Consider the following 103,890-nt stretch of genomic DNA (forward strand, 5'->3'; position numbering starts at 1 on the left):
TGTATCTGTTGAATTTGTACCTGTCATGCCAGAAGCAGCAAAACAGATGCCCTACCACAAAAGGAGCCAATTCTGTCAGACAGCTTCAGAGTACTCAAGCCAACTGGATAATCCGGGAGTGAGATAGTGTTGCAACTCAGTACCACAGAAAGCAAAGGAACATGCTTGATATACTGTCACTTAGTCAATTTTTTATCAGACCATGCAGGAGATTACAGTGTCACTAGAAATTGCACAGAGGTTAAGATCTTTATAGTTGAATGTAGTGTCCCTCCAATGCAATCATTAAAAGGAACAAATGTTTGTTTTCATATAAAAATTGGCAACTCAAGAGGTGAAACTGATAACCTCCCTCCTAAGAGGACAGCCCAGATCCCAGAATATTATTATTTCCTCCACGCATCCAAATGACGTTTTAGGCAGCCAAGATTTGTCTGCGTATTTCTCCAGATTCTGTCATGCCTAATCAACTCTCAGCTGTCTTTATTATCGACCTTTAAGCAAGTAGGCTGGATCCAAAGGTGATGCTGTAAAATAAAAAATGCTCCAGAATGAATGTACTTTCATTTAGAGGTACACAATCCTACTATGCTTTGGGGGTGGGGGGAGCTTTTGCAATAGCAATGCAACTGCATTGAAAAGGTTATTTAGTGTAATTAAATAGACTTGAGTATGCTGACAACTCTAATGTGAATAAGCTATCAGTGGCAACTATATACATTATTCCTATATACCTCTTCCTGGGTACTAAATGCTGTGGGAAGCTCCCAGGTTAAAAAGAGAAATTTTTCCTTATTCAGTGAATTCTCCCTTTTCAATCTCTATAATCTGATTTGATACCTATATGGACAAAGGGTGCCGATCTGGTTATTATTAAGAGGTTTCTCATTATAAAGGGAAGGAAATCAGGGTGTGGAAGATCAAGCCAACTCTAATTTATTCTTAGATTCCTTCCTGATGTTTATGTGCACTAACACACTGCTTCATCATTTAGTCCAATTTCAGATTGATGTGAATGTCTATAAGGAATACATTTTGAAGCTCATCAGTTTCATTTTGGATTTTTAACACTCTTGCTGTAGAAAATGCACAACACAGTTTCTAATGAATTCCACTTTCTTTTATTTTTTAATTAATGCCACCATTTTACAATTGAGAAAGATGCATATGCCTGTAAGGCCATTCCTTTATCTCCTTTCCTACAGGACAGGTTATAGAATCAATGAACAAGGCCAATGCCCTCATGTGAGGATTTCTGAAGACTCCCTGCAGCAATGTAGAGATTAATAAAATGGCACCTTCAGAAGAGCCTCACTTTGTGAAGGGGCTGAAACAGTCCTTTTCCTAAACCCAGCTTATTTCCAAACTGGTCACCTGTTAAATACAACCTTTTAAAGTCTTTACATGATCGTACTGTCGATCCTAAGAAACATCCCATTGATTTAATGTGTCCCTACTGTGAACAGCTCATCAAGAGGGAGAAAAGGACAGGTTCTTGGGCAGTGGACTAGGCCCAAGGTTGCAGAGATTCTGCCTGGCATATGGAAAGGCCTTCCCCTCCTGTCTCTCATACAAGGAGGCAAATAGACATCACTTCAAATTGAGGTGTGTTTTTTTTAATTGGGTCTTTATATAATTAGAAAAGAGAATGGGCTTAAAAGCTTGTAGTTTCCCAACCCAATGGGAAAAAGTCAATTTGTTTTCTACAAAGTTTTCTCAAAGGCGAAAGAATACCAAAGGGCCCCCTGTTCTACAGGAGCTCTTGCAATTCCATGAGTGTATACTTAAGAAATCATTGGTGTTTAGTGACAAATGCCTGGCAGCCTTTTAACTAATCAACCTACAGATTTGTCTTTTGCCTCCAATCCACCATCTTGGAAGACGAGCCCACAGTGTTAATAAATGGCTCATCTATAAAGGTTTTTAAAACTCGTGTAATCTGCATTTTAGCCAATGGAATTAGGTAGCCTACAGCACAGGAGATCAACTTCTATCAACAGTACTTATACTAATTAAGTGTCTAGGAAGGAAAAGACAAATGTCTTCTGCTTGCACCTGTGCAATCTATCTCCTTCCAAGACTTAGTGCAACACACTCCCTCCTCAAGCAGATCTAGTCCCTCGAACTGACTGGGAAGAACAACAACAACATGAGAAACACTTCAGTTCAGCAAGCGAGTAATGTGGAAGTAACATAGCTGCCAGATGCTTGCTGGGGTCAAGGCCTTTGCTGGTAGATGTTTGGAATCAAGAATAACATGGTTGTCTTCTGCCTCCATGAAACAAGTGCAGATGTTAGTCCAAGACAGTATGTTTCCTAGGTTACATCTCCTAGCAGAAAATCAGGAATTGTAAGCTCTACACTTGTACAAATTACACAGCTCTCCTTTGGAAGCAAATTCTCCAAGATGGCTTAAGTTGGAGCACACCAGCTCCTATCCCAGAGATAAGGGCTTAATATACCATTCATACCCACCCAAAGTATCTTTCCCCTCCCCCTCCCACACGCCTCCACCCAAGTTCTTATGCACACATTCCTTTAAAAAAAATTAAAAAACAAAAACATCTTCGAGAAAGTCCAGTAAGAACCTCATTTACAATATAGCCCCCACCCTGCAAGGTCTTCTTGTCCTATCTGGACTCAAATTATTTTTTTACTTCTTAAAAAAATTAAAATATCCCCAAAGAAAAAGACCCCCTAATATTTTACCCCTCCCTCACTATAAGTCATTGCTTCCTTGACACAAGGTAAATGTATAAAACAACAAGTCTATGGCAGCCATTTCAAGTCATAATAGGATTTCCCATCATGGCTCAACCCCAAATGCTCACTCTCCACAGGAAATTAACCCATCATTTGCAAAGAAACTATATATCCATCCTTCTTATTTTGCAGGAAACTAAATCCTTTCATATATACCAGGATACAACTCCTGGAACGTGCACCAATTCCCAGGGACTCCTGTGTGGCCAGAGTGGTTCCAAATGCATCGTTGCTGCCTCACTGCTCCTCACATGGTCCCATGACTCCTAGAGCCCAACTCAAACCAGCCCATCTTCTCCCGTGTCAGGTCCAGATCCCGTAGTCTGATAATGACCTCCCCAAGGAGGATGTTCTCCCAAAAGCCCTCTTCACTCAGGACACTGAGACGCAGCTCTCGCTGGTGGAGGTCTCCTTTTGGAATCCCATCATAGATAAGCTGCAAGATACAAAAGGTGTCGGGGTGCGAGTTGACTACCTATCTTTGGAAGGCTCAAACAAGCAGCTGCCAAAAGCATGACTACACAATACATTGTTCCCAGGTGTGTCCCCTGATCCAGTTGACAGATGGGGTCTAGGAGTTCGGTATTCAAAATATGATTCCTAGGTGTGCGGCAGGTGTATGAGGAGACGGGGCTGTTTTCATGACCTGACACAGCTCCACTGTTTGCCTTGTTGGGGAATCTTAACATGTAGAATGAAGGGGAGGGGGCTTAATTCACTTTCCCCATCCCTCCAAGCCAGAGTGGGCCCAGCGCACCTGGGAACCAAGTTCCAAGCACACAACCTCCCAAACCATGTCTGTTCACTGGACATGGGGGTGTTTGTGGGGGAAGTATATTGTGTAGTTAGTCTCTCAGGCCTCCCAAGCAGAATGTGATTCCAAATTATTTTGTACACACTTTAATTATACAGATGTATCTCAACACAACAGTGTATTTTCCTAGCATATGGATCCAGGTAAGCATGATCTACCGTGAGAAACCGAGAATAACTGCTGTCAAAAAACAGTTTTAAAAGTCTTTAAAGAAACTTCTATGGGTAAGAGATTCAACCACAGTAAAAGCTTTATTATCCACCACTGGATTGTCCAAAACGCTCAGATAACCAGCTCTGTTCAGCCAATAAGCTCCTCCCACTCGGCTCCCATACTGCTGCATCTTTGAGCATGTGTGCACCCCACTTCCCATCCAGCCAGCTTGATGCCTCTGGCTGGTGCTGGGTTTCTAACAGCTGGTCCTGCCAGTTGACATCATCTTTTGTGTTAAAGCTTTTGTGACGTTGATAGTAACTGTCCTTGGTTTAATGTGACTAGTGCAATATTTCTAGCTCGAATCTCTTAACCTTGGGCAGAGTTTTTCTGAGCCTATGCTTGTCATAAAGAAATGAAAAAGGTGAAATGGTTCCCATCTCTATGCCAGGAAAAGCTTCACTTTCTTAATTTTTCCTTTATCCCTTAGAAGCTCCTTGATCCATTGATCTTGAGCAGTGTAAATCTAATGTTTGAGGGATATAAGGACTGAGATAAATCTTGCCACTGACAATGTAGCCTTGGGATCCCTGTCACTTAATATAAAAGGCATTATGTCAGACACAGAGGCAAGGAAGTAGAATTGGGGCAAGGGAGTAGAATTGGGCAAGTAAAAGGCAAGGGAGTAGAATTGGGGGGAGGGGCTATTTCTATTGGTCCCAGTATTTCATTAGAGGTAGGTTGAAGTTACCTTGAACTTTTATACTAGGGAATTCAGGAGGGATAAATAAATTTTCCTGAAGTCATTTTCCTTGATCACCTCTCACTGGTACATACAGTGCACAAGTAGAAAGGCATGCACAGATTGAGGGGATGTTCAAAGATTCTTCTTATCAAAGGATCCTTTTATGTTTTACAGTGCATGAGTTATAGCCTCCTTGGCATTCCCCACCTGCATATAATGGCCTTAAATCAGCCTTGTGGTGTGTAAAGTGCCTTCAAGTCGCAGCTGACTTATGGCGACCCCTTTTGGGGTTTTCATGGCAAGAGACTAACATAGGTGGTTTGCCAGTGCCTTCCTCTGCACAGCAACCCTGGTATTCCTTGGTGGTCTCCCATCCAAATACTAACCAGGCCTGGCCCTGCTTAGCTTCTGAGTTCTGTCGAGATCAGGCTAGCCTGGGCCATCCAGGTCAGGGCTAAATCATCCTTAGCAGGCTGGAAATTCAAGTGGATAGGCCCAGCGTTGCCTGAGTGCAGAGTGTTGTACAGGCCTGCTCCAACTGCTGTTTACAGTTAGGCTTGCTACTACCTAAAGACGATAAGCTCCCTCTCAATAGCAAGTAAAAAGAACAAACAATCAGTCCTCTGCCTGGGCTTCCCTGCGACCAGCTCTGCCTCTGTTTTAACCCTGGCTGAAGATATATTTGCTGCATCACAGTACTGGCTTCTTTTATAAAACACTGACAAATTTTGCTCTGATTTGAGCAACCCTACCAGCAAACATTTATGGAATCAATCCATTCTCTAAACATAACAAAAGATAGAGAAGGGGGGCAAAAAAATAATCGCAGCAGATTGCCTACATTTTCAAAAGCCAACACAATTTCCCAGTCACGAACTTTTAACTGCTTGAGCATCTGCCTGTCTTTATCAAGTCTGTATCAGACCCTGCCTCAGCCCACTGAGGTAAGGCATGAAGGAGCATACCATTTCATTGTAAGTTGGGTTGCAGGTTTTTCGAGCAACTTTAGTTTTCCTCTTGGTGGTTTTCTGAGGATCAGGCAGAAGGTAGATCTTAACGTAAGGGTCAGGGTCACTGCCGTCCTGAAGAGGCTGCTGAAAAAGAAAGAGGAAGCCATTCCCAGCTGTCAGTGACTTACACCACACAGGGTTGCAGACATTAAATACGTCTGGCTGGCAGCCACCACTGGGATAGTTACAGCTCAGCACTTACCAGACCTCGAATGTGCATCACCATGATAAAGAGCTTGTTGTTCTTGTAGGAGATTGACAGCTTCACCTCTCCACCCATTTTCCCAACAGGTTGAGACCATGTAGCATCTATGGGGGGGAAAGGAACAGTCTGCAGTTTGGCAGAACAAAATCATCTTTCTAGGGACACAGAAAGGGGTGGCTTCAATACCCAGGACAGGGCAACTTCTACACATTTTCATAAAGTTTGCATACTTTATCTTTCTGATCATCCTCCACACATAATTTGCCCCATTTTAGCCAATATCCCCTCTCTCCTATAAATGTGTGGCATATATTATGATTTGTCCTACTGTACCACTCGAAACCTCGTGCGAAGTACTTACAATATTATAAGCCCCAATGAAAATGTATACCTTAGGGGGAAGCAGCAGATTGTTTCATGTGACCAGCGCTTTCAGTTGTGTTTCCAAACATGCCAGACTGATATTATGAAACCCAAGTGAGGGACCTACAAGAACTTGCAGGTTCCTCACTTCCCTCTCCTCCACTGTTTCCTTTTTCCTTCCCCAAAAGCCCCTGTAGGTTCCCCCCTTTCCTCTCTCCTTCCCACTTACCAGCTAACCTACATTTATCTCCCCCCATCTTCAGCTTTCCCTCCTTCACTCCCCTCACTCTTACTGCAGCCTCTACCAGGGAAAACTATGGCCCAGTTGCACAGCTGAGCCCAATTATTTGGGGGAGGGGAACCTGCAAGGATTTATGGGGGGCACCTCACTTTTCCCTGTATCCCCCCCTTACACTATTCCCTCTTTCAATTCTCACCTTTCCCTGCTTCCTTCTCTCCTCACCCACCAACTAACCTTCCTTTAGTCTCCCCCCCCCTCTCCAGATACAGTTACATCATTAATACCTTGCCTTTCTCCACAGTGGGGACTCAAAGCAGCTTACTTTATTTGCCTGTCCTCCATTTTATCCTCACAACAATCCTGTGTTGTAGGTTAGGCTGAAAACAGACCTCAGAGGGCATCCATTCCATGAAGGTCCATCTGCTGCTTTTATCATTTGGGGGATTTTAACCATCCAGTGCATTTTTCCCAGTCTGAAAACCCAGGGCTTTTCTCAGGGCTGTAGAAAGATCTGTTATGTTTGTTCATGGCTCCAATCTCTGTATTTAAGTATCCATAGAGTTGGCCATGTTGAGAAGTAGATATATTCATTTCACGCTGAGGTGTGCTACGTAAGAGCCTTGGCTCTCCTTCCCTACCCCCCAGTACTGATCCAAATGCAAAGGCTGTATCATTTCTAGACAGTGAACTAGTTTGGTGCTGTGGTCAGTGTGCTTGATTAGGACAGGAAAGACCCACATCCCATGTATAAATCCTTACTCTATCACCGAAGCTTGGGAGGGGGGCTGGGCCAGTCCCTCTCAGCCTAACATAATGCACATGCCGGTTGCTGTGAGGATAAGATGAAGAGGACAGAACCCTGTATGCTTCCCTGTGCTTCTTGGAGAAAGGATGGGTTAAAACAAAGTAAGAGGGAAATTTACCTGCAGGCTTTGGAGCTGGGTGGGTGCCTGCAGCCACTTCATCCCTTGGAAGGGGGTAGAAAAATGTATACAGCAGATCAGACTGTAAGAAAAGCACATGGTTAGGTCAGACACAAGTTTACTCTTCTAATCATGAGTCACCAACTTCTGATATACACAACAAAGGGTTGCCAGGCATGGCCTGGTTAACTGGTGGGGGGACTTACTGGCGGTGGCAGTCCTTGCCAGTAACACACTGATGTCACTCCCCATGTGCCCAAACGTGATGTCAGCATGTCTCGGGGCATGCTCTGGCATTTGGGCGAAATTTCAGTTAGTCACTGGTATCCCCCAGTGATGCGCTGACATCACTTCTGGATGTACAGGGAGTGGCGGCAGCGTGTTGGGATGTTACCAACACCCACCCACCCCCGTTTCCTGCCTCCTCCCCCCACTGGCCAGCTGAATGGTGGTGGAGAAGCACCCGCTGGCAGAGAATGGCAGCCCTGCCACACCACCTTGTCAAATGATAGTTTGGTTGGGTATGCTATTTCTACATACTGCCCTCACATGATAATCAGCTCATAATAAGCAAATACATTATTGGGGCTGAATAATCCTAAAGCTCCTTAGTATGTAAAATGGTTATGCTTATGCACAATAGTTACACACTACTCTAAAAGGTAAGGATCATTTCCTGCCATTATAGGGTTGCCAACCTCCAGGTACTAGCAGATCTCCTGAAATTACAACTTATCTCCAGCTGATAGAGATCAGTTCGCCTGGAGAAAAATGACCTCTTTGGCCATTGGATTCTATGGCATTGAAGTCCCTCCCCTCCCCAAACCCCACCCTCCTCAGGCTCCACCCAAAAAACCTCCCGCCATTGGTGAGGTGGGACCTGGCAACCCTATGCCATTATATGAATGGGAAAATATAGTCACGTGATGGGTAAGCTAGCTGCCAAATGCCCAGCAGGGATAGTGCTGCTCATCTTGCTATCATTGTCACACACATACTCCTGCCTCATGTGCTCTGGATATTCTCCAACAGTTAAAAGAAGGCATTTACAGTTGAAAAAGGAACGGGAATGCAATTTATGTTTGTATCAGCAAGATTACCTTTAGCTGCATTTCAAGAACTGCAGAGACAGACGTTTGTAGAAAAGAACAGATGATAACTCCAGTATATGTAGTCCTTTCATACAAGTTTGGTTTTGCTTACATCACCATCTTTCCCTTTCCCACTGCAAGGGACTATTCTTACCTCAGCCACTTCAGGGGCAGCATGGAGTAGATTCCAGATGTAGCCATTCAGTTCCTCTTTCCTCTTTTCTGCCACTGCCTCCCCTCGTGAGCGTCCAATCACAAACCTGCTGGGGAAGCTGGAAAATTGTGGGGGGTTGTGAGGGGGGGAATAGGAGATTTAAACATAGACCACAGCCCTTAAAAAAAGAAAAATCTCAACTCAAGTAGCAGGGTTCCCCAAGATCCCTGTTCCCTGCAGTGGTGTTATTCACACATTAATTTTAGAAGGATCAGTCTTATCACATTGTAGTATGTGGACTACGATTAATATAATTCTTTGCAAGTCTAAATGCACTTCTATTCATCTTCTAGACAGCCAGTGTGGTGTATGTAGTGCTTCCAGTATCAGACTAGGATCTGGGAGACCCAGGTTTGAATCTCCACTCTGCCATGGAAATTTGCTGGGTGACCTTGGCCTGTCAAATTCTCAGCCTATACTACCTCACAGGGTTGTTGTGAGGATAAAATGGAGGAGAGGAGAACAATGGAAGCTGCTTTGGGTCCCCACTGGGGAGAAAGGTGGGGTATAAATAAATGTATATATATTTATACCTGACCAGCAGATTAAGAGGTTACCAATTCATGGTGCTCTCTATCAAAAGACTGTGGGGAGGCTTTACCAAGGCAGGATAGCTTGTGATGCAACAGTTTACTGCATGTTAAGAAGTGTTTCTTTCTTTCTGTTAAAAAGGTACAAATCAGGGAAGCAATAAGCCTTGGTCTGACCATGTGGTTATAAGCCAAAAACAGGTTTTCTCCAATCACCTCATGAAGCGTGAGGATTCAGCACCATAGTACAGAGGTGCAGATTGCATCAGAGCCAGGTATATGCCACAGGTATGAATGTAGAACAAATACCAATGCATTTTGCAATCAAGCAAACAAGCCACAATGCAAAAGAAAAAACCAGCCAACCTGACTAGTGGAGGAGGTTTCCTGACCCAAAATAAAGAGATCTTGATTGTGAGCAAAATACACACACACACAGCTTTCTGAAGAGAAAACTGTTTTTATTAGACAAAAGCAGGGAAGCACAGAGCAGAGAAAATACCCAGTATATATGTGTATATAATCAATTACACAGATTTGTATCCTGATTCTACGCTCAATAAGAGAGGCACAAATGGCAAAGGAGCCTTGTAAACCAATGGTGCTAACCTGGGTAAAAGAGAAGAAGGAACTATGAGGCGCAGCTTGTTATGCAACTCCTGGAACTCCTCAAAAGTGCGCTGGACGTAGGTGATTTCAGAGGGGTTCTCCCGTTTCACTTTCACAATGTATATCTGTAAGGCAAGGAGAGAAGGTCTCCTAACAGTCCAACTGCAGATCCCAAGAACATTGATCCACAAGAGGTACGACCCGCCCCCTGCTGAAACTCCACTTTTAGGGCCGTCTCAAGCTAGCTCTCCAAAACTGGGTTGGATCCAGTGAATCACTGTGGAAGGTGCTGACAGCTGCAGATCTTCCCATGTTCCCCTCCCCACAGAGATCATTCTGACCCTGGAAAAGTTTATTCCCTAGGCCAGGGGTGGGGAACGTCAGGCCCGGGGGCCGTATAAGGCCCGCGAAATCATTTGGTCTGGCCCTTCATGGGTTCTGGCAGATCTCTAGCTCAGAAGGATGCTGCCCTGCCTGACTCTCTTGGGCCCAGCTGGGGACAGCAGAGCTCAAAAGCGAGTCGCTCTATGTGGCAGACACTCGGTCGTGCCTCTTGGCTAAATGTTTGACCAAATATAGCAGGCTAATTTTTAAGTTGATAATTTTGTATGGCCCGCAAATGATGTTATAAATATCCAAATGGCCCTTGGCAGAAAAAAGGTTCCCCACCCTTGCCCTAGGCTGTGCATTGGGAAACCGCAGCGAGAAGAGTAAATGGGCAAAATCAACCCACTTCCATCAGCAGAGCTGCACTGACTGAAGAAGCATAAGGCTAGTTCATTCGTTTCCTCCTTGCCACCACAGCCTCCCAAACTGCCTGACTATTAGTCCACAGGGGTCCCATGACCCTGGGAATGCGCTTTCCTGGATTCAGAAAGGACTGCTGGAGGGAGGAAAACATGGGAAATAGCTATGATCCTTGTGTCTACACACTGCGGGAGCCAAACCGTTGCCTCTATCCCACGGTCTTCTCATTACATCAAAATATATGCCAAAGGGACTCACATAGCCCTTGCTGGGATTGAAGACTTTTTCATGACGCCACAGGAAGACATCAACGATCCGGCTAGATGTCTTGATAGTGTGCACCCGGGGAGCGAAGGAAAGCGTTGGCCGGGAATCTGAAGCCGTGAATTTCATCTGTGCCAGATTGTGAATGAAGAAGTTGAGCTTCGTGGCTACACTGCCCAGACTGGACTCTATCAACCTGCATCACAGCACGAAATGTCCAAGATGTAAATAGACAAGGCATTGGCTGTTCTACAGCAAGATGTTCAGAAGCCCCAACAGTTTCCTCATATGGGATCCTGAAAGACCAAAGCTTTCCTAGATCTTTCTGTGGAGGCAGCTTTGGGACACTGGGCACGTTGATAACTTTTCTCTCCACCTGTCACGGTTAATATCAGCACCCACTCACCTGGTGAAATAGGTGGTGGCATCTGCCTCAGAGTCCTGAGGTCTCAGTGCATCATAGACATACTTGAGGTCCTCAAGGTCAGACAACTCAGGGATCCCACAGGATAACATCTGGGTGTCAAACAAGCCACAGATGAGCATCACGCAATGACTGAACTTGAGCTGTGTACATTCAATGTTTCTGAGATGTATCACTAGGGTTGCCAACCTCAAGGTGGTGGCTGGAGAACTCCCAGTATTACAACGGATCTTCAGGCGACAGAGATCAGTTCCCCTGGAGAAAATGGCTGCTTTGGCAACTGGACTCTATGGCATTGAAGTCCTTCCCCTCTCCAAGCCCCACTCTCCTCAGGGTCCACCTCTGAAATCTTCACGTATTTCCTAACCCGGAGCTGGCTACCACATGCAATCTGGACTACATCCCCAAAAGAAAATGACCACACAGGCAGAACAGTGAGAAGAGGAAAGATGCACCTTCCAGGAATCCTGCACCCTTCTGAGAACCTCATGCCATGAGATGTTTCCACAGCATAAGCAATTTAAATTTTTAACTAGAGAACAGTGTCTCCCCTTCAAAGATCACCAACAGCTCCTGTGCTACAAGGTTCAAGCAAGAGTTTTAAAGGTTCTGACTGGCAGTGCAGCTGAAAGCTATGGGGAACAGAGAAGGGAGGATGGAGTGTCTTACCAGGCCCAACAGATTGATGAAGAGATGGGTGTGCTTGCGAATCAGGTTGTAGGCCTGACAGCAGAGATCAACAAAGTCATGGAAACGGCTGGAAGGCTTGTCCCCACCATTGATGACATATGCCATATCAGATGTGAAGACAAATGGAGCTCGGTCCCTGTATGAGAGAAATGCACATATATGTCCCAGGGACAAAAGAATCCTAATGTTTTCCTTGGCCTGTATCAACCACACCGTTCCAAAGACCTATGGGCACTTAAATTAAGGGGACTGCAAATTTCTGCCAATTCCACCTACCCAGTGCAGCTGAGCCCCCCTAAAATTTTATCCCTAGGGGTCAGCAGACGTTCAGAAACAGCCTAGGGGGCAAAATGGAGGCCTGGCATGGACATGGGAGTCAGCAGAAATCATCATACCCTCTTAAGAAAACTAACATGCCCTCAAGTCTTTGGAATGTATGGTTGAACAGATGCCACTGTTCAAAACACCTCAGTCTCCTCACAGAATCCTAGGTCCTATCAGATGCACACAATATACTATCCTGAGGGACCTTGAAAGAACTTCTCCCCTGCCTCAGTCCCTCTACTGAAACCAAACGGTGTATTTGGTGATGGTGGTTTAACAATAGCAGGGGGGAAATCCTGAAACACTTCACAGAGGAAAATAAAAGTACCATAGCTTTATACATCCATAGAGTACTAGTAGACAGCCAAATGAGTCAGGAAAACTGGCGGCATGCGCTACCGAAAATGTTTTAACACAACAGGGTTTCCCTCAGACCAAAAATGACACTTTACATGTAGAAGTCCATGTATTAAGACTTTTTTGAAGGTAAACATAAAATCTGATGAAGGGTGCTTTTACTCTCAAAAGCTTATACCCCCAAAATCTTGTCAGTCTCTGAGGTGCTATTGGACTTGAATCTAGCTGTTCTACTGCAGAGCAACATGGCTATACCCTCTGAAAAACATTCTGCTGATAACATACTACAGTGTTTGGAATTTCAAAACAAATGTGACCAAAGTTGTCAGATTTAATGCCCAATTAAGGCAGACTGTTCTTTGACCTCCAAAGTTAAGTAGATGTTGCAGGTAAGCTCATTAGGTAAAATTCAGCATATAGCTGCGAACTCCATGTACAATAAGAAAACAGGCACTATAACCACCTGATGTTGGAGGGTGTGCTTCAGTACAATAGGACCTCCAGTGTATCCATGCAAATAGATAGCTCATATGCCTCCACCCTAACTTCAGCAGCCAAATATGGAATATGATTATCTTTCCAAATATATGATTATCTTTCCAAAAGGTAACTGTCTCAGTAAATGGGCAGCAGGATAAAACAGATATGTTCATTTTAAAATGAAATGTGCATGGGCAGCCCATTCCTAAGGGGTGGAGGTGGTATGATGGTGGCCAGAGGCGGAACAGTTATGCCAGAGCGGCTTGCTGCCAGCTCAGCAAGTTAAAAAAATAATTTAAAATTATTATTATTTTTTTAAAAACCAGTGGAACTCCCCATAGAGTTCTACAGGGCTGTGCCACTATTTTAGCAGGCATATCTTGACACCTACAAAGTGGTGCTTTTTGGAGACGAAAGGGGTTAGGAAGCTGCCTAAAGGCAGCTCCGCCCCAGGAACGGCCCGAGAATGCCTCCCAGGATGCCAGCGCAGGGACTTGCACTGGCGGGGAGGCTGCACCATCATCCGAGCACTGGGCTGCTTTGTTGCTTTCTGGGGCAGGCGTTAAGTCACCCTATACCAGCATCTATGCCAGTTTGCATGGCACGAGTGGCATGGATGCCGGCATAGGGGTCACGCTGGCTCCTATGCAGTTTCACCCCCCCCCCCCGTGGATTGCATGGTTAATTGCATACCAGAATTCTGTGTTTGATACTTTTAATGTTTTATACTGTTCTGCCTTTGTTAGATTGTTATAATGTTTTAATCAAGTGTTATTAAAAATGTTTATTGAGATCCTGTTGGGGACTTTCTGTCTGACAGAAATTTTGAGTGTAGAAGATATTAAAGGTCTGTTGGGAATTGGGGGAGATGACCCTGATGTAATAACCAAGACTATGCACTTACTAACATCTTATCAAATCTGATTACTCTAACAGCACTTCATTTTATCTAAGAGCTCACAAAACCTCAGGATTCATTCTCAAGCAACAACAAACTAGTCAAACTATTATAGAGTGTGTTTTGCATAGAATACTCACCTCTTGATGTTGCCAAACATTTGGGCATGGCCCAGAAACCTGCCAAAGTCAATGTGAAACATATGGCCAGTGGTCTTGAGCATGATGTTGTCATTGTGCCGGTCACAAATACCCAGTACGTAAGTGGCTACACAGCAGCCAGCACATGAGTAGATGAAGTTCTCCACTGCCTAGGAAATCAAGATGCTTTGTATTGGAAAAGTCATGTAAAGATCTGACTTGCATAGACAATAGGGCCAAGCAAAGTGTTGGATGGGGGGACCTTGAAAACTTGTAGAGGGATGTTTGGAAAAAGAACAAGTTGAGAGGCTGAGATGACAGAATAGTCCCTGTCATTACCTTTAAGCAAGCTGCCTCTCATCTTAGCTACTCTTATACAAAGTATTTTCCAGTATGGACCACCTTGTGCTTTAAGCTCAGCTGCCAAGTTGTGCCAAATGATGTCTTCATAATCTTGCCAAATGATGTCTTCATAATCTTGTTCACTATTTTTCACCAGATATAGTTTGACACCAAATGAAAACTTTTGTTTACTCTAGCTTTGTAGCAAAGTTTCACGTCAAAGGGCCCTGTTTTGCTGATTTACAGCATTTGAGCTTGTTTATTTTGTGCTGCTTTTAGACAGTGACTTACTTATTTTTCTATGCCTGTCTAGACAGCAAAACCGCCATGCAAATCTGTAATAAAGACATTGATAAATAACCTCACTTCTCTCCAATCTATCATTTTGCCAAGAAAACAAATGTTTTTAGGATTTGCAAGCAAGCATATCCTTATCATAGTGCTTTTGCTCTGCTTGGCACACTCAAATATATCACTAGAGGAGAGACTCGGAATATAATGGCTTTGGCCCTAGTGCAGCTCTTGAACATAAATCTGAGCATTGGCTGGTGACTGACCCTCAAAACAACAAATGTTATTTTCTCTCTTCTCCTGCCTTTACCTTCTCATACTCATCCTCCTTGGGGTTGTGCTTTTGCAGCCAGTCTGCAAGGGGACGGTCCTTGAAGGAGCCCGTCACCCCATGCTCCACTTGGATCTTTCGCAACGTTTCTGCATTAGGGATCATCTCCACCATCCCTATAAAACACAGCAAGGAGCTACAAAGTTAGTTTATAGGAGCCGCTTTTCACTTTCTACTCACATGAACGACTAACGAAGGAACAATTTGGTTTGGGATTTTGACTGTAAAGCTTTGGAACATCCTCTTCTTGTTGGGAAATGAAGAACATATTTATATGTTTAGAAAAGAAATTAACTTCTATAGTTCAGGGAACTGTGTGTTAATCTAGTCTTGTGGAATGAAGAATGTTGCCATATGAGCTGGGAGAAGGTTGCTAAACTGGCCTTAAGGTGAAGCTATGATAAACAAAATGGACCCTGCTCCATGAAAGCAGCTTGACTCGACATGACCTTGCCAGCTCCAAAATGCAATGACACACCATCAAGAGCTGTGTGTGCTAAGCAATTCAGCTGACCCCCAGGGAGAGGGGGTCGAAAAAGGAGAGGGGGTCTTTCTAATACAGCTGGCCACAAAGTCATTAATAAAAAGTTCCTGTGCCAGGACAAAGGAAAACACTGAACATGTGTTATCAGGAGGAGTGAGATGACCTCACACACCTGGTTTTTGTCTATGAAGAACATGAACATTTGGGGGAAGGGTCAGAAGATCATGATCATGTTGTCCCCTGGGGGAAATGATTGGGTAATATGAAGTGAATGTCAGCAAAAAAAGAAGACGAAAAAAGATCTAGTTTTCAGTTTTACCACACCTGAAGATGAAGCCAGCAATGAACAAAGAGAGAAGTATAAGAAGCTAGAGGAGGACAAAAATGGCTAAACCTTGTCTTCAAGAGCAGAAAGTGCCTCCGTGACAAGAATTCTCTGGCTATGGGTCTGACCACCCAAAATAGATATCATCCAGGATAGGTATCTGAGGTCTGGAGTTGATTAGGAGGACAGAAAGCTGTAGCGGTAGAGATCAAGGGTAGGGTTCTTCTTTTTTAAATGTTTGCTATTTGTCTTTATAACAATATCACTAAACAGTAGTAATATCCATATTCTTTTTGTTTGCTTAGCCATTTCATTTATTTATTATCTACACTGTGCTTTTAATAAGTCAGTACAGTTCATTTCCCATACATTTTTGAGTCTGCATTCTCTTACTGGTTAAGGGTTACCCATAAAGAATCCAGATTAATACCATGTTGTTTTATTCAGCTCCAAATTGTAAGCTGAACTATCTACCTGAAATCCCACAGCATTCTAGACACAACTATAGCGGCATCCTTAAAAGGACGCCATTACAGCCATCTGCCATGAGCATAAAACATCGTTCCAGCAAAATTAACTTAACAGTATTCATTATGAGACAATGTTGCATTGGCTAGCCCTTTGGATTTATCTAGCAAGGCGGTTTTTACATTCTTAGCTTTCACTCAGAGAAGTGGTAAGTTACAGATTCCTGAATAACCCTCTCAGTTCTACAATTCCTGACATATCAGGCCCTCATAGAATCCAGTAAGCTGAGAGCACCACAGCTGCCGCTGAACAACAGTAAGTAGTGGGGAAGTTTCACAAGTGTTTCCAGACTTACCGCGACCACGGCCTGTTGAAAAACAACGGAATATCACCATGCGCATGTCCAAACCTTCTTGCACCCAAATTTTGTTCATTATGCGAATCATCTGCAACGTTAACATGTCCTGCCGGAGATCATCTCCACACTGTGAGGAGTAATAGCACAAAGTAAGATAGGAGGTTTCCAGGGTTTTGCTACTACTGTTTATTGGGTAGAAACCACCCAAGAGCTTTTCCTCATTTAGGTGCACCCAACTCAAAACTAAACCCCTCCTTTTTAAAAAAGCAACAGCCCCCATTTATTTCCAGAGGCATCGACACTCTCAGAGCTGCTTTATGCTTGGAGGGGCACCCAGGTGGTTCAGCCACAGGGCAGTTTCCTAGAATGATGGCCATCATTCAGCAACAAAGTCTTGCTGTTGCTCTGCCTCTTATGTGAGAGGCTGTGCCCTACCACCTGGACCCTTGCAAACACAGAGACCATGTAGAGAAATTATAGAGGCCAGGGATCAATCATCATCCGAAATGAGATGATCATAGAATCACAGAATCATACAGTTGGAAGGGACCACCAGGGTCATCTAGTCCAACCTCCTGCACAATTCAGGAAATTCACAACTCCCCCCCCCCCACCCCAGTGACCCCTACTCCATTCCCAGAAGATAGCAAAAAAAGGAAAAAACCCTCCAGGATCCCTGGACAATCTGGCCTGGAGGAAAAATTACTTCCTGACCCCAAAGTGGCAATCAGCACTACCCTGGGCATGCAAGGAAGGGCCACGAGAGTCAAACACTGGTGCAAACCTTCCCTTCCCTCACTCTCATGATTTGCTAAGGTAATACATTCAGCATTGCTGACAGATGGCCATCTAGCCTCTGCTTAAATCATACCAACCTCCTTTCCCTCTGGCTTCTTGAATAATGATTCAGAAATCAAGCACTATATCCAAGTAATTCTGGGGGTATGGTGGTGGGGAGGTAGTTGTGAATTACCTGCATTGTGCAGGGGGTTGGACTAGATGACCCTGGTGGTCCCTTCCAACTTCATGATTCTAATGCCTCCTTACCACAATGCAAAACATTTAGTATCACAGTGAGAATTATTGGGGAACTCAACAAAGCCCTTCTGGAGCAGCTATTCCATCTCTAATGCCAACTATAAACCAAATTCTCAACAATAGCAAAGAGCCCACCCTAGTAGTGGCTAGCTTCACCTTTAAAGCATGGTGCTTTCACAAGTCTTTCTAAATTTGTGGGCTAGATTACCCAGAACTAGATACTTCAGCGTCCCTCCAATTTAACTCTGTAGTGTCTATGACAACAGTTCCTCTGAGGCTCAAGCAAGAGGATTTGCTTCCAAATCTCATTACAGTGGCTGCAACAGTACCAAAAACCAGATTCTTTCAACACAAGAGCATTTCCTTGTGGAGGAGTGAGGATTCTCATGGGTCTAGAGACCTTTCCAGAGGTCTCAGCTAAGAGTTATTTGGGAAAGGAGGACACAGGTGTTCCTTCTAGCTGTATCAATATACAACTATAATTTGGCAGGCAGGAACTGCTTCAGTCCTTCCTGGTTTTTTTCCTCAAAGCTTGAAGGAAGAAATGCTCAGGAGGAATTAGACAGCGCTGCATAGGAGTGAAGGAAAACTGTCTCCTGCAGCTTTTCTCAAGAGAACACGTGCTGCAGTAGACAACGGCTAATCGAGGCCATCATATGGCAATCTGGACAAAGGAGACTGTCTGACGATCAGCAGGCAGAATAGTAGATCTTAGTGTCGCCAGCTTTGCTCAAAAGGACTCGGGCAAAAGAGAATGGCTGTTGTCCCCAAAACCCTATCAGAAACTCTAGGACTTGCCTTAAAAATAACACGGATGTTCTCTCCAAGAGGGTCAACATTCTGGAAGGAGAGCTTCAGAGGGACAGCATTGGAGTTAAAATAGGAGCAATCCTGCAGTCAAGGAGAGAGAGGGATGAGGATGGCGGTGTTATAAATCAGTACTGTAATCAACAACAGCAGAAATAAGTGCTCCCTGCCACTGGCAGAAAGGATTTAAAAGAAGACAAGGCCAGAATCAAGCAAAAAATCTTATATTTCATTCCCTCCAAGGAGTGTCTGTTACACCCCAATTATCTGGATTTGCCCTTCTCACAGGACTTGTTTTTTGATGCTGCCGTATCAAAATATGCAATAACTAGAAGGCTAGTGGTAGTGGGTGGTGTGCTGCCCTTAGTTCTGACAGATGTGTTGACAGAGTGGTAAGCTGCAGTCAAAGTTCTGCTCATGACCTGAGTACTATCCTGACTGAAGTCGGGTTTCAGATAGCCAGCTCAAGGTTGACTCGGCCTTCCATCCTTCTGAGGTCATTAAATCAGTACCCAGCTTACTGGGGGTAAAGTGTAGACAACTGGGGAAGGCAATGGCAAACAACTTCATAAACACAGTCTGCTTAGTAAACGTCGTGATGTGATCACCCCATGGGTCAGTAATGACCCAGTGCTTGCACAGGGGATTACCTTTACCTTTTTCGGCACCAGTGAGATTCTGTAACCACCCCAGTCTCCTGGAGAGTCTATGAGCTTCTGTACAAACTCTGCTCTAGACTAGAAACCCACTCCCTTCATTTAAAGTAGGTGTCTGCAAATCTGTCAAGTGAGCTACCTAGACCACACCTGACCCAGGGTGGCAGAGTTCATACCAAGGGCCTTTCCGGTTTGTGTTGCAAAAGACTGGCCACCAGCACAACCATCCTCTGCAGCAAGGGCTATGTTCCATTCCCGCCCCTGTTCTAGCACAGAGGGCTTCCCACCGTTCATTCTGTACGAACAGGCTGTCGTGCTCTTGGCACTGAACAGGGGCCAAGTTTTTAATAACTTGGGAGCACTGGATGAGAAATACAGGTCTGGAAGCAGGTGGATAGATTCTACATTGGTGGGAGGGGGGCGGGGGATCAGAAATGATATGCCAGGGTATTATATAAGGATATTAATGGCTGGGAACCAAAAGACTATCATCCTCAAAAATTGGCCTATTTGTTATACAAGAGAAACAGCTAAGGCTGAAGCCCAGCTATGCAAATGGTGCTGCTAAACGTTAATATTTGTAGTTCCACAGAAAAGATCTGGGGGGGAAAAGAAAAGAAAATATCCTATTCTTCTATAGGACATCAGCAGCCAGCATTCCCAGCAGTCAGAACCATACCTTGGGCACAATCCCCTTCACAAGCAGGCTTGGACTAAGTGGTAGGCGGCAAGAGCCATTGACATTGAAGAATTGCTTTACGTCCTCCAGTCCCTCCCGAAGGATGGCCTGGGGGAAAAAAAAACCAAAATTGTCTAGGAACAGAAAATACCTCCATTATTTAAATCTCTGTTTCTGCAGTCTCAACAAGCACCTTTTCTACCACAGCAGGTCTGCACTCAACAAGCACCCCAGTTTAGGTCACCTCCCCCATCCAAAATCACTCTATATGCATCAGTTTCTCCCCCCTTGCATCCCACACAAGAACGCCCCCCCCAAAAATTCTGTGCTCAGTTACACAATTAAAGCAAATTCTGCAAATCAAATTTTATTCTTGAATGTGCAGTTAAAACACGTTTTACAGATTTGCTTAGCTCCCTCTACTTCCAAGGTATAAGCTTTTAAAGAAGTCACAATATTTCTTAAGTTCTGCAAGAAGCATGATAGCAGACATCAAAAAGGAAGGGAAGGGCTTGGAACTAGGTACAGCAGCTTGCCAGCCTATAGGACAATCCATCCTAGCTTTAGGCTATAGACTGGGCAGGCCTATGAGCTTCATCTCAGGACATACAGAATATTTCTAAGCTGTGTAACAGAGAAATCGCAGTGATTCGCAGCCAGAAATTACAGTGATTCGCATCATTCCCAACAGCAGTTCCTTCTGATAGAGGATGAACACTTAACCCATACTATAGTCATTTTCCATGACAAATTGCCCTTTGGGCAATTATGTCTTAAGTGCTTCCATCAGCTTTTGAACTCTCTGAAGATCAAGTGGATCTCTTATCTGTGTATGCTGATCAGATAGATTTGATGCTTCATTGCTCTCCCCACATCCCACTCATGATGGAAAGCATGAAATATATGAAAATTCATGTACCTGTCGTGATGATGGAGCAGCCTCACGGACCTGCTGAGCCAGCTTAGCCAGGGTATTAACAAGCCAACATTGGCGGTCAAACTCCTCTCGCAAGCCCTTCCCACAGCAACACAGCAGAGCTGCCAGCAGGTATTGGTAACGGATGCTGAACTGAGAATCCTTAAGTCCATCCTTCAGCAGCCTACAGAGATGGAAACCTTGTCACCAGGAGTAGTGGGGCATTTATGGAAGTGATCCATGTACATGTGCAGCTAAGCAAAAGCTTCTTCTGGACATGCCAAATCAGGTTGCTCAATGCTCATGATTTTTTCTAAAGCCAAAGGAGTTCCAAAAACACACAAAGAAATAACAAGTAGTAAAGGGCAGTCAGGATGTCTGGAGAATGGAACATGAAGTGGCTCTGGTAGCAATGCAAGACAGTGCAGGAGAAGAAGAGTGTTTTTAAACTGAAGTAGGAAGAACTTCCTGACAGTAAGAGCAGTTCCTCAGTGGAACAGTCTTCCTCGGGAGGTGGTGGGCTCTCCTTTAGAGGTTTTTAAGCAGAGGCTAGATGGCCATCTGACAGCAATGCTAATTCTATGACCTTAGGTAGATCATGAGAGGGAGGGCAGGAAGGGTTGTGTCACTGTTTGGCTCTCATGGCCCTTTCTTACATGGCCAGGGTAATGCCAATCACCACTTTGGGGGTCAGGAAGCAATTTTCCTCCAGGCCAGATTGGCCAGGGATCCTGGAGGGTTTTTTTGCCATCTTCTGGGCATGGAGTAGGGGGTCACTGGGGGTGGGGTGGGGAGGCAATTGTGAATTTTCTGCATTGTGCAGGGGGTTAGACTAGATGACCCTGGTGGTCCCTTCCAATTCTATGATTCTCTGATTCTAAAAAAAACCACATAAATCCATATAGCAGTTTGGTATAGATGGAATGCCAAGTAAACAGAAACACAAGACTTACAAAAAAAAAAAAAGAAGAGGAGGAGGAAGAGGAAGAAGAGGAAGAAGAAGAAAGCTTTCATTTAAAGCTTGAAAATCTAGTGAATGAAAGCTGGGTTTTCTGGACCTTGGATTATGAAGAGATTGGAAGTATCTCTGACCTCTGCTAAGCAACACTAGAATTGCATAATCATAGGTCTCCCAAATGCCCCCTATAAAAGCCCCAGCCCATTCCACACATCAGGAGCACATCCACCAACATTACCAGAAGAAATAGTGGGTAATCCTCAGGTCACAGATGGCTCGCTTCATTAGAAACCGCACCAGAGGGCTGTCCAGGTAACATTCATATTTGAGAGCCTGGAAGAGACAAATAGATTATTTCCTTATAAGGCAGTGATAGGAAAATAACGCTGTCTGCAAGGCCTGTCTAAGAAACGTGAGCTGCAGAGGTTGGGGCGGGCAGCAGAAAGTCAGAAGAAAAGCGTCTAATATTGCTAAGTGAGTGGCCTCTGCCCAAGGAACTTCCACCCTATCTCCCGTTTCAGTATCGCTAGTGTCATGGTCACTAACAGGTTTTTTAAACAGTTCCATTCGAGGCCAGTAGCCCCTTAGAGACCAATGTGACTGGCCTTGAATCTAACTAGCTTTTGCAAAGAATTTAGAAGTGGTTGACCTGGGCAAAATGATCTTGTTCACAATTATCATCCTAAAGCATGGAGGTGCAAATGTAAATAGCATGAATTATGGTGACAAAAGTTGAGAGTGGTAGTAACATTAAGATAGCTTCAGAATTCCAAAGCCATGATCTCGAGAGCATGACCTCTGACAGCAGTACCTAAGGCTGTACTGGGAGGACTTTCCTTGAAATGTGCCCTTTGTTTAGAATTCTTTTGTCAATATAATCTTGTTTTTGCAGTCTGTTATCTCTAGAACACACTAGATATAACTATATAGACTATAACCCTACCCTAAGGCCTCTGAAACTCCAGCCAGTTTGGATAATTCCAGCTCATAGAAAGCAACATAGATGTCGCCCTAGCTGTGAAGTTCCATAGCGTTCGGGCACAGCAACTTCCTTATAAGGTATAACTCTGTCCCAATACAAATCATAGACAGGGTTCTGAAAGACTTACCAGTTAACATGCCTTTCTTCCAGGTAGCACGATTACTCACCTGTACCAACTGAGGTAGATAATCAAGTAGCTCAGCATCAGATATGGAATCAATCCAACGCACTGCTGTCCTTCTCACTTCCTGATCTGGGAACCTGCAGCCATATTACCACAACAGACTCTCACTAGGGGATCAACCCTACCGCCATAAGGATGAGCTCTTTTAAGGTCCCTGTAATCCTATAGCAGGGAACTGTCAGCATTTGATCCTAGGCATATTTTACTTAGAAGCCAAAGTCCACAGAGTTCAGTGGATCTTAGTATTAGAGAAGTATACACAGGACTGCAGGCTTAGCTTCTGGTGTGGGGAGATACTTTGATCCAGCTGCCAACACAATGTTCCAGCCTGCAGACTGCAATGCAATATTAGAGCAGGGCTCAGACATTTACAGTGCAGTTTTAAATAGAGTTATATCCTTCTAAGCCCATTGTCTTTAATTGACTTAGAAGGGTGTACTCTGGGAGTCCTAACTGGGAGGCCAGTCCCAGAAGGTGATGCTGGGGGATTCCTGCTCTGCCCCATGACTGACGGCCTGTGAGATTCTGCACAGTTTGATCGTATCCCCCATGTTATTTAATATCTATATGAAGCTACTGGGAGGGGTCATCAGAAGGTTTGTGCTGCAGTGTTACCAATATGTGAATGATGCCCAGCTCTACCTTTCTTTTCTACCTAATTCCAAAGAAGCTGCTGATGCTGGTGCTTGGAGCAGTAATGGGCTGGATGATGTGAACAAGCTGAAACTTAATCCTGATAAGACAGAGGTGCTCTGGGTTAGTAGAAAGGCAGACCAGAGACTTGAGATCCCCCGTTTTGGATGGGGTTACGCTCCCCTTGAAAAGCTAGGTTCATAGCTTGGGAGTGCTGCTGGACACAGCAGTCACCTTAGAAAACCAGGTGGCTGCTGTGATTCTGAGTGTTTTCACCCACCTTCAGCCAGTGGGCCTGCTGCACCCACTCCTGGCTCAGTCTGATCCAGCCACAGTGATTCATGCCTTAGTTACATCTAGATGGGACAACTGAAGCTCACTCTACTCGGGGCTATTCCTTGAAGAGTGTTCGAAGGCTTCTGCTAGCACAGAATGCTGCGGCCCGTTACTGGGATCACGTGACTCCAAATCCTACAGCAGTAACAACAGCTTCCAATCTGCTCCCAAGCCCAATTCAAGATGCTGTTTTTGACCTTTAAAGCCATGCATGGCTTGGGACCGGGGTGTCTGAAGGACCTTCTTCTCCCATGTGTTCCTGCCTGTGAATTAAGATCACAGGGAGAGACTATCTTGACTGTCCCATCAACCAAAGAAGCTTGTCTGGTGGGTACATGAGAGAGGGCTTTTTCACCGTCAGTCCCACACTTATGAAACAGCCCCCTCCGGGGAGGTGTGCCTGCCCCCCCCCACTCTTGATCTTTAGGAGGTAGCTGAAGACAGTTTTATTCATGGTGGCATTTGATTAGTTCTTCTGCCTTCTGGCAGTTTTAAATTATTGATTTACATAGTGCTTTTATGCATTTTATACAGTTTATTGAATTTTAGTACCATTTACATTATAAGCCACCTTCTGTTCCTATAAGGTAGAAAGATGGCTAATAAATGTTTTAAATGAATGAAATGAAATAATTGTGCCAAGGACTGCACTGTTAGCCTACTATCCATCCAGGGCCTCCCACCCCTCATTTCCACACAGATGGCCAAATCTTCAAGGGAAAGTGCTTACGCTGCATGTAAGAGCCCAAGGGCATCCTGATGGTTCATGTGCGTCCATTGCTTTAGCAGGGCATAAATGTCCGGTAAGCACGCCCACTCCCAACTCGGAGCACTGGCAAGCAGCAGGGGCAACGAGCCAGCTTCAGAATGGCAGTAGTAACGCTTCTCCCACAGCCGTTTCCGGTCAGCATCTGTTAGCCTGGGGTGAGAGGAGGCAATAAGATCAGTCCAGAGACACAGTGGCTGTTAGCCCCCATCAAGGAACAGAGCCTCCACATTAAGAGGTAGCATGCATCTGGGACAGGCAACAAGGGAAGGGGGTTGCCTCCATGACCTGCTCGTAGAAGCATCTGAACACCCACTGTCAAGATGGGTACATCCTGGTACAATCCACCAGGCGGCTCTTAATTTTTTAAGAGGACTTTGTAGACATTCTACGAAGGACACAGCCACACAGTGAGGGAGGAAAGGGAAAAATACATATTGGTGCAATGTGGGGGTGTGAACACTACAGTGTCATAAATGACCACTACGGAGTATTGTTGGATTCTATCAACGTGGTGATCTAGGTATGATCAGGAAAAAGAGAGCTGTTTTTTGTGGCCACCAGAGAGCAGCAAAGTCACCGGAAAATCAGCCCCTTCATCTCAGGCATACAGGACAGTGCTGGGCGTTTCAACTGGCAAATGAGCCCATTCATTTCTCCCAGGGAGGGATCAGGTGGCTAATGAGGAAGCGTGAACCAATTCCACCCCAAGTATAATGGGATCAGTGATTCTCCTGTCCAAAGGGCATCAGGAGGAAAGGAAGCTATAGCCAGTGATGAAGTGCAGAAGCGCTAGGGAAGGGGCTGGTTCCCATTAGAAGTAGTGGAGCCACCCAGATGCACAATACAGTACATCTGTTAGCCTTTAAGGACGTCACAATGCTCCTCTTATTTTTGCTGCAATAGATTGACACGGCTCCCCCACTGGAATCTGTTCTTGCTTTGTGGCTCTCCCTGCACCAACGCTAAGTTAACTTGCATCTTAAGGGGGGGGGGAGAGAAAGGTTAAACCTCCTGGAAACCTGATTCACAAGTACAGTCCTCCCTTAAAACTTCTGGAATGAGAAGCAAAAAAGCCTGGCAATAATCACAGGAGAGAAGGAAACAAGCAGTGCTTGCTTAATTTACAAAATGCTAGGCAGTGGGGCTGAAGCTCGCCTTAGTTTGACCCCCCCATCCCAAATATGTTGCAATGTACACTAGGATCCGATGAAGGGAGCTTTGGCTCTTGGAAAGCTTATACTCAGTAACACTTTACACATTCTCAGAGACACCATTTTTAGAGCAGGGACAGGCACCTCTGGCACATATCCTGAACAGCAGCATGCCAGCCCCCTTTGCAGAGTGTGCAAGACTGGGTCTCTACCCAAGGGACTGAGGTGGCGCTTGAGGAGCCAGTAGTGCTGCTCGGGGTTCGGCTTGTTTCCTGACTGTCTGACCAAGCACAATCCTGGTCTCTCCCCTCCCTCTTTGTAGCCAGCTCCCCAACTACTTCACAGACAGAGATGCTATGGGGGAACTTCGGTTGTCTACAGCTATTCTTGAGGCAGGCCCTACACCGAAAACAAGGCTCAGGGACTGAGCCCAGGGAATGAGGTTTATCCCATACAGCTCAGGCCCCAGCTGGAGAATTAGCCTGCTGTAATTTCACTTCGTCCCTTGAGAGTCTTTTTAAAAAAATTGTACAGATCAATGCAGTTGACAGCTCAAAAGGCAATAAGGCAAGACGACCTGAGGGGTCAACAGTGAGACATCTGAGGGAGACCGGAGGGAAGATAGAAGCAGCAGTGGAGAGGAGGACTGGGTGGGATTGGCAAAAGCAGCCGACATGTGGTGTAGGTCTGCAACAGAAAGGGGCGGCTGAGAGAAGAGAAAGGTATCTGCCTTCCTGCAGGGAATGAAAAAGGGCCAAGCCTGAGGAGCGGCTGGAGGTACCACTCCAGTGGTACAGTGGAAAAAGGCAGTGTTGGCAAAATTACTGAAGGTTGTCTAACTCCACCGCAGTACAACAATTGATTTCTAGAAATGAAGATGCAGGGGGCTGCAGTCCCTGGAAGCCACACCCTTAATCCCAGACATGAGGGAATGGGCCGCGGCTATACAGAGCCGAGGGAAATTCTTATTTGACACATTCCACCGTCAAACCTTAGCAGTGAAGTATTTCCAGGGTTGAGGTCTGGCTCAAATCAAGTCCTTGTAGGCTGCGTTGGCAGGGCAATGTGAGAAAGACCACAGCACAGACTTCTTTGGAGGGAGACATGGGCTGGCCGGGAAAGACTGAAGCTAGGGTCCAAGGCCATTGCAATCACCCCTGCGTCTCTGCCGCTGGAAAAGCACGAGGGCTGGGCATGGGGGCACTGGAAAAGCTGAAGGGGAGGGGCACTCACATGCCACGGCTAGCTCCATTCCCACAGGTTTCCTTTTGCCGCCCCCAGGAAACCCATTCGCTCGGATCCAGAACAAAGCTGATGGAAAAGGAAAGTGCTGCTGGCCCGTGGGAACCTCCCACCCTAGCAATGACCCACAGCTGGCAGGAAAGGCTGTGGCACAGCCTCCCATACAATGCCAGGAAGTGCCCACCCACCTCTTTGCAGCCCTGAGCACTTTTCTTGCTGAAAGCCAAAGAGCTCCCAGGGATGAAGGGAATGGAGGGGGGGGGGCTGAGAGGGCAGCCGGACACCTGCTCTAGATGCATCATACAGAAACCCAAGGGTACAAATTGACAAGCATAGCCACTTGGCTTAAAAACCTTCTTTCTGAGAGCACAAGCAATCTGCAGACACAAATGTGGTGGGAATCACCAAATTAAGGTTCTCCTCTGTCATCTTGGGCTTGTAAAGATAGAAGAAGAAGAGTTGGCTTTTATATGCCGGCTTTCTGTACCACTTAAGGAAGAATCAAACCGACTTACAATCATCTTCCCTTCCCCTCCCCACAACAGACACCCTCTGAGGTAGGTGGGGCTGACAGATCTAGCCCAAGGTCACCCAGCTGGCTTCATATGTAGGAGTGGGGAAACAAGTCCAGCTCGCCAGATTAGACTCCGCCGCTTATGTGGAGGAGTGGGGAATCAAACCCGGTTCTCCAAATCAGAGTCCACCGCTCCAAACCACTGCTCTTAACCAGTACACCACGCTGGCTCTCTCACTGAAAGTAGTAACTGTATTAGAAAGTATTAACGGTATTAGAACATACCAAGAAACCTTTAACAGCACTTCTGGCATTAAAATGGAATTATTAGCACCTCTGGCTTGATCCACCAGTCACTGGACGTTGTGCTGTTGTCATCAAACACCTCCTGGATTTTCCACCCAGAGGTACAGAGCCTGCCTCCAAGGGCCAACACAAGGCGCATCAGATTTCGTCATAGCAATGCCTGAGGCGAAGCCGCACCCCTTGGCCTCTACGGAGAATGGCCAATGGCAGTTTTCATTTTAATACCTGCCTAGGGTTGCCAGGTCCTTCTTTGCTACCGGTGGGAGGTTTGTGGGGCGGAGCCTGAGGAGGGCAGGGTTTGGGGAGGGGAGGAGAGGGACTTCAATGCCATAGAGTCCAATTGCCAAAGCAGCCATTTTCTCCAGGTGGACTGATCTCTATCGGCTGGAGATCAGTTGTAATAGCAGGACATCTCCAGCTATTACCTGGAGGTTGGCAACGCTATACCAGCCGTATACAACTCTAGTCTTCATCTCTCTGGAATTATATATAGCTAAGTCCAGAAGGATCTGCTATTATACATGGAACAGAGCTCCCAACAGATTCTACCTCCCAGTTTACCACAAAGAAGCAGAGAACTAACACTGACCCTTTAAAAAAGCCAAGCAGTTTTGACTCTTCACTATACTCTTCAGCCCTGGCAGCTCTTTTTGACTGGCAACAGAAGGCTCAGGTGAAGGCTGGTGGCATTATTGCCACCAATATTGTTGCACAGCAATTTATCACACACCAAGTTTGTAATTTAATCTCCGTTTTGCAGATAGAAGGCAGGAAACAGAGGCCGAGAGAACAGCAGCTTTCCCAATGTCGCCAACTGACTCCTGCAATCTCAGCTGGCACTCTACCTCAATCGGTACACAGCCTGTATCCTAGTCCGTCTCTGCTTCGGGAGGCACTGAGGCAGGCTATCAGGATAGACGAGATTCAGCTGCTTCAAGTTTCATGGGCTTTTTCTCCGCAGCACTGCAAAGATCTGGGCTCAATCTTTGCCACAGACCAGAACACATAATTAGAGAGAGACTCTCCACAACAGAGCTCCAGCTTCTCTTCTTCGCCCACGATCCCGGGAGGCCCCATCCACTGACGGCACTTTGGCTCTCCAGAGGATCTGAGCACATGATCCATAGGGCGAAAACGCATGGTCACTTTATCTTCCTTTAATCCCTGTTTCAGCCAGGATTCAGCCAGGATCGAACGCATGCGTTTCGCCTAATGTTCGATCCAAAACATGTGTCTACAAGGACTATGCAATACAACAAAGAACTGTAATCGATCCTAATCTATAGGAGTTCCTTGAATCTTAATTACGTTTTTTCGATTTAACCCTTTTATTAAGGTTGACAAAACCAGGGTAAAAAAATTTCAAACCTGGAAACGTTTACCACTTATAGCTTTAAAATCTTCTCCATCCTTATTTGCCACTTGATCACAAGCAATCTAGGTTGGAAGCTCCTCTCAGTAGGTAGAAAACTATTTATGAAAAAAAAGGATCACAGAAACTGATTGATGCTGTGCCCAGCATGGTGGCCACGAACCAATGAGCACATTACCGACACTGAAGCATATTTTGAACAAGGTCTGGATGAAAGTCCCATGCCTGGAAATGCTTATAGAACAGTTTTGGTAGAGTGTGCTTGGAATTCTGATCTCACAAAGTGTGGAAAGCCAGAGAGGCAAGGAAGGAGGAGAGATGTCTAGGCAAGATCTCAGACAATCCACAGGAACAGGGAAGGAGTATTACGCACCTAGTAAAAGAACAATATCATTTGGGCCCAGCCCGGTAGGAATCCCTTTCACTGTCATACCTTTACCTCTCCTTCAATCTTTAGATTGAAAATTCCTCAGGGGCCACCTTATTTAGCTTATGTTTTGCTCTCTCACACATTTTTATCTTGTCCTTCCCCCAAGGAGCTCAATGTGATGTACATGGTTATCTTCTCTGTTGTATCCTCACAATAATCATATAAAGGCAGTTTGGGCTACAAGAGACTGCCTCAAAGTCACCCAAGGGCACTTCATGGCCATGTGGGATTTGAACCCAGGTCTCCCCGTTCTTAGTCCAACACTGTAACCACTACATCAAACTGTTTCTGTAAAGCACTGCATACAAATAGAAAAGGAAGGAAAAGAGTGAGATGAAGCAGAAAACCAGTAGTCCACATCTGTCAGAATTCTTGGCTTTCAATTTAATGGACAATTCCTTTCCAAAATACAGTCTGGAGCAGAGCAAGATCATTCCCCGTCTCTTATATGCAACATGCTGTTGAGCGAGTCTGACAATCATGTGTAAAACCATCATCTCCTGCTTTTGTTAATTATTGCTGGAAGACCAAGATGCCACAAGTTTTAGAAAGAGTAGCCAGATGCTTTGAGTCTGAATAAAAGTATACAAGTAATAGACTGAAGAAACAATACCTTGTATAATCACCTTCATTGTATAATCACTGATTTATGGGAGGACTGCCAACATGGGACCTTCTACATACCAAGCAGATGCTCTACCATCGGTCCCCTCCCTGAGGTCCTCCTTTTGCCCTCCCACCTTATTTCCCTTTGCGATGCTCCCTTCAGTACCATCCAAAGATGTCTCAAGGGCCAGAAGCCTCCTCCCCTCCCCTCAGTGTCTGTTCACACCCCTGCCTCTTACCAATACAGTGATTCCTTCTGCATCACCTCCTTCAGCTTCCGCTGATCTTCCTCAATGAGGCTGTGGAAGTTGTACTGTGGACTGAAGTCTGCAGCAGGTGGGCCAGTAAACTTGACTTCAAATGCTGAGCTGGGAAAATCAATCTGTAAGAGGAAGGCAAAGAAGAGGGTTTTAAAAAAACACATCAACTGTCTTACAGGCATCTGAAAGGGCAGATGAATATTAAGAATGCCTTCTTTCACACCCTTTTATGGAACTATCCTGAAAGAGGGTCTTGCTATCTCCCACTTGTATTTGGATGTCCTATTATTCATGTAACCATGGGCCAATTCAGACATCAAAAATGCAGATGCCTATTTATTTTATTTGAAATAATTATATGCTTCTTTTCTGATAAACCCTCAAAGTGGTTTCCAGATAAAAGTACAGATTTAAACAATCTCACACTTCCATTTTCCAACTCATTTGAACTTTCATGACTTTACAAACACACCCGTTCCCCCCACCACTGAGTTTCTTCAGTGCCAGGATCAGTAGATTTTCAGTGTGTTAATGAGGTACCGTATTTTTCGCTCCATAGGACGCACCTGACCATAAGACGCACCTAGTTTTTAGAGGAGGAAAACAAGAAAAAATCTTGTTTTCCTCCTCTAAAAACTTGTCTTATGGGGTGAATGCCGTCTGGGAGCGTGCGCGTCGGGACGGCGCGAGCCGGCGTTCCCCGCCTTGATGGCCAGTTGGGAGGCGGGCGGGGCCGCACAGAGCCGGGTGAGCGCGTGCGCGTCTGGATGGCGCGAGCCAGCGCACGCGTCCAGCCGGCTCTGTGCGCCCCGCTTGCCTCCCAGCTGGCCATCGGGGCGGGGAACGCCGGCTCGCACCATCTGGACACGCACGCGTCCAGCCGGCTCTGTGCACCCCGCCCGCCTCCCAGCTCGCCGTCGGGGCGGGGAACGCCGTCTCGCGCCGTCCCGACCCGCACGCACCCAGCTGGCATTCACTCCATAACACGCAGACATTTTCCCTCACTTTTGAGGAGGAAAAAAGTGCGTCTTATGGAGTGAAAAATACAGTAGTTTCAAGGAGGGAGATTCAAAAGTGTTTGGGGTAAATGGGAACATAGTTATGAAATCAAGTTAACTCTGGTTCTCACAGGCCATTCTCCAACTAGAGTGCCAGAGAGAGATCAGGAAGACAAAGGGCTAACAAAAATGAGCCAGGGTTTAAGGGCCAAGTCACGCTCCCAATGTGTGTCTGTGCAAACACTGCCATCAGAATATTTCAGCATATCATTTGCTTAGACTGCGACTCACCCTACCATCACAAAACTTCCAGAAGAGGGCTGAGTGTTGGTGTGCCAAGCCACAATCTGGACCGGGAGTGGAACAAGCAGGTTACCCTTCTCACTGCTGATTCAGCTCTCCTCCTCATTTGCCCCATAACCTACCTCATGACAGCCTCAAAAGGAATGTGTGAATCAGCCCTCAGTCAGGGACACACAGTTTTCCCCAAACCAGTTGCCAACCTTCTTCACTCAACATTCCCTTTGGGGCAGGCCACAAATACACAACTGATTCTGTTGCCCCACCTCCACGCATGTTTTAAATGTTTTGAGATGCTTAGGACAATTAAACATGGCTGTGTGTGTGTGTGTGTGTGTGTGTGTGTGTAGAGAATCCACATATATTTATCTCTGCTGTCATCCATTCACATGTTAAGTAGGGAGCGGGTGGAGAGGGGCTGTGGCTCAGTGGTAGAGCATCTGCTTGGCATTCAGAGTTGTCTCCGGTTTTAGCCTCTATGTCTCCAGTTTTAATAGAATCAAGTTATAATTGATATGAAAGACCTCAGCCTGAGATCCTAAAGAGTGCTGCCAGTCAGAGTAGACAATACTGGCCTTGATGGACTGATGGTCCAATTCAGTATAAGGCAGCTTCGTATGTTAGTGTAGGACCTTACTGCAGTTAATTACCTGACACTTCACTCCTAGCTGGGCTTCAGTATGAGCTAGGCTGGAAGAAAAAGTGCTTCAAAAAATGAAGTGCAGTAATTCAAAGGAAGGGGAGAGGGCAGGATTTAGCTCCCATTCCTGTGAGCTCCATTTTCTGTAAAAAGACAGTATCTTTTTAATCCTCCTGCAACTGCAAACCCTTTGAAACCATGCACTAAGCAGAGAGTCTCCAAAGCTTCAGGGTCACCGCAAATAGCTGCTATCCTAAAGCAGAGACAGATAACACCTCATCACCTTGGATGCTTCCTTTAGGCCATCTCCACCTTGACCATTACACATGAACAGCAGGATATGTGAATCTCCCTATCACATCTAGGTTGGCCTTCACAGCCTCCAAGGACAAAGACTGTCCCCAAGCAACATACTGTCTCCTAAAGTCCTAGATAAACATTTAGGCATTAGATTCACTACTGGATACAGAGCATGGGTGCCTGTATTCATTTACACCAAGGAAAACAAAGGCCGATAAAGCTAAGCTGAAATCTGTACGGGGTTACAGGGATGACCTCAACATTAGAGCATCCTGGAGTATGTGGAGATATCCATCAGTGCGGCAGGTGAGCAGCCATCTAGAGCAGGGGTGTCAAACATAAGGCCCAGGGGCTGTATCAGGCCCCTTGAGAGTTCTTATTCGGCCCGCAAGCCAGCCAAGGCAGCCACTCTCCCCCCACTCTCAAACTGGACTGGCGAGGCATGGCCAGACTGACCAAGGGACAGTTATGTCATATCTGGCCCTTGTAACAATTGAGTTTGACACCCCTGATCCAGAGTGACTTCAAGACTCAGGAGAATCTGCACTTAGTACAATACTATGCAAGGGAAGGCAATCGCAAGTGGATTAAAAAGACATTTCCTTTGTATCTTCCAAGAGGAAAGATGGGGGGAAATGAGGTCGAGCTCCTTGAGCTTTGGAAAGTCACAACCACACCCCGTCTTTAAACAGAAAAAAAAGGTAGGATGGTATGCAAAAGCTCATTAGCAACAGACCTCATTTATACAAATACAGCTCACTGCAACAGTGGAGCTTAGGGAATCACCAGCCATAGCTTTTTTTTTTTCCAAATTAAAAGCTTGATGGATTTGTAAGTGGCTTTGGAAGAAAACTCAATCACTTGGCCGCATGCCAAAGAAATCAGTACTCTAGAAGCGAGCCAGGGAACTGTGGCAGAATTAGGAAAGAATGACAGGAACTAATCGTCGTTCAGGCAGGGCTGGGGTTGGACTCTTAGAAATAATTCTCCTCCCTGCGCCATGTCAGCAGAGGTCGGTGCACATGACAGGACCCAGGGGAAAAGATTCCCAAATCTGGATTCCTCCTTCTTCCTCACAAAGCATCCACATCAGCAGCATCGGCCTCTCCTGCCATTCCTCCTGTCCACACCCTGAACAGCAAGCTCCTAGTTCTGTAGCCAAAACACAGTTGGTGTGTAGTGGGAGGGAGGACGGGAAGGAGAAAGAGAGGAAGAACGAACCACTGGAATCAGAGGGAGGCAGATTTAATTAATCTTATACGTTTCTTTGGATGTTTTTATATATACCTGCACATCATTTGTCATAATGTTGTCTATTTTAAAAACACACAGGAGTGGAAAACCAGGTTTTTGTAAACGTGTATGCATAGGAAGGATCCGTTCAACAAAATGTAGCTCATTAATTTTGTGCTGTGACCAGGCAAGTGGGAGAGAGGCAGGGAAACCATGTAAGCTTCCCCTGTACAGTCCAAAACAGAGCAGTAATCAGGATGCTTTGGGGCTCCAGTGTCCAGAAAGACACAGTTGCTTAAATAAATAGTGGGAGTATGCGAAAGACTAGATAATTTCATCAGGGTTCTTCTACCTGATATTTTGCTCGTTTTTTCTTTACATGCTCACAAGCAGGGAACAACGTAATATTGGGAATCTAAGTACCAACTACTAACTTAGAATTCTGACAAAATCTCCTCCTAGCCAAGTGTTCGACAAATGAATTCCATATACCTTTTAATATGCCCTGACCTGGATTGCCCAGGCTAGCCTGATCTCGACACATCTTATGTATTTATATATTTAATTCAATTTATACCCCTCCCTCTCCCGACACAAGTCGGGCTCAGGGCAGCTTCCAACAAACAATCACATAACAATATACAATCATATACTTATAATAAAATCACTTCTGTTAAAATAAAACACTTCCTGTTAAAAAAATAATATACTATTCAATTTCTCTTGGCACTCCCCCCAATGATTGTGGTCAGATGTAGTCAGTGGGGGTTGGGGGAGGGGAAAGGAAGCTTATACCCTGAAAATCTTGTTGGTCTCTAAGGTGCTACTGGAATCTAAACAAAGGGCGAAAACGCATGGTCGCTTTAGCCTCCTTTATTCACTGTTTCAGCCAGGATTCAGCCAGGATCAAACGCATGCGTTTCGCTGAACGTGCGTTCGATCCTGGCTGAATCCTGGCTGAAACAGGGAATAAAGGAGGCGAAAGCGACCATGCGTTTTTGCCCAAAGTCAATGTGTGATCCCTCTTAGCACTGCTGGTACGCAAAGGGACTGTCCCCCTGTTCAAATCATTTTGTGCAGATATTATCACTTGTGCTAGTCTCAATTGTATTTTTCTGTTGGCTAGAAAGGACCCTAATCAACGTGGCCCTGACCATGCCCAGTGCATATAAAAACAAAAGTTTTCATAGACCTGTGTCACAGCTCCAGTTTCCGGGGACAAATGAGTAAGAGCACAAATGTAGTTAGGATAATCGGTGAGTGGCGATCGGCACGTCAACTAGGCATCTCAGCATGTTTTTGTGCTTCCTGCAGGCTCACAGGGAATGGAACCCAAGCAATGAACTCACCTGCAGAATAACACTGTCAGGTTGGTTAAAGTTGGGAGCGCTTGATCTGGTACTGGAGGGGCCTTGAGTCGCTGGCCACAAACCCAGGAGTTTTCGCCCACAGGTCAGAACTCTAGACACAAAAAAAGTGGAAGGGGAACATTAAGGCCAACACAGGCTCTGTAGCTAACTAAGAATAATATCCATTGACTAAAAGCAGTAGCCTAGAACACATCACTCGTCAGCATAAAACGCTGGGATTCTTTTCTGTACTGAACTGAGATCCTCTGCAACAAAGCCACAGTTTGGAAGGACCAACATTTTAATATTTATTTATTCACAACATTTTTATGCTCCCTTTCTACTTGATCAGGGTCCCCAAAGCAGCACAGATTAAAACATTAAAACATTTAAACTATTCAAAACATTTAAAATTATAAAATAAATCAATAAAAATACATACACAAACAACACCAGAACCATTACTGGGGGTATGCCAAATGAAACAAAATAGTTTAAAAACAAAGATCAGATGGTCTCAGCCATCACTGACCTAGGGGTAATACAGAATCGCCAGCCAAATCTATAGAAACTTAATGGTTAATTTATAAAACCAAGCACAGAGCAAAATTCAAAACCACTGCTTTACATTAATCCTACAAGGCTCTCATTCTATCAACTGGAGAGGCTCAACTCTTGCTTTTATCCCACTCACATGACCACACACAGCCTATCCCCGCCCACTTTTCTGAAAGGGACTATAGAGTAAGGGTTCTTCCACAGCAAGACACTTGTGTGCTGCTCAGTCATGCCTTTTTTGCGGTCAAATCAGCTGCATGGATCTGAAACAGGAGTTCCACATGGCACTAAATACTCTGTTACATTCCTCCTACAAACCCAGAAAGGCTCATCCCATAGCCAAATACTACTATATGTTTACTTGTAAGTCACACTTAGCAAAGATTCCAATTCCCTCTTTCTTTCCTTGCTTCACAGCCTAAGTGCATCTCCACAGCCTAAGTGCATTTCCACAAGCTAGTCATACCCATTCATAAAACAATAGTTAATTATTGGTTTTGTTGGTAAGTGCTGTTTTTCACCTCGTAAGCAATGCCACTGCTCATTTTTTTTTAAAAAAAATTTTTTTAATGATCATAACTTTGGAATATGATGTTTATAAATAAAATACCAAGAACTGATAATTAACAATTGGTTCATGCGTGCTGTGGTGTAGCAGAAAGAATGACAGGAAGACAACCAATAAAATACTGGATAAAACCAATAAAATAATGGTACTGTCAAGATTCTCCATAAAATCTAGCCAGCACATCATGGAAATTCCATAAGAACGGCCCTGCTGGATCAGACCAAGGCCCATCAAGTCCAGCAGTCTGTAGTAACAAGGAAGTTGGTTCCTTTTACCATATGTGGTGGACCTGTGACAAAGCCAAGGATTTTTGGGATATGATTTATAATGAATTAAGATTGATACTACAAAAAATATACCCAGAATACCAGAAATGATGCTACTAAGTATGATACCTGATGACTTGTCAACACAAAGAAACTTTTTAATTTACGCTACAACAGCTGCAAGATTGCTCTATGCAGCAAAATGGAAAGGGGCAGATACTCATGGGAAAAAAGACTGGATTATGAAAATGTTTGACCTGGTGGAAATGGCAAAACTTACAGCTACTATAAATCAAAAAGACAATGTTCGATTTATGGGGGAATGGGAGGCTTGGATGAAATATTGCGAATATGAATTAAAACTGGGAAAAATGCAAGAATACCTTTTAATCTGATCTAAATGACACTATTAATATTAAGAATTATAACCATTTATACCAATAGAGTATGTTATATGAAATTTATATGAAATTTAAATGAATTTAAGAATAATCAAGATCAGACTATAACTCGTTGGGATAAAATACTTTATTAAGAGGCGGACAGAGGTGATGGGGAAGTCAAAGAAATTTCCTTTATCTTTTCTCTTTTTCTGTAATGTTTATATGTTCTTAGTTATTATGGGAAATTTCTATTATAAAAACCAATAAAATTAAAAAAAAAAAAAAGTCCAGCAGTCTGTTCACACAGTGGCCAACCAAGTGCCTCTAGGAAGCCACAAAGAAGACTGCAGCAGCACCATCCTGCCTGTGTTCCACCACACCCAAAATAATAGGCATGCTCCTCTGATACTAGAGAGAATAGGTATGCAGCATGACTAGTATCCATTCTAACTAATAGCCATGATTACCCCTCTCCTCCATGAATATGTCCACTCCCCTCTTAAAGCCCTCCAAGCTGGCAGCCATCACCACATCCTGGGGCAGGGAGTTCCACAATTTAACTATGTGTTGTGTGAAAAAAATACTTCCTTTTATCTGTTTTGAATCTCTCACCCTCCAGCTTCAGCAGATGACCCCGCATTCTAGTATTATGAGAGAGGGAGAAAAGCTTCTCCCTGTCCACTCTCTCCAAACCATGCATAATTTTATAGACCTCTTTCATGTCTCCCCTTAGCTGCCTTCTTTCCAAACTAAATAGCCCTAAGCGTCTTAACCGCTCCCCATAGGACAGTTACTCTAGTCCCCTAATCATTTTGGTTGCTCTTTTCTGCACCTTCTCAAGCTCTGTAATATCCTTTTTTAGGTGTGGTGACCAGAACTGTACACAGTATTGGTCTCACCATGCATTTATACAAGGGCAGTATGATATCAGCAGTTTTATTCTCTATTCCTCGTCTAATTATGGCCAGCATGGAATTTGCCTTTTTTACAGCAGCTGCACACTGGGTTGACATCTTCATTGAGCAATCCACTACCACCCCAAGATCCCTTTCTTGGTCTGTCGCTGCCAGCACAGATCCCATCACTGTATATGTGAAGTTGGGATTTTTTGCCCCAATATGCATCACTTTACACTTACTTAGATTGAATCTCATTTGCCATTTTAATGCCCATTCTTCCAGGATGCAGAGATCCTTCTGGAGCTCTTCACAGTCCGATTTAATTTGGTGTCATCTGCAAACTTGGCTACTTCACTGTTTAACCCCAACTCCAGGTCATTGATGAACAGGTTGAAAAGCACCGGTCCCAACACAGATTCCTGAGGCACCCCACTGCTCACATCCCACTATTGTGAGAACTGACCATTGATTCCTACTCTCTGCTTCCTATTTTTCAGCCAGCTCTCAATCCACAAGAGGACTTGTCCTCTTATCCTATGACTATGAAGTTTGTTTAGCAGTCTTTGGTGGGGGACTTTTGTCAAAAGCTTTTTGGAAATCCAAATACACAATATCCACAGGCTCATTCCTGTCCACATGCTTATTGACGCTTTCAAAAAACTCTTAATAGGTTAGTGAGGCAGGACCTATCTTTACAGAAGCCATGTTGGGTTTTGCCCAGCAGACTTTGCCCTTCTATATGCTTGACTTAATAATGCTTTCCATTAATTTACCCGGAACAGACATTAAGCTAACTGGCCTGTAATTTCCTGGGTCCCCCCTGGAACCTTTTTTATAAATGGGTGTTACATTGGCCATCCTCCAGTCCTCTGGTACAGAGGCTGATCGAAGGGACATATTACATATCTTTGTTAGAAGTTCAGCAATTTCCCATTTGAGTTCTTGAAGAGTTCTTGAAGAGTTCTTGAAATTCCAGACTAAGACTCATGTGGAAGCAATCCAGAACAGTGTCCTAGGTATTAAGTGAGTAATAGTCAACAACTCAGAACAGCTGCCCAAGATACTTATCCCACACAGACATCCTAGAGAGGTATCTTGTTTATAGTGCCCTATATTCCCTCAAGGAAGCGACAAAAGTATACATACTGCCTAAAGTTGAAGAGAGGGGTGGTAACCCAGCCCAAGGCCTCCGGATTCCGGCGCTGCTTATTTGTCTCTGAAGAGCTCCCAGGAGGTGGGATTGGAACGGCATAGAGAGTGGCTGTCAAAAGAGACTCCCGTGGCAGGCGGTTCACTTGAATTGGAAAGCAGATCCTGAAAGAAATTGCAGTGAATTAGCTAGGATGTTGGGTTCAAGTTATTTTCCTCTCCAAGGCCAAGCCTTCTACGGCAGTTATCCCATTCACCATTTATAACACCACTGTGAGGTAAGTCACTATGATTTTCATTTTGTTGTGGTTGGAAGACTGTGCCTAAAGTCAAGTCTTACAGGTGTAATGTAACACTTTATTCAGGGAACCACTTTGGCCCTTGCTTCCCATTAGGGATCACATGAAGACACAAAGCTGCCTTATCAAACCATTGGTCCATCAAAGCTACTATTGTTTACTCAGACTGGCAGCAGCTCCCTAGGGTCTCAGGCACAGGATTGAACCTGGGACCTTCTGCATGCCAAGCAGATGCTCTACCACTGAGCCACAGCCCCTCCCCAGTGTAGATAAATATGTTTCTGCTAACTCTGAGTTTATGCTCCTCACCTAGCCCAGGTTCCCTCATGCTGTTCTGCCTTTAGCTTCTCCCAGAAACCTCCAAGGCCCCATAATAATGAGTGCAAACAAACAAACAAACAAACAAAGGACTGGAATACAGAAAGAAGAGACGATTGATGGGGACGTTGTCTGTATTCCCCACTGTAACCGTGTGTGCAGTAAATTATAATTAACTGTCATGGCTTCTCCCAAAGAACATTGGGGCAATTCTATCAGAGATCCTTCGCTCTCCCTCCTAGAACAACAGTTCTCAGAGTTGCCTGGAGGAAGAGAATGGCTATTATAAGTCTGTAGAGTAGGCTTAGGCTTGTAACAGACCATTCTCCTCCCCTTCCGTTCCACCCCAGCCCTCCTCAGCAAGGGCTCTCCTGAGCCTATACTGTACCCTTAGGAGTTTTGTTCCCTTCTTTACAAAAGAGAGTGGAAAAAAGCCGACTAACGGTGCAGGAAACTGCCCCCCACCCTAGATCATATTGTTCCTCTACAAGACAGACTATAGTTAAAGCAAATAGATTTTTTGGGGGGAAATTTCAGAAAGTACCAACAGCCAAAGTAGAAATGGGTCATGCTGAAAGACTATCGCTGCTCTAACTTTCAGCATCTCATTTGAACTCCTGCTGCACCACAATGGAAAGGGAGGGGGGAAATTGCACTGCAGTGACACACAAGAATTTGGCTCAAATCCCTCCTGGCAGGAAAAAGAAGTAGGCTTGTCTTCCACATGGATGGGAAAAAATAAAATTAGAGCCTAAGACTTCCCTTCTTCAAGCTCTAAGATACAGAAAAGTTACTCTGAAGGAAGCAATCAAGAGTATAAAAGCACCGGGACCAGTCGTTCGCTTATAAAAAGGAAGCTGTGGGACCACGTTTGGCCAAAACGATGGACTATGTTATGGTACACAATCCCCTCCCTCCACAATCTGCAATTATTATGTGTCCACAGAGTTCCTAATTAGGGCATTGCCTGTAAGGGAGTACAACACATGCCAAATAAAACAGTTGAGCAGCTGCTTCATTATGCAGTCTCTGAAATAAAATGCTACTGTCTTCCCGGACTGAAAGATACTGACTTGGTCAAGCCCGTTCTGTTCACTCCATGGCAGAAGAGAGGACTGAAGCTAGATGGGTCCCGGTTCAAAATCTGGCCACTAAAGTTCACGGGCTTTGAATTTGTAAAATGAGACAGATCGAGGCTGTTTTAGAAGTCACACGCAAACCCTTTGGGAAACTTTCCTTCCAATACCTAACCCAGCCAGTATCTCAGTAGTGAGTAGTTACTCAATGGCAAGCAAAGTGATATTCTGCAAATACAGAGAGCATTAAAAGAAACATCACATGCTGCTGAGCCAAGCTGTAGCATTAAACGCAGGCTTTGGGAGGGTTGCCAACCCCCAGGTAGAACCTGGAGTTCTCCTGGAATTACACCTTGTTTCCAGACTACAGAGATCAGTTCCCCTGGGGGAAAAGGCAACTTCGGAGGACACACTCTGTGGTATACCTTACTGCCTATGAGACACTGAAGTCCTAGAGTGACATCACATACCCACTCAGTTTCCACCTTTCCCCAAACCTCCAGGAATTTCCCAAACCAGAGTTGGCTTTGGAGTAGCGTTGCCAACCTCCAGGTACTGAGGAAAATTCCTATTCATGAAAAATAATTATCAGCGCACAGCCACTAATGACAATATTTACATTAGGAGTTACTACTTCAAATTTATATTGCATTTATAACGTATCAATGTAAGACGTCTGCTACACGGACTTTGATGCACGGCAGTTCTTGAGTGTAAGAGTTCCGTTGTGCTTGTAGTGTTATTGATTTATTGTAACTGCTTGTCTTACGTTGATACGTTATGAATGCAATATAAATTTGGAGTAGTAACTCTAATGTAAATAGTGTCATTTGTGGCTGTGCGCTGATAATTAATTTTCCTGAATACTTCTTGCTTATAGAACCTCCAGGTACTAGCTGGAGATCTCCAGCTATTACAACTGATCTCCAGCCAATAGAGATCAGTTCACCTGGAGAAAATGACTGCTTTGGCAACTGGACTCTATGGCATTGAAGTCCCTCCCCAAACCTTGCCCTCCTCAGGCTCCACCCCAAAAACCTCCCACCAGAGGCGAAGAGGGACCAGGCAACCCTACTTTGGAGCTAAAGCTGAGGGAGTCCCAGTTCAAATAAAATCCTGCTAAGTAAGTCTCCAGTTGCAAAACTATCCCACTTCCAAAATTGCCATTCAGAGTTTTCCTATCTGGATGCGAGAGAGGGAGGCAGAAGCACACTAACCTTGAACAAGGGGATGGTCCCTTTCCTTAAAACTCCTTAACAGGACGTGCCACCAGCTGGCCCCTCTGCCGATCCTGTAGCAATAACACAGCTGGCGAGTGTGCCAGATCAAGGCAGTCGCATACCCACACAGAGACGGCCCAAGGTGCGTTTTCAGATCTCTCATGACCGAACATTTTTTTTTTTTTTTGCAGATAAGCAAAGGGCCTGTGGAAGCAGCTACACGGCGGACACATTTAAGGTGTCCCACTCTGTAGTTCGATCCATCTTGATTCGCAGAGTAAAAAAAACACTCACACCAAAATGACTTTAGGCCACAATCTCCATGTTGCTCTGCTGTGTGTGTGTCTCTTGATGCCGTCCTGTGGCAACTTCTAAAATTATCCCTTTCCCATCCCTCTTTCTGCTGGCCTAGTAAAAATGCCAAGTGTCACGGACGCTGGAGGGAGGGCAGCAGGGCTATTTTAGGATCAGGTTCCCTTCCCTCTGCTCTTCAGCGACTGCATAGGACACACCAACAAGCACAGGGCTAGGAGAGGAGACACACACACACACACACACACACACACTCTGGAATCCAACACCCTTCGGAAGTTGTTGTGTCAGGTTCTCAAATTCAGACTTCGGCCTGTCCAGACATGTAAGGCGTACTTTTGTGGAGTCATAAAAGCTGTTAGGACCAAATGACAGTTTACACAGCAAATCAGGCTCAACTTCAAGCTATCAATACGAGACAAATCAGAATTCCCCCAACCTGAAAAGCCACAGGTAATTTACTACCTTAACAGCGCATGCCTTAGGTTTTTGGCCAAAACCTCTTAGGAGGCGGCGTAACCTCGCCGCCAGCGTAAGTGCGTGTAATCACGGATTTACACGCACTTACGCTGGCGGTGAGGCCAGTCCCGCCAGTGGCCGAGCGCCATGGGACTGCGCCTCACTCTTCCGCCGGCGTGGCCTCTCCGTGGCACAGGCCATGGCATAGAGTGGCCGCGCCAGCGCAGGGGGGCATTCCAGGGGCAGGGTGGGGGGAGGAGCTGCCAGTTAGGCAGCTTCCTATTACCGTTTGGCCCGTTACACCAGCGCTGGTGGTGCTGCACCTGCTTTTTAGCAGGCGCAGCTACGCTGTTCCCTATGGGGCGAAAGGCCCCGGTTAAACAGAAAAAAGAAGCGAAGCAGCTTTTTTTTGTTTAACGGCGTATGCAGAATGGCTTAGGAGCTGCACCTCTTCCCTGCCGTCTCCATACGCCATCAGCTCAGGAATGGGCTGTAAGTACTGGAGAACCTGATTTGGATCAAGACTCTGGTGCTGGGGTAGGAGGGGCTCCAGCTTTACCCCAACCCCATACCATTTTCTAGAGCCAAACCCTTTTTGCAGGGCTGCACATGGGGCAAATAGCACCCCACCAGGCTGTTTCAACTTGAGAAAATCCAGGCCTGTTTCTACTCAAATATTTTGCTCTGCCTTGGCTTATTTATAGCACTGGGTTTTTTCCTGGAGCATCCACATGACATCATCCTCTATTAATCCTGCTTCTGTGTTTTTCCCACCACTTTGCTGCAATCTTTCTCAAACCTGATTTGGTGTGATCTTTTTGGAAAGGTTACGATCAAAGAGCCTTTAGATATGTATGAATGGGAAGAAGGACATTTCTCATGTCCTGGCCACACTGGCACCATTTTCCTTGCCTGCACTCCAACCCCACCTGTGGGCTCTACCATAGGGTTTTTTTAAAAAATGGAAATAGCTAGCTGGATTGCAACAGTGTACTAGTTTCCAACTTTTTAAAAAATGCCCCTTTCTTTGTGGAAATGTAAGTGGAAATATGTACAGTTTCACATTTTCCCTTATATCTCCAAAACAAAAAAGGATAGAGGTGTATTTTAAAAAAATGAAAGATTGCGACTGGAACAATTTTACAATACTGTAGATTGTTATAACATTATAGCGATATAGCTGTTTCCGGTTTTTAAAAGCCAGGGGAAAAAATCCATCCAGTGATGGAAGGGGATGCAACGGTAGTCAAAGAGAAAAGTACAGTGGAAGTACAGGACCTAACAGGTAATCCTTACAAGGTGAGAGCTACAACGCTGCTGCTCGAAGTTCCAAAAGTGCTGATGCACTGGAACAATCTCAAGATCAGATCCTACCAAGCACCATCAAGGGTAGGGAAGGATACTGATCATGAAAGGTAAATAAGGAGGAACTTCCTAGCCAGGAATGAGAGTTCCTAACAGGTTGATACCCATTGGCCTGGATGGATCTCTCCATCCCTTACCTGGGATGTAAAGGCTTTGAACCTTGATTCTTGCATGGATTGAGGCTCTCAGACCTTCCATATGGCTTAAGACTTTCTTGCCTAAAAAGTCTCTAAGTATTCAGCCCTTGTGTTTTCTGAATATTTAAACATTTACAAGTCTTTCTGTGAGACTGGAGAACTCCCTAAAAGGGGGATTCTTTTCAAGATAGCCAGCCCTCGCTAGGACTGGATATCTGAACTGAATGCCTGCAGACTTCTCCATCTTATGAATAAGATGGAGACTCTTAGAATCCATCAACCTTTGGGTGGAGTCTAAGAGTTTAGATCTTTCCATATTTGAAATGGAAACACTGAAAACTCATTGATTCTAGCAGGGATTGATGAGTTCTCACTAAGATCTATCTAGCCTTGTATAGGCCTCCCAGTCCCAACAGACATGGAGACTGTAAAACCTATAGCTTCCTTCACACAGGTCTCTCCAGCCCTTCAATGAGCTGAAGGCCAGGAGCTGATCCTCTGAGCATGCGTCAGAGATTTCTCTAGCTAACAGAGAGACCTCTGAACATTCTCTGAGCGTGAGTCAGACATCTCTCTAACGAACAGATAGAACTCTGAACTCAGTTCTTACACAGAACTCTGACATTCACATGGCTTTAAGCTTCACATAGCTTTCTAGTTCTGACACAGCTAAAGATGGCATGCACATACATATAGATCTCCCTGATCTTAACATAGATCAGAGGCCTTTCACAGGCTAAAAACACTTAGAGATTTCTCTAGGGTTTCATGAACTTAATCCTGGCATGGACTGAAAATATGCTTTAAGAGCTCATGACTTCAGCTCTGACATGAACTCATGGAACCAGAGATTTCTCTAACCTTTGCATACACCAAAGATATTTAAATACTAAAATAACACATAGAGGACCAAAAAGGTTCAAATATCCTTAACATGAATTAGGATCTTTTCAGATCTCTCTAGGCCCTGCCGTGCTGGGGAAGTTTGTAAATGACATGACTAGGTGAAGTATGTCTTATGTTCTATGATGTTTTAGGTACTTTGAATTAAGATGCTTTTAACTAAATCAGATCTTATTCATTGCACTAACCATTTTTTATAAGATTTCTGTAACTTATATTTCCTGAATGAAATATTATTACTGGTTTAAGGTTTGAACTCTCATATAGAGGAATAGAGATTGTTTAAGATTGTTTGCATACATGAACATGTTTAAGACTCATAATGTCTGAACTTTATAACATGTTTTAGAATTTTGTAACCATTTATATGCATACATATTATGTAAAATAAACTGTATATACATTCACATCCTTTTCATAATTTACTGGAGCACTTCAAGAGAAAACTTACTTCGGTAAGAAGCATTGAGTCCTGTCTAGTAGGTGTCTAACTGAATAAGATAACATACTTCTTCTCAGGAAGGGGTCTATTCTAAGAGCATAGGCACTGAAAAGCATTGCACCTTTTATAGCTATATACTGTTTTATCAATGTCACCCACCTTGAGTCTGCTTTCAGAAAAAGGGAGGCAAAAATGCTCTAAATCAAATCCATGTAAAAATAACCCCTTTCGATTATATGCAATAAGTAGTTTGACCCTCACTTAGTCTTAAGTTGAATGAAGGGAAGTTGGGGTCTGCTAAAGGTGACGTCACACATTGTAATTTTTTCAGATACCACCTCTGTGTGTTTGTTTGTTAATTTATTTAGAAGATTTGTATGCCACCCTTCCACCCAATCAGGACCACCAAGGAAGATATAAGAAGTGCATACACAGTCACATATGATGAATGCACACATCTACGTGTATGCAATGGGAATCCACAGACAACAGCGGCTTCCTGTTATGTATACAGAAAGTAAAACAGAAACCATTATGACGGTCACACATTATGCATGAAAACATGGTGTACATGCTTTTCTCCTATATATACACATGGTATCCATTTGGGAAACTTGTCATGTGTGAAATGGTCTGTTCCCATGATGCCAGATGGGAGAGGGAGTGGGCAATTTTTAGAGCACACCAGAAAGTTGAAAGAAAGAACAGTTAGGAGTAAAACCAGTTCAGAAGACACTTGTGACCAAAAGGAAGCCGAAAGAATAAAAAGACCAGTCAGTCTATGGAAAACCTCCCCCTGACAACTAGTGCATTCTATCACTACACAAATGTTCAGGCTTGAAAGAGTAGGCTTATGTGTACTACATTTTACATTCATTGGGAGAAGCTTTACAAAAATGCTTATTCCTTCACTGAAGCTCCAGACTGAGTCCTATGCCCATGCACAGTAGGAAGCATTAATTGCCCTTTGTGATCACATCCAACTTTTGCTCTCCATGGAATACTGAGTGGAAGATTTTTTCATCCTTGTGTCCCTTCGCCTCTGCACTCCACACAACTGAACCGTGTGCGTTTACAGGCCCTTACCCATCCCTTCTTGGCCAACAGGATATCCCAGATTCCATTTCTCTAGCCACTTCCTCACTCTCTTCTCTGTACCCACTCCACTACAAATAAGAGTCATAAATTGGAAGATGTCTTACTGCTGGTCCCAGATGATGAGATGGAAGAGGTATTTGTATACATGAGCTTTCCTGGTTTGCAGGGGGCTGCATAGCTCCTTGCCACCGTGGCTGAGGGAGCAGGAGAGGTAGAAATCTTCATAGCTGCATAAAAACAAAACAAAACAAAATAGAAAAGCAAAACCAGAAAATTCTTCTGTCGTGCAGCTTAGGGAAAGGGGGTGGGTGTTTGATCTCTGAGAGACTGGAGGCGGAGACTGAAAGCAGCCTGCTGTCATTCTTAGTGGCAGCCATACAGCAAAGAGGAGGAACACATGAAAGGGATCCTTCGACTTGATTTATTTCATACTCAGCAGCTGATTCATTGGTGAGAATGTGTCTTAATCCCAGGCGAGAGCCTACCCAGATTTCCCCCAAGGGGGATGAATGAATGGCAGACAAACCCCAGATGGCCTTGGTCTGGCTTATATGCACAAGTCTTGGTAGGCAGTTATGGGTATCCTGACTTGGGGGATGGCCCCAACAATAAAACCTTCGACCCCCAGAGATTCTTCAAATCCGAAACATCTTTCAAATGCCTTGCAAGACCTTTCATCTGGGCTAGGATATCAGGGCAGCTGGAAACAGAATGAGGGAACGTCGGGGGTTGAGCATCTGTGTTGTTTTAGTTGTGTCAACAGAAAAATAACAGCATAGGTTATATTTGCATTTTAATCTGTTAGCCATACTTGAGTTTTTGGGATGGAATGGAAGGATACTTTCAGTACAAGTGTTAGTACAAGGTTTAGTTTGCTTCCCATGTAGCAGGGGTAGCTTTGGTGTGGCTTTACACAGGTACAAGGTATGTCCAGTGCAAAAGTCATATGGGGAGACATTGTTTAGACCAAACCAGGAAGTTGAAAGAAAGAGCAGTTAGGAATGAAGCCAGTTCAGAAGGCACTTGTGACCAAAAGGAAGCCAAAAGAATAAAAAGACCAATCAGTCTATGGAAAACCTCCGCCTGACAGCTAGTACATTCTATTGCTTGCAGGCTTTCCCTGAGTGTTTAAAATCCTTCCAGATTCACCTGCCCAGACTGCTAATACATTTCAGGAAATATGTTAGACAACAGCCTCTTCTTCCACAGCCACGTTTTTAGAGGGACAGAACTCACCAGATTCATACAGTCATGGAACTTTGACTGAAGGGTTTCTGCCAATGAAGTCCTTTTGGAAGCTCAGGTTGCAGCCAGGGTTGGGATTTTAGGCCAGCCTCGTTTTTAGTCCTGATTACATTCACTTAGAGCCAACCAGATCTGAATCATAGTTGAAACTTTGTCTCTTAGACAGAAATCAAATTGTTTCCAGCTCAGACTGCTGATTAAAGGGAGAGCACTGGAAGAGCCCCGTTGTCCCATGCCAACAGATTAAGCGTGGGATCTTCCCCTAGGCTGCTCGCATTTGGGAGCAGCTCTTCCTGCTTCCTTCCCAGCCAGCTGGGATCGACATATGCCACTTAGAATGCCATCACATGGGGCTCTGTCAGAAGGGCCAGCCATGTGACAGGTGCCAAGCGATGATGCAGAGAGGGCTACAGGGCAACAAAGGTCAGGCCAGGCCTAGATTTCCCAGGCTCGTGTTTTTGTTCAGAGTCACTCACTCATTGGAATACATTAAGGATGGAACAAAGGCGAGAGGTCCCTGGAGGGGTGGCGGCTAATGTTACCATCACCTCCCCACCCCCACCCCCCATGCTCCTGCTGCTGGGGATGTGGATTACCAATGGGCACCTCCCAGACACTGCCTCCCTGCCTTTAGTGAAACACAAACACACAAGCAAAGGCTGTGGACAAAGGAGTATCCCCGCCCTGCCCAGACTCCTCATTGTCCTGACATCCATTAAGTGATTCCCCTCCGCCAACAGTCATTGGTTGAAGGGGCATAAGCCCAGGCTGAGAAGCAGCCATCTGTCACTGTCTATGGGGCTGAGCCAGGAAGGCGGGGTGCCGAGACCAATGGACTCTCCTAGTGCATTCCAGTGAATTTGAACAAGGGGGGGGGGGGATCCTGCTTAGCCAGATCAGCTACTCCTTGCCGTAGCCTTCTTCTGGTCCTCTGGTCCTCTCTCTCACCTGACACCCCCCCCAACCCAACCTCATTCCTCATGAGGAACTCTTTTACAATGTTTTACAATATTCAGCCTTTGATTCTTTTTAATATCTACTGTGCTGGTTTGTAACTGCATTAGAGGGGGAAATGTGTGATTGTGGGTGGACTGTGCAACTTTTCCACTGTCTTCCATAACCTTAGGGCACTCAATGAAGTTGGTGGACGATAGATTCAGGACAGACACGAGGAAATACTACTTTTCTCAATGTGAAATAAATTGTGAAATGCATTGCTAGTGGATGTTGTGATAGTCACTAAGATAGGTAAAGGTGCAAGCACCAGGTCATTACTGACCCATGGGTTGACGTCCCGATGTTTACTAGGCAGACTGTGTTTATGGGGTGTTTTGCCATTGCCTTCCACATTCTATACTTTACCCACAGCATGCTGGGTACTCATTTTACCGACCTCGGAAGGATAGAAGGCTGAGTCAACCTCAAGCCGACTTCCATCGGGATCGAACTCAGGTCGTGAACAGAGTTTTGGACTGCACTACTGCAGTTTACCCCTTTGTGCCACAGGGCAGATAGATGGCTTTAAAAAGGGGATTTGACAAATTCATAAAAGACAAGGACATCAACAGCTGCTAGCCAGGATGACTAAACGTCTGAACAACAGTTCAAGGAGGCAGCATCGTAGTGTCTTGGCCTCTATGACCTGTTTGGCCAACTTGTTGCCTTGGAGGGGAAACAGTGTATGTAACAAGATGCTGGACTAAATGGACCACTGGTCTGATCCTGCAGGGCTTTTACGTTCTCACTAAGGCTGAACTTGACTAACTAAATGAGATTTGATACCTAATCTAACCAGGAAGCATAAAACTAAGAAGAAACATAACATATAGTTCTGGCTAGGGTGGCACAACAAACTAGTCCCTGCTGGAAGATCATCAGCCAAGATTTTTAGAGTGAAAGTCCTTTGAGAGATAAATGCGCCAAACTGCTTTTGCATACAGTTAGCTCCGGACTTCACACTTGCATTTTCAACCCAGTAGCGGCCCTCTCTTCCATGAACCTCAGCAGTAAAATATTTATTTCTGTACCACTGGCTCTGAAGTTTGTGTGAAAACTCAGGTGTTGCTGCTGTTCTTTGCTTTACTCCCAAGCCAAGAGAGTGGCTATCTTTAAATATGGTACCAGTTTCCCTACCCAAATAACCTTCAATGACTAAAATTTCAGGTATGCTGTGCTGTATAAGGTAGGGTCTCCAAACACAGTACAGCCCTGTGTTGCTGGGCTACTGCAATTTGATCAGAGGCATAAAGCTATGGGAAAAGGGGCATTTACCGTATATACTCGCGTATAAGCCGAGTTTTTCAGCCCCAAAAATGGGCTGAAAAAGCCGGCCTCGGCTTATACGCGGGTCAATACGGGGGTAGGGAGGGAGGAGGGAGGGGGGAAACTTACCGCCGTCGCCGCTGCCGGGCCCATGCCGCTTCCTGCGGCCTGGGACAGCCTCCTGCAGCCGCAGGAAGGCTGCCCCGGCCCCCGCCGCCATTTTTCCCGGGCGGGAGGGGCCTTGGGCAGCCATCCTGCGGCTGCAGGAGGCTGCCCAAGTCCCCCCCCGCCCCCGCCGCCATTTTTTTCGGGCGGGAGGGGCCTTGGGCAGCCTCCTGCAGCCGCAGGAAGGCTGCCCCGGCCCTTCCCGCCCCCGCCGCCATTTTTCCCGGGCGGGAGGGGCCTTGGCAGCCTCCTGCAGCCGCAGGATGGCTGCCCAAGCCCCCCCCCGCCGCCATTTTTTTCGGGCGGGAGGGGCCTCGGGCACCTCCTGCAGCCGCAGGAAGGCTGCTCCGGGTCCCCCTGGGCCTCGCTGCTGCTTCCTCCCGCCGGGAGCGGCCTTGGGCAGCCTCCTGCAGCCGCAGGAAGGCTGCCCAGGCCCCCCCGGGCCGCGCCGCCACCGGACCCTCGCCGCTGGAGAGCCTTTCAGGTAAGCCTGCGGGGGGGGGAGGGGTTATAAGCCGACCCTCGGCTTATACGCGGGTGCCTAATTTTTCCCCATTTTTGGGGAGAAATTAGGCACCTCGGCTTATACGCGGGTCGGCTTATACATGGGTATATACGGTATTTCTACACATGAACATATGAACACATGAAGCTGCCTTATACTGAATGAAGACCTTGGTCCATCAAAGTCAGTACTGTCTACTCAGACCAGCAGCAGCTCTCCACGGTCTCAGGTTGAGGTCTTTCACATCACCTACTTGTTTAGTCCCTTTAACAGGAGATGCAAGGATTGAACTTGAACCTGGGACCTTGCCAAAAGCCAATGCCCGAACATGGACTTGAACCCTGGACCCTCAGATTAAAAGTCTGATGCTCTACCAACTGAGCTATCTGGGCTAGAGAACATCCCCAGAGAAAGATGTTGCATACCTTGCAGCCCAGGTGATGGGTATGCGATGAGTGGCGTAGACCGTGAAGGAGAGGGGGCAGGTAAGGAGCCGGGCCTCTTGGCTAAGATAATGCTTTCTGTTCCCATGTATCACAGTCTGGAAGTCTGCATTAAATGTGTTGCAGTAGAGCTCCACCAAATCCAAGATGGAGGCCGTCAAAGCCTCCACGACCTTCTCTGTAAAGGAGAGGAATAGATGTGAACAATTTAGAATTCTAGCATACAAGTTGGGGGAGCCATGAGGAATCATGGGGTTGGGGAACAGTTTGGAAATCCCCAACCCAAAAACCTTCATCTCCAGGATTCTATAAGGGGCTTGAGCAAGCTAATTACACACACCCTTTCCCTTATGGTTGATTCTCTGCTGCTCTGAATGTTCTGTGCTCCTGAAGCATATTTAGTTTTCATTAGGTTAAATCCCCCCTTTTGTTAATTTACAAAGACCTATTTTTCTGCACACCTGTGGAGCTTCTGAATATGTAGATACCCCCAACAATGGGGTTGCTCCTTTTGTGATTGGCACAGGATCCAACCACTTTACAAGCAGATCCTCCCCTGAGGATTGCCCCACACTCCTGGCTTGAATGACAGGAACTATTACCAATCGGGTGTGACTGGGCCAGGCCTACCTCCTGCCTTGCCCTCCACCTCCTTTAAATGGTTGCCTTGCCTCCCTCCAGCCAGCGGGTGCCAGCACTTTAAGGCTCAGGGGTGCCACTGTCCTGCTGTGTCAACTGGCAGGGATGGGGCCAAATTCTGCTATATGCAGGCTGTTGCCAGAAGGGCTGCTCTAGTGGGCCGCCTCCCCTTCACCTCAGGTAAATATGGGGGTGCTGGGGTTGCCCCAGAGACTGGATTTTAAAAATGAAGCTATTATAGTTTTCTCGGGTTGCAGAACTCAGCTTTTCTTGCAACAGAAAGTACAGGAAGGTAGTTTTGATGTGTAAGTGTATTGCAGGTATATATGAGCAACACATGCATGCTAGGGGGGCCATGTCTCCTGCTTCACCATCCCAACCTTCCTCTCTTTTGCCTGTCACCTCTTGGCAGCGTGGTGGGAGAAAAAAATGTCACAAATTCTAGAGTGTGGTATCACTTCTTGGTATTCACTGGAAATGACACTGCACCATCGATGCAATGTCTTCTTCTTCATCCGCCTCCCTCTCCCGCTGGTGCATGCTTATGTGTACATGTACACAGCTTGGGCTCCTACTCTGGCTTCTTTCAGACATAACACCCACACCATGGTTTAGCACTCTTGGTCTTGTGTATGCCAACCCTCCCCTCGCATACATGACAATCTGATTAGTTACCTCCTGGTTTGTGGCAAACCAGTTTGCCATCACATCTGAACTGGCTGGCATCGCAAACAACAATTAAAGTGTACTTTGCAACTATAGAGCAAGGGGAAACTGCAGTTAGTTGGTAAGGGCAGAGACAATATGGTGGTGTTTTTCATGAAAGCAAAAGTTGTGCTGGAGGGACAGAGTCCTCAAGGACTCCCCAGGCTGATTCATGAAATGCCACACTGGCTTTGTGTTCAATCTATGTGTTAACAGGGTTCAGATTGCAACACATAAATATTGACAGATTGAAAAACCCAACCTTGGGAAGGTGCTACTCAAACCTTGACGTACTTATGTCAAGATACACTGGGAACTATATTTCTGTCCAAAAATTAATCTTCCTCCTTTCTTTTCATTATGTTTGGACCACTGGAAGACATAAATCAAAGCTGAAATGGCAAAGTTTCTCTAGCAGACACAATGCCAAGAGGTCATGTATTGGGGGAATACAGTGTTTTTTGCAATCTGCTCTTAATTATTTTGAACCAACATCTGAAAAGATTGGTCACTGGGCTTTTTCCATTTAAAGGGCTGCCATTAATACACCTAATAGTACTAATAAAAGCAATAATTTAGGGTTAGATGTGCCTTTGGGAGGTTGCTGAATTAGGAGTTCCAGGAACTCAGTAACAATAATAGAAGAAGAGAAATTACCTCTATTTTCCCTCAAGGCCAGAACATTTGGATCCTGTTCAGGAAAGAGAAACCAGACTAGAACATTTTCGTGACAATCAGAAATGGAAGCAACTCCCTGAGCCAACCACTTTATATAACATGCTCCAGCCACATTTCCATTCTCAGCACTTAAAATCCACCCAAATGAGGAAATAAAGCAGAAGCAGCTACATTCCCCCAGGTTTTTACATCCACAAAAGTATCAGTTGATAGAAAGAGAATAAGGTCTGGAGAAAAAGGGCAGATTCTATTCAAATGAGGTCTCTTTTTTTGGAGGAATCCTCACTGAGCATAAGGAATAGGTAGATTCTTCCCATAAATAATAACCATCCCACTTTAGTGAATTGTTATGACAGAATTTAGCAAAGATTGGGGGGGAAGCAAATATTTGTTTTGCTCCATTTCCAGTTACCCCTTTGTCCTTCGATTCTTTGTTTTATCCAGGGTTTGGCCTTCCCTAGTATCTTTCTGAGTTAGCAAGGCAGAGTAAAATTTTAAACCACTTCAACCTGCTTAACATTCCAAGGATCAGTGACATGTGGCAGCTAAACTTAAGCATCGTTTCTTCGGGCTCAGCACTAACTTGGAATACCCTACACCACACACACATTCCCATCCCATACATACCTCATGAGTCATGAAAGAAAAATGTTTATTTTATTTCTGACATCACCAATAGACTACAGCACAGTAATATGCTCTTTGAGCCCCCTGGCCTTCTGTGCTTGGAACCTGGCTATATGTGCATCTCAGACTGAAAACACCAATAGAGAGGAGTAGCTGGTCCTGCTCCCCGCAATGTGAATTACCGATCTGGAATATTGATAGGCCCCCTTTCCCACATAATAGGTCCTCAGGACACATTCGACCTTCCCCTCAGCTCTACTCTTTAACATCTACAGGAAGCTGAGTGGAGACATGACCCAGAAATCTGGAGCACGGTAGTGCTATCACTCTGCCAATGACACACAACTCTTTCTCCCAGCCAACTAAATTCAAGGAAGAGGCACAAAATCAATTCAAGCACTCATGCGAAATCTACACTGACTAACTTGTACTTCTGTGTTCTCCTCAGCATCTGTCCTGCATTAACAGCACACACACATGGATGGCAAAAGTAGCAAGAGACTGGTTCAAGTATGCTTCTTAGTCAGCATCAAGTGCAAAAGAAGAAGAGTTGGTTTTTATATGCCAACTTTCTCTACCCCTTAAGGGAGACTCAAACCGGCTTACAATCTCCTTCCCTTCCCCTCCCCACAACAGACACCCTGTGAGGTAGGTGAGGCCGAGAGAGCTCTAAGAGAGCTGTGACTAGCCCAAGGTCACCCAGCTGGCTTCATGCCTAGGAGTGGGGGAACCAACCCAGTTCACCAGATTAGAGTCTGCCGCTCATGTGGAGGAGTGGGGAATCAAACCCGGTTCTCCAAATCAGATTCCACCGCTCCAAACCACCGCTCTTAAACACTACACATGTAGCCACAGTAGCACTTTTTGCCTGCTCTTCTACCATCTGTCGCAAAGGTAAAACTCTTGTTCTCATTCTCTTCTATTTAATTTGGGCACTCAGAGTAAAAGCCACTCCCCTCTGTCTTTCATGCCTGCTTCTTACCTTCTGGATCTTGGGCTGCATGCGAGACGGGCAGGGTGGCAGCTGATTCAGGGCACCTGTGATCTCCTGAGACTCCACAGCAGCAAGAGCGTTGCAAATGGCCATGACAGACTGTATCACTCGCTCGGCCTTCAGCTGGAAGTCTCCCTGAAGGGGGAAATCGAACAAGGGCCCATGTCTCATCACAGCAGCTGGGAAACCAATTTAGCCATGCAGTCTTGCCTACTACGAAGAGTTACAGGTTGCATGCTGGTAAATTGGAAGCAAACGGTTCACACTGGCCATAAGGGTGAGCAAGATGCTAACATTCAGATGCGCATCGAGAAAATTCCATTTTTTGACTCATCAGAGAATACCACCGTTCTCCATCCAAACTCTAGTTGCTCTTAAGAGATACCAACTGCAAATACCAACCGCAGAACAAGGAGGTCCAGCACTGAGAAATGAATTTCCTTTGCCTAGATTCTTCTAGGAACGCACTGCCACAGGACAGCTACTAGTTTAGATGGCTCTAAAAGGGGATTAGACAAATCCATGAATGATCAATAGCTAATAACCATGATGCCATTATACCTCTGAAAGCCATTTTTGGGATGGGGGAAGCAACACAAAGAAGAATATTTAGCCTCTGCTTCTGGGACTTTCAAGGACTTCTGGTTTGCCACCATGGAAAATAGAACACTTTATTCAATGGGCCCTGATCCTGCAGGTCTCTTTTTATGGTTTTAGGCTCCTTCAGAATATGCCTTACCATGCCCTCTGATCTGGGAACTAAAAGAGAATTAACTCACTCACACACACACACACACACACACACTTTATTAAGGCTGCAGTCCTCAAAATACTTCTCCTGGAGTATTGTTAGTGACCCCATGGAAGTACTCTGGACCAAGTGGTCTGAAGTCTGCTAACAGGTTGAGAAATTTCCACTTCTTCTGTCCTATGCATTCCTTCCTCCCTTGCACACATAGGAAGAAAAAACACAAGGAACAATGTAGGTGCCACCTTACCATGTACCAAAGTGAACAAGTGTGGAAAATGTCTCTAAAACATCGTTCAGAATTTAGCCTCTCATCATTTTTGACAACAATTGTTGCTGGATGATTGTTGATGTTTAGGATGTGCTTCTTCCCAACATACTGCATACACTTTGCTTAATCTAAACTTTGCTTTCTAAGCTAGAAGCTGGCCTGTCCCAGGACAGCCCCAGAATCTATGGTGAGCTTGACCAAAGCAAGCAAAATAAATAAATAAATAAAATAAAAAGGAAACCTGCCAAGTCCAAAAAATCTAAGAGCTGTGAAGGCTTCCCTCGCCCATGATGCCCATTCACCAGTGTCCATAAGAGCTGAAAGACACGGTCTTTATACCTCGCCTGCTTACCCTTGCCATCGTCTCCAAGGCAAAGATATGGCTTTCAAAACAAAAGGATTTGGGGAGACAGCTGAAGATGCCTCTCAGTCGATTTCAAGCATGTCATAAGGCTCAAATTACTAATTGCTGGAATGCCAACACTAAGCTTTCTGGAACCTTGGATTCCATTTGACGCTGCCAGAGTCTTCCACCAAAGCGATTCCAGGCTGGACGCCTCAGAATATACAATGGAATTGTCACTAAGGGGCAATGTGGATTACGGCATACGAACTCTACAGAATCCAGACAGGTAGCTTGCTTCATCAAAAACAAAAAGGAGTCTACCTCAAACACAAAGAAATTTATTGCTGTGTAATTTTTTGTGGATTCTGGCCCATGAAGGATTATGCCATAATAAATCTGCTAGCCTTTAGATTGGCACAAGACTGCTTTAGATCTGCAAAATCCATTGGAAGGGAAGCATGAAAGGCAGGAGAAGTTGGTGAAAACTGGCCCTACAATTCTAACTGTAACAGCCCTTGAAGAAACAAGATTGCATTAATCAACTAAGGCACCCCTGGAAAAGATACGTAGGTTTGTGGAAAAGGGAAAAAGAGAGTTTTGGACCATGGGAAATGCCGTAGAAGTTGTTGTTTGGCTGCTGAAATCAGAAACACACACCATATTGTCTCTGATTTCTTGGACTTAAATCTGCCCATCTACTTAAGCTTTTTTTCACTTGACAACCATGAGATCTAGCAACCTGCTCCTTTAAAAATGCAGAAATCTGAGATGTATGTCCTGAGTTAGATAACATTATACTAGAGAGAGAATGAGCACTTGTATTAGAGAGCTCTATTCTTCTGAAATATCCCATATGGCATTGTTATGACCTACTTTTGGTACATAATGCTTCACATATTAGGGCAACACAACATCTGATATGCTCCTTTGTGCTTTGCAATATACAGTAGGATAAAAGGGCATTAATAGGGATTAGAAAGAGTTAGATCCTATGTCTGTTCCTAGTGTTACCTGCATCCCCACTTCTCAGAGTGGCAAGATGTTTGGGTTGATCTCCTCTGTAGGACTCCCTGACCTGGATGGCCCTGGCTAACCTGATTTTGTGAGATCTCAGAAGCTAAGTAGCGTCAGCCCAAGTTAGTACTTGGATGGGGGACCACCAAGGAATACCAGGGTCTCTGTGCAGAGGAAGCCAATGGCAAACCACCTCTGAATGTCTCTTGCCTTGAAAACCCAACTGGGTTGCCATAAGTCAGCTTTGACTTGATGGCATTTTGCACACACACACACATCTTGTGTATCAGGAAATAATGCTACATACGATCCACTGAATATATATGTGATTTGCCACCTTGGGGACCCAGAGCTGGGTAGAAAAGCAGCTTAGAAACATTTTGGAAAGCCAGCGTGGTCTAGTGGTCAACAGCGGTGGATTATAGTCTGAAGAAACGGGTTCAAAACGGGGTCACCGTAAGTCAGCTGTGACTTGACGGCACACACACATACAAACCTCTGGAGGACAGTGTACTGGATACTTCTAGTGTTTTTGTAATAGTTCTTTATTTACAAATGCACAAGTGGAGCACAGGTGGAAGCAAATAGGTACCCCCACAGGGCAGCAGATGTGCTACCTCACATCACATCCCCAGAGACAGATCCTGCACCTCCAGGGGTGCTGTAATAATCTCATAGCTCTCTGTGCTGCTCGGTCTCTTCCAGAATCTGAACTGCTGTTTCTTCACACACTGACACATCTCCACCTCTTCCCTGCAGCTGGGGGGGGGGGGTCACCTCTGCCAAACCCTGACAGGTGCTTAGACAGCTCTTACCAATTAAGACCCACTAAGCTACATGAATATTAGGAAACATTACCATTCTTTTTGCCATAGGCACTAGTTCCTCTACCCCCAGGCATACTACTCACCTATAGGACGGAAGCATTCACAACAGCATGAAAGTTTACTTTCAGTGCTGGCCAGGTAACTCAACTTCAAGTGAAAGGAGGGCCTTCCAACTAGTTTAGCAGGCAACAGAAGAATCTTATTTAACTTACTTTCTCCTTTGCTTCACCACTCATCATTAGGGTTGCCAGCTCCAGGTTGGGAAATACCTGGACATTTTTGGGGTGGAGCCTGAAGCAGATGGGATTTGGAGAGGGGAGGGACTTCAATGCCATAGAGTCCAAGTGGCCATTTTCTCCAGGTGAATTAATCTCTATCAGCTGGAGATTAGTTGTAATAGCGGGGAGATCTCCAGCTACCACCTGGAGGTTGGCAACCCTACTCATCATGTCTGAAACCCACATTCTAATCTATGTTAAGAGTCAAGCAATCTGGTACTTTCCAAATAGAAAAATGCATCTACAGGCATTAGAAACAACCTTCTCAACAGCAGACAAAACTTGTGTGTGTGTGTGTGTGTGTGTGTGTGTGTGTGTGTGTGTGTGTGTGTGTGCTTATTGTACTTATCACAAGGGAAACTGGAAAAAAAAAGAATGGATAAGCACCATAAGAACTGCTGATGATACCAGGAATAAAACCTGGGGATCACTTAACTACACACAGTTTGTTTTCTGCTCTGACTGATAGCTGATGTTGCTATGTAGTTCAGCCTCTTGGCTGCAGTCCCAAACATACTCGTGGCTGGCAGCCTTCACCTTATGTTGAGAAACTGGACTCTCATGAAGGATTCAAGACTGGAATGAGGAAGAGGAGAAGCAGGCAAGCACTTCACTATCAGATGAGGTGGGGAAGGGAAAGGTTCAAGTACGGGTCAAGTCATTTCTCATTTTATGGGCAGACCCAACCCTAGCATAGCAGCATAAACCTCTCATTGGCTTCAAGCAGGAAGCAAAAGACGTTGTGAACAATAAGTTGATTTGGGACAGGCCCAAAAGAAAAAGTATAAAGGGGGGAACCCTTGCAACATGTTGTCACATAGAAACTTCATGTGTGTTAAACGTGTGTGTTTTCTGCTCCAGAAGGTTGGACAGAACCAACGGGTTGAAATTAAAGCAAAAGAGTTTCCGTCTAGACATGAGGAAGAATTTTCTAACAGTTAGAGCGTTTCCTCAGTGGAACAGGCTTCCTCGGGAAGTGGTAAGCTCTCCTTCCCTGGAGGTTTTTAAGGCTAGATGGCCATCTGTCAGCAATGCTGATTCTATAACCTTAGGCAGATCATGAGAGGGAGGGCATCTTGGGCATCTTCTGGGCATGGAATAGGGGGTCACTGGGGGTGGGGGGGGAGGTAGTTCAGAATTTCCTGCATTGTGCAGGGGGTTGGACTAGATGACCCTGGCGGTCCCTTCCAACTCTATGGTTCTATGAAATTTACCACTTCAAAAATACATTGAAAAGATATGAGGTGTTCTACTACCCAGTATGATCAGGGATTTAAAAAAAATTAGTAAAGGGAGCAGGCAGAGTAACTGTAAACCCATAAGCTTCTCACCTTAGTGCTGGTAAGGGAGACAGTTCTCCTTTAAGGAAGCCATGACAGAACATATCAACACAAAGACATGTGCATACACACCTCAGACTCCTACTTTGGGTATTATTCTAGATACTGTACTTTAAAAAGTGCCCCTTGTGGACTTTGCAGTCCTGTCCTACCCACTACAGTATTAATCCCAACAATGCCCTCTCACCTCAGCTGCTAGGAACGCGTCCACCTCATTATGGAAGGTATCAAATAGAAGGGTCAGGGCCTGCCTGTCAGGTCAAAAAGAACAGAACGGATCAGTAAAGAAATATGAGAACAGGATGCCACACCTGCTGCATATGGAAGATCCCTACTACAACCTTTATTCTAGTTCAGGGGTGTCAAATATAAGGCCTGCGGGCCAGATCCGGCCCCTTGAGAGCTCTTATCTGGCCTGTGGGTCAGCCAAGGCAGCCGCCCTCGCCCCCCAGTCCTGATCTGGGCTGGCGAGGCATGGCCTGGCCCGGCCAAGTGACATTTATGTCATGCCCTCATAACAATTAATTTTGACACCCTTGTTCTAGTTCTTTTGAGTGGGACCCAGTGCTTGCACAGGGGACTACGGGCATTGTATTAATTGCTTTTAAAATTGTTATTATGTATGTATATCGATGACGTTAGCTGCCCTGAGCCTGGTTCGCTGGAGGAGGGTAGGGTATAAATAAATATTCTATTCTTGAACAGCCTAAATGGATGCCATGCAGCTGGCCCAGACCAATCCTGGATCTATTATGTTGTCTTTTATTCGTTAGCTGTAGCTTGCCTGTGCCATGAAAGTTGTACAGATGCTGCCCCCCTGCAATTTTCTTTAGTTCCTGACTCATCTTTACCTGCTGATAGTCTGCTTGATTGGCCTCTCCTGGAGGTGAACATAGTGGTTGAGCGTGGAAGGGCTCTGGTCATCATTCGCCTGCAAAAAAGAAAGCAGCTGTTCAAGTTAGGGTTGTCAGGTGGGAGTTTTTTGGGGTAGAGCCTGAGGAGGGTGGGGCTTGGGGAGGGGAGGGACTTAAATGCCATATAGTCCAATTGCCAACGTGGCCATTTTCTCCAGGTGAACTGATCTCAATCAGCTAGAGATCAGTTGTAATAGCAGGAGATCTCCAACTAGTACCTGGAGGTTGGCAACCCTAGTTCAAGTGCATTCAGTGTCTCTCTGTTAGCCCTTCCAAGTCTGACTGGTGGCCAAGCTGCCTGTAAGTAAACAGTACTAACCTTGATAGACCGATGGTCTGACTCAGTATAAGGCAGCTTCATGTGTTCACAGGAACACAGTCATTTTTCAATGAATATGAATGAAATGTATGACATGCACACATACTATTACTATGAGATGGGGTGGGCACTGAATTCCTCCTCACATTACCCCTTTTAAATACAGTTCCTGCTAGAAGTCTGATAAGTCTTCTAGTTCTAACTTAACAGCCATTGTTGTTTGGTTTTATTGGGGTAATTTTGCATGTTTTTATTGTGTTCTATGGTGTTGTATATGATGTTAGCTGCCCTGAGCCTGGCTTCAGCTGGGAGAAAGTCTAAAAATAAAAATAAAATAAAATTTTTTAGAGATTACATTTTTCCAGTCATATGACTGTTCCTGCAAGTGATCCTATCAAATATGAATGTACTGAATGTATGAATCACTTCCAAATCACACATTATAGATTGTCAGATCCACCATGGGTTAGCAAGGAAGCAATTTACATATAAAAGGTGAGCAGATTACATTTCTATGGCAACCCAGACACGAGGATTACATGCAAGAGCAATCCTGTTCCAGGAAAATGCAGCTTCTGAATAATGCAGGAACCACTAAAATCAGTCGAGTCCAAAGACCTGCAGCACTGCTCTCTGGGGTGAGCTCTTTGACCCTGACCCTACAGTCTACTGCAGAGAGGCACTAAGGCACAGGATCCAACCTCAGCTCCCGGTGATGATGCAAGGAATCCCCTTACCTCTTTGCACCAATCTAAAGTGTCACCCACGTTGCCAAAACTACTGTGCAGGAATGTGTCTCATTAAGGGGCATTGGTATACAGGCCAGAGCCCTCAGTGACTTTTTACACTACATTGCAAGGGCCACTCTATGGGTCCCTCACTCCTAATATTGCGGTAGCCTTCCACTAGCCAGAAGCTGCCACAAAGGTATTTCCGTGTGTATACAGCATCATCAATGAGAGATGCTTTTGCGGGTGCTGCAAAGCAGAAGCTTTTGCCAAAGCTGTGACAGCTGGGACTAAAGGCCGTCAATAGAAGGAATCTTCCTCAGATCTAGATCGGGCAGCAACTCCAGAGAGAGCCAGCGTGGTGTGGTGGTTAAGAGCGGTGGTTTGGAGCTGTAGAGTCTGATCTGGAGAACCGGGTTTGATTCCACACTCCTCCACATGAGTGGCGGAGGCTAATCTGGTGAACTGGATTTATTTCCCCACTCCTACACACGAAGCCAGCTGGGTGACCTTGGGCCAGTCACACTCTCTCAGCCCCACCTACCTCACAGGGTGTCTGTTGTGGGGAGGGGAAGGGAAGGTGATTGTAAGCCGGTTTGAGTCTCCCTTAAGGGGTAGAGAAAGTCGGCATATAAAAACCAACTCTTCTTCTTGTTCTTCTTCTTCCACTGCCTAAACCCACAGGCTTGGAGACTTTCTTGCTGCCCTTTGGCTACATCTACTATAAGCTGACTTTGGTGCCAGATTTGGATTCTGGAGAACAGGAGGCACCGGACACATACACAGCGATCACAATTCTTGCCGGGGACTCAGAGTCCGTTAATAACCAGCCATTCTGCAGAAGGGGAGAGGAGAGAACAAAGCTCCTTCGGTCATACAGCCTGGCTGGTGGTCATCAGGACCCTCCTCCCCAGAGTACTTCAGTGGCTAGCCACACTGCAAGAGAAGGAAGGAGACACAGCAAGAAGAAGAAGAGTTGGTTTTTATATGCCGACCTTCTCCACCACTTAAGGAAGGATCAAACTGGCTTACAATCACCTTCCCTTCCCCTCCCCACAACAGACACCCTGTGAGGTAGGAGAGGCTGAGGGAGCTCTAAGAGAGCTGTGACTAGCCCAAGGTCACCCAGCTGAATTCATGTGTGCATGTGGGGGAAAACCAACACAGTTCACCAGATTAGAATCTGCTACTCATGTGGAGAAGTGAGGAATCAAACCCAGTTCTCCAGATTAGAGTCCACCGCGCCAAACCACCACTCTTAACCATCACACCATGCTGGCAAGCCCCCCTCCTTTTTTGGCCTGTTTTACCAGTTTGTAGATGTTTGCCACCTTGAGTTTTTCTTTTGCAAAAATAATCAATAATTAAAGGCAGGCACTGGTCCTGAAACGGCGCTTTGCAGCAGGTCCCGTAACAGCTGCGAGCGCCACTGTACTGCTGATAGGAAACGCAAACACAAAATACAATTGCAGGTAAGCAAATATGGGTCATATCGTTAAGACTGGGATTCTTTCTCTTTGACAAGGCAAACATCACTACCTGACCAGGAGTCAGCAGCCTGAGGTTCTATCCCCACCATCAAGAGGCCAGGTCTTTCCCCCACCCTTTACGTCACTCTACTGACAACTTTAGACGGAGTAGATATTTCACCAGAACTAGCAACAGCAGGCAGCACAGCCGGCTGGTAGGCAATGCCTCTGTCCCCCTGAACACACTCTTGCACTCACTGCCAATGCAGGTACTCACTGTCCGAGCCAAGTCACTACGCACAGCCTTCCTCTTCAACAGCTGCAGCCGGATGTCGATGTCAAATTTCCTGCAGTGCTGGATGTATTCATGGCTTCCTAGCGGGTGTTTGCTGAAAGGATGCAAAACATTTTTTTTAATCCCTCTGCAACCAAACGGCTCCCCCCTCCCATGTTGTATAGAGGCTCCTGCAGGCAGGAAAGGTCTTTGAAATCACTGTTTACCTCTAGAATCCTGCATATAGCACAGAAGACGATGAATATCCCAGAACTAGAATTACTTTGCCTTGGAGATATTGGGTAAGCCAAGTCACTTTTATAGGTCTCAGTTTTTCTCCCAAAGAATCAGCAATTGGCAATTTCATTTCATGGTTGGGCTTAAAAGAGTACACTTTTTAAACCATTAAAAATGCCACATCTACGGAAGAAACCACAACAGCAGCAACCAAGAATGAAAGAAAAGTAGACTGCACAGATGGAAGAGAAAAAGTTTGGAAGGAGATACAATCTTTATAGACAACACAATTTTCACAGAGCGTCAACCAAAAAAACAAACAACCCCCCCCCCCCCAGTGATTGAGGTGAAAAAGTCTTTTGGAAGTAGGTTATTTATTTTTATTTTACTTCAAACCCTGCCTTTTACCCCGCCTTTCTCCCCAAAGCAGTTGACACATTTCTTCTCCTTTTTATCCTCACAACAACCCTGTGACATAAGTTTTTATGTTTTTAAATATATAAATATATTTAAAACATATATTTAAAATATATTTAAAACATTTTTATACCGTCTTTCCATTCAATCAGGGTCCCTAAGGTGGCGCACATAAAAACATTAAAACATCTGAACAGGCTGAGAGTCTGTGACCGATCCCAGGTCACCCAAGCTAGCTTCCACAGCAGAAAAGGGATTCAATCTGGGTCTCCCAAATCCTAGCCCGACACTATAACCACTTTACCACAGTGGCTCACAGGTCATAGTCTGAAGAGCTTGCCTACCTCAATCTGCACCAAAGCCCCTTTATACCTCATGTCCTGACAATGCAGCCTCTTTAAATGCCATGTGCATGCAAACTAAAACCTGGACTATACTATTAGGGTTGCCAGCTCTGGGTTGGGAAATAACTGGAGATTTTGGGGGTGGAACCTGGGGTGGGGTTTGGGGGAGTCATTTTCTCCAGGGGAACTGATTGTCGTCATCGGGAGATCAACTGTAGTAGCAGGAGATCTCCAGATACCACCTGGAGGTTGACAACCCTATATATTGTACACACTGAACTCAAACTTTGATTTTGTTCTTGATAAACAGAAGGGCAATGGTGAAGGGCAGAAGGGCAGTCATAACAGGAAGTCTGGCGCTTTCACCTGCCAGTCCAAGAGGAAAGGTCAGTTCTTATCTCAGCAGAGCCTACATCCGGGCCGGGACCGCCACAGCTGCCATCACACAAGCAAGAAATTTGCAGAGCCAGGAGGCAGAGGGTACTCTGTTTTTAAAGGGAAGAAAAATGTAGAGGCTGGAAAAAGGAGATAACACCAGCTAGGAATGCCAATTGTGCAAGCTCACTAGAAAGACTTTGGGTTCATTCTCAGGAAGTCCTGCAAGTCATTTTTATGAGGGCTGATTTGTAATGGCTGGGTTTTAGCAGGTATGGAGTAATTTTACAACATTTAATCTTGATGTCTAATTTTATTGTCTGAGGAGGTGCTGTATTGGATCTCAACAGTCTTACTTGCTCCTAAGCTTCTAGGAAACAGTGGGTTAAAAACCCAGCTAACTAAAACTAAGTCAACACATAAATCATTCAGGACCAGCCCATAAACTGGGCTGACAGGACATTTGTCCAGTGGCAGGGCATTCCAGGTGCACCCTTTTGCTGTCCAAGGAGAGCGGCTCATACATCTGGTATTTGAAAATAGGTGTGTATGTTACATTAAGAGAAGGAGCTGCTACACTCATCTGGGACTAAGGTTCTTCATCCTCTAAGAGAGGCATGTGTGGAAAGTTCAATTTTTGTTCCTTCTCCTTTCAACACTACAAGCTCAACCACTTAAACTGAGTTTAGTACGTCGAACCCCATGCGGAGAAGCATCTACATGTTTTATGAAGGATATTTCTGCTTATGAGGTCTGGACTTCACCCCCTGCCCAATGTCCTGAGGGACACCCAGTGAGCAACTCAGTAGGGCATGCAAGTTCAAGAGTTAACAAGACAAGGGGAATATTTGTTGATCCCTTGGATGTGAATTGCATTTCTGGTACTAGGTAAATATTTAGTGTGAACCAACAACAGCAACTGATAGCAAGAAAACATTCTGTGTCAATAACAAATGATACAATTAAAGGGTATGAGAAATTCTGGCTAGTAAGTCTAACCTATAAAAGGGCTCACAGCTAAAGTAAATAGATCTTGTAGGACAATGGGAAAACCATGCCTAACACCTTTGCAGAACAGGAGCTCAGCTAAATGCCATTACAGGATTGCAGCCTGTGGCAATTAAGTCCAATTAGAAACTTACAGGAGTCCTCCAATTCCGTGTCTGCCTCTGTTTTGCAAAAATCCTTAAATAAAAGCTGGCACAGAAAAATAATAGATTTTCTTGTGGTTTCCATTGCTGGAAAAGCCATCCTTTAAAGCTAAAAATGAAATTGTAGAGCTCAAATAATATCACTCGGTCACAACAGAAAATGAACACTCTCATGGGGAAATTATTATTATGCACAGAAGTCCTTATCTATTCATGGAGTATTGCCAGACCACCAAGAGTTACTCTGGATTGTGTCCAGTATGTTAGACTTTCTAGTATCTGCACATTAAAAAAGAAGGTCTCTTTCCCTTTGTTTCTCAGACTGATATTATCACACTCAAAATGGTATAAACTGAAGCCCATGGGGCTTGAGGATAAAGGCAATTTGCTAGCTAGCAGCCGACTCAGCAAGAGATGCTACAAAATTGTTGCAATGCATCAAGCCAAAACTGCAGCAAAGTTATCCCGGGGGAAGCTGTCTGGAAGGATGGGCCAGCAGTTAGAGGATTACACTCAGGCACAATACTTTGTCTTCAATGCCACATATTCCCTATGTCACAATTGGACAGGCTAAAAGGTCTCTCCAGATCAATGGTCTCATCTGTATGATGATACCAACATTTTTCTGCTTATTTTACAAATTGTCGTATACAGGAACAATAAAAAATCTGGAACATTTGTTCTAAAATAATGTGGGGAGCACGTGTGGAAACACAGAAAACTGGTGCCCAGTTCCTAACGGAGGCAAGTGATGGTATCTGGAAAATGCCTAACGAAAACATCAGTGCAAGTTGGAATCCATGCTGGAATCTTCACAACATGGAAAAGCTCAGCTGGACAGCTTTGTGCAAGTGGAATGGTGGCAGAGAACTAACCATGCTTCACCTCAAAGTAGGCACAAAAATGTGTCCTAACCTGTGCCTGGCTATATTCATCACTAGATTTCATCCATTTGTCCTCTAGCAGCCTGCCCACTTAGGGCCAGACTAGACATGACCGTGTCCATGGGTGCAACTTGTGGAGGCTGCAGCCATTTTAAATTGATTAAAAAATGCTGCAAGGGCCAGATCTGGTACTGGTCATGTTGACAGGTAATGCCCCAAACACACTCTCAAGAAACCATCAAACACTGGAGGCAGACCATCTTAAGGAGTCCCCCACCCCAAGTGGAGATTACCAGCTACAGTGAGTCTAAAATTTCCTGGTCATGTAAGACCCTGGAGAAGGAATTGGGCACCCAGATGTTCAGGGATATCACACGGAGGAGAGGAATGCAAGTGAGAGTTTAGGGTGGCCAAGGAGGCATCACGTGGAGAGTCCATTAGCTGGAATCCAATTGAGCTGTACGTTTTCCTAAATCTAACTAATCATCAAACAACAGCTCTTTCAAAAGCAAGGATATCTCTCTGCCAAATTCACAGCCTCTAATTTCTTGCTACCTCCCCCTTATAAAGGCTGCAATCATGAATGTGTCTTTTTCTTTCCATAATCTAGCTCTGGATCCCCCTACAAGGGGGAAAAATACATGAGGCGCCTGTGGGTTCTAGGTTGGCAGTGCTATTTCCCCTCATCTGATGTACATTTCTTGTTTCTGTTTTTAGTTAAGGCACATTACATAAAAGGAAGATTTTTCTGCTGATGGCAACATCACCATTAAAAAAAATAAAGACTCCTAGAAGCCAATAATAAGTATTGCAACAGTTCTTATTGGTTCTCTGGCTCCATATCAGGGACATGCTTCTCCAGTTACCCCTGGAGAGGATGGACTCTATTCTCGCTAGAATCCATTGCAGTCACAAGAAATCTCCTATGCACCTTGTGCAGACTGAAAGGTGTGAAGGGATCGAGCAACACCAAAAGTGATACGCTTAAGCTGTCTGAGCTGTTAACTGACCCCTGCACAACAGTTATTGCCTTCCATGAACACAGAAAAGTCAGACTGCATTTCAAGCCACCTTCCTTATTGCCTGGGCTCCTCAAGAGAAGGAAATAGCCTTGAGACTTACAACAACATTTATATCCACATTTAAACACCAAAATCTGGGAGGTTTTGTCTCTTGATTTGGCTTTCAATGCACATGCTGTCTCTTGCTTATAAGCAGACACACACACTCTAAATGGTTCTCTGCAGAGGACTCTGTGGTTTCCAAGTCTGTTCACTAACCAGCCAGTCACAGTAATAACCAGTTTACACTTGCCAGCTTGCATTCCCAGTCGCTGTAACTGGACCGCAAGCTCTTAAGATCAAAAACCATAAAGCCACTCTCAATGCCTCCTTACAGCATTAGTAATTTGTCTGGTTGAAATGCAGCACACCGCGGTCAAGAAGAGCAGGTTAAATGGCCTAGATGTCCTGCTAAGAATGTGGAATGCTAGTTCCTGGTTGGCTGTTAGCGGGCCAATGGGAGAAGTTTATTGATTTTTCTCCTGAAAAGCAAATGGTGTTTTCAGTATTACTCCAGGGGAGATTTCAACTAACACAACTGCACAGTTCTAAAGAGAAGAAACAACAGCTGAAAAGATGGGGCATATATTTCAAGTATAGATGGTGCATGTTGGGAGGAAATAGGCACATCACTCCAGCATGCTAGAAGCAGACACACTATTGAGCAGATGCTCCAGCTCTCAATCCAGTTAACACATCACAGAATGCACCAGCGTTAGTTGCTGACCAACCTGGCAGTCCCTGCTAAACCACATTAACTGCAACAATTCATGGAGATGGAAACATGGTGACAACGCACATTTTACTTTGAAACACGGTTCTTTCAAGACAGCATTCAGCATCTTTCACATAGGATTATATGATAGCTGCAAGGAATGCATTGGTCTCCAGCACATTCTATTTGGGAGACTGTCTCTACTGTACCTCCTTCACTAATGGTCATTCCTTCATAGAACAGGCTGAAGATCAGCTCTGAAAATACTAAACTTCTCTGACTCCTTTGCCAACGTACTAAGCATCACCTTTACTTAAAAGAATGTTACTTCCTAACTCATCAAGGAATTCTCCCATTAAACATGCTTATCGAGGCATACAAATGCACCAGGATTTAGTCATGGCCTTCCATGGGCAACCAAGGCCTCCAGTGGGGCTTTCTTGACAAGTATATCTCCAGAGGAACTGGTTGGCCACTGTGTGAGACAGGATGCTGCACTAGATGTATCACTGGTCTGATCCAGCGGGGGATCTTCTTATGTTCTTATATAAATTATGTAAGGAATCAAAAGATAAAGCCGTGCTTCTAAGAGGTGCTAAAATAATCTAGTTTATCCAATAAAATAACACCTTTAGGGAAGAAATGACAAGCAATAAGTACACAGGTGCAAACTATGTGGGCAGAAAATGAGAGAAGCCAGTTCAGAATGGAGGCTGTGTAAATGCAATTTATGCTATCATAGCAAAGATGGCAGGGATTAGATTCAGGTTCTTAAAGCCTTTACAAAACAAGTCTTCAGTATGGTCTAAAACAGAGGTCCCCGATGTTTTTGAGCCTGCGGGCACCTTAGGAATTATAACACAGCGTGATAGGCACAGCCACAAAAAAGGCTGCCAAAGGAGGGGCAACCAACCACAACTAAGCGAGGTTATGCATAACTCGAACGGTAACTCTTCAGCAAGCAGAAGCTTTAACAGGATGCCTTTAAAATATTTTCTTGTACACAAACACCTTATCTTCAATCATGCTGTGAAGATCCTTGGGTTGTGATGGCAGATGATGCCAAAGCAATGTTTTCTTTAAATTTGCATAGTCAATCAGATGATCTCCAGTGGCCAATTAGAAGCCCTGCTGGGAAGAAATCCCACGTGACCTCGCCCACTTTCTAAAAACATTTGGCAGGTGCCAAGAAAAGTGTTGGGGAGCACCATGGCGCCTATGGTTGCAAAGTTGGGGACCCCTGTTCTAAAACAACTAGATTTTATTAAATCATTGTAAGACAGACAGTAAGAGTAAAGAAGGGCTATGTAACAGATGTCGGGAGCTGGGATAAAACATGCTACTTGCTTACATGTTGACATGATATAAGAGGGAAAGCTTCAGGGTTATTTGGATATCTCTTCATGTTGATTCTCACCCATCCACCCACTGCCTAAAGCAACATTTCTATTCCCATATTTCTTCAGTCTACTCCACAAAAACAGCATGATCTCTAATCCTGTATTTCTCAAGCACACACAGAGCCCCTAAAGATTGTGGGATTGAGAATGCATCAAGGAGGCCAGAAATAAGGCATGTAATCTTTAATTTTTTCCCCAAGCCCACTCACTTACTTTTGCAGGAATTCCTCCAGGCCACACAGTTTGAGTACAAAGTCATCCACGTCGATGTCGCGCAAGTCATCATGTGTGTAACACAACGTCTGATAAATGAGCAAGTCCACAGTGGAAGAACCTGCCAGGAGGGGGTGGGAAACAGGCTCAGCACGATGAACCTCATAAAACTCCCCAAAATTCACCAACTTGACCACTGATTGCTCTAATTCAATGGTACTCACAGAGAACCACATTTGTAATTACCATCGACAACAAAAAGAACCTCCACATAACTACTGTATATGGGATCTGCTGGGGAAGGATCAGCGAAGCGCCTGCCTTTTCTCTGCAGAGCCTGCCTGCTCAGATCTGGCCAGCAGCTGCAAGAACTTGCTCTGCTTCATGCTGGCAAGACAGCAAGAAGGCAGAGATCAAAGCAAAAGGGCACTCAGGGCTTCCCACTGAAGCAACCTACTTGGGTCAGCCCAGGAGCATTCCAAGTCAGCAGCACAGCTGGCTTGCTCAGAGCAGGTTCCTGCAGCAGGAAGCCTGGGCCCCTTTGCTGTCTTCTGCCTTGCTAGGAGGCCCACCGCTCAGGTGAGAGTGAGCTGCTCCGACACTGTTCTGCCTCATGCCAGGTTGAGAGCAAGAAGGGAATAAAGGGTGCTCAGCTTTCCCACTGCAGAAGCCTGCTCAGAGACAGCCTGCACCATTTATAAGCCTCCCTTTGGAAGAAGCCTGTGCACCTATTACTTCCCTCTCTGCGTCCCTGCTGTCTCCTAAGCGTGAGCCACAGCAAGCTGCCAAGGCAACCAGAGAAGAGCAAGCTGGCCATGGAGAAAGGGGAATAAAACCACCACCCACTGTGGTCAGCTTGCTCTTTTCCTGAGTTTTTTTCCTCTCTCTGGTGCTCAGCTTGCTCTCCTCTTTGCAGGTGCTGGGATGAGAGGGTAGAGGCTGCAGAGGGATTGTTGGCGAGGATGGCATGAGGCTTGCAGCTTACCTATCTTCTCCAGTCACTCCAGCAGAAGTTGTTTCAACGGGGAAATCATCTGTCAACCACAAGCCCCACCAGGCAATAGTTTTGCACACTTTTTTGAAACATGGGGCATGTGCAACATTGAGGCATGGTGTTCAGAAAAAACCATAGGGGCATTATCAAAGAGCCACATGCGGTTCCCAAGCCACTGAGTGAGTAACATTGCCCTAAACCATGCCATAGACTCACTTTCTCTAATATGACAGAAAATGCCATGTGTCTCCAGTCCTTTCCGAGCCTCGTTAATTTCCTGGTCCCTCTGCTGCAATGCAGAATGTTGCCAATAACCAATCAGCCTCTCTCAATTTTAGTCTCAAAGCATAGCCTCCTAAAAGTTCTGAATTTTGATACTGAGGCATAAATGAGATAATTAGGCTACAGCATCCCCAGCTAATGTTGGATTTGGAATGCTTAAACTAGAATAGTAAAGTAAAAAACAAAAGAGCATGTGGTCAAATGCCAATCCAAGCAATGGGTTGGATCCAGTGATCCAACAGTGGACGGCACTGATGATACTGGATCTTCCCTGCTTTTACCTTCCCCATCAGTCTCTTCTGACCCTGGGAAAGGTGGTTATGGGACCCTCCTGCAGTAACAGTCACATAGGTCAGTGGGTTGAGGGAAGCAGGGGGAAAGGGTGAAATTGCCTATCTTGTCTTCCAACCTTCAGCTGAACCAATGAGAGAGGCAATGAAACCCAGGGACCTGCATGGCTCTTACTCCAGGTGGGCCCCAGGAACAAGATTTTCAAGGATCAGAAGGGACTGCTGGGGGAGGGGAAGCAGAAAACACCCCAATTCCTTGCTTGATCAGATTGCTGGATCCGACACCCAATTGTGTGCCACGATCAGAGTGCAGGTGCCTGGCACAAAGTACCAGCAAAGCAAATAAGTCTAAATGACTAAAACGAGGAAGGCCACATACTGCAAGGGGACCAGTTGTAAAATTGACCTGATCAATAAGTAGCATCTATCAGAATGAAAGAACAGCTACTCCAAATCAATGAAAGAGCAACATCATCAGATGGAATGCCCGCATGCCCGTGTTGATGAAAAAGCTGATCTGAGCTAATACTGTGATGCCTCACACAGGGACTTTTCTTTTCTGCATCTAAAATTTGGATTGATTTATGACAAAGTGTTAGAGAAGGGGGGGAAAGAGGCTTTGAAATTAATTGAAGAAAGCAAATCCTACATTTCATTAATCTCCACATTTACACTGGAAATGTTAACAAGAAACCTGACTTTGCTTAATTGGGTTTGTTCACCTGTTGAACAAGGTCAAGCTGAACTAATTGTACAAATCTGCTTCATTAAACGAGTGAACTACATGAATAAAACACTCCTTAAATTAGATACTGGTCACTGCTTATAAGACATGGATGGATAACTGTTAATCTGTTACAGGATATTTAAATACGAAGAGAACAAATACTGAATGGAAAATGCTGAGATAATGCATTTTAAACAGTACATTAAATATTAAACATTCAGTTAAACAATCACAAAGAACAAAATCAAGGTAACGCTAGACAAAATTGTGAAATTCATAAACACTGCTCAGCATTTATGAACTTGCAAATTGAATGTCTTCAACATTTGCTTTCCAAATACCCATTTAATAAGCAATTATGAAAGGTTTAGCAAAAAAAATCATGTTTAGCTTGTAGCATCACATACATGCCTGTAAGGAAAATACATAAACATATAAAGTGAAATTTCGCCAGCCGAGAGAGTGAAGAAGACTTGCCAGTGATTATTCAGTATCCTGAACTGCAAAAATACATCCTACAGGCCTTTTGAGTGAAAAGCATCATGTTACACTACAAAAGTAGGGCAACACTGACCTCATCCAACTTGAGAATTCCTTGGTTTATAACTGCCTATTGGAAAGAACAACATTTTACAAAATTAAAATGACACATGGCTTTGGCCCCATCAATCCGTGGAAGACAGGTTCATTAGTTGCTATTTGCCATGGTGATGAAAGGGAGCCTCCACATTCTGAGGCAGTAAGCCTCTGAATATCAGTGCTAGGAGGCAACATCAGTAGAAGTCATTAACCTCTACGTCCTGCTGTTGGCCATCTAGGCAACAGGTTGGCCAATATGCAAAGCAGGATGCTAGACTAGTCTGACCACTGGCTACATCCAGCAAGGCTCCTCTTATGTCAAAAGTGAGGAGATTCCTCAGATGGGCTTGGATGAGCAAAGAGAGGAAGGACAAACTGGCAGCTACTCAGTTGGCTGGAGTGACTGTCAGTCACCAGAGCTGCAGGTAGCGATGGAGGCAAGTCAGCAAGGCTATCAAAACCTCTTTGACAAGAGCCAGGAAGGACTCCTCAGCTGCAGGTTGGCAGCAAAGAGGCAGTGCCTCAGCAAAGAGGAGGGAGGAAGTGGGTGAAGTATCTGAGGCTCTGATGCATGGGACTGAGGCTCCGGATGCCCATTCTTAAACCTCCCAAACAGAGATGACTACAACCTGTGGCCTCTAGGGGGCACTAAGGCCAGCTGGTATCTTACAATAATATTGTAAACTAAAATACAAAGTTGACAGGGTTCACTAAATGATGAGAACATCATTATCCCTTCCTTCTTATTCATGTGGGAACAAATGATACTGCTCGGCATAGCCCAGAAAGTATTAAAAGGGACTATACTGCTTTGGGGGGAAAGGTGAAGGAACTGGGAGCCCAGGTTGTGTTTTCGTCAGTTCTTCCTGTAGTAGGCCACAGATTGGGAAGAGAACAAAAAATTCTGGAAATAAATGAGTAGCTGCGTCGATGGCGTCACCAAGAAAGGTTTGGGTTTTTGGACCATGGCTTACGCTACCTGGATAACGCTCTTCTATCGGGAGATGGCTTGCACCTCACAAAGGTGGGTAAAAATGTGTTTGGCCGCAGCCTTGCAAGCCTGATAAGGAGGGCTTTAAACTAAATCTCCTGGGGGAGCAAGACGTTAATTTAAAGCCTCAAGTGAGGACAATAACTGCAAATATAGATAGGAACGAATTGCAGAGGGTAGAACATACGCAAGGAAAGACAGTTCAAAAACTTAACAATGGGAGGGAAACAATCTTAAATAAGCTGCCAAGAGGAAGGACCTGTGGTCTAAGGTGTCTCTACACTAATGCACAGAGCATGGGAAATAAGAAGGATGAACTAGAACTGTTAATAGTACAAAGCAAATATGATATAATAGGCATTACGGAAACCTGGTGGGACGAGTCTCATGATTGGAATGTATTAATTTAAGGGTATAATCTATTTCGGAGAAATAGACCAAATCGGAAGGGGGGAGGAGTAGCATTATACATTAGGGATGATTACACCTGCGAGGAGATCCAGGTCTTAGACACTGGAACCCAGCTTGAAACCATCTGGGTAAAAATTAAGGGTGAGAAAAATAGTGATGTCATTGTGGGGGTATATTATAGACCCCCAAGCCAGACTGAGGAGTTAGATGATGCTTTCCTGGAACAGATGTCCAAACATTCAAAAAAGAGACATGTAGTAGTAACGGGAGATTTCAATTATCCTGAAATCTGTTGGAAGGCTAACTCTGCCAAAATGACTAGGTCCGACAAATTCCTCACTTCCCTTGCACACAACTTCATAGTCCAAAAAGTGGAAGAAGCGACAAGGGGAACAGCCATTTTGGATCTGATCTTAACCAATAATGATGACTTGGTTTATGGGGTAGAAGGAGTGGGATCTTTAGGTCGGTGAAACCATGTTCTCCTGGAGTTTGTTATACAGCAGAAAGGAGAAGAAAGAAATAGTCAAACATGTATTCTAGACATGTGTAGACGAACTGAATCCAAGGGTGTTAAAAGAACTGGCTGAAGTGATTTCAGAACCACTGGCAATAATCTTTGAGAATTCATGGAGAACAGGAGAGGTTCCAGCAGACTGGAGGAGGGCTAATGTGGTCCCCATCTTTAAAAAGGGGAGGAAAGAAATCCCAAACAATTATCGCCCAGTCAGCCTGACATCAATACCAGGTAAAATACTAGTGCAGATAATTAAACAGACAGTCTGTAAGCACTTAGAAAGAAATGCCGTGCTCACTGACAGTCAACATGGGTTTCTCAAAAACAGGTCATGCCAAACTAATCTCATATCTTTTTTTGATAGAGTGACAAGTATGGTAGATGAAGGGAATGCTGTAGATGTAGTGTACCTTGATTTCATTAAAGCCTTTTATAAAGTCCCCCATGATCTTCTTGAAAGAAAGCTAGTAAAATGTGGGCTGGACACTGCTACTGTTAGGTGGATTGGTAATTGGATGACCAACCGAACCCAAAGGGTGCTCATTAATGGCACAACTTCATCCTGGAGAGGAGTAACTAGTGGGGTACCACAGGGGTCTGTCCTGGGACCAGTACTATTTAATATTTTTATAAATGACTTGGATGACGGAATAGAGAGCATGCTAATCAAATTTGCAGATGACACCAAGTTGGGAGGGGTAGGTACTATCCAGGAGGATAGGGTCAGAGTTCAGAATGACCTTGATAGACTGGAGAGCTGGGCCATAAGTAATAAAATGGATTTCAATAGGGAGAAGTGTAAGGTACTTCACCTAGGCAGAAACAACATAAGGTACACGATGGGAGATAGTTGTCTTGACAACAGTACATGTGAAAGAGATCTGGGAGTCTTAGTGGACCACAAACTGAACATGAGTCAACAGTGTGATATGGCGGCTAAGAAGGCCAATGCAATTCTGGGATGCATCAATAGGAGTATTGTGTCTAGATCAAGGGAAGTAATACTACCACTGTATTCTGCATTGGTCAGACCTCACTTGGAATACTGTGTCCAGTTTTGGGCTCCACAATTTAAGAAGGATGTTGACAAGTTGGAGCGTGTCCAGAGGAGGACGACCAGAATGGTCAGAGGTCTGGAATCCATGCCCTATGAAAAGAGACTTAGGGAGTTGGGTTTGTTTAGTTTGGAGAAGAGAAGGTTGAGGGGAGACATGATAACCATGTTTAAATATTTGAAGGGATGTCATGTTGATGAGGGAACTAGCTTGCTCTCTGTTGCTCCAGAGACTAGGACACGGAGTAATGGATTTAAACTAATAGAAAAGCGATTCCACCTAAACATTAGGAAGAACTTTCTGACAATGAGGGCTGTTCAATGGTGGAATGCACTGCCTCAGAGGGTGGTGGAGTCCCCATCTTTGGAGGTCTTTAAGCAGAGGCTGGATGGCCATCTGTCGGGAGTGCTTTGATTGTGGGATCCTGCATTGCAGGGCGAGGGTTGGGGTCACTGGGGATGTGGGGGGGAGGTAGTTGTTAATCTCCTGCATTGTGCAGGGGGTTGGACTAGATGACCCTGGTGGGATCCTGCATTGCAGGGCGAGGGTTGGGGTCACTGGGGATGTGGGGGGGAGGTAGTTGTTAATCTCCTGCATTGTGCAGGGGGTTGGACTAGATGACCCTGGTGGTCTCTTCCAACTCTATGATTCTAAGGGAAAAGCTTTTGTGTGTGTCTGGCTCATAGCACAAGGGCTATACAGTAGAGACATATAACCATATTCTATAGCTCATATTCTGAGCCATGGCTCAGAAGGGCCTAAATACAATCCCTATCATTTCTCAAAGGATAGTAGGCATTAAGAACTTTTTCCTCTCTAAGTCCCTGGAGAGCTGCTGCCAATCAGAGCAGAAAATACTGAGCGACACAGACCACTTGTCTGCAGTATGATGTATGTACATCATATATGCACACAGATTCTACAACAGGTGTTTGTACAAAGAGGGGGAAGACATCAATTTCCCACCCTGTAAAAGAACATGGCAGATGAAGAGCTGAAACCCACACTAGCTTGATGTTTGGTTTCTAGTAAAATGAGTAGGAACTTTGTACCTTCCAAAAGTCTCAAAAGGCCCCACAAGGTTTATTAATTGTTTTAAAGGCAGTTTCATAGGTCTTTAATTCCATGAGACATTCCTAGAATTTGTAATAGAGGTCCAGTTGTTGCCAGGAAGGGAGTGCATTCCGCCTGACATTATGAGCTCAAGGGTCTTCCTGGTTCAGATCTACAACTTACAGTCACAGGTGAAGGTGAGAGGCTCCTGCAGGCTGTCGTAAACCACAGTCACTTTCAAGCTGACCCCATGGCCAAGGTGTTCAGGACTGAGATTGACAGTGCTCCAGACATAACCAGTAAGGGAGTAGTCCTTGGTACTGTAGCCAGATCTCAATCTGTGGGAAATAAATAAGATAAGGAGGGTACTGTTGGTTCCCATCACCAGCCCATGCCCTCCAGTACCAGAAAGGACCTCTTTCCCCTTGTTTTGCTTCCTCTCTTTCTTCCCCTACAGCGCTTGGTACTTGACCTTTTAATTTCCTCTTTGTCCCATATCATTACAGCACCAGGATCTGCAAGGACCTGGGAAGGGGAGATCATCATTTGGAACTTTCTCCCCAGATCCCCTTCTATAGCCCCAAATCTATACATTCTTAGGGGCTTGAAGGAAGGCCCATTTCCCCTCCCCACCATTTTTTTTCTTTGACTGACATTCAACAGCTGTCAACATTCTGCACCTCCTGAGGCAGATTCACTCTTCATCAGATTACTCCTGGGGTGACGGCAGTGTTCTTTTCCTTCTCGTTAATTTACAAAGCATTACTTTTGTTTATACCAAGAGAGTGAAGAAAATGGATCGAGGGAGCTTTTCCTCCCTCTCCCATAATACTAGCACTTGGGGGCAGTAAATATCTGAACACCAGTGTTTGGGGGGTAGCAGGGCCTCAGCCTCTATACACTGTTCATTTAGCCCTCTGGGGCAAATGGTTGGCTGCTATGGGAAACAGTATGCCGGATTAAATTAACTACTGCCCTGACCTGGATGGCCCCTGATCTTGTCAGACCTCAGAAGCTAAGCAGGGTCAGCCCTGGATAGTATTTGGATGGGAGACCACCAAGGAAGACCAGGGTTGCTGTGCAGAGGAAGGCGCTGGCAAACCACCTCTGTTAATCTCTTGCCTTGCGACTTGATGGCACTTTACACAGACACACACACATGACCCAGCAGGCTCTTCTTATGTTCTTATGTGTCCTTCCAATACAGAGACTTTGTGGCTGGCCTGGTTTTGCTGCTGTTGTGACTGGTGCAGAAACCAGACGCTTTACTACAAGGAACAGTCTCATCAAGCCTTGTGAAGCCAAATCTGTTTTCCCTTTAGCTCAAAGATCTTATTTTCTCTGAAGAAATGTAATTTATGAAATTTCTAATCCAAGACTCCTGTCTAAACGGATCAGGCATTTTATATCTAGCAAAATGACCACGGTGTTCCTGAACCTTCTGGCAATGGAGCATGCCTCAGCCATCTAGCCCCCCCCCCCCCAACTATTTGGTTCAACCTTAACCCCCACATTTCTTCCTCTCACTATCTCTTGCCCCAGCCTACTGGTTCATTTGCCCTGATACCTCAGTAGCATCTTTCCCATCAGCTTTGTTCAGCTGTAGCCAGTTCCAGCAGACATATTCATGACATGCCCACCAAATGAGTGGAATGTGCATGGCCTAGATATGGGCAAATTCTTGTTAAAAACAACAACAACAGTTTGTCTTTCTGTTCCCTAAAACATAGAGAGTGTGTTCTTGCTTTCCCAAGTCTTGTCCCAGTGATTTTTGTGAACAATTGCTCTACTGGCTGTTACATCCTAAACAGGGTCTACTGCCACAGTTATTAAAGGAGAATGCAAAGTAGTGGAAAGCAAAGTGTACATGTTTAAAACCAGAAAATATTTTTGAGATGTGCCTTTTGTGGCACAGGGAAAGAGAAACACTGGGGAGACTAGGGTGGGAAGGAACAAGCTGTCTTTGTCAGAGAGATGAGAGTGCCCTTTCTCGGAGTAGTGTAATTCTCAATCAGACCATAAGACTGAGACTGTGTTGATTTGAGCAATTTCTGCAATTCAACAGTGGCTTTGTAATACTCCCCAGTTCCTTCTTTTATAATTGTCAAAGCATGTAGAATTCTTCCTCTGCCTTCTGTTACTACTGATTTACTGCAACCAGTGGTAGGAATTAAAAGCCTAAATAGGTTCATCCTCATTCAATCAATTCCAAGGTAGGAATTATAATCCTAAATAGGTTCATCCTCATCCAATCGGTTCCAGGCTTCCAATACATTTTCCACAGATGTCGTTCCTTCGACACAAAGCAACATAAATGCTAGAGTCAAAGAGGATTTCTTCCAGTTGCCAAGGATTAAATCAACAATAGCAATCAGTTGCTCAAGACATTTATGTCGCCCTGGCACTATATACACTTAAGTTCGAAGGGAGATGATGGCCAATGACAAGCCCTGAAACAGTATTTTACTGAGACTTCTTCTGTCCCAAACAAGTACTTACACATTCAACATATGGCAGAAAGCAGCAACCTCTTCATCCTTCTCCTCAGAGACCTCAAACAGCTCATAGCCGTAGGCCACGGGATGATGCCAAGAAGTGCCCTGGCACTAAAGGCCACACAGAAACAGAAAGCACAGTCAACAAATTGCAATAAGAACCACAAATGAAACACAGTTCCAACTCCAACTCGTGCATTGGCCAGTGTAGGTTTCTCCATGATACTGAGGCTACAGAGCAGTTCAGACAACCCAACTGAGGTGCTGAGAATGTGGGCTGAACAGATAAGGAGAGTTAAGTATGTGGAATGGTTTCCTCACAAGCCTAGTTTTCAACTCAACCAACCCTTTACCATCTTACTCTTGGCAGTTTTGTGATACAGTAGCAAATGTGGGTTAACTTGCAAGCTGGGTTAACACTGCAGAGCTAGTATGTATTGGGTTGCCAGCTCCAGGTTGGGAAATACCTGGAGATTTTTAGGGTGGAGCCTGAGGAGGGCGGGGTTTGGGGAGGGAAGGGACTTCAGTGGGGTATAATGTCATAGAATCCACCTTTCAAAGCAGGCATTTTCTCCAGGTGAACTGATCTCAATTGCCTGTAGGCTGGCAACCCTTAGTAAGTATTACGTAGGTGATGCAGCCCTTGGCTTGGCCTGAAACTGCTGAAGACAGAAACTCTGCACTCTTCCGGGCCAATGCATTGCTTATATCTAGAAATGTATTATATATTGGCATGACTCAACTAGCCAGTGTATAGCTGTTCCTTAAGGTGCATTTTCCATAGTTCTATCTGTACAGCAGGTTTGGAAGAAGCTAGCGAGACGAATCCGATATTCCATACCTGTCTATAGCCTGAGTGCACATCTTAACCACAGGAGTGGGAACTGTCAGATGAATATGCACAATGTTTTCGGCATGGCAAAAGTAATGCTTTAAACTCACTAAAAAAGGAACCTGCTCTATTATACTTCCTCTCCAAATTTCTGTTGTATTCTGTATCCACCTTGACTGAATTTTTTTTTCTTACTCTAAAACTTAACAACAGCAACAAGACACAACCAGTTTCAGGTGGGTAGTCATGTTAGTAGAACAAAATTCAAGCTCAGTAGCACCTCAAAGACCAACTAAATGTTCCAGGGTGTAAGCTTCTGTGAGTCAAAGCTCCCTTCATCGCGAAAAACTTAAAAACTTTTCAATGAGTTTCCATTGCCTCTTTCCCAAATGCCAGAGCAGGATGTAGAGGAAGCAGGGTCAGAAACACTTTGAATGCCACGCCACGCCGTGCTTGTGTCTGTGGTCTCACTGCCTCAATTCACTGCTTTAAAGCAAACAAAGATCCCACTGTCAGAGCAATTAAAATTAAAATTCCAAACAGAGGAAGGGGGAGAGCGAGTGAGAAAGGGACAGAACACAACGGACACTAAAGACAATTTTAATGCTCTTTCATAATTAGTTTCTCGCACAGTAGAAATGGAGAGAAACTTACATAACAAACAGGAGCTCCTGACAGCATTTTCATGGGTTGCATGGGGAGTTGGTCCCACGAAGTTTAGTGGCAAAGAATAGCTTGCTCATATTTATATCCTTTATGTTCCATAGGCATTTATCATCTACTGTTGTATTCTAAGATATGTCTTGACCCATCTGCAATGCCAAAATCTAGTAAACACTATCTTCGCGGTCCAGGCCTAGAATGCTCCAGTAGCCACTGTACCAGAAATTCACTTTTAGCAGCATGTCAAAAGCTCTAGGAATTCGTCTTAAAAGGCTTGATCTAGAGAAGTCAACAGTTTTCCTGATCCCTGCTTGCTGACAGGAAACCAGCCTGTCACACTCCTCACACTGTTTCTTTCCTGAGCAACTTGCAGCGTTTCAAAAGCTGTCGCTTCTCGGAGGGGGAAGCAAGCCGAAGTGGACTCACGCACCTTTCAGAAAGAGAAGAGCTTTGCTGGACACCGACTCAGACTGCTGCTATGTGGCTCTTATAAATAGCACAGCAGATGTATGTAACCCTTTCCAAGGCACAGCGGCAAAAGCATTTAATATGTTACAGCAAACTCAGTACAACCAATGTACCACAGGGACAATGAATCCTGGGGGTGGCATTTCGGTCAGGATTACAAAGTTCAGAAACTGGCATTCAGTGGCAATCCAAAGTAGAACCCTAATGTACAACTCCATGAGAGCTTTCATTTCAGCATTTTACTGCCAAATGGGAAGCTTAGGAAAGGTGTTTTGGAACTATACAGTAAGTACAAGCCATGATGGGCTTCCTATTGGATACATGTACCATCCGGTGGAGTAAACACCCAGGGATGGGATGGGGTGTGTGGACTGATGAGAACTGCATTGCTGAGCAAGCTGGATACCTTTTCTAATACTGAAAGTCTGTGAAAAAGTGTCTTTGAAGACACAACTTCACAGATTGCAGGGACTTGAAATCTAGTGTTTTTTATTACATGGGCCATTTAAAGCATCCCATAAGGTTACAAGCCACTTGACAACCACATATGCAAACCATCAAATCGCAAGAGCAGCAGCAATATCACATCCCAAGAGTAGTAAAATCACAATCATCATTCAAAAATTAGAAAGCAAAAACAGCATCCAGGACAGTTGTTCAAAGGTCTTCTAGAATAATAATAATTTTAAAAGTCTTCAGTTTGTTCTGGAAGGCCTGAAGACACAGCATGAGTCTAGGGTTGCTATGGAGGCTGGTGACTAGCAGTAGATTCACCGTCTGGAAGGGGGCTTGCCAGAGATGGCACTGGCAGTATGGTGACAGCATCACTTTTGGTGTGCACCAGAACTGACATTGCATTGTCAACAACACGGTTTTGCCCAACACTTTATGGTTGAATGCTGGAGCACTGCCTGACATGATGACATCACTTCTGGGTCACACTGGAAGTGATGCCTTGGGACAACACCATTTCCCTCCTTTCCCCCCACACTTGCTGCCCAGCTCAGCAGCAGCAGGAAGGGCCACCGTTGGGTGGGAGGTCTCCTGCTATAGCTGGAGACCTGGCAATCCTGTCCCAAACTCACCTCCTTGGGGATAAATTCCATAACATGGAGGGCAGCTGCAGAAAACGCTCTGCATAGAATTCCTGATAATCTAACTCCAGATCATCTAGCTCCTGCTAATCTAACTCCAGGTTCTGACTTGAACACAATTTGATATGGGTAGAGGTAGTCATTCAGATACTTTGGGCCCATGACACAGGATCGCCAACTTCAGCTTGAAACATTCCTGGAAATTTGGGGCAGTGCCTACAGAGGAATATAATGCCATATGGTGTCCTCTCTGAAGCTTTTTCCTCAGTGGAACTGATCTCTGTAGTCTGGAGATTAGTTGCAATTTTGGGCGAACTCCAGGACCCACCCTGGGATTGGTAACTCTCATAACATTCTGGGCTTCAAAGGTCAAAACCAGCACCTTGAATTAGGTCCAGAAACAAACTGGAAGTTGGTTACAGTTGAAAAGCACTGGCTTTATACATTTATTGCGGCAAGTTCCACAAGATTGTTTTTATAATGGTCTTATGATTTTTCTGATCCACGTCAACAATTCCTGTGGTTATCTCAGAACTGTTGTGCAAGTGTGAATAACTGGGATTTTGACTTTGTTATAGACAGAATAAGAGGGTCCCAGAAGGGGTTTTCTATGAAGATGCTCAAATATCTGTCAAAAAGAAAAAACTGCTGTCTCACTCAAAAATTAATTTGTGGGACATCAAACTGTGAACTCAAGCAAATACTGAACTCAAGCAACACTTGAAAAATCGGTGTGGATAACAAACGTCTTCACATATAGTATGCCCCAATGCCCTGAAAACATACCTGCTAAGAACCATACACATCTTATAGTAAACAACGCTTGCACGTGTAGTTTCAAACCTTGACATATGTTCCATGCCCCAACATCTGTCCTGAAAATTTTATGCTGTCTCCAGTTCTTCCACTGAAATCTTCCTGTCACTTGTGAAGACACGTAGACTAAAAATAGTAGGTTGCTTCCAACAGTAGCTTCAATATGCCTGCCACTGACATCTCTATTTTCCATTTTGTTCTATTTGTTGAGATGGCAAAGCTTTAAGGAAAGGCTTTGCACTTACCATGTTCATCAACTCTCTATAGCTGCAATAATAATTCAAATTATGAATACCCAGGCAAGGCAAGATCTGATCATTCTGTCTATAGAGACAGTCCATTATTGCATGATCCTGTCTTACCGTGCAATTATACGCAGACTTATTCCAGTCTAAATGCACTGATTTCAGTGAGCTTCAGTGGGAATAATTCTGCATAGGATTGTATGAGTGCTAGAATACAGGAACTGTACAAACACAGCTTCATGCACAACACAGTCCTAATTCTTACCCAAAGCAATGGCTACCTTTGAGCCCTTAATAAGGCAACAGAAGGCTTTCACGGAGGAAAAGAAAAGCATAATAGCTTGCAATTAACACATGCAATCATTAAATGCATATACAAAGGTTCCAAGGAAAAGACGGAGCAAGCTACCTTAGGGCTGGTGTTTCCTAACTTTTTGACTGAAAAGAGTACAGTATGCCACTTTTATACCACAGCCCTTCCTGAGATACAGTTAAAGATTAACTTAAAAGAAGACGGGCAATCTTCAAGGACGTTTTGGTTACTAATACTTTTACGATATCAAACGTTAATCCCTTGACACCTAGAATCTCCATACTGTATCTGAAATCATGAGAAAGTGATAACATGGAGAGGAATACATAGACTCCTCAGCAGACCTTCCCAATGCCTTGAGACTTCTTGACATTTTCTTCTTTCTCCCTCCATAACATTCCATCTGCTCCAAATTTTTCAAACATATCCTCAGCTCCTCATGCTAATTTTAATGATGTAAAAATGGTCTTACCGGGTCTGCAGAGATCCTCCGGTTCTTGTTAGGTGCAGCATTCTTCCGTTCACCAAACCTGGAGACGTAGGTTCTGGGAGGTACTTGGGGAGGCATGGTCTTGCTGCGAGCAACTGGCTTTCCACTGCTTTCTTTCTCAAATATACTCCGACCTCCCTTCCAGCTCCATGTGGCTTCCCTCAGAAGGTCAGTGTCATAAGTAGATTTGAGATTCAGTCTCGTGATAGCATCATTGATGCCATCATAGTCCACAGTGCTATACGGGTCTTCCTCTGAGATTCTACGGTCTAGAAATTTTCCATCAGCTCTCTCATTGGCTGAGGAAAACATATTGATATCATTGGGCTGGGACTCTTTGAGGGAATCTTGATTTACTTCAGAGGCATTCCAGATAGCAATGCGAGGAGGCAGTGGGGGAGGAGAAAGCTTCTTGGGCGAACTGCTGCCACCACTATTGTGGTGGGATGTCCTACTGGGCTCAGTGAAGAACTCTCCCCCTGAGCTGTCAAAGATGTACAAGTAGTCACTGGAGAGAGGCCCCTTCAACCAGGGCTGATTCTCTGGCTCAGGCAGCAGACTTGATGAGGTAGTGTTGTTGGTCCCAAAAGCTCTCGAAACCTCCTGGCCAGAGAGGGCATTGTAATTAAGGGTGGGGTCTGAGCCAGAAAGGCCTCGCATGACCTTGATACTATGGCAGTCATTCCTGACAGCAGGTTTGTTGTAATCCAGAATTGGATCATCCCAGGAAATGAGAGGCTGGTCAGTATTTTGCTTAGCCTGGCTCTCCTCCTTATCCTGCCTCAGGCGGGACAGGGCGTCATACTCCATCTGCAGGGCTTCCGCAAGAGCCAGCTCCTTACGGCTGATCCCCACGGATTCCAAGGACTTCCAGTGCTCTCCATTGCCTCTGGTTGCAGACATCTCTTGAGAAGCAAATGCTGAAACCAGTGACTATTTGATGCTTGGTTCAGGAGTTAGGAACAAAGGCATGCTGTGTCACCAGCCACCTGCAAGGGAAGAAACCAAAAGCAACTTGAACAAACAAACCAAACCTTGCCTCAAGCAAAACCTGGATCCGTCAGCATTCCCTGTCTCTCAGGAGGGCAAGATTTTGTGGGCTTTCTACCCAAAATATACATACCTTATCCACATCCAACAATCCACATCCAACACTGCTGACAAGACACGGGATGTGAGGAAGCAGAGCCAGAGAGTGATGAAAAAGTAGACAAAGTGAGATAACGGAGACCTAGGTCGTTTATGCATGGAAATTTTACCTGAGGTTCGTTTCTCGCTGGACCCACACTTTCGTGTTGGGAATGTATGCACCAGCAGTCTCCAAGCTCAAATCAAGTCCCCGCCCATTTAAATGCTGCTTTGTAATTGGCTTATTTTGTGGGGGAGGAGGGATCCAAGACTCAGTTTTAAAAAAACCTTTATTCTGCTCAGAAAGAGCTCCGAGGAAGCAGGAAGCATTTGAATGCCTGCTTCTTTACACCCTGTTTGTAATTGGCTGTGAGAGAAACCAAGCTTGCGTGTCCTGCACTTGGCCTTCTGCACAAGGATTTCACCTGGGCTGAGCTCAGGGGAGAGGGAAGAATCAGGTTAACAGAGGAACGGCAAGTCCTGGGATTTGTGAGGGTTGACAGTGAGGTCATCTCCAATGGATGGAAAACTCATTCAGAACTCCAAGGAACAACCGAGACAGACCGGGGGTGAACGTAAGTGAAAGTACCCATGCATAAAGGACCCTAGGCAACAAGGAACATAAGAGAATACTGCAAAGACACAGTCTGTGATATGGTACACAGATCACAAACTTACAGACCAGTCCACAACCTAGTAAAGCTGGAGTGCTCAGATCTTAACCTGCTTAGTCCACAAAACAAAATAATTAAATGAGCTAAAATCCAGCAAAAGGCTGCCTGATTGTGCAGCTAGCCTGTTTACCTACGCTCTGTATGATTCTGAGTCCTCCAAGTTATTCTTGAAACACTTTGATGTTGAATATGAAGACAAGCTAAGGCTGCAGTCCAATGCACACTTACTTCAGAATAAGCCCCATCAAACTCAACAATCATTCTTCCAAGTAAATACACATAGTGTTGGGCTACAAACAGCATTTGACAACTGCTAAAGCCAATAGCTACCCAAATTGACAAACTGAGTTGACTGTACCATGAACTGTTGAGATATGCACATTTTCAGCACAATCATCTCACCCCTCCCTCCCCAGCCACGAGTCCCACATGGGAGGAAAAGGAGGAAAAAAAACACTCAAACTACCTCCCTTGTCAGCCCCAATCCCAAGTATGCAGGCTGCAGAAACCACAGACAGATGGCAGCTGGATTTCACTCAGCTAAGATCTCTCTTACACTGGAGTTCCAGTTACTAAAGCAAAGGAGCTGGTGTGATGTAGTACAGCTTCCAGGACACTGAGCTACCCGGAAGTCTCTAGTCTGAATCTCGCCTTCACCACTAACTCACTAAGGGAGCAAGCCTAAGGAAGTCTACTCAGAAGTTCTATTTGTGTTTTGAGGATTGCAGACTAAGTGGCCTTCAGCCAACTAACTGTTCTTAGTCTTGCTAATCTTTGGACACCCCCCCCCAAATCTGGAATACGGGGTAGTGAATGGGTTGCCAACTCTGAGTTGAGAAATTCCTGGATATTTGGGGGTAAAGTCTGGGGAGGGCAGGGTTTTGGAGGGGAAGGACCTCAGCAAGGTATAAAGGCATACCCTCTGAAGCAGCCATTTTCTTCAGGGGAACTGATCTCTATAATCAGAAGATCAGTTATAATTCCAGGAGATCGGCAACCATGGGTAGTGATACTCATTTAATGTAGTGTAGTGGTTAAGAGTGGCAGACTCTAATCTGGAGAACTGGGTTGGATTCCCCACTCCTCCACATGAAGCCTGCTGGGTAACCTTGGGCCAGTCCCAGTTCTCTCAGAACCCTCCCAGCCCACACAGAGGCCAGCAATGGCAAACGACCTCTGAACGTCTCTTGCCTTGAAAACCCTGCGGGGTCCCCATAAGTCAGCCGTGACTTGATAGCGCGCGCACACACACACACACACAGATTCTAGCCTGACACACTAGCCACAATACCACACTGGACTGTTGTAAGAATTCACGCAAAGCACTTTGAATACTTGAAAATGCTATACAAATGCTAAATATTTTTAAAAACTTTGCCAGCCGGGCTAGCAAAATGGCTTAAACAAATCCCAGTCTCTCGACTACCAAAAGAAAGTGGATGTGGAAGAAATACCCCATCTGGCATCATGTAATAAACACATCTGTTTGCCTGAAAAGCAGAGAACTATCCTCACTTTACCAGCTATCCTCTATTAGATCATTGTGTTCTAACCAATGTACACAAAGGTAAAGCAAGACAAAGATTCCGAAGCAAGAATTCCGGACGCTTCCCTGGAAGCCTGACCTGGCCTTTGAACAGGTGTCCTATTCTGCTGGAACCACCGAAACGGCAGCCTCCTTAGCCCCCTTTTCACTATATTCAATCAACTGGTGCTTCAGGCACTTAATTAATAGTACTCTGCCTGACCAAAGCGCGATTTGCACTCAGGAAGAAAAAGCAACGTTCTGTTAACGCTAGGTTCTTAGGCTGTAAAACAGCAGCATGCCGGGGCCCAGACAGCCCCCCAAATTTCCACAACAAAGTGGGGCAAGCAACACTAAAACAAGTGGAAAACTGGGGCAAAGCCAGATGAACCCTGCTGAAGCAGCTACATCAGGGGTGGGGAACGTCAGGCCCGGGGGCTGTATAAGGCCCTCGAAATCGTTTGGTCTGGCCCTTCATGGGTCCTGGTAGATCTCTAGCTCAGAAGGATGCTTCCCTGCCTGAATCTCTTGGGCCCAGCTGGGGACACCAGAGCTCAAAAGCGAATCGCTCTATGTGGCAGACACTCGGAGCCGTCTCCGGTCGTGCCTCTTGGCTAAATGGTTGACCAAATATAGCAGGCTAATTTTTAAGTTGATAATTTTGTATGGCCCCCGAATGATATTATAAATATCCAAATGGCCCTTGGCAGAAAAAAGGTTCCCCACCCCTGAGCTACATGGTCACAACACCAATTGAGAATGAGATTAGAATCTGACTCCGCCTAGCAGCCAAAATCCAGCTGTAACATCAGGGACTTGGCAAGCTTCCTTTCAGAATGTCTAATATCAACAAGCCATGTTACCGTATTTTGGGGGGAGGGTATTAAATAGGTTGCTGTTAACTGTGGAGCGTTTCCCACATTGTTCAGACCACAGCCTTGTCTCTTGTGGGTTCATTCGTGAAGGCATATCTTCACATGGTTCATTCAAAAGGAGCTGGGAAATATTTGTTATGAGTTTGCTAACTGTAGAAAATTCAAGTAAAAAAGACTAAATTAAAAAAAAACTGACTCAAGGTTATTAAAAAGAGTTAGCAATCCCATCTCTGTTTTAAGTATTCACAGCTCTACAGAATTAAAATGGAGACAAGGTGGGGTACAGAGAATAACCAGCAAAAGGTAAATCTGGTTCTGGTCTCTTTCACCTGAAATCCCATTCCTGTGGCGGTATGGAGCTGCCTTGAGGCATCGGGTTAGGCAACACAAGAAACTCATTGCATCTTAAAATGACAACTCAAATTTTAACCTGACCATTAAACAATAATAGGAATTCAGCAAGTTGAAAGATAATTTCCTCAGGAAAAATGTGCTCTTAAAATCTCCTACACGAAATGTAAAATGTATGTGAACAGTATAGAAATAAGGTACTTCCTGTTGTCATTTAGTTTTGTTTGTGTAGAGCCCAAACTTAAAAGAGATCAATGTTTGATTTGTAAATGATCAGGATATGTGGACCTTGTAGGATAAAATGCAAGAGAAAGAAGAAGAGCTGGTTTTTATATGCCGACTTTCTCTACCACTTAAGGAAGCATCAAACCGGCTTACAATCACTTTCCCTTCCCCTCCCCACAACAGACACCCTGTGAGGTAGGTGGGGCTGAGAGAGTTCTAAGAGAGCTGTAACTTGCCCAAGGTCACCCAGCTGGCTTTGTGTGTAGGAGTAGGGAAACCAACCCTGTTCATCACATTAGCATCCGCTGCTCATGTGAAGGAGTGGGGAATCAAACCCAGTTCTCCAGATCAGAGTCCACTGTCCAAACCACTGCTCTTAACCACCACACCACACTGGCTCAAGAAAGCAAGAGTGTGTGCATGTATATCCACAGGCTAAATACCAAAACAAGGACACATGGTTACAGTTTGGATTTTCACTCTTTCCTTTCACTGGTAGCTTCTTGTGTGGCCTGTCAGGCCCACCCCTTCTTCCCATGGTGGAGTGTGGTATGAACCTGTTTCTACCGCTGCAGGCAATCCACAAAGGCTTTTATAGCCTCTTGATGACCTGTTCACACACTACTGCAGAACCAGCCACACTTCCAGGGCATCTAAAAGACCCATAGGCGAGGCAAGACCATAGAGCAAGACTAAGCAAGTACGGAATTCCCTGGCAGTGAAGCAGGCTCTTTGGCAGATGAAATCCGGTACATTTGTCTTTCAGCATAGGACTTGTCCCTCATAGTAGAGTAGAGAGCAAGCCGAGAAAAGAAGTCATTTCAAGGCTTGGAGGGTACATTCCAACAAAGTAGTTTTGAAACGTGTGCATTTACCCAGTACACAGAAAAAGGGTGGTATCTAAATGGATAAATACATTTGTATATTTTAGAACCAGTTCACATACCTAATTCCAGTTGGCCTACTTGCTAATTTCCCACAATGTATGTATGCAATACTTCTGGGATTAAAAGAAGCCCTTTTCAGATGGTCAATTTTGGCACTTCGCCTGTGTTAAAGAAGAGCACCAACCACCTACAACCCTCCCAATGGGCTAGATCCAACCATCTTTTCTACTTGGGGAAAGGGATCTTCTTCGACCACCCTAAAATGTTATGCTAGGGACCTGCACGGGCAAAAGTCATATGGGATGAGGGCTGTAATAAAGATGAGAATTCAGCGTGAGTGAAAAAGCTGTCTGGGTCCAACCCAATGTGTGTGGTCATCATTTTGTGCAAATAAAGCAACATGTAATGTTCAGTTCATGCATACTGAAGCTGGAAAATATACCCATTCTATTTGCAGAAAATTATGGCCACACATGAGGACGATCATTGGTGGTGCATGCTCCATCACATGGCTGGAAAGCCAAAACCACACAGGGCTTGTCTCAAGGCTGCCATCTAAACAAGTTTCCAAATGCTAAGAAACAGGGGCAGACTAGCCATTAAGGCCACCAGGAAAAATTGTGGTGTGCCAGTGGCCTAGGGGCCCCTTCCCACGCCAAGGCCACCCCAGCCCCAAGCAAGGAGACACTTGCCTCATGCAGAGCGGCCCTGTGCAGGATGGGTGGTAGCCAATGTAGAGTTGCCAGGTCCCTCTTCGCCACCAGCAGGAGGTTTGGGGGGCAGAACCTGAGGAGGGTGGGGTTTGGGGACTTCAATGCTATAGAGTCAATTACCAAAGCAGCCATTTTCTCCAGGGGAACTGATCTCTATCTGCTGGAGATCAGTTCTACCAGCAAGAGATCTCCAGCTAGTACCTGGTGGTTAGCAACCCTAAGCCAGTGCCACTGCCATAGCAAACCTTGTGTTTGGCAGGAGGGAGCTGCTGGTGTAAGCCAGTGGTCCCCACCCCATGCAAGGCAGGCAAGTGTGAACCAGCAGCACTCACCCCATGAAGGCAGGCAGGAGCTACTGCAAGCTGTCGGCCCTCACTTTCTACCTGCTTTTCTTCCCCCCGCCCGGGGCAGGTGGGCACTGGGCCCATTTGCAAAGCTATTTTGGCTTCCCAGTTTCCCCCGGCTGTGAATATCCTAACTCAGCATACGATTGCAAAATTGTTCAATCTAGTGCCAATCCCAAAGAGGGAAAAGTAGCATTGCCAAACAGATACATTTGGAGAATATAATCCATTGTTATGAATAGATAGTTAAATAACAACCACTGGTATACAAGTGAAAGCAGTCACCTGGCAGGCTACTTCCCACTTTCAGGTTAGGGTTACCAACCCCTAGAGGGGACCTGGATTTCTCCCTGAATTACAATTGCTCTCCAGACTACAAAAATCAGTTCCCCACAAGCAAATGGCAGCTTTGGAGGGCCAAATCTATGGCATTACATCACGGTTCAGTAGGCAATTGCCCACCCATCCATTGCTCGGCTTGGAAGTGGGGTACGCACGCGTGGCCGCGATCGCGTCACTTCCGGTTTACACCCAGAAATGCCGCATCGCAACGGGCCTTTTACCACTCAAACTCCCAGTGCGGCTACATGCACGCGATCCCTGCCTCAGCTCCGCCCCAAAAACCTCCCGCCGGAGGAGAGGAGGGATCTGTCAACCCTATTAAAACAATCAGCAGACTAAAAACACATAAAAACAACGTAAGGTTGATTCAGCCTTCCATCCTTCCGAGGTCGGTGAATTGAGTACCCAGCTTGCTGGGGGTAAAGGGAAGATGACTGGGGAAGGAACTGGCAAACCACCCCGTAAAACAAAGTCTGCCTAGAAAACGTCGGGATGTGACGTCACCCCATGGCTCAGGAATGACCTGGTGCTTGCACAGGGGACCTTTACCTTTGTAACAATAGATGGCACTAAAATCCAGCTCGTCGATAAGGCAGGTACAGACCAACCCCCTAATATAAACAGAGAAGAAGGGGGGTGGGTGGGAGGCCATTACTGATGACATTGGCGGCTGTCTTCAATCATAGGCCTGGTGGAATAGCTGTTTTGCAGGCCCTGCAGAACACTTTCAAGTCCCTCCGGGCCCTGATGTTGCCAGGAAGAGCATTCCGCTAAGCCAGGGCCGAAAAGGCCTGGCTCTTGTCGAGGACAGCCGCACACTCTTAGGGCTGGGGACCGCCAGTAGATTAGCATCTGATGAACGAAATGTTCTTCGGAGGGAGGGTATCGGGAGAGGTGGTCCCGAAGATACTATATATATTTTTTTCCCAAGTTAATTCAAATTCAATTACAAATATCCATTAATATATTGTGTAATCTAACAAATTCTATCTTGTCATTTAACTAACATATATATCTTTGACTTCCCCTCTCCCCTCCTCTGTCCATTTATTATCATTGTTTCTCTCTTTGTATTTATTGTCTAATTCATTTATAATAAATCACCTGTACCTTTATCATATATATCTAGTTGACTATTGTCACCTCTTAATTATCTCAACAAATCTGAATTAGATCAAAACAGGTGGTCCCGAAGATACGAAGGTCCCAGTCCGTGTAAGGCTTTAAAGATCAAAACCAGCACCTTGAACCTGATCCGATACTCCAGCTGGAGTCAGTGAAGTTGGCAGAGAACTGGCTCTTGGATCGAGGCCCCAGTAAGGAGAGATGATGAACTGCTGCAGGCTAAGAGTGTTGTTTGTCCAGAGAATTGTTGCAGCAGAAGCAGGAAAAGATTTTAGTGAGTACACATCCTGTCCAATATGTCCCCCCCCCCTGATTTGGAAAAAGGGAGTCGTGCCTCTGAGGGCCATCTAATTCTTTGTTCCTTTCTCAAAATTGTAATGAACCATTCTACAGCAAACCTGAACCAATAAAATAAAATAAAAAAATAAATCACACCACACATGCACACAAACCTTTCCAGAGGAGAATGATGTATGGCTTTCCACAGTAAGGCCTGTTCATACCAGTTAAGAAATGTTAAAGATATGCATATCAGACTCTTAGGGACTGTCATCGTGTTCACACTGAACAGAACTGAGGCCATTGACTCCAATAGACTGAGAAGATCACAACTCTGTTTAGAATTGCCATGTTAATCTGCTTTTAGTCAAAGCAGGGTAGCAACACTTGCAGATTTGCTGTAGTAAACTACTTGGGAAAAACTCCCAGTGAGATAGCCCTGTTGGTCTCTTGTGGCAAAACCTAGCTGCGCCTTTTCAAACTTGCAGCTTCACTCTGGCATAAGCTGCAGAGCCTGAGGGCACGGTGGACCTCATCCTAATGCAATTAGGCAGTTGTATCCATTTTAGCAGATACAGTTACTCACATTTTGGGAAGTGGGAAAACTCAAGAAGCCAGTTGTGAAAGAAATATGAAGGAAAGGTAGGTATTGGGGGCAGGGGAAACCATGGAAGAACTGGCCATCTGTCCTGCAACTTAAATCCAGAAAAATGCAACACAGGAAAAACAGACTATGCAGATGAAGCTTCTGGAACCAGCCATCTCCCATTCCTGTGTCGCTACCACAGTAGTTTCTCCTGGCAGCAACAGGATGCCATCGCAACTGAAAGAGGCTTGAACAAAGTCATTGCAGTAATGAGGCTTGGAGATAGCAGAAGAAAGTGGGGTTGCCAACTCTTGAGCTGGGAAATTTCTGGAGATTTTGGGGAGTGGAACCTGGAAAGGGGAGGGACCTCGGTGCGGTTTAATGCCATAGAGGCCACCCTCCAAAGTAGCCATTTTCTCCAGTGGAACTGACCTGTGTAGCCCGGAAATCAGTTGTAATTCGGCAAACTCTCCTGGAAGCTGGCAACCCTAGAGCAGGTGTCATGAGCTGCTCAGTCTGCAGAATGCAAAATTTTAAGGCAAAGGCTTCTTGCTTGAGGCCTTAGTGTTTTGCTGCCTGCTTTCAACCAGTGTGCTGCCTCAGGGAGTCTACCTGTTCCACAGTTAAACCATTGCTCAAATGCTACTTGACCCTTGTTCCCCATTTGTGGTACGAACTGCAAAACAGCATGAAGAAAAAAAAGGGGGAGTTTCCAAGCAGATGCAAATGTTAACGCTCGAAACAAATTTTATGGGCCAGTGGCCACTGTGCACATTTATATGTCACTGTTCTGAGAATTAAGAGACCTTTGGATCCTTCATCCCTAACTCTTGCCATATTTCACTATGGGCAAATGCAAGGTTAAAAGGCAAAGCGGAAGGCAGGATCTTTCCAGTCTATCTTGCCAGAAGAACACCTGTTGATTGTCACTGGTTAACTTGGAACAGCTGAGGGAGAAATGGGAACAGGAGATGTCATAAGAACATAAGAAAGGCCCTGCTGGATCAGACCAAGGCCCATCAAGTCCAGCAGTCTGTTCACACAGCGGCCAACCAGGTGCCTCTAGGAAGCCACAAACAAGACGACTGCAGCAGCACCATCCTGCCTGTGTTCCACCGCACCCAAAATAATAGGCATGCTCCTCTGATACTAGAGAGAATAGGTATGCAGCATGACTAGTATCCATTCTAACTAATAGCCATGAATACCCCTCTCCTCCATGAATATGTCCACTCCCCTCTTAAAGCTAGCAGCCATCATCACATCCTGGGGCAGGGAGTTCTTATCACCCTGTATCCCTGTCTTATCTCCCTGTATTCTAACCTGCAGTTGCCAGATAGTAGTTGTAGTAGTAAGTGTTGATTTTTATATACCGACTTTCTCTACCACTTAAGGAAGAATCAAACCGGCTTACAATCACCTTCCCTTCCCCACAACAGACACCCTGTGAGGTAGGTGCGGCTGAGAGATCTGTGACTAGCCCAAGGTCACCCAGCTGGCTTCATGTGGAGGAGTGGGGAAACAAATCCAGTTCACCAGATTTGTCTCCACTGCTCATGCAGAGGAGTGGGGAATTAAATCCGGTTCTTCAGGTCTTTTAGGGCTTCACAAGAAGCAAGAGATCAGTGATCAGATCCCCAGACACCTTTCATTTTAGAAGCACCAGTGTTTGGGGGGGGGGAGTGTGGTTGCCCCCCCCATCCTTTTCTGAATAGAAATTTCCCCCACCCTTACCAAGCAGCTAACTTACCTTATTTTTCTCTGTTGGGGAGGAGCTGTGGCTCAGTGGTAGAGCCTCTGCTTGGCATGCAGAAGGTCCCAGGTTAAATCCCAGGCATCTCCAGTTAAAGGGACTAGGCAGGTAGGTGATGTGAAAGACCCCTGCCTGAGACCCTGGAGAGCCACTGCCGGTCTGAGTAGACAATACTGACTTCGATGGACCAAGGGTCTGGTTCAGTATAAGGCAGCTTCATGTGTCCACTGCTCCAAACCACCGCTCTTAACCATTACACCCCGCTGGCTCTCTGCAAGCGACCCAAATGGTCTCCAAGTTCACTTCACTCCGAGTGAATTCAAGTCAAGAGCCAGCTTTTCCAAACCTCACAGGTTATATTTCAGTAATACGCAAATGGACATAATGCCCCTGACTTAAAGCAGCTCTCTTACCTTGTCTAGGTGGATTCGTACTATTGTCATCAACCATGAACATAAAAACAAAAACACCCAGATTTCGGAAAACATGCGTAGCTTGAAGCCTGTTTGCAAAACTCAGGCATAAAATCTCCAACATGATGGTGATTGTAAAAATTTACCTTGGGGGCCAGACAAGGGTTTCATATATGAATCTCCTGTGAAACACAAGTAAATCTAGAACTGCTACCTAAGCTGACTGCAGGTGGGAATGCTGCCAGCTCTCTGGGGAAATAGTGTTTGATTCTTGAGGAAGGCAGCCATGTGTGTGGGCAGCAACAGAGCATCAAAGGAAAATGAGAAGCCACACGAAGGCCAACTTTCTAGCTGCCCTTCAGACTGCAATTGCAGCAGCTGCTTATGCGTTTATCTGAAAACTCTCCTCGCACAAACCCAACACCATCCTGCCTGATACCGAACCATGGAAGGCATCACAACCTGATGAACACTCAGCGAAAATCAGCTGAGGAGGGCAATCACAACAACAAAAAGACCTGAAACCGGTTTCCATTACATTGGGCCGCGTAAGATGGGGTTGCCAACCTCCAGGTAGTAGCTGGAGATCTCCTGCTATTGCCATTGATCTCCAGCCGATAGAGATCAGTCCACCTGGAGAAAATGGCTGCTTTGGCAATTGGACTCTGTGGCATTGAAGTCCCTCCCCTCCCCAAACTCTGCCCTCCTCGGGCTCCACCCCCAAAACCTCCCACCGGTGGTGAAGAGGGACCTGGCAACCCTAATGTAAGAGGGCCAAAGAAGAGTATTTCCAAAGCAGAGAACTAAATAATCAAATATGTGTAAGGCTTTGGTATCCCAACTTACGCTGACCATGGAAGGACACAGAAAGCCAATATCCATTTTGCTGGCCTTCTAAAGACTCTGGGCAACCAGCTTTTCTTTGCAGAGAATAAACTTGCCCTGATTCAGAAGGCAATAGTGGAAAAAACTTTTGTTAAAGATTCCTCACACACAGCTGGCATGAAGGGATACATGAACTACAGAAAACAAGGGTGACCCTGCCCAAAGTGATTTCCACTTACAATCTCTTCACGCTTTAAGCCTGAATGCATACCTCTACCATACATTAACATGTAGCATACAACACTTTAAAAACTTTTTTTCAAATAAATGTTTGACAGGAGCCTCTGCTCTGGCAAGTTCCTAGTTGGCCACAGTTGCCTGTGACGTGTATTCTTATTGAAAGAGTTGTGTTCACAGGTACTGTGTGATGTGACTCTTTGGCTTCATTAACACATCATGAGGAACCTTGATGAAACCCCCGCTAGTGGTGCCATCTGAATCCAGTGGTTGGCACCAAACAAGGGTTTTAAATTAGAGCTTCTCAATGATTTATAAACCACAGATTGTACTGTTTGTGGTTTGTTGTGACATAAGCCACTATTTGATGAATAGCACTGTCAGGCCAGAGAGACCACAGTACAAGGGAGATGTCTTCTCTACTGGGAGCAAGGGAAGAGGCAAAAGCAGACCCCTCCCCCAAAAAAAGAGTTTATGCACAGACTGAGATTTGTAATTTGTGCCTGCTACAGTAGCCAAAGTTTGTTGTTATGTGTGGCTTAAAAAAACAACCCATAGTTTAGAGTGATGCCTGAATACTACTTTAGACTAAAGTCAAAATGATCTTATCCAGTGTCCAAAATCTAGGGTTGCCAGGTCCCCCCGCCCACTGGTGGGGAATGGGATGGATCCAGGTTGGGAAACAACTGGAGATTTGGGGATGGACTCTGGGGACCTCAAGGACAGGGACCTCAGTGGGGTAAAATGCCATAGAGTCCACCCTCCAACGCATCCCTTTTCTCCAGGGGGACTCATCTCTGTAGTCTGGAGATGAGCTGTAATTCCAGGAGATCCCCAGTTCCCACCTGGAGGCTGGCATCCCTACCAAAATCTCTACCCAAATGTAAGCTTAATTTATTTGCATATGCACCATACTTGTATTGGCGGATAAGATTTCCAAGAAGTCAGTCCAGAAAGTGTTTCTTCTTGTGCTGCTGCTTGCTCTTCCAGGGTTTTCCTTTCTAAATGAAAATGTCTCTGATTTCCTTACTTTAAGGAGAGTCAGTTAAGAATCGGTCGGCACATTCCAAATAGAACCCCCCCCTCACTTCCTTCCATGGGATACTATTAATAAAAGAGCCTAAAAAGGAAGCGCCAAGAATGCATTGCATCCTTACACTAAAAATATTAGTGGCCTCCTGCGTTGGCATCTTCTAGACCTGGTGTATGCCAGGAAATGAACACCTAATATGGTCCCTATGGTTGTCTTATTTCATAGTATCACAGTCGTGTCTTATATAGAATGCATGGGTCTACCCTTAAAACACCATTTGCGTATAAGTCCAAAGAATAGACATGACGTCTCTATCAGGTTCTCACTTTTAAAAGTTTTGATTGTTCTAGCAGAAGACTTCCAGGCATGCATCTGACCATCAAGGTTAATGCATGCTTCTCAACATCAAATTTGGCATTTGATGCAGTGTAGATTGCTAAGAATCTAAATATAGTTCTCAGGTTTCTATTCTTTATTTATTTACTTAAAATATGTATATCCTGCTTTTCTCCTGATCAACAGGACTCAAAGTGGCTAACATCATAAAACCACATAAAATCTCAATTCACTGAAAAAATGAGAAGCAAGCCATTACCCCATCTTGACTCACGAGCCCCTAAAAGCACACTGGAAAAACCTTGCTTTTACAGAGCCTTTGGAAATATTGTGAGCTCAGGGCCTTCCACACTTCCTCGGCCACCAAGAAGGACCAGAAATAGTTCTCATTGACTTGGAGGAAGTTTTAAAAATCCTTGGTCTGATGACCAGAGCTGTCTTGTGGGCTCATGTGGGTAGAAGTGATCAAGCAGAGGATGGTCCCAGGCCATGAAGGGCTTTAAAGTTAGTACCAGCACCTTGAATGGATCCTGGAAGCAGATTGGCAGCCAATTTTAAACTTGGGACACAGTATTCAAAAGCTTAACCCCTGTCAATAATCTAGTTTATTAAAGTCAATAATGTTGACTTTAATGTCAGCCCCATGCAGAATATGTTACAAACCCAATCTTGATGTTAACATAGCTTGGATTAGTGTGGCTAGGTCAGCTGAGTCTTAAAAAGCAGAAACTTTCTGTGCCATATGAAGTTGAAACAAGGTATTTTTGCTACCTAATCTATCAGATTTTCTGGCTAGAACCAACAGAACTAACTCTGAAGACTGAGTCTATTAATGATAAAGCCAAACCAAAGATCCAAGGATGGCCGCATAAGTCTGTCCAGACTCTCAGCTGTCCCAAATCAGCATCATTCCCATCTTACCAAAACTAAACTCAGGTATTACCATAGAATTTCTAGTGATGCCTAGAGGCATACCACCACTTCCTGATGACCATTTTTATTTTATTCTTCTTCTGCCACTGCTTTGAGTAGCAGCAGAAAATGAGAGACTGGCAACTCTACTCAATGGTCTAACAGAGAAATTACATTACATCAGTGTTATTACTGATTACAGAACTCCACAGGATAACTCAAAAGCTACAGAGGCTGCCTTTTCAATAAACGTAGTTGTGAAGAAAAATTCAAAGATGGCTAATCAAGTGCTTGTAAAGGAGACTCAAAAAAGGGGGGCAAGCTGATTTGAGCAGGGATTAGGGGAAATTGTTCAGGGGGAAGTGTCCTGGCCTCCTCTTGTCCCTTTAACAGGAGATTGATATGCAAAAATCAGCAGGTGACACTTTTCCACAATCACCTGTTAACTGCTGCAGATCAAACTGCTATTGAAGAGGCGGCTACTGCTTCAAAAGCTGGCAGTCCATGGAGAAAGGAGGCAAGATGTTTTACCATTTTACTATGTTCCTCGTATGACATAAGGGCCCTAATCTTAGCATCCTTCTGCAAGTACTGCCATGAAGGCAAACTGATCAGCAAATTCCCTTAGGTCTATCGCTCTGCAACAGCCTCAGCTCTTAGAATAACCTCATTGTCTGGGGCTGATGTTACAGAGACGAACACCGCAGGTTAACAAAGCAAATTGTGCTCTTGTACACGTTCGTACACGTTATTCCAATTTATTCAGCTGCTGCTCAACCCCATCCCCCTCTGCAGTCTGTTTATTCACAAATGTCACTGTGGTACAATAGCAGAGTGCAATTCAGCACTTTATGTGGGAGGGGGGAAGCATATTATAAGCGATTGCAAAATCTGTGGGCTGGCTAGAATCCTCATTTACGGGCTGGAGACTAGATTTGCAGAGGAACAGACAAACTAGGGCAAGAGACCAATCGGCCTGTTCGAACATTAGGATTTAAGAGATATACATAAGAGTCTTACGTGAATGCAACAAACACATGTGTCACACAGATGATTCGGCAGACTCACTAGCTGTCCCGGGTTTCTCCTATGACATATGTGAAGCCCACCACCCTACAACAGCAAGCAAAAGAAAAAATTGAATACAAAAAAAGCAAGTAGACAGAAAACTGCTGAAAAATGCAGATGCAAGTCCTGCAGTTGCTGTGGTTGCAGCAACAAGAAGAGAAGTGCTGGGAAGGCATTTGCCCTGCTTCTCAATGCACACACAGTACACAAACTGTCAAGGGGAGGGTCTGGGTACCTCCAGTCCTCTTTACAGCTCTAGAAAGATCCACGCAACGATCTGTTCATTTGCAGCTGGCTGTTTGCACTGAAGGCACAAATTACCCTCTCCAGCTTGGATCGACCCGAAATGCAGGTAGATTTCCCAGCTCTTTTTAAAACCTTGTTAGCCCCCACCTGCTATATGAGAGATCAAAGAATCAACGCATATTTCCCTTGGGGTAATGGACAGGCACAGAGGGGCTACTGGTGCCCAAGACGGAGCAGCAAAACCCTCCGTCTCCGTTGCCTGTCCCTCCCCTTCCCCTCCCCCAGTTTCTGATTATAATTGCAGGAAACCTCATGCAAAGAGACTGCTCTTGAACATTAAAAGAAAGCTGGGAGGGGAGGGACGGCAACCCATTTGGTAGGAGGGACATGTGTCTGTGGACTTCAGGGCTACAAACAGCCCCAATGCGAACAGCCTGCGGCCTGCGCTCTTGTGTTTGTAGCAGCTGAGCACCACCTGCTCCGCTCTGGGGACAGACAAGGGAAGTCAAGCAGAAAGATTGTGCTAAAGTCTGTGGGAATTCACTGCAGACCCCTCCCTCCTCCACCTCCACCCAACAGGCAAAAAAAACTGCAGCCGCAGGAAGGCTGGTTCTAGTCGCAGCTGAGCTGGGGATGGGGGTGCAGTTGCAGTCTCATCTGTCTGCAGAGGGAGGGAATGGATGCATGGGGGGTTGTGGTGTGATGTGCAACGTAAGCAGTAATTCTGTGGCTGCTGCTAATGTTGGAACCATCTGGGAAGGCATTTGACTTCCAAGGTCATTGAAGTAGAGCATGTCAAATGAGAATGCCTTTCAATGCTACCTGAGCTAGAGAGACTGAGGATTTGCAGGTAAAGGGGACATCATTCTTGTTTCCTCCAAGAAGCGAGAGAAGCAGGAACAGGGAGGATAAAGCATCAGCCTGTCTCTGTCTGCCTGGGTTGCAGCTTTCAAGGCACCCCTCAAACAACTCTTTCTGTACCTTCCAGCTAGGAGATTTCCTTATAACTCTACCTTTTCTCTAAAAACAAAAATCTCCGTTATCTCCTGATGTGTTTTAGCGACAGGTACAGTGGCATATGAGGATTCAACCCTGGTTCAGTGTGAAATGATTTGAACATTTCTTTTGGGTTCATCACAGGGGTTATGTGAAGTGCCATGATTTGAGGAATGAAACAAGGAAGGGCCAGAAGTTGACTGGGAATTACAACTGGTTTCTAAGCGACAGAGATCAGTTCTCCTGGAGAAAATGGTAGCTTTTGAGGGCAGACTCTTTATGACATCACATCCCTGTTGTGCTCCTTTGCCTCCCAAAGGTACCACCCCCTAATCTCCAGGAATGCCCCCAAGCTGGAATTGGCAACCTTAGACAAAGGTAGACTGAGATGTGGCAAGGCAAAGGGTGGGAGAGGCAAATCTAGCAAGTGACAATAGCAAGCAGTGTAAACTGATACACTGACTGTCAGGTTTGGCCCAAATTCTAAGCTCACAATACCAGTGCCTAATTAGAGCATCTGCTCCTATTTTTAAATAGTAATTGTTTCAGAGGCATTGGGGGAAATATGCAGGCAGCATTCTGTCCAATTATTCAATAAAAAGCAAGCTTGCTTCCACCTGCTAATCAGGTAAGCTTCTGCTAGAATTGATATCATGTGAGGGCTACAGGCCAACTTATGCAGCAGAATGGTGTGGTAGAATGATTTGTACCACTTCAGAGGAGAGGGAATCCTAATTTTCAATGCCCCCCCCCCCAAAAAAAAAACTTCCTGCAAGTAAAAATCTAACATAATGAGGTGGCGGGCTTAAGAACATAAGAAGAGTCCTGTTGGATGAGACCAGTCCAACATCCTGTCTCACACAGTGGCCAACAACAGGGCATACAGGCTGAGCCCCTTCCCCTGATGCTGTCACCTAGCCGGATGGTATCCAAAGGTTTGCTGCCTCTGAATATGGAGTTTCCCCATTAGTCACCATGGCTGGTAGCCGCTGATAGACCTGTCCTCCACTAATCTGTCTAGTCCCCCTTTAAAGCCATCTATGCCTGTGGCCATCACAACATCCCCTGGCAGCAAATGCTTAATCATTCGTTGGGTAAAGAAGTAATTCCTTTTGTTCATTCTGAATCTATTGCCCATCAACTTCAGGTTTGTCCATAATTTTCTACCTGTACTGTGATACAGCCGTTTCTGTCACCTCAGGAGCCTACCACCTCATTCAGCTATACATGTAGGCCAGGCCTGATTGACCAAGAAGACAGATCTATTCCTTCTTTCCAGTTAGCTAGAAGTATGGACAGTGAAAGCTGGACAGTGAAGAAAGCTGATAGGAAGAAAATAGATTCCTTTGAAATGTGGTGTTGGAGGAGAGTGTTACGGATTCCGTGGACTGCCAAAAAAAAAAAAAAAAAACCAAATCAGTGGGTTATAGATCAAATCAAGCCTGAACTGACCCTAGAAGCTAAAATGACTAAACTGAGGCTATCGTATATTGGTCACGTCAAAGGACGACAAGAGTCACTGGAAAAGACAGTCATGCTAGGAAAAGTTGAAGGCAGCAGGAAAAGAGGAAGACCCAACAAGAGATGGATGGACTCCATAAAGGAAGCCACAACCTTCAATTTGAAGGCCTGAGCAAGGCTGTCAAAGATAGGACGTTTTGGAGGACTTTCATTCATAGGGTCGCCATGAGTCAGAAGCGACTTGACGGCACTTAACACACACACACAGAAGCATGGAAGAAAACTATCTGGTGTGAGAAGGGAATCAGGGATTAAGTTCCTTTACACTTCAGTGTCTTCTGATAATGAAAGGCAAGAGGCAAGTGTCTCTGAGCCCCTTGTTGCCTGGGAGGGTCGCACTGCAGCCATTTTAAAGACAGCTGTTTGCCATTTATTACATTGTTTTGCTGTGAGGGACATGTGAGACCCAGCATAGAGAATAAATGTTAAGTGATGTGACAGGTGCCAAAAAGCAGATTTTTAGTCAAAATTTGAACTGTCACATTGAAACCAAAAGCAATTTCAAGTGTCATCCTGCTTGAAAATTCACAGCTGTTTTTCCAGCATCTTATCAGAACACTGGTCAAAATGATGCTACACCTATGCCTATGAAACAACCAGGTGTGAGACAGGAAAGACAAGTCCAAGATATTAACACCAGGGTCCACAGTTCATCATCAACAGATGAGGGAGAAAAAGACGATAATTTTGTTTTGGAATAGGGTGTTAATGTCCACAGATGCAGCTGCTACCAAACCCACAGTACTAGTATGCATGCTAGTTAGAGGGACCCGGATTCAAAATCTTGACTCTTTAACTGGCAGATTTATTGATCAAAGGAATATACTTGGTGGGAGAGGTCACACAGTTACTTCTGAAATAACCAAAGGTGTTACACCATCAACACCAGCTGTGCACT

The 103,890-nt window shown here is 45.0% G+C and overlaps 1 protein-coding gene and 1 non-coding gene across 2 annotated transcripts; both read right to left on the reverse strand.

Annotated features, from left to right (window-relative positions):
• Positions 1-2,699: 2,699 nt before the first annotated feature.
• PIK3C2B (phosphatidylinositol-4-phosphate 3-kinase catalytic subunit type 2 beta) lies at positions 2,700-85,584 on the reverse strand. The gene is made up of 32 exons (XM_056845639.1): positions 84,581-85,584; positions 79,682-79,788; positions 77,366-77,520; positions 70,284-70,404; positions 63,490-63,601; positions 60,634-60,713; positions 59,970-60,033; positions 54,947-55,093; positions 53,317-53,350; positions 51,298-51,493; positions 46,800-46,922; positions 39,064-39,231; positions 35,244-35,355; positions 30,403-30,545; positions 24,504-24,692; positions 22,788-22,881; positions 21,877-21,971; positions 20,684-20,864; positions 19,765-19,872; positions 18,421-18,513; positions 16,582-16,711; positions 14,929-15,065; positions 13,986-14,155; positions 11,766-11,922; positions 11,079-11,188; positions 10,667-10,868; positions 9,662-9,786; positions 8,463-8,580; positions 7,218-7,299; positions 5,688-5,794; positions 5,441-5,569; positions 2,700-3,199 (listed from the first exon to the last, which is right to left on the reverse strand). The coding sequence occupies exons 1-32, from the start codon at positions 85,499-85,501 to the stop codon at positions 3,011-3,013; spliced, it is 4,899 nt and encodes a 1,632-aa protein (XP_056701617.1). The 5' UTR covers positions 85,502-85,584; the 3' UTR covers positions 2,700-3,010.
• On the reverse strand, positions 51,192-51,264 carry TRNAK-UUU (transfer RNA lysine (anticodon UUU)). The gene has a single exon. It is a non-coding gene; the product is annotated as a tRNA-Lys (tRNA).
• Positions 85,585-103,890: the final 18,306 nt, after the last annotated feature.

Source organism: Euleptes europaea, chromosome 2 (genome assembly GCF_029931775.1).
Source record: "Euleptes europaea isolate rEulEur1 chromosome 2, rEulEur1.hap1, whole genome shotgun sequence".
Classification (NCBI taxonomy): domain Eukaryota; kingdom Metazoa; phylum Chordata; class Lepidosauria; order Squamata; family Sphaerodactylidae; genus Euleptes; species Euleptes europaea.

Coding starts and splice junctions, on each gene's coding strand:
- PIK3C2B (XM_056845639.1), bottom strand. CDS start 85,501: ATGTCTGCAACCAGAGGCAATGGAGAGCACTGGAAGTCCTTGGAATCC. Junction 24,693..30,402: donor CAGAAGGAATCACTGTATTG/GTAAGAGGCAGG, acceptor CTCTCACCCCAG/GCTAACAGATGCTGACCGGA. Junction 21,972..22,787: donor ATCTACCTCAGTTGGTACAG/GTGAGTAATCGT, acceptor TGTCTCTTCCAG/GCTCTCAAATATGAATGTTA.